The 144179-nt window shown below is 43.4% G+C and overlaps 1 protein-coding gene across 1 annotated transcript; it reads left to right on the plus strand.

Annotated features, from left to right (window-relative positions):
• Nucleotides 1–31778: 31778 nt before the first annotated feature.
• Nucleotides 31779–106104, plus strand: NCALD (neurocalcin delta). Its single transcript, XM_075270288.1, has 4 exons — nt 31779–31930; nt 91611–92007; nt 102415–102520; nt 103955–106104. The coding sequence occupies exons 2-4, from the start codon at nt 91630–91632 to the stop codon at nt 104050–104052; spliced, it is 582 nt and encodes a 193-aa protein (XP_075126389.1). The 5' UTR covers nt 31779–31930; nt 91611–91629; the 3' UTR covers nt 104053–106104.
• The last annotated feature ends 38075 nt before the right edge of the window (nt 106105–144179 follow it).

The raw sequence follows: 144179 nt of genomic DNA on the forward strand, positions 1-144179 counted from the left end.
AAATACGGTATAATGACTAATAACCTTCATGGATGTAGTATAAACATTAATAATCCCCATTAATATGATATAGACTAATAACCATCATGGATATAGTACAAACAACAATAGTCCCCATTAGGTTTGAGCCGATATTGAGATTTCAGGATCAGTTTTAAAATCCGATTTCCAATCATTTTCCAGTCGATCCCGATTGTGAAATTTGCTCGATCGCCGATCGGGATCCTATCTTTTCCGATCCCGATCGCTCAACCCTAGTCAATGCTTCTCTATGGGAAAAGTCACTTTTAGGGTTGAGCCAATCTTGAGATTTCAAAATTCAATTTCCGATCATTTTCCAGCCGATCCCGATCGTGAAATTTGCTCGATCGCCGATAAGGATCCAATCTTTCCCGATCCCTCAACCCTAGTCAATGCTTCTCTATGGGAAAAGTGGAAAAGTCACTTTTAGGGTTAAGCCGATCTTGAGATTTCAAAATTCGATTTCCAATCTTTTTCCAGCCGATCCCGTTTGTGAAATTTGCTCTTTCGCTGATCAGAATCTGATATTTTCCAATCCCAATTGCTTAACCCTAGTCCCCATTAATAATACAGTATAAAGACTATTAACCTTCTTGGATATAGTACAAATACCAATAATCCCCATTAATATAATATAAAGATGAATGATAGTCCTCATGGATACAGTAACAACAATAATAATCCACATGATATAAGGACCATGAGTCCAAGTCATTATAATGTAAAGATGAATAATAGTCCTCATGAATATAGAATAGACAATAATAATCCCCATTAATATGATATATAGAGTAATTACCCTCATGAATATAGTATAAAATTAATAATCCACATGACATAAGGACCATGGATACAAATCAATATAATGTAAAGATGAATAATCAATGAGCTGATATCATTAGATTATTAGTTCCCATTAATATAAAGGCAAACCCGTTTGCAAAAAAAGACATGTAATCCTCAATAATATAATAAAACATCTAATAAACCCCATTGATATAATGAGAACAGTAGAAAACACCCCATAAAATAACAAAAAGACTAATAACCCCTGTGTGTGCACAACCTGTATGATTGCACATGGAGGATAAGTAAGGAGCTCTATTCCCAGAACTATAGACATTCCTGGAGATTTACTTAGGTTAGTTCTGGGAATAGATAGGCTCCACAATTCTGATGCACAATTTCTGGCAGAAAATATGTGACAAAAGTCCCATTTTCTGGCACATAACTGGGCACACAACAGTATTAACACCAAAAATTGCAACTGCAGCAACCAATGGAGAGAACCTGGAGGACTAGAATTTACTTGTATCACCAGGGGCATAACTACCGCCATAGCAGCAGAGGCAGCTGCCACAGGGCCCGGGACATTAGGGGCCCGGCAACAGCCGCTACCGCTGCGTTTTTTTTTTTTTAATAGGCTGTTACCGGCTGGAGTTACGGGCCCTATATACTTACGTGAGTGACGGCGCGGGCCCCACAAGCACTATTATACTCGGGGGTCTTTTCGGACCCCCGAGTATAACGATCGGAGGCCCGGGAGAGGTAAGATAACATAAAAAACTGTGTTACTTACCTCTCCAGGCTCCGGGCAGGCTTAGGTAAGTAACAGAAGTTTGTTATGTTTGTATCCCTCTGGGTCTCCAATTATTATACTCTGGGGTCTGAAAAGACCCCAGAGTATAATAATTGTTCATGTCTGTCCACAATGGGACATAATACTGTGTGCAGGGGCCAGTATGGGGACATAATACTGTGTACTGGGGCCAGTATGGGACATAATACTGTGTACTGGGGCCAGTATGGGACATAATACTGTGTACTGGGGCCAGTATGGGACATAATACTGTGTGCGGGGGCCAATATGGGGTATTATAGTGTATGCAGAGATGCGCAAGGGGGTGTGGCGGCAGTAGGGGTCAGTTGGTCGAGGTCTTCAGCGTCGGGAAGGGGGGCGGGCATTGTCAAAAATTCGCCACGGGGCCCCGCCATTCCTAATTACGCCACTTTGTATCACATTCATTAACTACTGTAGGCTTATAAACCTAATCCCAGTACCTTATAGAGAGGACTTTAACAGTTTCCAAATATGTCTCTATTGTACAGCTTTGGAGCCCCATTTTTATGTATATGGCTGTTTTATTCATATGCAAATGAAAGGATAAGGTTGCCTGGGAATCTAGAGCTGAGACTGAAGCCCGGGCAAGCTAAGACACACCCAAACACTTTTATTCCATTCCATATGAATAAAATAGTGATTTACATGAAACTGGGGCTCCAAAACTGAATAAAAGTGGCATATTTGGAAATAGTAGATTCCCTTTAAGACTAACACTAACATTCTGGTGCAAAATAATCCAGAGGATTGATGGTAGAATCTTAGACCAGATCATGTAAAGTTGAAATTTATCATCCATCATCATCCACTGTGATAATTCTATAATTTTTAGGATAAGTATATATCTTGGTGTGTATAAATCAATAATTCGGCCCATACACATACATGTATATATCTGTTATTATGTATCAATATAAAGTTTATATGGTATAATCGACCATGGGTTTAACTTGCCAAATCTGTAACAGTGACTTAAGACCCCTGACCTACAATTTATACTGTTGCAAACCTCCCTCCAACTGTCCTGGGTTCAGAGGGACAGTCACAGATTTCGGGTGTTGTCCCGCTTTCCTCGACAGAGGTATGTCATTGCTTCAAGTCTGCATCCAGTGGACGTGTGGAGCCACAAGAGGGATGATATTCTATGGGGGTACTAAGGGAGCATTATACCATGTCAGGGCCACTAAAGGGGCATTATACTGTGGTACTGGGTGGATTGGGTGAGGTCAAAGGGGCATGGGCAGTGCTACATATATGGCTTATGATACATTCATTTGTTGCTCTCATTTTGTCCCTCTGTAAGTTGGAAGGTATGCTGGTGTCTTCTTATATGGCAGAGGGCATTATTAGTCACCTTGCTTGTGCCTAGTGGATCCTGTACCATGTCTGTATGTGTTACTATCATACTATAGGACTACATCAGACATGGCTTTCACATCAGCTTTAGTGACCTGAATATCTGAATGAGAATTTTTTCGGAGGTTTCTAGGCTGAACTGCCGGATGCTGGAAGGACAAAAGTGGAATATTTAAAGGTTTAATTAGGAAATTATTTTTTTTTTTCTCCCCAAAAGCATTTTGTTTAGTTACGAGCATGTGAATGTGGTCATGACAACAAGTCATTAAGATGACATTCCCCGTGGCTGCTCTCATACAGCTGCCGTATTCACTGGTAACACTGTATTATTGATTCCAGGAAGGTACTGCCAAGTTCAAGTCCTATTCTTACACAATTTCCCCTCTGTTTCTCCAACCATTTATAATGTGTCAGTATTTTCTGGAGAACATAACAGATTGTGTACAGAGCCACTTGCACCGGGCCCTATGATAGTGGGGGGCCCTTGTTAGGAACTTGATGCAACAAATAACTCAGTAAGTCCTGGGCAACTAGAATATCCAAGCGCTGAGGCAGAAACAGTGCTGGGTGTGCCTCGCCCTCCTAACCGGAGTGGAACCAGACCGCTAAGTTCTTCACCAGAGCTCCTGATGGTGGAGTTGGACTTGGTAAAAGTCCAAGGCTCAGATCTACAATTGCCCAGAGAGCATCGCACACCCAGCGAACCCCAAGTAGGAGGACCCAGAGGGACCCAGACACTAACCTTAGAGTGAAGTCCAAGAGACCGAGAAGGAATGAAGCTGCAGAGGAGCAGGAGGGTAATTCAGGGAATACACACAGATACCCCAGGAACAAATCCATGGTCAAGCAAGCAGGAGGTCACGTGGTAGCAGAAGGCAGAGGCAGAAGTGTAGTCAGGGAAGCCGGGTCATACACAGAAGGTCAACAGAATAGCCAAATCAGGATCCAAAAGGGAGGTCAAGTGGAAGCCAAAGGTCATACACAGGAGGTCAAGAAGTTGCCAAATCAGGATCATGGAGTAGAGGTCTGTAAAGCAAGCCAGGTCAAACAATCCAGGGAATCCAAGAGCAGGGACAGGTGACAGGGAGCAGGAAGGAAGCAGGAGAGGCTCGTCGCTGGGGAGCTGATACCGTGGTGTAAACGAATAAATAGCCCCCGATCCCGGTGCTAGGGAGAAACCGGAACCTCCGCACACTCAAGTGGAGGCCTCCGGCCTACCCCAGCGCCGGAACCAGCAGTGATCCCGGTGCTGGACAAGAATCGGGCTGGGCGCCACAACGGAGGTCCTGGCCCATCCTAACAGCCCCCTTGGGACAGTCTTTCATTTAGAATACTGTCCTGGACCACCCTGATACTTCACAACTCCATCCTCATCTGCATCCAAACTTGCTGATTGCTATTAGTATTCCCAAAAAAAGGATAATTCTTGGATCTTATATTAAAAAGGTCCTTGCTTGTGCTACTCCCTAATGGCGAACTGCAAAAACCTTGGTTTCTTCCATTAGCACCATGTGTGTCTAAATACACACAGGCATCCCCCCCCCCCAAAAAAAAAAAAAAAAAAAAAAAAGATCATTCGGATCATTTTTATTTTTTATTTGAAAGACTATTTAATAGGCTGGATATTTTTACATGGAGTCCTTGGAATCCTCAAAAATGGAATTTGCACAATTGGTTTACAACACGCTGGTTTGAACCCAAAGTGAATTTTTGAAATTTTGAATGTGAAGTGAAACTAATTTTGAAAAACTTTGCTCATCTATAATAAAATCCACCCAAAAAAATGCAGTAACAATAGGTAAAAAAAATCAAATCTTCTCTCCTGCTAAATGAAGAATACTAATGAAGTTGGGAGCACATTTGAGGTTGCTCATTAGAACATTCTCTACAAAAACATATCAACCACAGTCCAGATCTTATACAAACCGCCCAAGATGGCTGTGACTCGCGTCCCCAGTGTCCCCCGTTCTCTGCAACCTTACACATCAGAACGAACAATGTTTTTTGCAGATCTGCTCATCTCCAGTCTGACTATTTGCTATGAAGTTACCTCCTGCTGTTTCAGTATTTGCACTGTATTTCGGAAATGAGTTAACTGTACAAAGAGGATCTGCGTGGGCGATGGAAAATGTATCTGTAAAAAGGTAAATGAGTATAACATTGATGGGAAGAAAGATTTTATTCAATGATAGACGGGCCAAATAACTGAAACATTGCCTTTGCCAAGGAAAGTCGCAGCTCGATTGTAATGTAGTAATAATAGCGTATGCTCGGTATAGGGTGACATTGCGTGTGAAAACCATGATCAAGGGGATTGTAGACTAACCGTATACGCTGCCAGACTGCCGAAAATTGACATTACCGCGCCATTACGTAAGAGATTATGATTCCCTTGACTCTGGGAACTCTGCCCAACACAAGCAAGAACTCTAACCTGGTAAGTCCCCTGCTCAACTCGATGGGGAGTCATACCTCTAATACTTGACCTAAATTGCCTAATGCTCATGGTTCCTGGTTTGCCTTCAAAGATCCCTTCCTTCCCCTTGTCAAATTGCTATGATACTGTATTATCATTGTACAAGACGATTTAAATAGAGCTTTGGCAGACTCTATGGAAAAAGGTGAGCAGGAGTCATTGGATAGGTGAAGGTCTCATGGCCATTTATGGCATATCCAATGGATGTGTGCCCACCTGTGCTGGGGTCCTGGGCTTCAATCCAGCCAAAGACAATATCTGCAAGGAGTTTGTATGTTCTCCCCATGTTTGTATATTGGTTACCAACTAAGAGGAAGATGAGGCCCCACGGACTGTTATACCCCCAACCCCCCCCCCCATACCCACCACTCCCCCCCCCCACTTTACTAGCTTTAGCAATGCCAAATATCTATTCGGACGTGCCAATAAAGCTTATTTGATTTGATTTGGTATCCTCTCACACTCCAAAGACATACAGATAGGGAATTTAGATTGTGAGCCCTATACAGGACAGTGACTGACAATATCTATTATGCACTGTGGAATATGATGGCGCTATATAAGAAAGCTAAATAAAAATATATTGTACATGGATGACTGTGGCAGTTCATAGAGTGCCTGCTCCATTAATGCATAGACGACTATGTGGCGTTTCATAGACCTCCTGCTCTATCTGTACTTGGACGACTATATGGCGGATCATAGACCACCTGTTCCATTTTTACATGGACGATGGACAACCATGTAGCGGTTCTTAGACAGCCTGCTCCATCTGTACATGGACAACCATGTGGACGGTTCTTAGACCACCTGCTCCATCTGTACATAGCCCACTATGTGGAGGTTCATAGACTGTCTGCCCCACCTATACACTGACGACTATGTGAAGGTTTGTGTCACTGTGATTATGGTATCTGTGTAATTAAATAAACAAGACACTGGACATGAGAACGGCTGATTACCCCCCATCAATTACGACAAATTATTAAGAATCACATTTGGGAATTTTGTTAACCCTTTAAGCATTTCATGGCATTTAAAACAATATGGGGATGAAATTCAGAGATTTCTTTTTTTTTTTTTTACATTAATACACTCATTTAATCCTAAAATTAACACATTCACAAGGGGTTAAAGGAGAAAATGCATGTGTCAATGTGTTATTCAATTTCTCCTGGGCATGGAAATCCCCTACATGTGGGATGTTTGGAGACACGGCAGCGCAAGGAGGAGAAGGAGCGACACTGGGTGTTTGCTGGAATAGGTTTCGGGTGCCAGGTCTCATTTGCAGAGCCCCCAGAGTACCAATACAATGGAAACCCCCAAAAATGACCCCATTTTGAAAACTACACCCCTAATAGAATTAATCAAGGAATATAATGAGTATTTTGATCCAAGAGATGGATTTCAGTGGATGGAGCAAAATGATTGAAATGTTCCCAGATTTCTGCTACCTCAGAGCCCAATATATCATGGCCAGCCTGTGACACTGGGAAAAGTCATCTCTCCAGTTATTACGCTCTCTTTCCTGATTTTAGAAACACCCTAAAAATGGCCCTAATATTTTGTCTGGAAATATAACAGGGCTCAGGAGTCAGAGAGCACCTTGCAAATTTGAGACCTCACTTGGACATTTACACAGCAATGGGGGAGAGGCCCTGAGATAAAATAAATAATTTACTCCCTAAATATGACCCACTTTAGAAAATGCACCCCTCAAGGAATTCCTCATGAGTTATTATTATCATTGTGAGCCCAAGAGCGCTTTCCAACAATGAATGTGCAAAATGAAATTTTTTTAAACAGATATGCCATTTCAGTGCCCAATAAATTGTGCCCACTTTGTGTCAACTGATGCACAAAACTACATGGTCAGTTCATGCAAAATACTGTATGGCCAATGACACAGCCATGACGCTTAGATATACACACCTTACCTCACATCTCCTGGCCGTTGTTGGCATCCTCTTCAGATCTGCTGCTGACATCATGTGCCTCTAATGTCACTGTTGAAGCCTTGATTGGAAAACCCTAAAATGGCCAATGCAAAATGGGGTCACTTCTTGGAGAATTCCAATGTGGTATCCAGAAACCAATCCCTATAAATCTATACTCCAAAAGCGAAAAAGTGCAGTGTTCCTTCCCTTCTGAGCCCTGATACGTGCTCAAACAACATTTTACGCCCATATAGTCAACTTTTTGGAATGAAGAAACCCCAAAGTATAATAACAGCAGTTTTGCTTCCAACATGTTCAGTTCGTACGAAACTGCTGGACAAGTTCACCCAGCAAATACTCTTAGTGCCGCCCCGTCAGTGCCGCTTGAGTTGAGGTTCCCTGATCTTTGGAGCAATGAGGGGGTTGCTGCTTACCTCTTGATAACGCCCTTGTTGCTCCAAATAATTAATTTTCATAATGACAACATGTGAAGGTTGTAAACATAAGAATCACAAAAACATTGTTATCCTTAAAACTAAATGCAGTATAATTACTTATGTTTGAAACTGAATATATTACATAACAAGATGACCCCTAAGCTTGTTTGCTGTGCTCAGATGTAGGTGTGACCATGTGGCACAAAGAGACTCTACAGGGTCTCCCATAAGAGCATAGGAGGGGCTGGCACTCCCACAGAAAGTGACATCACAGGAAGCGACATCACAGGAAGTGACATCACAGGGGGGACATCGAAGAAGGTCACTGCCTTCCCAGAGGTAGTGCCCTGGAGCTGATGTCACAGGAGGCGGATACCCCGACCAACCAATCAGACTCATGATAGCCCTTGTTGTTGTTTACTTCCTGTAATTGGATATAAAAAAACCTGCACATGTGGAATAAAGGTCTCTTTGTATGCACTGCTGAGGCTAAGAGGGGAGCTTATACCAACACATGTTGTCTGGTGTGATTTCTTCAATGCTAGCACTTAGTCTTTGAATTTGGCCAGCCATAATCAATCACAGTTACTGGACAGGTGACCACAAAGGCCCTGTGTCCTTGACAAAAGAAGGCAGCAAAACACAAGGGAAAAACACTGTTTCATTCAGTTGACCCTAACTTACTTACACTAGGTTTACACTAGCGTTCAGTTTTCCATTCTTGGGGTTCGCTTGGTGACCCGGAAAATGGAAACCCAATCCGCTTAGAAAGTGGTTACTCATGGAAACCCGCATACCCCATAGAATACAATGGGTTCCACCAGGTTTTCCTCCATTTTCCTCTCAAAAAATGGGGAGAGAAAAGTCCTGCATGTTTCAAGTTTATTTGGGGACAGAATTGCTGAATGGAGTGCAAGCCCTGGTGTGAATCCAGCCTTAGGCCCCCTTCACACGGCATAAGCGCTCGGCTCATTCTGAACCGTACACGCGAGCGCTTCTAAACACTTCCCATTCACTTCAATGGGAGTGCGCGGAATGAGCCGAGCGCTTACGCCGTGTGAAGGGGCCCTTAGCTGCTGGGCTGAGTTCATATACTGGATTATGATGGCTCACTCGCTTTAAGGATAGGTCATCAGTTATTAAAAGGTGGAAATCTCCTTTAATAAATTAGGTGTATCCTATTTTCCATGTGCTAGAATTTGGAATAATTTATAGTAAACCTGTCAGGCCATTTTGGTCACATGCGGCACTATTCTCCCTATCAATATGACAGATGCCATGACGGAACTCAACACATCCCATGAACTCAATAGATCCCATCCTATGAGATCCCATTAGGTTTGGTACCAATGGTATGTGTCTTGCTATGCCTTTCCATTGTAAACCACACAAATGTGAGCAAAGCCTTACGAATATTCCACACTATATTTTAGGATTTCCACATCCATGTTTCCTGAAGGTGGAGCTTCACTTTAATAGGGTAACTTATATGGATTGTCATACTGGTGTCTTGCTGGAGGCAGCTGATGGGGCCTCTTTCTGTCTCTCTCTATTAGGCAAAGAGTTGTCATTTATGAAAATGTCACTCCAAGTAAAGTCACTAAATAATAGTTATCACTGAAAGAATATCTGTCAAAACTGAACAGATATCTGTACGCGATAACTAGCGAGATATCATTCATGGATTCTCATTTTACAGATTGTAATCTTGAGTTACTAGGTGAATTGTAGATGGGATTATTTTATTGGGTGAGATGTCAGCCGAGCCACGGAGATCCAAAAATGGAAAAATAAAAATTTAAATTTTATTGTTATTCCAATAAGTTTCTAGGAAAAATGACAAGAACAGCAACCTATAGCCAAAGGGGTTGTGCGGGATTAGGAAAAAATTACAAAAACTGCACCAACCCTTCCCATGGTTAGTGTCTGGTATTGCACTCTTTTTAAGTCTGTCTAAACTCTATTTAGTAAATATCTGAAACAACACGCATAACCTGTGGACAGGTATGCATACCTCCCAACTTTTGAAGAACAGAAAGAGGGACAAAAAGAGCATTGCGCCATTGCAAATTTAGCTCCGCCCACTTTTATGTTGACTCCGCCCATTCTCATATATTTTTCATGTGCCCTCACACAGTATAATCCTCCTAAAGTCACCCGTAAATTATATGTCCCCCTCCATCTCTCCCCCAGTTTCATAAACCCCCTTATCTTCCCCCAGTTTCATGTCCCTCCCCATCTCTGCCCCCAGTTTTATGTCCCCCATCTCTGTCCACAGTTTCATGTTCCCTCATCTCTGCCCCCAGTTTCATGTCCCCCCATCTCTGCCCCCAGTTTCATATCCCCCATCTCTGCCCACAGTTTCATGTCCACCCATCTCTTCCCACAGTTTCATGTTCCCCATCTCTGCCCCCAGTTTTATGTCCCCCCATCTCTGCCCCCAGTTTCATGTCCCTCCATCCCTGCCCACAGTTTCATGTTCCCCATCTCTGCCCCCAGTTTTATGTCCCCCCATCTCTGCCCCCAGTTTCATGTCCCTCCATCCCTGCCCACAGTTTTATGTTCCCCATCTATGCCTCCAGATTCATGCTGTTCTCCCACCCTTCATCTGCCCCAGTTTCATGCCATTCTCCCCCCCCTTCATCTGCCCCAGTTTCATGCCGTTCTCCCCCCCCCCCCTTCATCTGCCCCCAGTTTCTTGGACCCTCTTCATTATGCTCCATCTTAATGTTTAACACAAAAAAAAATTATGCTCACCCTTCCAACGCTCCCCACAGCTCTCTCCGCAGTCTCACTCACAGAGTTGTAGGCACGATGTGACGTTGTCACATCGCGCCTACACATCCACTAGCCGGAGTGCAGCGGTAAAGCAGGTGCTGAGCTGTGAAGGCTCCTGCTTTACTCGCCTATGTATTTAACTCATTGGCGTTCTCCAGACATACCTCCCGCCGACTAGGACCACGGGACAGGACACCGAATCCATGAATGTCCCGCGGAAACCGGGACGCTAGGGAGGTATGGGTATGGCGCGGTTTTTAAAAGAAAACCGCCATGTTTCTAATCTAAGGCCCCACGTTGTGGAAACGCAGCATTTTTTGTTGCAAATTTTGTTGCAGTTTTTTGAGCCCAAGCCAAGTATGACTTCAAGAATTGTGATGTATTACCATTGCGGTCTTTTCCGAAGCGTTTTTTTTGTTTGTTTGTACGAGAGGCCTTAGCCTTAAGCTTGTGCCTTCCACCAGCTATGTTATATATTTTAGTAATATTTTTCAATACAAAAAAAAATTGGGTTCTATTTTTCTTTTAAGCAAATTTCCAAAAGATCAGTCCATCCGCCTCTTCTTTGCTCTTCCACGAGGATCCTAATTTAAGCCTCAAATTAATTGCACATATTGTAGCAATAACGTGGACATAATCTAATTTCTTATTTTTCCCTCTTCTTAGTAACCAGTTTTATTAAATATTATTATATTAAACATATGATTATAGTTTATGTGTCCCTAACTATTTTATAAAGTGCTTGTCTAGGAATGGCCAAAAACCAAGGAATGCAATAAAATAATGATACTCACCTGGTAGACCCCCCCAAGACTCCGGTGCCACTGCGCTGGAGGTCCTACTGATCTGGGTTAGCTGCAGGGCTGAGGAGTTGAAGTTATAGAGTTGAAGTTGGTGCCAATATTGGGTGGTCAGAAAAAAGTTACCAACTCCATGTAAGGGAATTGCAGTAAAAGCAGCAATTCCCCAGTAGCTGCTGGTGAACCCTGGAAGAGACAATAGGCAGTGAGGCCTAAATTGAATTCCCCCCACTGTCCCTTCCTGCTTGCCAGTCCTATCCTAAATAATAGGTAGCAACTGGTCGACAGGCCCTACCTACATAAGTGACAACACAGAACGAAGACAAGACAAACAACAACAAAGGGAGGTCAGCTAGCCACGGGTCCGGTAACAGTCGATTAATACAGTACAGAATCGTAATCCAATAGAATAGTCAATAGGGTAAGCCAGAGATCAGAGATCGGCAATACAATAGTAGCAGAAGAGGATCTTAGCAAGGACGAAGCTATCAATCACAAAGGCAAGACCAGAATTAAACGTTTCATGAACAGAAGGAAACAAGGTGCAGGAGATGGGTGTGGTGGAAATTCAATACAGAGATAGAGCAGTGTTCACACAGCGCAACGAAAAACACTAAGCAAATTATCAAACTGAACACACCTCCTGCGCCGCAGTGCGCGAGCGGAGGGTGGCGCAGAGAACCGAACAAGCAGAGACATTACACTCCAGCTTCAAAATAAAATGATTGATTATGTTTTAATTATGTTATAAAATTATTGATATTGTATAATTAATGTATATATGTAAAGTTCATTGCACTTACCTTCATTACTAGGTTTACTGCTTCGGACTGACCATGGCAGTCAGCCCTTTGTGAAGGAGTCAGAATAGGAGTTGGAGTCAGAACAGGAGTCGGAGTCAGAACAGGAGTTGGAGTAAGAACAGGAATTGATCAGAACAGGAGTTGGCATAAGAACATGAATCAGAGTAAGAACAGGAGTCGGAGTCAGGACAGGAGTTGGAGTCAGAACAGGAGTCGGAGTCAGCATAGGAGTCGGTCAGAACAGGAATCATAGTAAGAACAGGAGTCGGAGTTAGAACAGGAATCATAGTAAGAACAGGAGTCGGAGTTAGAACAGGAATCAGAGTAAGAACAGGAGTCGGAGTCAGAACAGGAGTCGGAGTCAGAACAGGAGTCGGAGTCAAAACAGGAGTCGGAGTCAGAACAGGAGTCGGAGTCAAAACAGGAGTCGGAGTCAGAACAGGAATCAGAGTAAGAACAGGAGTTGGTCAGAATAGGAATTGGAGTAACAATAGGCATCGGGCTGTGGAAAAATAGAATAGACAGAGTTGGTGTTTTGGCCTACTGACTCCGCAGCCCTGGTTAGTTGTCCTACCAATGAAGACTATTTATAACTATTCACTTTTCAAGTTTCCAACTAATTCTATAGATTTTACATATTTACTCCTCATATTTATAGTGATATTACTTTTTATTCGTCTCATTATTATTTCCTTGTAGCAGAGACTTATCTAGCCTGCTGTCATCATTGCCAGCTCAGCCGTTACAAGGTCTTACTTGCATTTTATACTTGCCAAGGGTTAATAGTAGTTGATAAAATAACGCAGAAGGCTTGAAGTAATCTTACTTTCCTTTCCAGATGGCTAATGGATTTACCAGATTAGACATCTTTATGAATGACATAGGGATCTGTATCATGATCTAACCTCCATGATTAGGCTGAGATTGCAACAATATAACCATTGATTTTTCTGCTAAGAAGCTGAAAGGATCAAGGCTTTGACATCCACCTCCTTGAAGGCAGCCATTGAAATGAATTGACTTCACTGTAATCTATTGATGTAGACTTGGTATAGATGACATGGCGAAAGTTATTTCAATTAGACTTTGCCACGCATTTTACAATGACCACGGCTTCCAGTAGGAAGGAACGTCCAGAGATCTTTCCAATAATCTCTTTATACCAAGGCCTGAAGCTACACATATATCTAGAGAATAAAAGGTTTTATCACAGTCATAGGTGCGGATTCTTTACAGTAAGAGCGGTGAGACTATGGAACTTACTGGATGTCTTTCCTGAAAGTAAGAATATCAGAGGTTATGGGAGCTGGATGTTTTTGGGATAGGATGTTGATCCAGAGATTTAGTCCAATATTTGGAGTCAGGAAGGATTTTTTTTGCCTCTAATGGGACAATGGATGTAAGTCTACTGGAATCTGAATCTGAACCTACAGTCTCTTGAATAATATTGGTAAGTTTATAGGTTGGACTTGTCGGACTTGTGTCTTTGTCCAACCTTATCTACTATGTTACCCTTAGTTCACATCTGTGTTGGTAATCCGTTCATGGGAATCCAGCTGGGGACCCCCCGAATGGAATACCAAACGCACTGGCAAACGGTGTGCCCCATAGTCTATAATGGGGTCCATGTACTTTCCGCATGCTGCCCGCCCGAATCATGTGGACATGAAAGTAAATCACGATCTACTTTTCTGTCCACATGTTCTGTGCGGACACTGCGCGGAGAGCACACAGACCCCATTATAGTCTATGGGGCACACCGCTTGCCAATGTGTTCAGGAGGGTCCCCATGCGGATTCCCCCGAACGAATTACCAACGCAGATGTGAATAAGGCCTTAGCTATGAAGTTCTGGGCCAAGATTATAAAGCCACTTAAAAACATAAAACCTGAATTTGGGCACCTGTTATTTTCCAAAAGACAAAAAGGAAATGTACAATGAAGCATACGGTCTCCCGACATCAAAGCCCTTCTGCAAATGGACATTTAATATAGGTTTGCAGATGAAAGGTTTCACAGAATCTGAAGAATATTTCACATCACAGTTTCTCAGCTGTTGACTGGATTGCTTAAACCACAAGACAAAAGGCAATTGCAAGTTAAAAGCACCAAATTGTACCAAAAAGTGGAGAACATGTCTTATCTTATGCGCTTTTGATACTTATTGCACAGCTTAGATGAGAGCAGGTGTGCTTTATATAAAGGGGCATGGCTTAAAATGTCCTAAATTGTGCCAAAAGTACAGCAAATCAACAAAGAGATAGCGTAAAGTTAAAGAAGGGTGTTGAATAGGTGCTGACCCGATGGCTTAAATCACAAGGCAAAAGTCAAATTCATGTTAAAATCACCAAATGTCTAACTCAATTTGTACCAAAAAGTAGAGAACATGTCTTATCCTGGGTATTTTTTATACTTTTTGTGCCTCACTATAGAAGGGGGGGTATCGGAAAAAAAAAAAAAAAAAAGTAAAGTAAACATATCAAGAGATGTCATAAAGTTAATTGATCTTACAGCATGAACCATCTTTAGACTATCTATTCTCTATGTCTAGACAGGTTTAGCAGGGGCGTAACTTGAGTGGGTGCAGAGGGTGCTCAGGAGCCTTAGGGGGCCCATAAGCACTGGCATCAGTATTGAGATTGCAGCTTCCATCTGGCCCATAAGCCAAGGAGACCCACAGATTCCCCCTAACCACACTAAGGTGGATTGAACTCCTTAGCACCCGTAGCCATCAATATCAAGAATTCGCTGTAGGGATCCTTCCTCTCTTCCTTCCTTCCTCCCCCCTCCCTCCCTTCCTTCCTCCCTCCCTTCCTCTCATCCTTCCCTCCTCTCTTCCTTCCTTCCTCCCTCCCCCTCTTCCTTCCTTCCTCCTTTCCTCTCTTCCTTCCTTCCTCCCTCCCCCTTCCTTCCTTTCTCCCTCCCTTCCTCTCTTCCTTCCTCCCTCCCCCCTTCCTTCCTTCCTTCCTCCCTCCCCCCTTCCTTTCTCCCTCCCTTCCTCTCTTCCTTCCTCCCTCCCCCCTTCCTTCCTTCCTCCCTCCCCCCTTCCTTCCTTTCTCCCTCCCTTCCTTCCTCACTTCCTTCCTTCCTCCCTCCTTCCTTCCTTTCTCCCTCCCTTCCTTCCTCTCTTCCTTCCTCCTTTCCTCTCTTCCTTCCTTTCTCCCTCCCTTCCTTCCTTTCTCCCTCCCTTCCTCTCTTCCTTCCTCCCCCTTTCCTTCCTTCCTCCCTCCCCCTTCCTTCCTTTCTCCCTCCCTTCCTCTCTTCCTTCCTTCCTTCCTTACTCACTTCCTTCCTTCCTCCCTCCCCCTTCCTTCCTTTCTCCCTCCCTTCCTTCCTCTCTTCCTTCCTCCCTCCTTCCTTCCTTTCTCCCTCCCTTCCTCTCTTCCTTCCTTCCTTCCTTCCTTCCTCACTTCCTTCCTTCCTCCCTCCCCCTTCCTTCCTTTCTCCCTCCCTTCCTTCCTCTCTCCCTCCCTTCCTTCCTCTCTTCCTTCCTTCCTTCCTCACTTCCTTCCTTCCTTCCTTCCTTCCTCTCTTCCTTCCTCCCTTTCTTTCTTTCTTTCTTTCTTTCTTTCTTTCTTTCTTTCTTTCTTTCTTTCCTTCCTTCTTCCCTAGTATGCCCCAAAGTTGCATCAACTAAAATAATCCAGAAATGTCCCCATGACCTCCTTGAAGTATGCGGGGTCAGTTTACAAAGTAAATCCAGAAATGTCCCCATGTAGAGTAAGGGATTAGTGTAAGATATTGTAGATGGAATACTTCAGGAAGTGTTATAGCTGAGTAAATATCAGAGGTGTGAGAACATTAGGATTAGGTTTCTGAGGAAGCAAAACATACAATGAATTAGATGTGAAGACTTCGGAGCCGCGACCGCCTCCGGTTAATATGTTGTTCAATGTCATTTGTCTGTGTGCATTACTCGGTACTAAAAGCACTACAGCAGTATCACACACAATGCGGCTCCAGAAACAGATCTATATCTACAGATCAACATGTGCATGATAAGAATTCGCACAAAGTGTAACTATGGTAACCTTCTCCTTTTAGCTATCTTGGTCTGCCACACTGGTTACAGACATTGGGTAACAACCACTAATGGCGTCAATTGACTTGATCATAAATGTTGTCAGTAAGAGTTCCACAAATCTTAAGGATGAAAAATTTTCTTTACCATAGAATAAAACACAATACAACTTTACATGACACACCATATAACAATACAGCTTTACATGACATTAAAGGGGTTTTCCCCCCCATTGTCATTACTAAGATACACCATAGACTACTATACGGGTGGATCCAAATTCTCGTGCAGCACTTTTACTCCATCCAAAAAATAAGGATACACAACGGACAGCAACAAATCCTTTTATCTTGGAAGTCAGACACAAATAGATTACCCATGGATAGTAAGCTGTGTGTGTTCATTGCCCAATCAGTTTTTTTTCTCTTCTCATGGTCAGAAAGAAGAAGGGGGAATAACGGATCCACCAAAAGGACAGTTTATTATTGGATAACCATTGACTAATCTGATAAAAAAGATGGATTATGGTATGCGCTGTGTAACTGGTTGTGACCTTTTTATGAGAGTCTGTTGTTTTTCTTTAGATGCAACAGATATGTAATGGACAGATACAAAGCAGATAAGATAATCCTTTAATAGTCCCACCATGAGGAAATTCAGTGCGTTACAGCAGCTTCGAAGCAAAAAACACTAGAAAATGTGGACCTCGCCCTGTACTTTAGGGAGGGTGACTTCACCTTCATAGTTCCATAGTAGATGAGGTTGGATGAAGACATCAGTCCATCAAGTCCAATCTATAACCCTACAATCCCTACAGTGTTGATCCAGGGGAAGGCAAAAAAACCCATGAGGCTCATGCCAATTGCCCCATTTCAGGGGAGAAAATTCCTTCCTGACTCCAATCTGGCAGTCAGTATAAAACCCTGGATCAACGTGTCCTTAAAATCTAGAGTCCATAATCTGGTGTATTGTTCTTTTTAAGAAAGGCATCCAGGCCCTCTTTAATATTGTCCAATGACTCCACCATCACCACTTCCCGGGGCAGAGAGTTCCAGAGCCTCACTGTTCTTACTGTGAAGAATCTCCTTCTATGTTTCTGGTGAAACTTTCTCTCCTCCGGACGTAGAAGATGTCCCCTTGTCACTGTCACTGGCCTAGGAGTAAAAATATCCTAGGCCAGTAGATTCACACTGAAGGCATCAAAACTGTGAATTAACACATGCGGAATTACTGTATATACTTAACAAAAAAGTGTGAAACAACTGACAATCTGTCTTATAATCTCGGCTCTTCAAAGTAGCCACCTTTTGCTTTGATTCCTGCTTTGCACACTCTTGGCATTCTCTTGATGAGCTTCATGAGGTAGTCACCTGAAATGGTTTTCACTTCACAGGTGTGCCCTGTCAGGTTTAATAAGTGGGATTTCTTGCCTTATAAATGGGGTTGGGACCATCAGTTGTGTTGTGCAGAAGTCAGGTGGATACACAGCTGATAGTCCTACTGAATAGACTGTTAGAATTTGTATTATGGCAAGAAAAAAGCAGCTAAGTAAAGAAAAAAACGAGTGGCCATCATTACTTTAAGAAATGAAGGTCAGTCAGTCCGAAAAATTGGGAAAACTTTGAAAGTGTCCCCAAGTGCAGTTGCAAAAACCATCAAGAGCTACCAAGAAACTGGCTCACATGAGGACCGCCCCAGGAAAGGAAGACCAAGAGTCACCTCTGCTGCGGAGGATAAGTTCATCCGAGTCACCAGCCTCAGAAATCGCAGGTTAACAGCAGCTCAGATTAGAGACCAGGTCAATGCCACACAGAGTTCTAGTAGCAGACACGTCTCTACAGCAACTGGTAAGAGGAGACTTTGTGCAGCAGGCCTTCATGGTAATATAGCTGCTAGAAAACCACTGCTAAGGACAGGCAACAAGAAGAAGAGACTTGTTTGGGCTAAAGAACACAAGGAATGGACATTAAACCAGTGGAAATCTGTGCTTTGGTCTGATGAGTCCAAATTGGAGATCTTTGGTTCCAACCACCGTGTCTTTGTGCGATGCAGAAAAGGTGAACGGATGGACTCTACATGCCTGGTCCCACCGTGAAGCATGGAGAAGGAGGTGTGATGGTGTGGGGGTGCCAAGATGGTGACACTGTTGGGGATTTATTCAAAATTGAAGGCATACTGAACCAGCATGGCTACCACAGCATCTTGCAGCGGCATGCTATTCCATCCGGTTTGCGTTTAGTTGGACCATCATTATTTTTCAACAGGACAATGACCCCAAACACCTCCAGGCTGTGTAAGGGCTATCTGACCAAGAAGGAGCGTGATGGGGTGCTACACCAGATAACCTGGCCTCCACAGTCACCAGACCTGAACCCAATCGAGATGGTTTGGGGTGAGCTGGACCGCAGAGTGAAGGCAAAAGGGCCAACAAGTGCTAAGCATCTCTGGGAACTCCTTCAAGACTGTTGGAAGACCATTTCAGGTGACTACCTCTTGAAGCTCATCAAGAGAATGCCAAGAGTGTGCAAAGCAGTAATCAAAACAAAAGGTGGCTACTTTGAAGAACCGAGAATATAAAACAGATTTTTAGTTTCACACTTTTTTGTTAAGTATATAATTCCACATATGTTACTTCATAGTTTTGATGCCTTCAGGGTGAATCTACAATTTTCATAGTCATGAAAATACAGAAAACAGCTTCTGAGGAATATATTTTGTTCCATTTGGAAGTAGAGTTGGTCCCACAAAAAATGCCTCACTCCACTATAAGAATGAAAAATAATAAAGTTTTTGAAATGCAAAAAGGAAATTTTGGAATCCACTTTGTTGTTACTGTCTATGCAGTGGATTGAATTCCACAGCGGAAAATCCACAGTGTATACGTCTCATGTGGACAGAAGAAATCACTTCAAAGAAATCTGGTCCCGTCTTTGCAGCTGAATTTTACACTGAGCTGTATGGGAATATATTCATATATATTGTATAGATAGCACCATTTTCTATGAATGTTTTTGCTTCTCATTTTTTCAGCCTGCTCCAATTTATTTTATTGAATTATATTTATATATTTTTATTATTATAGTATGGTGTTAGGTAGGAAAGTTAAGAATAAAGTTTTGAGATGTTATCAAGAATACTAAAACCAAAGACATAAATATTTAAGCAGCCCGGCTCCCCTTGAAAATTACGAGCCAGCAACTAAAATAGAGCAAATCCCACAGTAAATTAATACCATGTCTAAAAAAAATTCTAAATCCTCTATGACTTCTCTAAGTAAAAAAAATTCTACATAAAACATAAATAGTATATAAGTGCTACACAAGTGTAAGTATCAGACCAGAAGTGCTGTATTATGTGCACTGTACATCTGTGTATTTACAGGCGGTAATATACAGCATGCAGTGCTAGAAACGAAATTAGATGAAAAAATTGTGCAAAAATTGTTCCGTCCCTAATAGTGTGGGATGGTCAATGGTCGATTTTTGTTTTCCCTAAATATTTGCAGTGTGTTAGGGTGCAGTCATACAGAAGACAATGACGCTGAATTTGGTGTCGAATCCGCATCAGATTCAGAGCTGAAAAAAAGCCTCCCATTGACTTCAGTTTAACCCATTAAAGTTAATGGAAGGCTTTTTATCAGAGCAGAATCTTATGCGGATTCGACACCAAATTCAGCGCCATTTTCCTCCGTGTGAATGCACCCTTAAAGGGAGTCTAGAATTTGAAAAACTAATTTTCAACTAAAGGCACATAGGAATAGCCTTTAAAAGGCTATTCTATTCCTACCTTTACTTCTTTGATTCTCCCCGCCGTTTCTTCAAAATTCGGTTTCTTATGGTATGCGAATGAGTATCATGAAGCACCAGAGGCATTCCAAGAACCCCCGCGTCATACCTGTCCACCACCCCTTTCATGCTTGTGCTCCATCCCCTCCTTCTCTTCTCCGGGACTTGTGCCTTGCACAGGCCTCTGACACCGCACTTTACCTATCTAAAATCTCAGGCACTCGCAATCGGCTCTGCCACTGTGGGTTTGCACAAAGCCGACTTTGCATGCCCAAGTGGCCATTTTCTAACCACCATTTTGTGGTGATCTGACGAACTGAGCATACTGAGCACACGAGTTATATATATCTGCAAGCTATTATGTATATTCTCATAGCTATGTAGCCACCTAGTGGCCAAACTGAATTAGTAGCTGTTAGAGATGAGCGAACACTAAAATGTTCGAGGTTCGAAATTCGATTCGAACAGCCGCTCACTGTTCGAGTGTTCGAATGGGTTTCGAACCCCATTATAGTCTATGGGGAACATAAACTCGTTAAGGGGGAAACCCAAATTCGTGTCTGGAGGGTCACCAAGTCCACTATGACACCCCAGGAAATGATACCAACACCCTGGAATGACACTGGGACAGCAGGGGAAGCATGTCTGGGGGCATAAAAGTCACTTTATTTCATGGAAATCCCTGTCAGTTTGCGATTTTCGCAAGCTAACTTTTCCCCATAGAAATGCATTGGCCAGTGCTGATTGGCCAGAGTACGGAACTCGACCAATCAGCGCTGGCTCTGCTGGAGGAGGCGGAGTCTAAGATCGCTCCACACCAGTCTCCATTCAGGTCCGACCTTAGACTCCGCCTCCTCCAGCAGAGCCAGCGCTGATTGGCCGAATTCCGTACTCTGGCCAATCAGTGCTGGCCAATGCATTCTGTTGGCGTGATGAAGCAGTGCTGAATGTGTGTGTTTAGCTCAACTACACCAGTGGAGTAGTTGAGCTAAGCACACAGATTCAGCTCTGCTTCAATCAGCGCTGGCCAATGCATTCTATTAGCTTGATGAAGCAGAGTGTGCACAAGGGTTCAAGCGCACCCTCGGCTCTGATGTAGCAGAGCCGAGGCTGCACAAGGGTTCAAGCGCACCGTCGGCTCTGATGTAGCAGAGCCGAGGGTGCACAAGGGTTCAAGTGCACCCTCGGCTCTGATGTAGCAGAGCCGAGGCTGCACAAGGGTTCAAGCGCACCCTCGGCTCTGATGTAGCAGAGCCGAGGGTGCACAAGGGTTCAAGTGCACCCTCGGCTCTGCTACATCAGAGCCGAGGGTGCGCTTGAACCCTTGTGCAGCCTCGGCTCTGCTACATCAGAGCCGAGGGTGCGCTTGAACCCTTGTGCACACTCTGCTTCATCAAGCTAATAGAATGCATTGGCCAGCGCTGATTGAAGCAGAGCTGAATCTGTGTGCTTAGCTCAACTACTCCACCGGTGTAGTTGAGCTAAACACACACATTCAGCACTGCTTCATCACGCCAACAGAATGCATTGGCCAGCACTGATTGGCCAGAGTACGGAATTCGGCCAATCAGCGCTGGCCAATGCATCCCTATGGGAAAAAGTTTATCTCACAAAAATCACAATTACACACCCGATAGAGCCCCAAAAAGTTATTTTTAATAACATTCCCCCCTAAATAAAGGTTATCCCTAGCTATCCCTGCCTGTACAGCTATCCCTGTCTCATAGTCACAAAGTTCACATTCTCATATGACCCGGATTTGAAATCCACTATTCGTCTAAAATGGAGGTCACCTGATTTCGGAAGCCAATGACTTTTTCCAATTTTTTTCAATGCCCCCGGTGTCGTAGTTCCTGTCCCACCTCCCCTGCGCTGTTATTGGTGCAAAAAAGGCGCCAGGGAAGGTGGGAGGGGAATCGAATTTTGGCGCACTTTACCACGCGGTGTTCGATTCGATTCGAACATGGCGAACACCCTGATATCCGATCGAACATGTGTTCGATAGAACACTGTTCGCTCATCTCTAGTAGCTGTTACTTTTATATAACAGATGCATTAGGACCTCTATGTCTTCCTGTGTAGGTCCTCAAGTTAAAAAACTGAATCTTTATATGAGGCATAGTCTTAGGTACGGACATGGATCTGTGTGGTGCGTGCACCACCCTGGTGGGGTTGCAGGGTCAAATCCATAGTGCAGGCCTGGATTTTGTGCCACAGGAGATGCTCAGAGCCATTGGGAGAAAAGGATGACCATTGGAGATATTGAAGCTGGAGTTCTCTCTAGGGTACATTCACATGCTGCATAGAAATCTGCATTTATATAGGCATGGGAAATCCATCCTTACTAGCGTTGTTGATTATTTTCATACATGTACCATACATGCGGATTTTAGAGTGGATTTTCAATCTCCATCACCTGCATGACAAATACAATTTAATGAAATTGGATTACGGTTTCCATGTTTTGCATTGAAATCCATGTGGAAAATCCGGATACAATCCTGGTGGTGTGCGTCCCTTTAACGGCCCAGTTGGTAGCTGTAGAGACTTTATCTCATGCCTTTCTACATTTATAAGGCTTGCTGCAAGGAAATAAGGTTTTGCGATTGTCGTTACTGTATACCCCGTCTGTACAGCGGTTGTATACTGAATAGAAGCGCCATGGAGTTCATAAATTGATTACTTGTCTTTGAGAGAACATTCATCCTTTACATCACGGTCTGCTGCTCCTGTAGAAAGACATTCTCAAAGCGCATTCACACAAAGCCACATTGTTTCCTTGTGTGTGCATTCCTTTACACTGCCAATACTTTGTCAGGCATGAACCAACCGAAAATGTGAACACACAATGATTCATGACGTCTGGGAGAATCCTCATAAGTGCAGCTATGGGGAATGCACATGACAATGTCCTATAGGATTATATAGGATGTAATTAACTTGTAATGCCCGGGCCTGTCCCTTACTGTGACTTGTATAGTATAATACCTTAACCTTACCAACTACTATAGGAGGAAGTTACACTGTACTGTACACTATAAAACAGGTACTATGGGGGGCAGCCAATGCGGCTAGTTAGGGAATAAGGCATTTGGTGATGATATTAATAAGCCCCAAAAGGCAGCATCGTCTTAAAGAGGATTTGTCACCGAGTACACAATACTAAGTGCCATATATCATTGGATTTTCGCCGTTCCCCTGAATAATTCGCTGTTTTTATTTTTAAAATCCATCCGTTCCAAAGATATGGCCCCTGGAAGATTATATCTAGACTAGCTCTTATTCCTCAAGTGGGCGGAAACCTTCTGTTTTTGTCACAGATAGTTACCGCCCACTTGGGAAAGATTATATACAATCTTCCAGGGGTCATATCTTTGGAACGGATGGATGGATTTGAAAAATAAAAACAGCGAATTGTTCAGAGGCAAAGCGAGAATCAATTGATACTTGGCATTTAGTGTGTTGTATTTGGTAACCAATCCCCTTTAATCTTTGTTATTGTGCTCTCTCACTGGATAAGAGCAATATTATAATTGTTAGGGGGCGTGGCTTGTCCCTGTGGAGTGTGGAAGCTTGCTCCCTCCAGAGATGCCTGCTCATCTGACCTTTGAATAGGAGAACATTCTGTCCAGGTACCGAGTAACCTGGAGGCCATTGACATGCACCTCAAGGCTTCCCCTAGACATGAACTCTTCGCAGAACTCATTGTCTTGTCGAGTTTATTTGCTGTACACATTGGATTGTTTATCCTGGTTTGCTCTGTTTATTTGCTTAAAGGGAGTGTGTCACCAGGTCACCCGAACTGGAACATCAACCCAGCCCTGCGGATAGATAGGAGAGGGATATCTGGATCAACCTGTGTCTCTCCCTTGTGAATCACTTCCTCCATTTCCAATATATCACTTTTTTTCCAATACGCAAATGAGCTATTTGGAGCAATGGGAGAGTTGCTGTTGCTCCGAAGAGGTAAAGTTGTTATTTTTTGGTTATTTATAAGGTTTGAGTGTAAGTTTTGTTTTTCCAGGACAGGAGCATTGCCATGGCAGCCAATCAGATCCAATCTGTAACAAAAAATTAAACAGGAACCGCATTGGTTGCTATAGGCATCTGTCCCAGTATTTGTCTACAAGCATGTGACTACATAACACCCTAGGCCTCGTGTATCATACTTACCGACTCTCCTTGAAGGTCCAGAAGGCTCCCGGAGTCTAGGAAGCGCTGGCAGGCCCAGGCCCAGTGGAATGTCCACCCCAAAAAAGGACATCACACTGCCCAAAATCATGTGTGCCACCCCCCCGAAGAGGGCATAGCTTCTACAACGGGGAAGGGGATAGTCTCCAATCCTCCAACATTCTCCACAAACACTTTAGCCAAAGGTCGGCAAGTAAGCAAGTAGCAAAACTGCCCAACAAAAAAGTGGCCTTGTTGCCCATAGGAACCAATCAGAGCTCAGCTTTAATAATGCAGATGGCTCTGCTGCAATGAAAGCTGTTTTCTGATAGGTTGCTCTGGAAAACAAGACTGAAAGCTGTTCTCTGATTGGTTAATATGGGCAACAAGACCAATTTTTTTAGTATCGTTAATAAATAAATCCTCCTAAACAATCCCAAAGAGCCAGAAAACAATAGAATTGTGTGGCGCTGAATACACGACTATTGTCTTACCTTACATTAACATTCCTCGTCCTCGCCTGTTAGAGCACTTTCCCCTCCAGCGTTTTTTCACCTTTTATTTTCCTAAGTCCTTTCATTCCTCTTTAGCGGAAATAGTCCTTTCTTAAACGTCTAACCTCTTTCTTTTCCCAAAGCTAAAAGATCTTTGTCTCATTGTTGAACAGGATAATGTTCTTCAGAATAAGTGCGCGGGGCACTGTTCTTTTCAATGCACAACGTCTCCAAAGGAATTTTGGAACAAACACAGGAAAACAAAGCACTTGCAAAAATGTTCCTTCATTTTCAATGTATTTTCAGGAATAATTAGAGGCTACCTCTGCCATAACAGCAATCCATGGGGAAATATCAACTGGGCCCAGTTACGTAAGAGCGTGTTTATACAGCGCATTTATTAGGCGCTTTATCGTGTATGCAGACCATCGCGCCACTCTTTCTGCACACTCCACCAGTTTATTGTATTTATGGAATATAACCTAGTACTTTATTCTCTACTAAGACCATTACAATATCATACAGAGGACGGGAGCTTCCCTTTGCTTGTCGGCGCCCCCCTCTCCGATATGCCCAAGTTGCCCCTTAGCGATACTCCTTCAATGGACTGTGTATTTTCTGAGCAGTTTCTTTGGTCTGAGTCTTGACATGTATCTCAAGTTATTGCTATAAAAACTTATGTGGCAGCCATTCCATATGACTTGCACTAAGTTCACACTAGCATTCAGCTCTCTGTTCTTTGGGTGCACTTGGGGATCCGAAAAATGGAAACACAATCCGCTTAAAAAGTGGTGACCCGTGGAAGACTATAATGGGGTCCGCCAGGTTTCTGCCTGAAAAATGCAAAGAGAAGAGTCTTTGGGAACAAAAACCCCGAATGTAGTGCCAACACTAGTGTGAACCTAGCCTTATTAGGGCGTAGAGGGAGCTCCTCCATTTAGGATTTCCTAAACACAAGGTACACTATGTATCTGGTGGATGTGACCATACCCTTGGTGAGTCCTGGCATGGGAGCGATAGGGGACAGAGACTGTATTAGATACAAGATACAAAGGGGCTTTATTAGCATGACCGAAGAAAGAGATTTGGTATTGCCAAAGCAAAGAGTGGTTGGGGGTGGGCGTGGGGTGTGTGGTTTGGGGGTTCATGTGTCTTTGGGGTCTCGTCGTTCTTGTTTGGGACATGTGAGTATGGGGGCGTAGAGTGGGTGGGTGATGGGTGGGGGTGGGGCTTAAAGGTCTGTAGGTGTGGGGAGTTTAATAGTGTTTGGGGTCTCATCTTCCTCTTAGTTGGTGACAGCTGGACACGTATTGGCCAACAATCTCCACAGTGGCCTCTTCTCCCAGTAGGATGTAGAGTTTCCTTTTCTCATCTACAGATGTGAAGTCCGGGATGTGGGCAGAGAGTCTTTCAAAGTAGACGGCCCTCATAGCCGTTCATAGATTGTAAACACTTGTGAGCAGGGCCCTCAGTCCCATTGTGTGAAATGACTTTCTTTGTAATGTATCTTTCTGTCTGTATTTGAACCCTACAAATTGTACAGCGCTGCGGAATATGTTGGCACTATATAAATAAAATTTATAGCTATATATATTTATATATAGCTGAGTATTTGGTGCAGTGTAGCAGGAAATGGGCCTCGTCTTCTAGGGCTCCTTGGCACAGTCTGTTTTACTCTATAATCCCGGGCATAGGTGAGTATGAATAATAGTACTAGACAATTAACTTAAGAATAGTTGTGATTAGAATAATCAGGAATTGGCCATGTCTGTTGCCCCCTTCAGCAAAAATGGCTGATTTGCCTCGTGAGACCGCACAGGTCAAGTCATACCCCACTAGGTCAGCCATTCACTGGAATGGCCATGTAGGAGGTAAAGGGGAAGGACACACAGACTATACATTTCAACAAAGCCCCAGTGACCCTGTGACAGATGAATTAAACACAGTACACAATGAAAACATCAGATGGAAATTTTTATAACACAAACCTATTAGAAACATTTTTGGATAAAGTTAAAGACAAACACATGGGATCTCATGATTTACACATGACTTGATGTCTATCAGACATCCATTTCCTTAGTCACTCACTAGATGAGACACACAGAATATGATTTACGCACCAACTCCTCTCCTAGGGCTCGCACTTCCTGAACAACAAAGTGGAAATCTTTTAGTATTGTCTGGAGCACCACAAAAATTTGGAAATTCCAAAGGGAAAATCAGAATTGATAAACAGGTATAGAGATGAGTGAATACGAAGGGATTAATATGTTATACTTTTACTAACCTCAGACCTTATGCAGTGATCTAAGATTGGTAAGGAGAGCTGTGAGGGGTCAAGATGTTAGATTGTGATATGGATGCTATAATGCATGCATGCAACCACGGCCGTAATGTAAGTCCGCAAATGGTCCGCAATTGAGGGTTTTCAATTGCGGACCATTTGCAGACACATTATATTTAATGTGGCCTCTTACACCACCGGATATTTTATCCGTGGTGTGGCCGGGCTGCAACCGTGGTCCGCAATTTATAGGACATGTCCATAATGGCCGTGAATTGTGGCACTGCACGGACTCGCCCATAGAACTCTATGGGCGAGTGCGGCAGGACATGGACATCTGCGGAGTGTATGTTGCCAATCAGCAACTAGTGTTGCTGATCAGCAACTTGCGGACCGTACATTCAATACAGTCGTGTAAGACCAGCCTAAGGCTAAGATGAGACTTTTTAGGGGGATTTAGAAACTGCAGAAAATTACAATCATTTTCATCAATATTTTAAGCCATTACCCAGCTCTAAAACTTACTCCATACCTTGCTCCAAACCCTATAACACGTACCTATTTAGTTAAAGGGTTCTCCTTGTCGACAGAACCACAGCAGACATATAGAAGATTTTAGGCCAGAAAGTTCTCCCTGGGAAGAATAGTATGTAGATTAGTTTTCTTCTATAAGAAATAAAGCTGCCTCTGTAGTGCCCCCTTGTGGCGGTCATTACGTTATAGTCAATGTCAGACCCTTTATTAGGCTGTGCAGCATGACTAATAAGATATTAGTTAAACCATGAGCTGTCTCCAAGAGAAAAAGGGGACAATGGGAGAATTGTAAGGCCTTAAAGGGGCTCGATCAGCAAAATTACGCTGTATGAGCCCCACATATATGAATAGCCTTTAAAAAGGCTATTCAGGCATTGCTAAAGTTATATTAAACTACCCCCCCCATCCCCATTTTATCATCCCCATGTCATCTTCAGCCACGCCTCCTCTTCCAGCGATGTCTTCGGGTCCCGTCTTATGCTGCTACTGCGCATGCACCCGCGCCATTTTTTATCAACGTTAGTTCGCGAGTGCCGGAGGAAGACGGGACCTGAAGACATCGCTGGAAGAGGAGGCGTGGTTGAAGATGACGTCGGACCCTGAATGCCCGCCCAGCGTGCACGATAGATAAATTTAACATATTGTTTTTAGAGTTCTATTTTAAAACGGGGGGGGGGGGATTAGTTTAATATAACTTTAGCGGTGCCCGAATAGTTGTGCCCTGCTACACACGTTGTCTAAAAAGTGACAACTTGGGTTTTAAGGGACAATGTGGCGCATCTTTGGAACAAATCAGATCAGTTTTAGTCCGATTAGACCAGAATTGATGGAAATAGACCAAAATGACCAAATATGGCTGATCATTTCTTGACCATTATCATGCCTGACTGAACTGACAGATCAAGATGATAGACAGTGCTAAAATACATAATACATGTAATCGGCTGACCACGTCCACAATGTACAAGGGGCACATGTCTTAAATTTAGACAGCTTACTGGTAATTCTAGAATAGACAGGCGAATAATGTGTCAAATTTATCAGTGACTCATGTGAATGTATGATGGGCTCTGGGCCTCTTACCAGGATTGTTAGACCTTACTGTACCTAACACCGCCTCTTGGTTGGTTCACATAAAACCTATGAGTATATTTTAAATCAAAGTTTTGGCACAATTTGCTGTTTTTTAAAAATTTCTCCATGGAATGTTTCCTTGAACTGGAAAATGTAACATGCCTGACAGTGAAAAGTTGTCAATACCATGAAATATTGTGTGTACAGACAATGATTTATGTAGACAGCACACCTAATGGGTGGTATTGTCAACCAACAAGCCCCCATTTACAGATAAAAGCTACCCCAACAGACTTTCTTCTGCAGGACGAAGGCAATTTCCACCAGCAGTTACCGATCCTGAATCTTGGGGCAGCTAAACAATGGGATCTGTTTTGAAGCGCCTCACTCTGACACGTGTTTATGTGTCAGAATGAGCGGCGCGTTACTCTGTGGGAACAGGGCCTAACAGATTAGCAATATGTGCAGGAAAACCTGCACCCCGATGTGTTAACTCTCATGGAAGGGCAGACAGGTGGAATTTTTCAGCAGGGTAATGCTGCCCATACAAACCAAGGGTTTACTGCTCTGGATGCCAGATTTATCACCAAGCATTTATATGGCCGGCAGGGACAACAGCTTTGGCAACCAACAAGTGCTCAGGATCTACAGGCCCAGCTGCAACACCAGTGGGCAAAAGTGACACACAATACCAAAGAGAAGCTGTATGTCTCCATGTCCAAACTTATCTCATCCAGGCACGAGGTGCCCAAAAGGAAACTTAGAACCTTCTTTCAATTTTGCTGCTACCCCCAATAAACTAGTTGCAGTAATATTGTAGATAGAGATCAGTTTGGGTCGGTTTAGAATCAGTTTGGGTCTGCACTCTTCTGTGACATCATTGACCTGGGCTCGGTGCTGTGATTGGGCCTCTGCGGTAACTTGGGCAGGCCATGTGTCATGAAGTCAAGTGTGGCCCCAGAGTTGATAACATCACAGCGGAGCACCTTATGTCACCAGGAGAGCGCCGGACATTGCAAGGACGCCCAAAAAAGTAATGGATGGCGAATATTAATGTATTTTTTTTTTATTATTTTTTGCTCTTCCCCTGGGTCTACTGTGGGGTCTGAAGAGATCCCAGACTATAATCATGTCACTTTTTACTTTGACATAACTTTGGCTGTGTTTGCCTTAGAGAGCTAGAAATTGGATAGATAGATAGATAGATAGATAGATAGATAGATTGATAGGTTCCTAGGAACCCTGACAGTGTTATAGACTATGGTTTATAGATAAGTTCCTAGGAACCCTGACAGTATTCTACAGTATGTTTTATAGATACATTCCTAGGAGCCCTGACAGTATTCTACACTATGTTTTATAGATAGGTTCCTAGGAGCCCTGACAGTATTCTACACTATGTTTTATAGATAGGTTCCTAGGAGCCCTGACAGTATTCTACACTATGTTTTATAGATAGGTTCCTAGGAGCCCTGACAGTATTCTACACTATGTTTTATAGATAGGTTCCTAGGAGCCCTGACAGTGTTCTACACTATGTTTTATAGATAGGTTCCTAGGAGCCCTGACAGTATTCTACACTATGTTTTATAGATAGGTTCCTAGGAGCCCTGACAGTGTTCTACACTATGTTTTATAGATAGGTTCCTAGGAGCCCTGACAGTATTCTACACTATGTTTTATAGATAGGTTCCTAGGAGTCCTGACAGTGCTCTACACTATGTTTTATAGATAGGTTCCTAGGAGCCCTGACAGTATTCTACACTATGTTTTATAGATAGGTTCCTAGGAGCCCTGACAGTGTTCTACACTATGTTTTATAGATAGGTTCCTAGGAGCCCTGACAGTATTCTACACTATGTTTTATAGATAGGTTCCTAGGATCTCTGACAGTGTTCTACACTATGTTTTATAGATAGGTTCCTAGGAGCCCTGACAGTGTTCTACACTATGTTTTATAGATAGGTTCCTAGGAGCCCTGACAGTGCTCTACACTATGTTTTATAGATAGGTTCCTAGGATCTCTGACAGTGTTCTACACTATGTTTTATAGATAGGTTCCTAGGAGCCCTGACAGTGTTCTACACTGTTTTATAGATAGGTTCCTAGGAGCCCTGACAGTGTTATACACTATGTTTTATAGATAGGTTCCTAGGATCTCTGACAGTGTTCTACACTATGTTTTATAGATAGGTTCCTAGGAGCCCTGACAGTGTTCTACACTATGTTTTATAGATAGGTTCCTAGGAGCCCTGACAGTGTTCTACACTATGTTTTATAGATAGGTACCTAGGAGTCCTGACAGTGTTATGCACTATGTTTTATAGATGGGTTCCTAGGAGTCCTGACAGTGTTCTACACTATGTTTTATAGATAGGTTCCTAGGAGTCCTGACAGTGTTCTACACTATGTTTTATAGATAGGTTCCTAGGAGCCCTGATAGTATTTTACACTATGTTTTTATAGATAGGTTCCTAGGAGCCCTGATAGTATTTTACACTATGTTTTTATAGATAGGTTCCTAGGAGCCTTAAGAGTATCATTGGGAATAACAGAGAATCAGGGATCCGAACTGCTGAATCTTGAGAGGTTCGCCCATCTCAAAATGTAATCTCTTCCATATATCACCACTATACTGACACCTAGAAAGTTTCATTCTATTCCAACAACTCCTTGGTGTTTTATGTTTTGTCAATGAGCATATATTGCTGTTCTATCCTATCCAGCCCCCTATAGCTCCAGCACTGCGCCATGCGTCCACATTCCACTACTTCCCTCTTTTCTTTGGATGCTTTTCCTGATTTATCTTGACCAGTTGCCTAGCAGACCCCTATTATTACAGAGCACAATGCAGCCCCTCATCCCTGCCTATCATGCAAATTGACCTTTTTGAAGCCTCTCCCTCCCCCCATTCCTCCCAAACTACAAATTGGTTCCATAGTATTTCCTAAAAACCTGTAAACACTCAATATTTGGATTCTTAGAAAGTGCAGGAGGAGTTGTGAGGGAGCAGCCCTTGATCTGCTATGTAGATGAGGCTGGAGCTTCTGTAATGATTGCAATGTGCACACAGTATGGAGGATGACCCTAGTGAAATCATTTCAGAGCAGCCCTGGAGTTGCTACGACAACCAGTGCTCTCTTGGCTTATGTGACAGTGAATTTGACGTCAACTGGAGGCAGAGCCTGAGCATTAAGCCACACAGCCCAGAGGCTTGTGAATGTGCTGCATGGTGGAGCAGGAGGAACTGTCTACAGCCTGTGCTGCTGCTACTACAGAGGCTTCTCATTGTCTGCAGGAGAATGGACTATTAAATATCTGACCACCATTGCATCTGGTAAGCACAATCCTGGCATGGCTTCCTGGCACAGCCCTGTGGGCAGCATTGTACAGAGCAGCCACAACTTTCAGCACATGGACATGGGATTAGATACATTGTGGACTTTCTGTAGATTGTCAGATTGCAACACAAGGGAAAGGAAGTGACTGTAAGGCTCATGCACAGCTCTATAGTTCCTACTGTAGTCGCCTTCTGTACAGCCTTCAGGAAGGAAACTGTTGTGTTTCTATAGTTGAGTGTGCATAATAGTGATCCTGTGTATTACTGACATTACACGAAGTGAATCTGAGCCATATGAATACATGCTATGTGTGTGTACAAACACGTATAGGGCTGGACTCCACCTATGGTCTACTATACTGCGCCGATATAGCACTGTACTGCACATGTGTTCTACTATACTACACCCATATAGCACAGTACTGCACCCATATAGCACTGTACTGCACATGTGTTCTACTATACTGTACACATATAGCACTGTACTGCACATGTGTTCTACTATACTGCACTATAGCACTTGTGTTTTGCTATACTGCACCCATATAGCACTGTATAGAACTTGTGTTTTGCTATACTGCACCCATATACCTCTGTACTGCACTTGTGTTCTACTATACTACACCCATATAGCACAGTACTGCACCCATATAGCACTGTACTGCACATGTGTTCTACTATACTGTACACATATAGCACTGTACTGCACATGTGTTCTACTATACTGTACACATATAGCACTGTACTGCACATGTGTTATATACTGCACCCATATAGTACTGTTCTGCACATATGTTCTACTATACTGCACACATACAGCACTGTACTGCGCATGTGATCTATAATGCACCCATATAGCACTGTACTGCACCCATATCGCACTGTACTGCACATGTGTTCTATACTGAGCCCATACAGCATTGTACTGCACATATGTTATACTATTCTGTACCCATATAGCACTGTCCTGCACATATTTTCTACTATACTGAGCCAATATAGCACTGTACTGCACACATATAACCCTGTACTCCACATGTGCAGTTTTGTACTGAAACAATTTATAACTATTTATATCTGTTGCTTCTATGTAGTTGTATACAATGTAGAAAAATGTATCTCTTTATATACTCACATAACAGTGCATTCTATTAATATTACATCTGTACTGTATATAGTCTGTAGTATACTGCATTTAACCCTAATATAATGCATCCTTATAGCATTGTATGTGCATTACACTGTATATTATATCCAAATAGTACTGAATGGCACTTACATTATACTGTATGACTATATATTGCATCCATATAGCACTGTTTTTATAGCATTGAATGGCACCTACATTATATTATATATTCAACTGGTATAGCGCTATGTAACACTGAATGCCACTACTAAATCACTATATATTGTAACTATATGGCACTTTATTCCATCAACATCATACTATATATTCCACCCTATGATACTATCCATATGGCATTGTATGACACATGTATTATACTATATCACTATATTGTATCCATATAGCCCTGTATGGCCCTTGTATTATACTATATTGTATCCATATAACACTGTTTGGAACCTACATTATACTATATCACTATATTGTATCCGTATAGCACTGTAAGGCACCTACATTATACTATATCACTATATTGTATCCTTATAGCACTGTATCGCACCTACATTAAATTATGACATATGGTATCCATATAGCAGTATATGGCACCTACGTTATACTATACAGTACTGAACAGCACCTACGTTGTATTATATTACTATATATTGCACCCAGATAGCTCTTTCTGTAGCTGAATGGTACCTATATATAGCACTATATATAGCATTGTTTTGTGCTGTTATACAATTATTTCTTTATGCTTATCACTAGGTTGCCTCCATATAGATGTACATGACATTGCACATACATGTGTCCATACAGAACTATATTGCACTTGTGCCAGTATGCAGCACCTATAGAAGACTAGACTGGGCAGTAAATGGTGTTGCCTATTATAGGATGTGGTCTATAAGTCACTATTGCCTGGGTTGGCAGGATATTCAGATTTACTTGCATGTAATGAGAATAAAGTGTAAGTATTTGGTGTGTGGTGTGGGTGGATGTGCCGGGGTATTGTCTGTGCTCCTGTCCCCGATCCCTGGGGCTGTGGGGCAGTTTGGCGGATTTTCTTTGGCATTTCAGCTGTTGCTTGTCACATGGAGCCGGCAGAATAAACATATAGCTAAATGTTAACCACAGGAACTTTACTTATGTAGATAGGCCGGTGCCAGCTGGCAGGGCTCGGTGCCAGGGCCGCCACTACTGCCTTATGTACATTATATCACCAGCTAATATTTGCTTTCCACATACAGGCCCTCCCTTTTTCAGCATGGATTTGATTTGCTGTGAGAATAGGATTTATCTATGCTAAGTATACTAATCCCGGCCTATGTCAGACATAGATAAATATAGAAGGGTAATTTCCAGCATCTGATAACTCGCTGGGCCAAGAAGGTTTCCTAAAATGATAAAATACTTGACAAACGCACAACTACACCTAAAACTCCATTACTGAGTCTCACAAACTCAGCTCTGCTGCATCTACAGGACATTCAGTATAGTGGTAGTGTGCTGAGCTGGAGGTTTGTGCAATGGATAGTGAATGTGTCCATGAATGGATCAGGCAATGCTCAGGCAATGTATAGTAACTAGACTGTACTTGTAAAAGTGTCCGGGCTTCTACCATAGACAATGAGGACGTAGCCACAGAATATTCCAAACATATATGATAGGTGGGGCCTACATCCGGGACCCTCAATTGTGAGTGTTCAGTCTATATATCAACATCTATCTATCTATCTATCTATCTATCTATCTCCTATCTATCTATCTATCTATCTATCTATCTATCTATCTATCTATCTATCCATCTATCTCTCTATCTTCTACTATCTATCTATCTATCTATCTATCTATCTATCTATCTATCTATCTATCTATCTCATCCATCTCCTATCTATCTATCTATCTATCTATCTATCTATCTCTCTCTTTCTCTATCTTCTATTATCTATCTATTATCTCTATCATTAACCCTTTTAAGGCTGGGGTGCAGGTCTATAAGGGTCCGGCATGAAACCCAAAAAGCCACAAATTACAAAAAAGACAGCACTCCAATATTTAGGAAAAAATGTTAATTACTGTGGGTTTATTTCATATGCGACGTTTCGGTCCCAAAATACCTGGACCTTTCTCAGGGTATTTTGAAATGTCGCATGTCAAATAAACCCTCAGTAATTATCACTTTTCCCCTAAAATTTTGGAGTGCTGTCTTTTTTGTAGTATCTATCTATCTATCTATCTATCTATCTATCTATCTAATGTCTATCTATCTATCTATCTATCTATCTATCTATCTATCTCATGTCTATCTATCTATCTATCTATCTATCTATCTATATCCTATCTATCTTCTATCTATCTATCTCCTATCTATCTACCTATCTATCATCTATCTATCTATCGCTATCTATCTCTCTATTTAACTGTCTGTCTATCATGTATCTATCTATCTATCTATCTATCTATCTATCTATCTATCTATCATCTATCTATCTGCAATCTGTCTACAGTATCTATCTATCTATCTATCTCCTATCTATCTATCTATCTATCTATCTATCTATCTGTCTATCTGCAGTATTTATACACTTGTCTATCTATCTGGTATTTGTCTTTCAATCTAATACATATTTATCTATCTTGACAGCTTTCCAGATAGTGTAGGAGTAAATATTGGTGAAACATCTTACAGATGTTTGGGTGGCTTACTCTGAAGGTGTGTACATATGTGCAAGGTGTGTGCTCTCACATTAGATATGGGTCAGAACACTATTACACTTGTAGCTGTGGTATTAGTCATAGTCGTAAAATGGCTTGATTTATATACGGTACTCTGGTTACAGTTGTATCTTTCTTTCTTTCTTTCTTTCTTTCTTTCTTTCTTTCTTTCTTTCTTTCTTTCTTTCTTTCTTTCTTTCTTTCTTTCTTCCTTCCTTCCTTCCTTTTTATCTGTTGGCTTCCTAGGAAATTGATATGTGGATAATGGATATATGTAATGGAAAATTAAACAACTGACTGATGATGTGGATTAATAAAAAAACAAAATGGGTCATTAGAAAGTAATGAAATCTTTATTTGTTTATCACTTTACATTTCCAAAACCAGGACATAGATTTACTAACACTGTTTTTGTTGCATTTTTCTGTTTGGGGGTGGGGATGTTTATCTCACAGGGTTTAGTTGTTTCTGCCATGTTTACACCGTTGCTTCAGAATGATGAGACTACAAGCCCTTATTATTAGGCTGAAGCATTGATCAGTCCATCGATCTTCCTTCTCATGATGATTTAGCTTTGGCGTGACCAGTATTGACTCTTTTACAACAGGGCTGTGCTATAGTCAGACTTATATCTGCAGGTGGAGTGTCAGGGAAGGAAAATAAAAGCGCACCCTGAAAAGAAATCATTTGTATCTGTTTCACTGTCTATCTCATATCTTATCCATATGCCTATCTATCTATCTATCTATCTATCTATCTATCCATCCGTCTGTCTATGTGTCTATCTATCTATCTATCTATCTATCTATCTATTTATCACCTGTGAGTCCGTCCATCCATCTATCTATCTATCTATCTATCTATCCATCCAGCCAGCTATTTTATATCTTATCCATATGTCTCTATCTATCTATCTATCTATCTATCTATCTATCTATCTATCTATCTATCTCCTATCTATCTATCTATCTAGAAAATGGAAAAAATGGCAGCACTCCAATATTTAGAAAAAGTGTGGATTTATTCCAAGCAGCGACGTTTCGGTTCTTATCTGAACCTTTCTCAAGCTTGAGAAAGGTTCAGATAAGAACCGAAACGTCGCTGCTTGGAATAAATCCACACTTTTTCTAAATATTGGAGTGCTGCCATTTTTTCCATTTTCTATATAAAGTTGAAGATTAGCCACCTTCCAGTTTGGCTTTGCACCCGGTTTGTATGCTGTGCTGCTTCTGCATTTTTTTCTACTACTATCTATCTATCTATCTATCTATCTATCTATCTATCTATCTATCTATCTCCTATCTATCTATCTATCTATCTATCTATCTATCTATCTCCTATCTATCAATCTATCTATCTATCTATCTATCTATCTATCTATCTATCTACTTATCTCATATCTATCTATCTCATATCTATCTATCTATCTATCTCATATCTATCTATCTATCTATCTATCTATCTATCTATCTATCTATCTATCTATCTATCTATCTATGTGTATGTCTATCTATCTATCTATCTATCTATCTCCTATCTATCTATCTATCTATCTATCTCATATCTATCTATCTATCTATCTATCTATCTATCTATCTATCTATCTATCTATGTGTCTGTCTATCTATCTATCTATCTCCTATCTATCTATCTATTTATCACCTGTGAGTCCGTCCATCTATCTATCTATCTATCTATCTATCTATCCATCCAGCCAGCCAGCTATTTTATATCTTATCCATATGTCTCTATCTATCTATCTATCTATCTATCTATCTATCTATCTATCTCCTATCTATCTATCTATCTATCTATCTATCTATCTATCTATCTATCCCCTATCTATCTATCTCCTATCTATCTATCTATCTATCTATCTATCTATCTATCTATCTACTATCTATCTATCTATCTATCTATCTATCTATCTATCTATCTATCTATCTTCTATCTATCTAGCTATCTATCTATTATCTATCTATCTCATATCTATCTATCTATGTGTCTATCTATCTCCTATCTATCTATCTATTATCTATCTATCTCATATCTATCTATCTATCTATCTATCTATCTCACATTAGATAGTGTCAGGTCAGGACACTATTACACTTGTGGCTGTGGCATTAGTCATAAAATGTGTTGACTTTTTTAACCCATTGAGAGGTTTCTCTATGGACACTTGCAGGGTTCATGAAATCTTTGGGGCCACATTGAAAGACACCCCAGCTATACTTTTGATGTTTCCCTTTTATAAAAGTCACCTGGATATCTGAGTCTTTGAGCTGCCTTCTTGTATGACATCAGCAGAGTCGTAAAGGTTTTTTGAAGGTTTTGGACCCCAGTGCAGAATGTATAATGGGGTCCCCACCTAGCTTGTGCCATTTAGAATAGGGGTATATTTTATGTGGCAGAGAGAACGTTGGGGCTCCCTCTGGGCCGGGTAACGATGACTACCGTTCCCCCCCCCCCCATAGTTACACCCCTGGAAATTAGGTGACAACAGGATAGCACTACTGTAATAACAAAGGTTGTCACTCGAAGTTCTAGAATCTTAAAGGGGCTCTCCTAGTTTAGCAAACTTGTTAAGGAGTTAAAAGAGCAGGGTGACCATTCATTTCGCTCGTCTATTACCCATACAAAGAGCCATTTTAAAGGGGTACTCTGATAAAGGCAAACCCTGCTTGTAAGTCCTATCTCAGTATATGAATATGTATCGTAGAGGAGGGTCCTATAATCTGTGAGCCAGTGTCTAAGAATCATCACCATCTGATTGTCGGCCATGTAAAACTAGAGTTTAGTGTACCCAGGCAGAATCCGTCTATTGGTCAAGTGGCCTGATTACAGCTCAGTCCCATTCAAGTGAATGGGACTGAGCTGTGATTCTAAGCACACCCACTATATAACTATAGGGTGCTGTACTTGGTAAGTAGTGAAAGGCTGCAATGTTCACCCAAATGCTGCAGCCCCTTCAAACAGCTGATCGGCCGGGGGGTTGTCAGACCCCTGACAATCTTTGATTGATTACCTATCCTAAGGATAAATCAGCCATTATAAACCCCTTTAAGACCATAACATGCCTTTAAGGTGTCTCATGAGATGACATCTCCTAATTTTACAATGGCTTTTATCATTAGTGGGGGTTGCATTTAACCTCTTATTGTCCAGATGGTATCCTGCTCTCCCTGGACTCTGCAGGTTTTGTGATTGAATGGATGGAGTATATATAACCTGTTATCCTGTGCTGAGCGGTAACAATAGCCGGCGATCAATATTTAGCTTTCACGGCTCTATTGCTCGCTGGTCTAATGAAGGTAAATGTTCACGCTTATTAACTATGTAATTTTATACCTATTTTATTAGCCAACCCTTGTGTTTCCTGCGCTGACGGTTCCGTATCATTGTCGGTTTTGCATGTAGACAATGGCACGTGTCTGTTTAGCTGCCTTGACATTTGCTCTGTGGTTTTGGTACATTGTCTGCTCTTGACTAAATTCCTGCTTCGATTTCTTAGTTACAAATTCAATTTTACTTCAAGGGATTATTTCAGCGCACACATGGTTAAGGGGTTTGGGGCCTCCAGCACACAATCCATCTAAAATCACAGATTTTTTTCATCCGACAAAGTCACAGAAGAAACAAGGGATACCCGACTGCCTCCATTGTAGTCAATGTGGAAATTCGGGATCTGTTGTCAGTCATTAGATGGATCTGTCTTGAATCTGTTCTTCTGCTCCTACAACTAGAAGTGTAACTTGAAGACACTAGACGCTAGAATCTGTCATTTGGCCCTACTTACTATGGGCCATTTGGTCTAGTGGTATAATTTATATAGCAGAGGCCCCCCTTAGGATCAAGGGCCTGGTAGCGGCTCCTATAGCTACGTCCCTGCCTATAGTAGAACAGAAACAATGGAGGTGTGAATCATCCGTATACTTGTCACAGCTGAGAGTTTGCTACAATTGTATATAGCGTCTGTATACTGTCTTCACTCGCTGCTATTGTCTGTCTTTGACTGTAATAATAGGCATATAGTGCACATCAATAGAAATGTTCTGCTTGACACGTCTGGGTGTAATATTTCTATAATGATCTCATTATAATGTCATAACCTGACAATGATACAGAGATGAGTGAGGGGCACAAACTAGGGCCTCATGCACACGATTGTGTATACTGTCAGTGCGCTAGGCCTGGTTTTACTGCCAGCACAATGACCCATTATATTGTATGGCCACATACATAACATCTTGTACCATCACAGGCCTGTGTATGGGGCTGTAAGCCTGGGGGAAAACCCAGGACATGTCCTATTACTGTATATTTGGTGACCCAGACTTACTGAGCGCGGTGAACGGACAAACGTAGACACACCGGTGTCATCCATATGGCGGTCACGGGCATGTAGTCTAAGAAGAAGCTGCTGCAGAACATCAGAAAGTATCCATAATATTAGGAGTCCTCTTGGAGTAAGAGGCTTTTTATATAGTCAAGGTACTACCTTTTAGGCTAAGGTCCCACATTGCGGAAATGCAGGTTTTTTTGTTGCTGATTTTGCTGCGTTTTTTTTTTTTTTTTAGCTAAAATCAGGAGAAGGGAGAAGTGCAACAAAAAAAAACATAACAAAAACATTTCTGTAACCTGCATCCTTAGCCTTAGGGTAAGCTCACACGGTAGAAAATAAAGAGGAATTCATTTTCATTTTCATCTTCCCCGTTTACTGGGTGCGGTCTAGCCATGACAGGGTGCAGGCCATCAGCATTGCAATGCGGCAGATGAATGGACCTTATCAGCAAGGAGTGTTGAGCTGTGTAATCCACATCAAGATCCGCATCCTGCTGCAATGAAAACAATAAGAGACAGAGTCTGGGCAAAATCTGATGCGGATTTGCGCTCAACAAATCCACAGCCAATCCCTCCCTGTGAATTTAAGGCTTAGGCCACACGGTGCAGAAATGCAGCAAAAAAAAATGCAGTGCTTTACTGTCCCAGCAAAGTGAATGAAAGTTCATCTACACATTGCAGAAGAAATGCTGCAAAAAACACAGCATTTAAAAAATAAAAAAAATGTGTTTTTAAAAAAAAATAAAAAAATAAACGCTGTACTGGGTTTATAACACCGTGGCCTAATACAGATTTAGAAGCTTTTTTGCTACTTTTGTTTTTGCTATATTTCCACTGGGTTTATATTCTGCAGTGTTTTTCCGCTGCGATTCGTTACGTGGAGGTTAAGGCCCCACGGGACAATACGCAGCCCTAAAGCGCTGCGGGAAAAACCGTGGCAGGAATGCATCACGGTTCTTCCCGCAGTGCTTTGAACCAAAAACTCACAGAGTTTTCCTCCACGAACTTTCTATTACCATTATATCTACGGGGAAGTCGCTGGCGTTTCTGTAGATATAATTGACATGCTGCGATTTCCAAAACAGTGCCGGTTTTGGAAATCGCAGTATGTCCGCGCTCAAGTTTTTACCGCAAAGTGGACATGGGATTGGCATGAATCCCATGCACTTTGCAATTACTGTAAAATGCTGCGATTTTTTTTTCAGGGTTTGCAGATTTATTATCACTTACACCAGAAATCTGGTGTAAATGGTGCTGGAAATCTATGACTGCTATAAACTGGTGAGGATTTCCCTCCCGGCACGCGGCCTAAATCCCATTTATTACTCAGTGGGTTAGTTACTGGTGATTTTGCAGCAGCTAAACCTGTTGCGAATACATAACAGGCATTGACAACCATACAGATGAGGCCCCACGTTGCGGAAACACTGTTTTTTTTGTTGTTGCAGATTTTGCTGCAGTTTTGGAGCAAAAGCCAGGAGTAGATTAAGGGGGCGTTCACACTTGCGCCCATGTCTGCCCGCCAGGTCTCCAGCCTATTTCCCAGAGAAGCTGGATAGGGGCTGACTAACAGAAGCTACTGTAATACTTTACATTATACAAGGAAATATCATTATACTGTATGTCCCTAATAGGAGTGTAAAATAATAGAGGTAAGTCCCAAGAAATCCCTATTAGAGAGAAGAACCCTTTTCAGAAAAAGAAACTCCTTTTGTAATAGGCGGAATGGCCATTTATTTGAAAGGCCTCCATGTAATACTCCACTTCCCCTGTAGTGGCCACTGCAGAAACAATGTGTAGCTAGTGACAACTTCCCCTGCAATATCAATTGATTGTTAGGGGCAAACCCCTGGAAATCGGCTCATTGGCAGGCAGCTTATCTTTAGGAAGGGGTTATCATTAAAGGGATTCTTTGGGATTTTACCATTGATAGCATCAGGATCTCTGAGGAGGTTATTGTATGAAGGGTCAGCAGCGCCCCCTAAGTGCCGCTTCCACCTCACAGGCCATATGATGTTATTACTTTCATTGGGAACATGGTGTGATTGGAGCTCAGTCCTGTTCAAGTGTAGTGCTTAGCCCCTTCAAACAGCTGATCAGCCAGGGTCCGGGTGTTGGTTTAATGCCGATCTTTGATTGATGACCAATCCTAAGAATTCTGAAGCCTTGAACCCCTTTAGGCTAATGCCCCATGTAGTGAGCCGCAGCGAAAAAATGCTGTCAAAAAGACGGTGCACCTTGTTTTTTCCTGCAACGTTTTTTTTTACAGAAATCCCATTGAGTTTTCCTCTGTGGAATTTCTGCCTCTGTTATACCTATAGAGAAAACACCAGCATTTCCGTAGGTATAATTGACATGTTGCATTTTCCAAAAACGCAACGTTTTTTTTAAATTGCATCGTATCAGCTGCAGATTTTTTTTCTGCAATGCATGGATGGGATTGGCAAGAATCCCATCCACTTTGCAGGTAATGTAAAATGCAACATTTTTTGCCAGGGTATTTCCAACGTGTCCAAAATGCATCATTTTTGCAAAAGCATTTACGTTTCTCTATTTCTTTGGAGGAACTTCCCTTATCTACAGTACAATGTTCTCTGTGCCGCCAGACCAGCTTCTAATAACCCCCGAACACCTCTTCCCCTCACACAAAGAGCAGGTTCCTCTAGTCTTATATAATGGACTTTCCCTTTAACAGCCATCACTTGCATAGAGAGATGTCCTGAAACGGTTAAGAATAGCATAAGCAGTAAAATAATAAGACGTGTTTTATGCTGACACGAGACTAAAGTGTCCGCAGAGACAGAGGGAATTCCAGACCATTCTGTCAATGAAGTGTTTACATGACATGTGTAGACTCATAGAATAACAAATGCTCCGAGCTACGAAGGATATCGATAGCCCAGCTATAAATGTACACGGGTCTAGGACGGCAGCGCGCTCTTCACAAGTCATGTCATTGCAAGTGACAACTCCTCTTGGCACTAAAAGTTTTGTGGCTAGATTCCAGGAGAGGATGAGATTCCACAGGGATCCTTTTTAAAGTTACAGTCAATGGCCGACAGATTGTCAAAGTCTAACGCTGTCTGATAACAGAACTACCAATGACAGCATGTCCGCCCTATGACAGAATAAACTGGGACTATCACATTAGTGGAAAGCCAATACAATTAAATATGTATGGGGGAGGGAGCAGGGATGAGCAGGAGTCTTAGGACCCCTGTTCTAGTCATTGATGGGACTCTCAATGGTGGAGCCTCCACTAATCAGCTATCTCGTGACCAACGTGTCCCTTTAAACTGGCCAATTTGGTAATCCACCAGCACTACCAATTCAGGGAGCAGAACTGTTAATCTACATGAGTGATGGCGAACCTTTTAGAGACCGAGTGCCCCAACTGCATCCCAAAACCCACTAATTTATTACAAAGTGCCAACACGGCAATTTAACCTTAATAATGTGCGGATCCACAATTGCACACAATTACAGACCTGCAAAATATGGTCATACGAATGGGGCTTTATACAGCTTTCTGCTCCACTGTGACCATCACACAGGCTAATCTGCTTCACAGTGACCCCCACACAGTATAATCTGCTGCACAGTGACCCCCACACAGTACAATCTGCTCCACAGTGGCCCCCACACAGTACAACAAGCTCCACAGTGGCCCCCACACAGTATAATCTGCTGCACAGTGGTCCCCACACAGTACAGTTTGCTCCACAGTGGCCTCCACACAGTATAATCTGCTGCACAGTGGCCCCCACACAGTATAATCTGCTGCACAGTGACCCCCACACAGTATAATCTGCTGCACAGTGGCCCCCACAGTATAATCTGCTGCACAGTGATCCCCCTAAAGTATAATCTGCTGCATAGTGGTCCCCACACAGTATAATCTGCTGCACAGTGGTCCCCACACAGTATAATCTGCTGCACAGTGGTCCCCACACAGTATAACCTGCTGCACAGTGGTCCCCACACAGTATAATCTGCTGCACAGTGGTCCCCACACAGTATAATCTGCTGCACAGTGGTCCCCACACAGTATAATCTGCTGCACAGTGGTGCCCACACAGTATAATCTGCTGCAGTGGTCCCCACACAGTATAATCTGCTGCACAGTGGTTCCCACACAGTATAATCTGCTGCACAGTGGTGCCCACACAGTATAATCTGCTTCACAGTGGTCCCCACACAGTATAATCTGCTGCACAGTGGTCCCCAAACAGTATAATCTGCTGCACAGTGGTTCCCACACAGTATAATCTGCTGCACAGTGGTCCCCACACAGTATAATCTGCTGCACAGTGGTCCCCAAACAGTATAATCTGCTGCACAGTGGTCCCCACACAGTATAATCTGCTCCACAGTGGTCCCCACACAGTATAATCTGCTTCACAGTGGTCCCCACACAGTATAATCTGCTCCACAGTGGTCCCCACACAGTATAATCTGCTCCACAGTGGTCCCCACACAGTATAATCTGCTTCACAGTGGTCCCCACACAATACAATTTGCTCTATGGTGCTCCCCACACAGTATAATCTGTTCTATGGATGGATGCCCAAAGAGAGGGCTCTGAGTGCCACCTCTGGCACCCGTGCCATAGGTTCGCCATCACGGACCTACATGTATAGGTTATCAATTAAAGCTTGTTGAGGGTCCGACTCCCAGGACCACTGCGGATCAGCCCTATTAAGCGGCAGCAGCACTCCCTGAGAATCACTTTCACGTCATAGGTAGGTTATGTGTTGTGAGGTTCTTCGTCATATGGCCTACTTGCAGCTCAGTCCCACTCAAGTGAATGGGGCTGAGCTACAACACCAAGCACCATCTGCAACACCAGCTGCTGTACAACGTAACGCCCTGCTCTTGGTTTTCAGTAAAGAGGCTACAAAGCGCTGGAGTCCACACATGAGGCTAACCCTTTACCACCCCGAGACCCTTCATTCCAAGCCCCAGATTTATGACTGTTTCTTTAAAAATAGATTGAAGACTCATCCAAATAGTCGCAGCTCAGGCCCATGCCCTTTTTAAGCAGAATCCTCTGTGTCATGCAAGGAATCCGGTGGTTTTCTCAGTATGTATAAGGAGTTCATCCATCATACTTATGTTATTATCGGAGCCGTTCCAGCTCTATTCTTCCTTTACTCTCTTCTCTTGGTGTTGCGTCTTGTTTTCTGTTACCTTGTGCAGATGATGAAGTTATATAACATTTCATAAGTATTCCTCATGTGTATGAGAACAGCAAGACGTGCAACTTCGGAGGAAATTTGTGTTTTCCCACCCTTGTGTATTGGCAGACATGCCACAGACTGTTAAAGCTGGCGCTTTGATAAATAGTCACCAGTCTGATGTGAGCAGCGGCCGCGACAAGCTTGAAAACACAATTATTCTTCAGGTTCCTCCTAAGTTAAAGATAGAAGAGCTATCAGCCTTGACCATTCTTAGCCTATGTGCTCCACTTTCCTGTGTAGTAGGTGACAGCGCTGCAGCTCTTTCACTCCCAGGATTAGTGGGTGGCCCTGAGGTGGGACACTCGCTAGTCTGAAAGTGGTGACAAATACTTGCAATATGCTTCTGGATGTACATACCCTCTTACCTATGTATCCTAATTTTATATACCTTTGGTTCTGTTCAGACTATGAGTGTGGTCTTTGTCTGGCATACGTATGTTAAGTTAAAGGGTTTTTCCAGGCAATTTGGAAAACCCAGGAGGGGCTGAGAGTGGGGTAAAAGAAAAAAAAGTGATACTCACCCGCTTCCAATCTTTTGTTCCAACATGGGGTCCCCCATTCTACCCAATATAGGCACTGGCTTGGTTGGAGGTGAAGCAGGTGAAGTGGCAGATGCAGCCAATTATTGGTCGCGTGTTGGGTACTGGTGACATCACTGATACCCAATATGCATCGAGTGATTGCCCACAGTAGTCGCCTGAGCCCAACTTATTTTAGCCCACAACTATCCCCCAGGGTTCTCTAGTTTGCCTGGAAAGTCTTTTGAAAGCTACTTATATAGATGCCAGATATATAAGCTATGCAAAGAGAACCAGGACACCCGCAAGAGTTCTATCAAAGGCATTTCGTCCATCCTACCAGTACCCTACTCATGACTACACATAGGTGTCTCTGGTTGGGCAGATATCTCTGGTCATATTTGAAGACTTTTTATTGGATTGGATATTATCTTACAAGACAACAACACATAGGTCTTCTTCTGGAGGAAAGCTAAATTGCATATGTTTTCCCAAAAATCATTGTCTGTACCAGTTGGATCTCCATAAGGAGAACTAGTACCCCTCACAAGGAATAGTAAAATAAGGTATGACCCACTAAAGTAGGCCTCAGAATGCACCATTGCCACTGCTACAACAGAACCCATGATGGAAAGGGGACCACGCTGTCTTTACACGTGTTTCATCTCCACTCATCTGGGCCATCAGAGGACCACAACAACGGAAAGACGGGCCGCTAAAATAGCAGTAACGTGGAGTCCGACAAACCCCATTGATGGTAATGGGGTCTGTTGAGTGTTTGTCGTTTTAAAACTTGAACCGGGGAAAGAAAAATTCCTCCATGCAGGTCTTTATCCTCTGCCGATGTTCAGGTGGACAATGGCCACATCACTATAAGAATTTTTTAACAAATATCTGGAAATATTCTTTGATTTGCAGCTAAATCAGATTTTATACTTCATTTATCCATGAGATGGCTTGTGTATATCTAGCAGATAGTTTGTTCTCTCTGATATTGTTTTAACTATTTCAAGAGTCCAGTGGAAGAAAGAACATGTACATTGTATTACCAGATGAAATATAATTAATTCTGCTTCAAAGGCCACGGCCGAGGCCGCCCCCATTGTTCAGGCAAGTTCTTTTCATGCTATTGAAACCTGCTCAAGGAGATTGAGATATTAACATCAGAAGAAGTTAGCAGTCGGTCTCAGGGGTTCTTCTACGATGGGTAATTGCTCTGTTTTGTACAATTGGCTGGAGCGCCGAGATAATCCAAAGTTTATTACTAATGTTTTGAAGAAAAGGGGATTTTCAAGTTTTCATTTCAGTTTATGGAAATGTACTCAAAGGATGGAGGAGAACATGAGAAACTTATTTGTTTGGAGGGTGGTAACAGATTGAAAGTGAATGTTCATAAACTCAAAGTTATGATGTGAAAATAATACATATATTGAAACAATTGATGTTGGCCAAGACATTGTAGACTATGTGGTGATCAAAAGTAATCAGAATGCATCTACTGAAGGAATAGTTGTAGTGCTATACAAAGTATCTGTGTAGGACATTGGAGATACCAAGATGTTCGATTTAGCTGTGAAGGTGAAGTGTTAGAAGGTCTTCTTCCTTTTGGATTTCCAGGATCTATCCTTTGGAAAGTTGACATAAGTCCTAACCAGTTAGTGGTTTACTCTTCGGGGCATGGTGAGAAGTAATCGACAGCTTTCAATCTTAGCAAATGGTGGTAGGCCGGGCCAATAACTGCAGAACTAGGACTATCTTTGTAGGACAAATTTGTTCACTCTAGCTGTTAAGATGAAGCACTAGACTAGAATATCTTTTAGTGGACAGTAAGGTCTTCTTTTTTTAGGATTTCCAGGAACTACTGTATACTGGGGAAAGGTGACATGAGCCTCAACCAGTTGGTGGTTTACTCCACTGGGAACTGTGGAAAGTAATTTGTATCTTTCAACCCAAGCAAATGGTGGAATGCCAAGGGTCAAAAAGTGCTGGACCAGGATTAGAAGAAACATCTAGAGTCGGAACTTCCAAGTTACAAGTGGAAACTAACTAAATTGCTTACTATGGGCAGATTTTTTTTTATAAAGTTGACTATGCATGGTTGTTTTTTGATGGCTTTGATGCGGTCATTGGAACATTTGGAAGAATGATCCCATCAACAACACAGACAAGTAATCTGGTTAGTTTAGTTTAGAAATGCGGATCCATTTTTTCTCCTTGATCTTCATTCTGCGCATGCGCAGAGTACAATGAAGAAGGAAAAAACAAATTCATTGCTATCTGTAGTGTATCCTTATTTTTTGGATGGTGACAAAAGTCAAACTTGCAATAATTTTGCTCTGTTCCAAAAACATGGATAGTCGATGAACAACAATAAATCCGCTTTTTTAACTTGGAGGTCTAGAGAAGGTAGACAGAAATGGATTACCAATGGATAGTCATTTATTTGTGTCCATTTTGCAATCAGTTTTTCCTTCTTTATTCTAATCTGCGCATGCTCAGAATGAAGATGAAGGAATTAAAAAAATGCATCCGACACAAATGGAAAGTTTATTTGTCGGATACCCATTGACTAATCCGTCAAAAGAGACGGATTATGATATATGCTGTGTAACCGTTTGTGTCCTATTTTCTTTACAAATCCGTTTTACTTTTATACGGATTCGCAACGTGTGATTATCCGTAGATAAGGTTATTACTTGTATATTGTAAATGATGGTTTTATGCCCGGGGCGCAGTTAGAGGAGGTTTTAACTGTATTAGTAAAAAAACCTGGTGACTAAGTCTGCCGTCTATTCACACTGTAATACGCCCAGAATAGAACTATCTCTGTAGCCAGCATGTGCTGCACTGTGCAGGGTCAGCAGACTTTGACCATATTCTTATCGCTGTTCCCTATGACACGTATAGGTAAGGTGCTGCGCCGCGCAGCTTATTCTATTACTACATTCTTTCATTTTCATTCATTTCACCAGGAGACCTGTCAGCCCTTTACAGATTTTTCCGCCGCACTTACATTATGCTTATTTAATTCAATCTCAGATATGCTGACGCCCTGCAAAAAATATGCAAAAAAAAGTAAAAGTCGACACCCTAGCTGTGACCTTAGGGAAAATCCGTCATAGTGTGACACGGCTGCGTGGGCGTACTGTACATGTACAAGTGCCTTTGGTAAGACTGGATATTGAAGGAGAGGTTAGCACGTTGGGTGAAATTGGAGCAAAACAGATAGGAATAAAAAATAAAAAGAGGCATCAAAGCCGGGCATGTATTTACCCTGAATATTGCAGATCGTTTGCTAAATGAACTCAGTAAGGCGTTGTTCACACTAGTTCATGTCAAGTGTCTGTTTTAGTAAAAAAATGCATTCTACATAAAATAACAATTCTGTAGCACATGGCGACTGGTGCAAGGAAAAGCCACGTGATAAAGATTACAATGTATCTCTATGGCGTTGCATTGTCATGTAAATATGACGTGACATTGTAGAAAATCCAAAATTGTTGGATTTTGGTTATAGGTCGCAAGTCACATGCAACCTTTTAACCATAGACTTCTATTGTAGAGTCTGATTTTGCCAGTACTGATTGGGTATTCTAAGGCCGCGTTCACATCTGCGTTGGTATTCCGTCTGGGGGAGTCCGCATGGGGACCTCCCCCCCCCCCCCGAACGGAATATCGAACGCAACTGCAAGCGTTGTGCAGTGAAAGCACATGGACCCCATAGACTATAGTGGGGTCGCCAGATCTCTGCAGGGATCATGCGGACAGGAAAGTAGTTCACAATCTACTTTCCTGTTTGCATGATTCGTGCGGGCAACGTGCGGCAAGCACATGGACCCCATTCTAGTCTATGGGGTCCGTGTGCTTTTACTGCACAGCGCTTGCAGTTGTGTTCGGTAGTCCGTTTGGGGGGGGTCCCTGAACGGAATACCGAACACAGATCTGAACGAAGGGTAACACTGTATAGTGACATGCCCCCTTACCAACCCCTATTGTCAGTTTATTCCTAGTTTTCTAGGAGGAATAAGAGAGGAACATTATATTATATCCATATGTAAGACGCATTTCTGTAGGTATAATAGACATGCTACAACTTTCAAAAATGCAACAGTTTTTGAAATCGCAACTTTTCCACTGCAAAAATTTTTCTGCAATGTGTGGATGGGATTAGCTAGAATCCCATCCACTTTGCAGGTAACGTTTTTGCAATGTGAGGCCATGGCCTTAAAGCATATTCCTGTATGGGACTGTTATAAATGTCCATTAGATGCGGGTTCACATTTATCTCTATAGTGGTGGGTCCCTGACCCCCATTTCGCAGCAGTAGGGAGTGGAGAATACACCGTCCATATGTAGCTTTCTCTATTCACTTCTATGGCACTACCGAGGATAACTGAGTCTCCGTTTTCCTGTCCCAAAAATACCACTTTAGGCCAAGGCCCCATGTTGCCAAAATGTTCCATATGTCCCATTTCTGCTGAAGCCGCTCTTGTCTGTGACTGCAGAACAATCTGCAACTAAAAAAGCAGCTTGGGGCCTAAGCCTAAAAATAGACGCCTCCAGTAAATTCTCCATATGGTCTCCCGGAATTACACACCACATTTTTAACGGAGCCTTCTCTTTCTAGTACTGTAATACTAATAGGTTGTCGGAGACTGCCAATATATACAGAGGATATGTCAGGGCTTAGAATGGGCTGACATCAGAGACGTTTAGTGGATGCCAAGTATCTTGAGAGCAGCTCCACTTTCTGTTACAGCATCATCAGAAGAAGAAGCCAAATGGATGGTGGTGATAGTGTGCCTAAGGCTAAAAATAAAGTAAGATGGTGTGTACTGATTTATACATGTGACCGAAATACTGAGAACGTAGTCACCCACTGACTGGTGTATCAGATGAGTCGAATACTGGAAGTAGTGCCATGTTGTACTAGGTGGGAGCCTGTAGTGACAGATCATGTCTGCTGATACATATACAGTATACAGGGCTTGGTGATCAGATATTTCTGCACTATTGCTCCATCTACCCTCTTGTAGTTCATACCGCCAAACAGTACAACAAACCATACCAACATATGTTTTTGTATGTTTTTGCCTATATTGTTGAGTATGGTCGTCCTTGTTCCTCTCTTAGTGTTATAATATGTGACAGTCCCCTCAAAAGCTCAGAACATCAAAGTTTATGTCTTAAGACATTTTTTCCAATTCACATTCATCTTATGTAACCACATTGCCCACAGTATGCTGTTTCCTGTTATATTTCTCACAAGTCAATTGCATACTGAAACGTACAACTAGTGCGGCACAGAAGAGGGGTGGGGTCTTATTGGATGTTCAAAGTTACGGCATCAAAAACTTGTAGTGACTCTTTTGGTCTCCTCAACCTCTTAGACTTAGGGCTCATTCACATGGAGTTTCTTAGCAGAAAAAAGAAGCGAGATGACTCTTCTTGCTGCGGATTCCGCGGCTGAATCAGCCACGGCGCGAGGCTCCCTCCCAATTAGGCCCATTCATTTGGACCTAATCCGGAGCGGAATGCCGCAACGGGATACCGGTGCACTGCACTAGCATCCCGTCGCGGCTAACCATGCGTAATGTTCACACGCGTAATGCAAATTCCGTCGTGTAAGTATACCCTAAGCAACCACGTAGTGAGCCGCAGGCAAAAAGTGCTGCAGAAAATAAATTGCAGCATTTCCGCTGAAGATTTTTCTGCAATGTCTGGATGGGATTAGTCAGAATCCCATCCACTTTGCAGGTGCTGTAAAACACTGTGATTTTTGTTGCAGCGTTTTTCGCGGCATGGACAACGCCTTAGGCTAGGGCCCCACGTTGCGGAAACGCAGCTTTTTTTGTTGCAGATTTTGCTGCCAAACTTAGTAGTTGCTACAGTAGGGATGGGATATATATAGGAAGTTCTTATACTTCTCCCTTCTGCTCAATCCTCTCTTGGCTTTGGCTCAAAAATCGCTGCAAAATCTGCAACAAAAAAAGCTGCTTTTCCACAACGTAGGGCCTTAATGTAAGGCCAAGAACCCACGGGCCAGAAATGCCACGCTAAAGCGCTGCAGGAACAGCCGCAGCGTGAACGCATCATGGTTCTTCCCACAGCGCTTTGAACAGAAAGTTCACAGAGTTTTCCTCCGCGGACTTTCTGTTACAATTCTATCTACGGGAAAGCCACCAGTGTTTCCATAGATATAATTGACATGCTTCGATTTTCAAAACCGCAACGGTTTTGGAAATCGCAGCGTGTCCGCGCTGCTATTTTTTCTGCAAAGTGGGGATGGGATTCGCATGCACTTTGCAAGTACTGTAAAATGTCGCGATTTTTCCGCGACGTTTCCAACCCTTGGGGCCCCGGCCTTATAGGGGTTTTCAGGATAAAAAAACATACGTAGTCAGGAGGGGAGGGCTATAAAATAAAAATGCATTTATACTTGCCTTCATCTTCCCTTCCATTCCTGCAATAGGCAGGATTTTTTTTTTCTGCACTAGTCCTGTCAAGGTGACATCACCGCTGCATGAAAGGGGACACAGAGCAGCGCAGAAATGGAGGGGAGGATGAAGGTAAGTATAATAGCATTGTTATTTTATAGCCCACCCCTCCTGACAACTTATCAATTGTTAATCCTGGACGACCCGCTTATGATGGCCATTATTATTGTGTACTAATTGTATCACGTGCCTGAAGTTACTGCAGAATAAATAGGATGAAAACAAGTAGAAAAAAAACCAGGTAAATGACAGATTTTAATTCCCATCGAAAAAACACATCCCATATAGAGCGAGGCAGGCGCCGTACCATAACAGCACTCAGGAGTTATCTCATAGAACAGGTGAAAATGGCAGCTGTCGCTTTGCCATCTGTTGTCAGCCTTCTTTTTATGTAATATTTTTGTCTTTATGTTTATGAAATCCTGTATACATATAATTTTCTCGCCGCATGATTTATTTTCGTAAGGCCACATGCACACAGCTCCATGTAATCCCAGAGAACTGTAATTCAGAATGCATAGACCTATATCTGCACCTCCATATAAATCACTAGGAAATACACAGAAAGAATATTACTGCTCACTGCATTGAATGCTATGTAAGGCTAGTGAGGGCCATGTGGGGGTCACAAAGGGTTAGCACTGGAGGTGAGATTTAAAGGGAGTGTCACCAGATCCCAGCATATCACCCCAGCCCTGCAGATAGATAGGTTAGAGGCACCAGAACCCAGCTTATCACCCCAGCCCTGCAGATAGATAGGTTAGTGTTATCAGAACCAGCATATCACCCCAGCCCTGCAGATAGATAGGTTAGTTTTATCAGAACCAGCATATCACCCCAGCCCTGCAGATAGATAGGTTAGTGTTATCAGAACCAGCATATCACCCCAGCCCTGCAGATAGATAGGTTAGTGTCACCAGAACCAGCATATCACCCCAGCCCTGCAGATAGGTTAGTGACACCAGAACCAGCATATCACCCCAGCCCTGCAGATAGATAGGTTACTGTCACCAGAACCCGCATATCACCCCAGCCCTGCAGATAGATAGGTTAGTTTCACCAGAACCAGCATATCACCCCAGCTCTGCAGATAGATAGGTTAGGGTCACCAGAGTCCAGAATATCACCCCAGCCCTGCAGATAGATAGGTTAGGGTCACCAGAGTCCAGAATATCACCCCAGCCCTGCAGATAGATAGGTTAGGGTCACCAGAGTCCAGAATATCACCCCAGCCTTGCAGATAGATAGGTTAGGGTCACCAGAGCCCAGCATATCAACTCAGCCACGCAGATAGATAGGTTAGTGTCACCAGATCCCTGAATATCAAACCCAGCCCCGCAGATAGATAGGTTAGGGTAACCAGAGTCCAGAATATCACCCCAGCCCCGCAGATAGATAGGTTAAGGTCACCTGAATCAAGTGTTGTTTTCTTCTTGTGAATCACTGCATCCCAGTCCGTCTCCTGCTCAGAGATACGGACTGAACATACATATGAAAAATCATCCATTTTTGGTGGATGCATACAGTATACTTCAACAGAGAAGGCCACCATCATTGGCAACTAGTCTTCCTAGGCAGCTCAAGGAAGGAAGATCCATGATGCCTTAGGGAACGTTCAGACTTCTCAGATTTTTTGCATGGATTTAGAAACCACTAGAAGCCTATATACCTGTAGTGGATAAAATCATCAAGAAAATATTAGGAATATCTAAATCAACAACTTACCCATTCTTACTAAACTTTCGGGCAACTTTTGATTTTCTGGCCGGATTTGTGTCATAAATGAATGTTGTAAGATACTTTATTAACAAATTTTGTCTCCTTTGTGTGAAATCCAGCATTTTTTCACATTATATGTTTTATAATATCCGAAATATCACTGCTTGAAATGATCATCCCCCATCTCTACATCTTACACGGCCCTGTACTCCATACACAGTAACATTTAGTAAGAGGCAGGAACAGTTCGCAATACAGAAGCAAGGAGAAGAGTAAAACATGCAGGTTTCAAACAAAGGAGCCAAAATGTGTTAATAAAGTATATTACAAAATTTATGTAAATTTTCATAAAATTTATTTATGAAACAAATATTGCCAGAAAATCAAAAGTTGTCAAAAACTTTATTTACCCTTTAAGTGGATTTTACCCATTCGTTGTAAATTATGCCGACTTTGGCAGCAGAAGTCCTACTCCGTACGGACGTAGCCTCAAAGCACAAGACATCAAAAACATCTAACATTACTTTTCAGCCTTGTTTTCCCCACAATCCCCCATAACATTTTTCATCCTCACGTCACCCTTGGCATACATAAAGCTCAGTGGATACAGCCGCTGAGGTTCGTGGTCGTCACACATAGCCTTGGCCTGTCCATGAACTCCACATCCTGCCTATGTCGCAGTCACTATACGACCACGGTATCAGGATAATCCCTGTTGATTTTGGCCGGCCTCAGTGTATTTAATCAGGATCATATAAAACTATTATATTATTATTTTATAATTAGTAACATTTGAGAAGATTCTAAACAGAGGACGTCATCTATAAAAACTCCTGCGGACCTAAAGTAGATGTGTTCTGCAGATGTGATCTGATTGGTTACCTGTAACCATGAGGTTAGAGTAGGCTTTTATGTATAGGATGCTATGGCCTTTAGATGTTGGGTTTCCCCACACAGGGTTGGTGGAAGGCCGAAGATGGAAGCAGTGGTAGCAGACTAGTGGTGGAACCTAAGATCACTGGGAGTTGATATTACTGAGGTCTTAATAGGTGTCTGGTCCAATTTGCATTCCTCACAGTGGTGTACTCCTCTTGGCCTACCTCAGCTTGGCCACCATGTCTTAGTCCTTCACAATTACCGTATATACTTGAGTATAAGCCGAATTCTTCAGCACAGTTTTTGTGCTGAAAAAGCCCCCTCGGCTTATACTTGAGTCAGCAAAAAAAAAATAAATTATATATATATTTTTTTAAGGGGGGGGGGGTCTATGACCAGCCGCAATATCAATGTATAGAATCTCCCATAAAATAGTGGGAAAAAAGAAGCTTTTAAAGAAATTTTAAAAAGTTGTAAATCCCTCCTTTCCCTAGAATACATATAAAAGTAGAAAATGACTGTGACACACATACACATTAGGTCTCCCTGTGTCTGACAGTGCCCGGTCTACTGAATATAGGGGATCTGCAGTGCTCCTGTTCCATCAGGAAGGGGTTAATAGGAGCACTGCAGATACCCTATATACAGCCAGGCTGAATTCCAAGTGGGGGGGGGGGGGGACAGTCCTCAAGCTCAGGGAAGGGGCAGACAGACAACCAAAACACCCTCTCCCCTTTCCCAGCACCAGCAGCTACTGCACCCAAAAACTCCAACCATTTTAATTTTTGAAATTTTCCAGTAGCTGCTGCATTTCCCCCCCCTCGGCTTATACTCGAGTCAATACGTTTTCCAAGTTTTTTTGTGGTAAAATTAGGGGCCTTGGCTTATATTCGGGTCGGCTTATACTCGAGTATATACGGTAGTCACATTCTCCAAGTCATCTCAAATGTGGTAGTCATCTTTTCACTCAGGAACCAACTCATAGACACTAATGTGACTTTTCTGTAGGCAGACAGACTCTATCTCCATTGCAGTTCGGAGCTTATCTTGCTCCTCTCTTGCCCTTGCTGAGGCCTAGGGTAGTGGTCCTAGCTAACTACCTCTTGCCATTAGTATTGTCTATGCTGTCTGATCCCTATGGTGACTATGCATACATTCTATGTTTTCTGTGACGCCCTTGGATGCCTGAGTGCGCTTATTGGTGCCCCATGACCCTGCCAACATCCCCCCTCCCCTTCTAGGAGACCTTGCTCTGGTATCATTGTCCCGATGTGGGACCCATACCTACTAGAAAAAGACTCCCTTTTGAAATCTCCTGCATTCTTCTGGTTCTTCCCTCATTTTATAGGCGGCTCTTGGCTACTTTGCTTACCATAATGGAGTCCTGCTGATATGCCATAGGGCCTAAGGCTGAATACCCCTTCAATAACTACTTATAACTAATATCTACCGTGCTGAGAGTTTGTTTTGGTATATAATACTTAGACATCTGTGAGATCGTCATACTATCAGGACCATATTTAAAGGGGTTGCGCAGGACTCGAACGCATGCCTACGTTTTTCTTTTCAGGAAGTGACATCATGTCCGTTGGTCACATGGCAATGCCACATCGTCATTCCGTTGGGTGTCCGTCCTTTTGAAACTGAAAGCAGCAGAGAAAAAAGTCTTTTTCTCGTCCGATTTTTGGCATACCCTGCGAGACTTGGAGACTTGGATGCAGATGTGAACCCAGCCTCGTAGAAATGTCCCAAGTGCCTCCATATAGCACCATTTTGTAACTTATTATATGGCATACCTACAGAATTTAACGTCCAATGAAATTTTTTTGGAATCCAATAAAAAGTCTGAAGCATACAGAGATACAGCAGGGCCACAAAACTAAAAAAAGTAATAAAATGGATTGTGGAAACAGAAGAATTAGAGATATTTCAGGGATCTTCCCCCTAAGTGACACTCCAGTACAGTCCTCACACTGGGATATTCTTAGCCGCACAGTGACTGCGATAGCGTGAGCTGGAATTACCATGTGCAGTATATCGTAGCCACTCATGTGACTCCTCACGGGGGGGGGGATTAGTCCGTTCAGTGCAGCTCTGCTCTTGCCCTTGTCATAGTCGAGGGCACAGCCGGATTTGGTGTAAAAAATGTTAGTGGGAAACTATGCCACGTGCCCCAGTATTTTCCTTCCCACTCTGCTGATGGGTGTAGTCGGCAAACAATATCTAGTAACGTCTCTACCTGCATCTCTTGCCAGGGCAGGTTTGTTTGCTGGGTTTTTATTAAATAGTTAATTAAAATTCATAGACACTGGATAAATATGAGTTAAAACTATACATGTCCATTTTGCGGTCTGGGCTCATTTATGGAAATGTATGGGTTCATGGAGAACATGGATGGCACATGGATGCGATCAGTCTGCAGTCCGTTCCATTTATCATGGACCTGTAAAAAACTACTGGTCATGTACATGTAACCTAAGGCCTGGTTCACATCTGCGTTCGGTACTCCATTCGGGGAGTTCTCTTGGGGACTCTCCTAACAGAATACCGAACGCATTAAATAGTGGTTAGCAAAGAAACCACACGGACCCTATAGACTATAATGGGGTCCGTGTGTTTTCCGCGCGGTGTCCGCACGAATCATGCGGAAACAAAAGTGCTCCAAGAACTACTTTTCTCTCTTCATTATTCGTGCGGACACAGTGCGGAAAACACACAAAACCCATTACAGTCTATGAGGTCTGTGTGGTTTCTTTGCTAACTACTTTTTAATGCGTTCGAGGTTCTACGACAGGTTTCCCCTTTTTCCCACAGCCTTCCTTTTGTTCTGGGACAATTGGCAAGTATTATCTATCTATCTATCTATCTATCTATCTATCTATCTATCTATCTATCTCCTATCTATCTATCTATTGACTCATTTGTGTGAGCCTGAGATTTGATATGCATGTGGGTTCTAAGTCTGGGGTCTGAGAAGGATTTGTGGGGGCTCTAAACAGGGTTTGCAGAGAAGCACGACATGTTTTCAGGCGGAGACTAGGGTATGATTAGAAGTTGTGTACGTATTCTGAACGGGATTGGAGCGGTCTGGGGTCTGAACGATATATGTGGGGATGGGGTCTGTATATGGGGAGTCTGTCATGAGGTCTGTATTGATGGGGGATCTATGTTAGAGCTTTAGTTAATCTGGTCTGGAGTCTCTAATGGGGGTCTTCAGATTGTCCTTGATGTCCCTTCTCAAAAAGGATTCAGTTTGAGAGATAGATAGATAGATAGATAGATAGATAGATATGAGATAGATAGATAAATAGATAGATAGATAGATGTGAGATAGATAGATAGATAGATAGATATGAGATAGATAGATACATAGATAGATAGATAGATAGATAGATAGATAGATAGATAGATAGATAGATAGAAATAGGAGATAGATAGATAGATAGATAGATAGATAGATAGATAGATAGATAGATAAATAGATAGATAGGAGATAGATAGATAGATAGATAGATAGATAGATAGATAGATAGACTTTATTTTGTTCTAGATGGATAGATAAGCCATGTTCCTTTGTCCTGGCCCTGGTTGCATAAACGGAAATTGTGACAATATAGGTGATAAACCCGCCAGCGGTGTGTGTGACTTTCCTGCGTTGGCATTCATCATACACTGCCCGCTGTTCACATAGGACTTTGGGTGACATAATGGGCCGGGGCTATTTTCCGGATAGCTGTCCGGCCAGTTTTGTGTTTCTCGCAGAGACAATAGCAATTGATTTCCTTCTGCTGCGATCACACAGCTCTGTAAGGATTAAGGATACAGAAGGAAGATTGCCTCAGACTCTCATTTCATGCTATGATTGGAGGTTTCCATGGAGATTCCTGCAATGATTCAGACATTTTTACTCCTCCGAATCAGACAAGGAGTTAAATCACAAGAGATTAAAGTCTCTGCAGAAAGACTGGAGCCTACTTGTAAGTGTTAGCAGGTCCGAGATCTATGACTGATACGGAACTATATGTCGTCCAGTTTGGAAAATTCCATTCAGGATCCCTGAATATGGGGGCACTCCGCAATGGGCTGGTAGTCACAATATAACACAACACTTTGGACTAGAGATTGGCCCAATGTGAGATCTGTAATGAGACCCAAGCTTTCCATGTTCTGGTGTCTTCTTATGTTGGTTAGAGGCTCCAGGGCCCAGTAGTGATGGTTACCTATGTCTATGTCCCTTATGCTAGGTTCATTCTAGCGTTGGGGCTACCATCCCGTAGGTCCATATGGGGACCCAAAAGACAGAAACCCTGTCCATTTAAAAAGTGGTTACATGTGGAAACCCATTGACCCCATAGACTATAATGCGTGCCGTCCTTGCAAGACTGTTCTCTCCATCGATTTTCAGAGGATCCTGCGGCAGGGTGTGAATCCAAACTTCAATGGGTGAAAGTCCCTCTATCACTTCAAGAGAAGGGGCTCATGCCTCCCAACAATGGTATCCCATAAATTTTAAGTCTATTCTGATCTTGGAAATACCTACCAACCTTCCCACTTTTTTGCAAGGTTGTCCCTTTGAGGTCTGTTTAGTAGGTCAATCCTGCAAAATTGGAAGATATGGGAATATCTTATGTCTAGGGACATAGCAGCGCGGCTATGGTTCCATATTAGGGACCCATGTCTATTCATTATGCCGTCTTATGATACCTATATTACACAGGGCTATGGAATCGGTTAGCCAAACCATCAACTCGGACTCAAGTGCCACAAGGCATACTTTATTTTGAAGTCATAGTCAGTAACTTTTTTCCGACTCCTACTCCACCCAAACCAGGGCTCGACTCTGACTCCACAGTTCTGATATTACCTGTGTTATATGGCTTCCCACCATTTTCCCTTCTATGTTCTGTATACATTAAAAGTCATGCACACATATATTCAGGGCTCTTCATTTACCATGGGGCCATATACAAAACATGACATGGAATGTTTGGATAAAAGTTACATTTACTCGTACCTTTAACTAGTTTTTGCAAAGTTGAGTTTGTCGTTTTACATGACACATTGGGATATCATTGTACTGCCAGTTTCGACTCTGCTACATCTTCACTACAGAACTGCCGGAGTATTCTTGGTATGTACACGTAGCAGTGTGGTGGCCAAATGGGCTCTAGTCATGCCGTGACTATAAATGTCTGTGCCCTCGCTGTGACACACAGGGACTGATCCAAGTCACCATAGAACATCAGTGTCAATAAATCATTACTGTGTGACAGCTGGACTGAAGCCTGGAGACACTAAGAAGGAGCACGAGGCTTAATTTGGCAGAGGGCAGGTGTATACATTTTAATAATCCTGGATCCTTGTATCCATCAGTCATTGAGTGACAAAGATGTGAGTGACCACCTGTCACACCCCAAGCGATCCGTCAGCATGACGGATATTGATAAACATCATTAATGGCCGTAGCCTTGGGCCACATGATAATCTAAGACGGAGAAATTGCGTTTGAAGAATGACCCTGTCAATTGAAAGACAATGAAGGAAGATTGGTGTTCTGTACTACAGTCTCAATCAAGTCCCCGGCTGGCGTGTGATGCACCTGAAAGGGCTCCAATGATGGCGCTATCTATAGAGACAAACATACGACAAACGAACCAGATAAGTTGTTTCAGTCCTTAATAGTTGTCAGAAATCTTTGTTGCGTTGTAATAAATCTTGACATTGACAACATTACTTAGCAATGAACCCTTCATAATAAGGAAATCTTCTTGGTTTGGCCCAGTTCAACTTTGTTTTCAACAGGGAGACACAGGGCCGTGGAGTCGGCATCGATGGTGGGGCCAGTCAAAAAAAGTTACTGACTCCGGCTTCAAAATAAAATGATTATTATGTATTATATTATACAGTTATTAATATTTTATGATTAATTAGATGTATAGTTTGTTACATGTTTACTTTCATAGCAATTCAGATTTAGAGCAGCTTTAGTGCTCCTTAATGACCATGGCCATCGGCCATGAGGATGTCGAATTCGAGCTGTGGAAATGTGGAGGAGTCAAAGTCCATGTTGTGACCTGCCCTCTCCATTGCCCTGGGACAAAAAGAATGAACTTGCTTACTCTAGGTTCACACCTGCGTACGGGGACCCAAAAAATGCGTAAAAACAGTTACCCAAAGAAATAGACTATAATGGGGTCTGTCAGGTTTCCAGCTGAAAAATGCAGAGAGAATAATCCTGCTGCAGGACTCTTCTCTCTGCATTTTTCAAGTGGATTCAGGGACGGAGTCCCCAAACAGAGACCAGAAGCATATATGAACCTAGCCTGACAGACACAGAGGCAACGAAGGTAGCGATTCTCCAGGAGGAAAACTGTATGATTCTGGTGACCCTAACCTATGTATCTGCAGGGCTGGGGTGATATGCTGGTTCTGGTGACCCTAACCTATCTATCTGCAGGGCTGGGGTGATATGCTGGTTCTGGTGACCCTAACCTATCTATCTGCAGGGCTGGGGTGATATGCTGGTTCTGGTGACAGTAACCTATCTATCTGCAGGGCTGGGGTGATATGCTGGTACTGGTGACCCTAACCTATCTATCTGCAGGGCTGGGGTGATATGCTGGTTCTGGTGACACTAACCTATCTATCTGCAGGGCTGGGGTGATATGCTGGTTCTCGTGACCCTAACCTATCTATCTGCAGGGCTGGGGTGATATGATGGTTCTGGTGACCCTAACCTATCTATCTGCAGGGCTGGAGTGATATGCTGGTTCTGGTGACACTAACCTATCTATCTGCAGGGCTGGGTTGATATCTTGGGTTCTGGTGACCCTTAACCTATCTATCTGCAGGGTTGGGTTGATATGCTGGGTTTCTGGGGACCTTAACCTTACCTATCCGAGGGGTTGAGTTGATACTCTGGGTTCAGGTGACACACTCCCTTTAAGAACATCACAGAAATAGCTAGTAATGTGAACATGCGGCATACACTGAAATGTTACACAATCACGAGGATCAGTAAACTAAATATACACAGGCCCCTCTGACCCCAGCAGAAACTTGTGGCCAGTTGTGATAGGGGACAATATGTATTTTGCTATTAGAGGACATCCGATACTATTTGTGTTGCCAGCTGAAATCTTTTACAAGTTCACACTGTGTAAAGAGAGGGATTTACTGACATTCTGGGGTTACGGCTCTGCAGCCTGTCTGATGTAGAGGGATTACGTGTCACATATTAGCACCATGTGTATGAGCTGCACTTGTGACTGTAAATCCACTGCAAGACGTCGTTCAGTACAGTCCACCTTACGTAAAGAGGTTGTCTGGCTTACAAAACATACTTTTAATTTAGGGAATTAACAGGTAACATATAGATGTCTGCGGATTGTAAGACGAATATGTATTTACCAGAGTGGAAAGGAGCTACAAAGAGGGTCTATCACTCTGGAGGACCTGACAAGTCCACAACTGTTAGCGGGTGCGCTACTCTTTTTGCACTATGTAAGTTATCTACTTTTTACAAATTGATGACCTATCTTTAGTATGGGTCATAAATTTTGGATCAGCAGGGGTGCAACTCTTAAGACCCCTAAAGATCAGCTGCACCAGGGTTTACATGGCGTGAGCTGTGCGGTATACTTACCGTACTTTTAGGTTATCAGACCGCAACAGTGTCTCTCCCATTCCATGGCTATGGAACACCATTGCTGCCACAATTATGCTCTCTACAGTCAGGTGGGCGGTCCTGGACTGGAGCACACATACAAGAACTACCCACTTGACAACAGAGAGCATAATTGTCCTGAAACTAAGAAGAATGATTGCTCGGGAACGTTCAAGGCTACAGAAAATATTCCAATATTGCACCAGAATTGATAGAGAGGCAGCTATTGAAGGATGCAAAGAGTTGGGGGTCGGTGGAGGTGGTAAAAGGTTCTCTTTAAATCTATTAACAAAGACCATCCAATCCACAGTATTTAAAGATGGAAAGAAAAAATTCAGATCCGCGCTTACCCTCACACCAGTAGTTTATTCAGCTTTATATATACACAACGCGTTTCGGGACGCAGTTCGTCCCTTTATCAAGTGTCCGTTTCTGTCATAAAAACATTAGTGATATACATTCCTTTTTATATACCCAAGTACCGGAAGTGATACCTCTTCCATCACTTCCGGTGATATAATCCATACACTCATTGACTACTCATAATAATTACGTCACTAATGTACAACTTTACGTTGTACCCTACCTTTAACGGCAGCCCCACACGCATCTTCCAAGGTATCTTGTATGTGGGGATATAATCCGGGATTCGCGCGTACCCGCGCTATTGAACCCGCAGTGGAGCGCATATGCGTTCCACCAGACCGGAACTGCACTTCGCATGTATGCCGGAAATGGATAATACATATCCGGCCTATTTTACTGACGCCAGATGGAACGCTCAGATCTTTCCATGCGTTCCACCTACCGCACATGCGCAGAAAGAACAGGGCTAGATCATAAAGATCCGCCCAGTGTAAACAGGTAATAGCGGAGAGACAATTAAGAAATGAATTATGCTGTCAATACAATATCTTCCTTGGTTCAAGTGATTGCCTCAAATAATAATCATTCATCTATACTAACATTCATGTACATTAATGTTTAACTAGAGCTATAAAAAATACATATAAATTCCAAATAAAATCATAACTTCTAATGCAAAATAAATTAACGTGTACAATTAGATACACTATAAAATATATATATATATATATATATATATATATATATATATATATATATATATATATATATGTAACATACCTGTGCAGTGCGACCTCACTATTCTATGTTTGTATTCAATGGATAAAACTAACCATCTACTATAGCTGGTATTTCACCGCCCACCTGTCAGATTAAAACATCCATATATTAAAAGGACATAGTAAAAATTCTTAAAAAATATACTATAAAAACTGTAGGAAACTACAAATATATAAAAAAACATCCTACACAAAGTGTTAAACAATATTAATAAATAAATACTCTTGAATTGACTACATAAATAGACAGACACAAATGGGAATATAGGCCCCCGATGACTCTTTTTATGACCTTTATAATTATCCTGTTATATCTTCAAGCATCTCATTAAGGCCTACTGGACTCAGAGTATTCAATTGGTAGATCCAGTATATCTCACAGCGTTTTAGAGTATCAAATCTATTTGGTTGACTAACAGGAATAAAATCAATCGGGGTTACTTTAAATCCCCTAAAATCCTTGTTATGCCTAATAAGGAAATGGCGTGATACGCTGTGTTTTGTATACCCATTAAGAATATTGGAGTGATGTTTATTTATGCGGGTACGCAAACTCATGGTGGTCCTCCCTACATATTGTAAACCGCATGGACATTCTGCTACATAGATAACAAATAAGATTGAACAGTCCATGCGGTAATTAAGAGTGAAAATTCTTTCTGTTGACATACTAGTTACTTTTAGAATATTGTGACTAATACAGTCACAACATTTGCAACGAGAATGACCACACTTATAGCTGCCTTTAGCCACTTTTTCTCCATTCTCCCTAGGCTGTCTACTAATAGTCCTCAATCGACTCGGAGCCACAATATTTTTTACACTTTGAGCTCTCCTGTAGGTAATTTTCGGTCGTCGTGGAAGAATATTTTTCAGGTACTGATCACTCATCAGAATATGCCAATGTTTACAAAATATAGATCTAATGCTACTGTGTGCTCCATTAAAAGTAGTTACAAAGTTATATCTCAGATCATTATTCTTGTCAACCACCTTACATTTAGGTAGCAGGCACTCTTTCTGAGTATAGTTATCCACCCTAGCTTTAGCCGAATTAATAATCCGTCGTGGATAATTTTTTTCAATAAACCGCTTTTTAATAATCCCGCTTTGTTCTTGGAAATCTGTCTCGTTGGTACAGTTTCGGCATATTCGCCTAAACTGTCCATATGGGATATTCCTTTTCCACTGTTTATAATGAAGACTATTAAAGTCTAGAAGGCTATTGCAATCGACGCTCTTAAAGAACATTTTGGTTGCAATTTTGTCTTCCACACCCATCAATACAAGGTCCAAATATTCTATTGAGGATTTATTCAATTGTCCTGAAAACTTTAATCCCCAATCATTAGTATTGAGGTAGGTCACAAAATTCATAAAGGACTCCTCCGTTCCTACCCAAATAAATAAAAGGTCGTCAATATAACGTCTATAATAAGCTATATGACTAAACCAATGTGTATTCTCATAGATAAACCTTTGTTCAAATTCTCCAACATATAAGTTGGCATAGCTTGGGGCAAACTTCGTCCCCATCGCCGTGCCACAGGTCTGGAGGTAGATGTTGTCCTGAAATTGGAATAGGTTATGTTTTAAAATAAATTCAATCCCATTAATAATGAAGTCTTTTTGAGGTTCAGGGAACGAAGACCTATTATCCAGGGCCGATCTTATTACACTAAGTCCCTTAGAATGTGGGATATTCGAATATAGAGCGGCAACGTCTAATGTTGCCCAAGAATAGGAGGTTTTCCATTCTGATTTACTATCCATCGAATGGAAAACCTCCTATTCTTGGGAAGAGGAAAGAAAACCGATGCCAGATACCTCTGGCGGGAACTTATGTCCTTCAAAAAGATCTGGCATAATAACATATAACTACTCCATCGTTCTCCTCCCTGGTTTCTGCCCTAAGGATATAGTTAGAAGGTGCCCATACCCATTAGGTGTTGACTGGGCTTTGTTTCCATTTACTATTTATGTTTTTGGCAAAAAATCTGAGATGAGACCCAGGTAAATCCTAGTAGACTATCCTCTGTGTAATATTACGTAGTGTTGGTAAAACTCTGGTGAGTTCCTTCCTTATGAGATAACTTCAGTGTTGTCTTGGCACTCGCAGCCCGGAGAACAGCCTGCTGTATTGTATTAGGATCAGATTTGGATTAGGACATACTGTAGCTGGGGATGTGTCTTTGAGGTTATTCTTAGCCTCACGTGTTTGTGCCAAGCCTTCCCCAGTTTTGGTCTCACCACCTCTTGTTTTCAATGAATTGTTTACAAAAGATTAAGGAAAAACTGAAAACAATAAGACATCTCCAAGATACGTGTAAGATCAATATCACCGGTGGTGACACCCAAGAACAAATATATGCTAATGTACAATGCTGCAAGGAGGATACATCAGCCAAGGCTACAGGAATCGGAAAGGGCTTGCTTATTTTCCGGATACAGTACCATCCTCGCCCATGAGCTCTGCCGGATTTTGTAGCTCAGCCCCATTCAGGTAAGCTGTCATACCTGACACAGCCCATGAATAAAAGTGGCGCTGTCTCTGGAAAGAAAGATGGATAGATAGATAGATAGATAGATAGATAGATAGATGAGATAAATAGACGATAGATAGATAGATAGATAGATAGATAGATAGATAGATAGATAGATAGGAGATAGATAGATAGATAGATAGATAGATAGATAGATAGAAGATAGATAGATGAGATAAATAAGAGATAGATAGATAGGAGATAGATAGATAGATAGATAGATAGATAGATAGATAGATAGAAGATAGATAGATGAGATAAATAAGAGATAGACAGATAGGAGATAGATAGATAGATAGATAGATAGATAGATAGATAGAAGATAGATAGATGAGATAAATAAGAGATAGACAGATAGGAGATAGATAGATAGATAGATAGATAGATAGATAGGAGATAGATAGATAGATAGATAGATAGGAGATAGATAGATAGATAGATAGATAGATAGATAGGAGATAGATAGATAGATAGATAGATAGATAGATAGATAGATAGATAGGAGATAGATAGATAGATAGAAGATAGATAGATGAGATAAATAAGAGATAGATAGATAGATAGATAGATAGATAGATAGATAGATTCTGATACATTTTAGATTATATAGCACGCAGTTGTATTGACAAGATGTTAGTCTCTCCATTGCTTTGGTTGACTGGTTCACCCCTGTGCATGGGCCATCAACATTGACAGACCCCGTGCAATGACAGAATGAGTTCACATACAGATGCATAGTTAATGCACTACTGGATTCTGCCACTGACTGTACCAGCAGATTCACTGACCTAATTTTTGCGGGTCATACATGGAAAATTAGAAAAAGTAAATTTTCTTTAGATCTTACTTTACCATTTTATTTATAGTTATTAGTAATTTATTTTTTTTATTTTTTTGTAATTTAGAAAGGTGCACTATGCAGGATAAGAATCTCACCACGTGTGTACTGCAAAATGTATGGTATTCCGGGTCTATGCATAAGTAGCAGGCATGACAGGCGCTATAAGGCCCAACCACTAAGAGGGTCCATCACCACAGAGAACTAGGGTACAAAGTGATATCTATGGATGAAGGAAGGGGATGTAGAAAACTGAATGTGGCTCCATTACTGGGACATCATAATGACTTCATGTAATATTATTATTATTACTTTCTTTATATGCTGTGATGTCACAGTATACACAGTGTATTATCAATGTACTATGACATCGCTGTGTGTATTATCTCTGTACTGTGACATCACTGTGTGTATTATCTCTGTACTGTGACATCACTGTGTGTATTACCCTTGTACTGTGACATCACTGTGTGTATTATCCCTGTACTGTGACATCACTGTGTGTATTATCTCTGTACTGTGACATCACTGTGTGTATTATCCTGTACTGTGACATCACTGTGTGTATTATCCTGTACTGTGACATCACTGTGTGTATTATCTCTGTACTGTGACATCACTGTGTGTATTATCCCTGTACTGTGACATCACTGTGTGTATTATCCCTGTACTGTGACATCACTGTGTGTATTATCTCTGTACTGTGACATCACTGTGTGTATTATCTATGTAGTGTGACATCACTGTGTGTATTATCCCTGTACTGTGACATCACTGTGTGTATTATCTTGTACTGTGACATCACTGTGTGTATTATCTCTGTACTGTGACATCACTGTGTGTATTATCCTGTACTGTGACATCACTGTGTGTATTATCCTGTACTGTGACATCACTGTGTGTATTATCCCTGTACTGTGACATCACTGTGTGTATTATCCCTGTACTGTGACATCACTGTGTGTATTATCCCTGTACTGTGACATCACTGTGTGTATTATCCTGTACTGTGACATCACTGTGTGTATTATCCTGTACTGTGACATCACTGTGTGTATTATCTCTGTACTGTGACATCACTGTGTGTATTATCCTGTACTGTGACATCACTGTGTGTATTATCCTGTACTGTGACATCACTGTGTGTATTATACCTGTACTGTGACATCACTGTGTGTATTATCCCTGTACTGTGACATCACTGTGTGTATTATCTCTGTACTGTGACATCACTGTGTGTATTATCCCTGTACTGTGACATCACTGTGTGTATTATCTCTGTACTGTGACATCACTGTGTGTATTATCTCTGTACTGTGACATCACTGTGTGTATTATCCTGTACTGTGACATCACTGTGTGTATTATCTCTGTACTGTGACATCACTGTGTGTATTATCTCTGTACTGTGACTTCACTGTGTGTATTATCCTGTACTGTGACATCACTGTGTGTATTATCCCTGTACTGTGACATCAGTGTGTGTATTATCCCTGTACTGTGACATCACTGTGTGTATTATCTCTGTACTGTGACATCACTGTGTGTATTATCTCTGTACTGTGACATCACTGTGTGTATTATCCTGTACTGTGACATCACTGTGTGTATTATCTCTGTACTGTGACATCACTATGTGTATTATCCCTGTACTGTGACTTCACTGTGTGTATTATCCTGTACTGTGACATCACTGTGTGTATTATCCCTGTACTGTGACATCACTGTGTGTATTATCTCTGTACTGTGACATCACTGTGTGTATTATCTCTGTACTGTGACATCACTGTGTGTATTATCCCTGTACTGTGACATCACTGTGTGTATTATCTCTGTACTGTGACATCACTGTGTGTATTATCTCTGTACTGTGACATCACTGTGTGTATTATCCCTGTACTGTGACATCACTGTGTGTATTATCCTGTACTGTGACATCACTGTGTGTATTATCCTGTACTGTGACATCACTGTGTGTATTATCCCTGTACTGTGACATCACTGTGTGTATTATCCTGTACTGTGACATCACTGTGTGTATTATCCCTGTACTGTGACATCACTGTGTGTATTATCAATGTACTATGACATCGCTGTGTGTATTATCTCTGTACTGTGACATCACTGTGTGTATTATCTCTGTACTGTGACATCACTGTGTGTATTACCCTTGTACTGTGACATCACTGTGTGTATTATCCCTGTACTGTGACATCACTGTGTGTATTATCTCTGTACTGTGACATCACTGTGTGTATTATCCTGTACTGTGACATCACTGTGTGTATTATCCTGTACTGTGACATCACTGTGTGTATTATCTCTGTACTGTGACATCACTGTGTGTATTATCCCTGTACTGTGACATCACTGTGTGTATTATCCCTGTACTGTGACATCACTGTGTGTATTATCTCTGTACTGTGACATCACTGTGTGTATTATCTATGTAGTGTGACATCACTGTGTGTATTATCCCTGTACTGTGACATCACTGTGTGTATTATCTTGTACTGTGACATCACTGTGTGTATTATCTCTGTACTGTGACATCACTGTGTGTATTATCCTGTACTGTGACATCACTGTGTGTATTATCCTGTACTGTGACATCACTGTGTGTATTATCCCTGTACTGTGACATCACTGTGTGTATTATCCCTGTACTGTGACATCACTGTGTGTATTATCCCTGTACTGTGACATCACTGTGTGTATTATCCTGTACTGTGACATCACTGTGTGTATTATCCTGTACTGTGACATCACTGTGTGTATTATCTCTGTACTGTGACATCACTGTGTGTATTATCCTGTACTGTGACATCACTGTGTGTATTATCCTGTACTGTGACATCACTGTGTGTATTATACCTGTACTGTGACATCACTGTGTGTATTATCCCTGTACTGTGACATCACTGTGTGTATTATCTCTGTACTGTGACATCACTGTGTGTATTATCCCTGTACTGTGACATCACTGTGTGTATTATCTCTGTACTGTGACATCACTGTGTGTATTATCTCTGTACTGTGACATCACTGTGTGTATTATCCTGTACTGTGACATCACTGTGTGTATTATCTCTGTACTGTGACATCACTGTGTGTATTATCTCTGTACTGTGACTTCACTGTGTGTATTATCCTGTACTGTGACATCACTGTGTGTATTATCCCTGTACTGTGACATCAGTGTGTGTATTATCCCTGTACTGTGACATCACTGTGTGTATTATCTCTGTACTGTGACATCACTGTGTGTATTATCTCTGTACTGTGACATCACTGTGTGTATTATCCTGTACTGTGACATCACTGTGTGTATTATCTCTGTACTGTGACATCACTATGTGTATTATCCCTGTACTGTGACTTCACTGTGTGTATTATCCTGTACTGTGACATCACTGTGTGTATTATCCCTGTACTGTGACATCACTGTGTGTATTATCTCTGTACTGTGACATCACTGTGTGTATTATCTCTGTACTGTGACATCACTGTGTGTATTATCCCTGTACTGTGACATCACTGTGTGTATTATCTCTGTACTGTGACATCACTGTGTGTATTATCTCTGTACTGTGACATCACTGTGTGTATTATCCCTGTACTGTGACATCACTGTGTGTATTATCCTGTACTGTGACATCACTGTGTGTATTATCCTGTACTGTGACATCACTGTGTGTATTATCCCTGTACTGTGACATCACTGTGTGTATTATCCTGTACTGTGACATCACTGTGTGTATTATCCCTGTACTGTGACATCACTGTGTGTATTATCTCTGTACTGTGACATCACTGTATGTATTATCTCTGTACTGTGACATCACTGTGTGTATTATCTCTGTACTGTGACATCACTGTGTGTAAAGGAGACAAAATAATTGTACACTTTTCAAATTGTGAACTTAAGTGACTTAAGCTACTTAAGTGATGGTACAGACCCTAAACTTTGCTATAGGGCCCTATGCAGTGGCGTAACTAGGAATGGCGGGGCCCCGTGGCGAACTTTTGACATGGGGCCCCCCCGACACCGAAGATCTCGACCGAGTCCCTCTTACGCATTCCTGCGCGCTCTATTATGTTCCATAGTGGCCCCTGCACACAGTATTATACCCAATAGTGGCCCCTGCACACAGTATTATACCCAATAGTGGCCCCTGCACACAGTATTATACCCAATAGTGGCCCCTGCACACAGTATTATACCCAATAGTGGCCCCTGCACACAGTATTATACCCAATAGTGGCCACTGCACACAGTATTATGTCCCTTAGTGGCCCCTGCACACAGTATTATGTCCCTTAGTGGCCCCTACAGGACTAAATACTGTCACGTCACCCGCTGACCGCTATACCAGGACAAATTGTGGATATAAAATCTGGCCCTGTGCATTACAATTTAGTAACTCCATGTGCCTCATATTAATAGCAGTTAACCCCATCATCTCCCTGACATTAACCCCTGTGTGCCTCACCATAAGGGTTACTGATATGTGAGAGACATGGAGGTAATAATAAAGTATCTTCATTATTATTACCCCCATATGTCTCACACATCAGTAACTCTTATGGTGAGGCACACAGGGGTTAATGTCAGGGAGATGATGGGGTTAACTGCTATTAATATGAGGCACATGGAGTTACTAAAACACAAGTAATCCCCCCAAATGCCTGACATTAATAAGTAACCCCAGTACGTACCTGTGTAGCTTCAGTTTCATTTTCCTTCTTCCTCCAGTGCAGGACGGACGGCAGGAGCTCGGCAGGGATAAGCCCCGCCTCCTCCTCTCATTGGTGGGCAGAGGACAGCAGAGAAAGGGAGGGGGGAGAGAGGGGGAACGTCCTGAAGAGCTGACAGGAGCCAGAGCTGCAGCTCCTGTGTCTCAGCCGTGGCTGCAGCTTCGGGGCCCCCTGTTGGTGGAAAGTATTCCACCAACAGGGGGCCCCGGTCATTATACTCGGGGGTCCGAAAAGACCTCGGAGTATAATGATAGTAGCAGTAGCAGCTGTCACCGGGCCCCTGATGTCCCGGGCCCTGTGGCAGCTGCTACCGCTGCTATGGTGGTAGTTACGCCACTGGCCCTATGGGTCACTTGTGTTACCTCCCTGTAAGCGATATTTATATCATTGCTGTGATGTGTTTGGCAGAGAACTACTGAGGATATTTGGTCACCTTCTATTAGATTTATGATTATGTTTGGGGACTTCAGTCCTTATGCTGGGTATACATAAAAAACAGTTTTCTGCAGATATCTCAACCTTTTTATGTGTAGCAAAGTACTTGAAGGTTGCAGTGTTATCTACTATGTCCATGGATGTTCCTCTACAGAGGGTTGTAGAATGAAATAAGATACTTCAATATGAATGTAAATAACTCATAGTGAGAAATAGATATGAGAGAGAAGATATATTACACGTCTTCCATTCTATGGCTATGCAATAGAAGCTAATGCAAACACCAAGCCGTAGCTAAAGAGGAATGACAAGGAGCTGATTATATAGGCTGTAGAAAATATCCTGCAAAGATGGCTCTCCAGGGAGTCCTCATATAGCATGTGATCTTGTGATAGAGTATCAGGACACACATAGCAGTCAGTTCACACATAGTGTCAAATACCTGCAAATTAAGAACGTGTTGTAAGAAACCCATAAGAGTGAATGTGAGATCTCTGTCATATTGCAAAGTCCTTTGGTAGTTAGCACATAAAAATGATTAGAGATGACATCTAAAGGCTTCTCCATCCTTACCTATTCTGTAGTATACTTAGCTCCCATGCAGCGACCGGAAGGTTCTGGGTAAATGGCATCCCCTAGACCCTGTTTCAGGTCTCAGCTGTGTCCCCATTTCTTCCCTGATCACAGTCCTGACAGCATTCATTTTGGATTCTGTTATATATCAAATTGTTTAAAGGGGTTTTCCAGGCTTAAAATATTACCTAAAGATGAGTGAGCCCCCTCTATCAGCTGTTCCCAGCAGTTGATACACAGAGAATGGAGCAGGAAACAGACAGCGCTGTTCTCTGTGTAGTGGCAGCTGAGCTGCAGTACTTTGTCTGTCCACTATTTAGAGAACAGGGCTGTCTGCTTCCTGCTCCATTCTCTGTGTCAATCAGGATCAATACGAGTTGAGTGTGCAGAAGGTTACGCTTCAGCTACTTCTTGGTGAAGATATTGACCCACCTTGATCAAAAACTCAAAGTCAATGCAAAAATTCTTGTAAATTAAGTAATAATGAAAAACACCAAAATAATTACCAAGAAGTCCTCAAAATTACCAATATAGTCCAATATTGCAAGGTTTTTTTTTGCTGGTTTTAGCCACACACAACATTTCCCGAAAAAGTGGTCCTGTTATGGTAGGGCTAAGTAGGAGAAATCTTTGGAGTCGATAGGCCAAACTACTAGAGATGAGCGAACACTAAAATGTTCGAGGTTCGAAATTCGATTCGAACAGCCGCTCACTGTTCGAGTGTTCGAATGGGTTTCGAACCCCATTATAGTCTATGGGGAACATAAACTCGTTAAGGGGGAAACCCAAATTCGTGTCTGGAGGGTCACCAAGTCCACTATGACACCCCAGGAAATGATACCAACACCCTGGAATGACACTGGGACAGCAGGGGAAGCATGTCTGGGGGCATAAAAGTCACTTTATTTCATGGAAATCCCTGTCAGTTTGCGATTTTCACAAGCTAACTTTTCCCCATAGAAATGCATTGGCCAGTGCTGATTGGCCAGAGTACGGAACTCGACCAATCAGCGCTGGCTCTGCTGGAGGAGGCGGAGTCTAAGATCGCTCCACACCAGTCTCCATTCAGGTCCGACCTTAGACTCCGCCTCCTCCGGCAGAGCCAGCGCTGATTGGCCGAAGGCTGGCCAATGCATTCCTATGCGAATGCAGAGACTTAGCAGTGCTGAGTCAGTTTTGCTCAACTACACATCTGATGCACACTCGGCACTGCTACATCAGATGTAGCAATCTGATGTAGCAGAGCCGAGGGTGCACTAGAACCCCTGTGCAAACTCAGTTCACGCTAATAGAATGCATTGGCCAGCGCTGATTGGCCAATGCATTCTATTAGCCTGATGAAGTAGAGCTGAATGTGTGTGTTAAGCACACACATTCAGCACTGCTTCATCACGCCAATACAATGCATTAGCCAGTGCTGATTGGCCAGAGTACGGAATTCGGCCAATCAGCGCTGGCTCTGCTGGAGGAGGCGGAGTCTAAGGTCGGACCTGAATGGAGACTGGTGTGGAGCGATCTTAGACTCCGCCTCCTCCAGCAGAGCCAGCGCTGATTGGCCGAATTCCGTACTCTGGCCAATCAGCGCTGGCCAATGCATTCTATTAGCCCGATGAAGTAGAGCTGAATGTGTGTGCTAAGCACACACATTCAGCACTGCTTCATCACGCCAATACAATGCATTAGCCAGTGCTGATTGGCCAGAGTACGGAATTCGGCCAATCAGCGCTGGCTCTGCTGGAGGAGGCGGAGTCTAAGGTCGGACCTGAATGGAGACTGGTGTGGAGCGATCTTAGACTCCGCCTCCTCCAGCAGAGCCAGCGCTGATTGGCCGAATTCCGTACTCTGGCCAATCAGCACTGGCTAATGCATTGTATTGGCGTGATGAAGCAGTGCTGAATGTGTGTGCTTAGCACACACATTCAGCTCTACTTCATCGGGCTAATAGAATGCATTGGCCAATCAGCGCTGGCCAATGCATTCTATTAGCTTGATGAAGCAGAGTGTGCACAAGGGTTCAAGCGCACCCTCGGCTCTGATGTAGCAGAGCCGAGGGTGCACAAGGGTTCAAGTGCACCCTCGGCTCTCCTACATCAGAGCCGAGGGTGCGCTTGAACCCTTGTGCAGCCTCAGCTCTGCTACATCAGAGCCGAGGGTGCGCTTGAACCCTTGTGCACACTCTGCTTCATCAAGCTAATAGAATGCATTGGCCAGCACTGATTGGCCAGAGTACGGAATTCGGCCAATCAGCGCTGGCCAATGCATCCCTATGGGAAAAAGTTTATCTCACAAAAATCACAATTACACACCCGATAGAGCCCCAAAAAGTTATTTTTAATAACATTCCCCCCTAAATAAAGGTTATCCCTAGCTATCCCTGCCTGTACAGCTATCCCTGTCTCATAGTCACAAAGTTCACATTCTCATATGACCCGGATTTGAAATCCACTATTCGTCTAAAATGGAGGTCACCTGATTTCGGCAGCCAATGACTTTTTCCATTTTTTTTCAATGCCCCCAGTGTCGTAGTTCCTGTCCCACCTCCCCTGCGCTGTTATTGGTGCAAAAAAGGCGCCAGGGAAGGTGGGAGGGGAATCGAATTTTGGCGCACTTTACCACGCGGTATTCGATTCGAACATGGCGAACACCCTGATATCCGATCGAACATGTGTTCGATAGAACACTGTTCGCTCATCTCTACAAACTACCAATTCCGGTATTTTTCCATAGCCTGACTCCAACTCTGACTCTCCCAATTCTGACTCCAACGCCACCCAAAATTGTCCCTGAATCCAACTCTCTAACTGTAATTCCACAGTCATGTTCTTTTGGGGCTTGGCGGATGTCACCAAACACTGTTGGAAATTATGGCACAAATCTATGCCAGCTAGCCATGCACACAAGGACAGAAGAAGGTCCTCTACTATTAACAGACATGGATCTATTGATATAGTATGTGAACCTCCACATCAAGACTAGAGTAGTGAGCACCAGTCTTGATAAGTTTCCCCCATTAGATCTACCCTCCAGTTGATGTCTACCTTGTTGAATCTTGGCTATGATGGGCTTGTTTGGATGAATATTTTGCAGAAAATTAGACGTATGGATCCCAGTCTTCTAATGATGATCACGTCTTGTATGTAGGTGATCATATGTAGAATTTATTGTATGTACTTAGTATATTAACATATCATTGTAGGAGGCCATGACGGTGTAGAGCCACCAAAGACTATCTTTAAGACTATCTATCTGAAAGAGTTAAATCAGATAACTATAATAGGAGAAAAGCCACAAGGAAAGGCTCCAATTTAATAAGTGCTAGAAAGCGAATAGCCGTCAGTATTACTTTCACTGATTGTAATCTAAGCCCTGTCTATCACTCCGACTCTTCAGCCAAACACGCTGTAAGTCATCCTAAATGAAGCAGTCTCTGTTTCCATAGCTCCGGGGTTTAGTGTAAAGTTCCCGAGGTTTCTGGCATATAACTATTTTATACCGTAATATATATCATCGACAGAAACCTGATTTTTTACATGCTCTATATGGCTGGACATAGTCCAATTAGGAGGACGTCCATTGCTCTAATCTGTCATGGAATGAGAGCAATGGACATCTAATGTGTATGACCAGACCTGAAAACCTACAAAGGTAACTGGTTAACCAATGATGGAACGTGTGTGTTGACACGAAGAGTCCCTACTGTAGAGCCATAGACTCTTCACATGCCACCATATTGTGCCCCCTTATGGCCCTCTAAAGCAGGGGAGCAATGTTTCTAGAGGAGAATAATCTCCATAATATGGTGTCCAGTAATTATTGGACGAATACTGATGTATAGTATGGCCCCATACAGCCACCGTATTACAGTTGTATACACCATGAAGAAGTGAGATACATGTGTGGTCCTTAAAGGGAGTGTCGCCAGTACCCAACATATCACCTAAGCCCTGCAGATAAATAGGTTACGGTCACCTCAATCATAGGGTGTATTGGTGCCGTTATCCTAAATCATAGGGTGTATTGGTTCCACTGTTACTGAGATTTCATTCTTTTTGTCACTATGCAAATGAGTTCTTTGGAGCAATGAGGTTGCTTTTTACCTCTTTGCTTCAATGGTAAAACCTGCTAATTTGCATATTGACAAAAATGGCGATATGTCGGCAATGGAGGAAGTGATTTGCAAGGGGGAAATGCCATTTGATTCATGTGCTCCTGAATTATCTATCTACGGCTGGGGTGATATGCTGGTTCTGGTGACCCTAACCTATCTATCTGCAGGGCTGGGGTGATATGCTGGTCCTGGTGACACTAACCTATCTATCTGCAGGGCTGGGGTGATATGCTGGTTCTGGTGACCCTAACCTATCTATCTGCAGGGCTGGGGTGATATGCTGGGCTCTGGTGACCCTAACCTATCTATCTGCAGGGCTGGGGTGATATGATGGAGTCTGGTGACCCTAACCTATCTATCTGCAGGGCTGGGGTAATATGCTGGGCTCTGGTGACCCTAACCTATCTATCTGCAGGGCTGGGGTGATATGATGGAGTCTGGTGACACTAACCTATCTATCTGCAGGACTGGGGTGATATGTTGGTTCTGGTGACACTAACCTATCTATCTGCAGGGCTGGAGTGATATTCTGGTTCTGGTGACACTAACCTATCTATCTGCAGGGCTGGGGTGATATGCTGGTTCTGGTGACAGTAACCTATCTATCTGCGAGGTTGTGGTGATATGCTGGTTCTGGTGACACTAACCTATCTATCTGCAGGGCTGGGGTGATATGCTGGGTCTGGTGACACTAACCTATCTATCTGCAGGGCTGGGGTGATATGATGGAGTCTGGTGACACTAACCTATCTATCTGCAGGACTGGAGTGATATGTTGGTTCTGGTGACACTAACCTATCTATCTGCAGGGCTGGAGTGATATTCTGGTTCTGGTGACACTAACCTATCTATCTGCAGGGCTGTGATGATATATTGGCTCTGGTGACACTAACCTATCTATCTGCAGGGCTGGGTTGATATTCTGGTTCTGGTGATACTAACCTATCTATCTGCTGGGCTAAGGTGATATTCTGGTTCTGTAGACACTAACCTATCTATCTGCAGGGCTGGGGTGATATGCTGGTTCTGGTGACACTAACCTATCTATCTGCAGGGCTGGGGTGATATGCTGGGGTCTGATGACACTAACCTATCTATCTGCAGGGCTGGGGTGATATGCTGGCTCTGGTGACACTAACCTATCTATCTGCAGGGCTGGGGTGATATGCTGGTTCTGGTGACACTAACCTATCTATCTGCAGGGCTGGGGTGATATTCTGGCTCTGGTGACACTAACCTATTTATCTGCAGGGCTGGGGTGATACACTGGGGTCTGGTGACACTAACCTATCTATCTGCAGGGCTGGTGTGATATGCTGGTTCTGGTGACACTAACCTATCTATCTGCAGGGCTGGGGTAATATGCTGGCTCTGGTGACACTAACCTATTTATCTGCAGGGCTGGGGTGATACACTGGGGTCTGGTGACCCTAACCTATCTATCTGCAGGGCTGGGGTGATATGCTGGCTCTGGTGACACTAACCTATCTATCTGCAGGGCTGGGGTGATATGCTGGTTCTGGTGACTCTAACCTATCTATCTGCAGGGCTGGGGGATATGCTGGTTCTGGTGACACTAACCTATCTATCTGCAGGGCTGGGGTGATATGCTGGTTCTGGTGACACTAACCTATCTATCTGCAGGGCTGGGGTAATATGCTGGCTCTGGTGACACTAACCTATTTATCTGCAGGGCTGGGGTGATACACTGGGGTCTGGTGACCTTAACCTATCTATCTGCAGGGCTGGGGTGATATGCTGGCTCTGGTGACACTAACCTATCTATCTGCAGGGCTGGGGTGATATGCTGGTTCTGGTGACTCTAACCTATCTATCTGCAGGGCTGGGGGATATGCTGGTTCTGGTGACACTAACCTATCTATCTGCAGGGCTGGGGTGATATTCTGGCTCTGGTGACACTAACCTATCTATCTGCAGGGCTGGGGTGATATTCTGGCTCTGGTGACACTAACCTATCTATCTGCAGGGCTGGGGTGATATGCTGGTTCTGGTGACACTGACCTATCTATCTGCAGGGCTGGGGTGATATTCTGGCTCTGGTGACACTAACCTATCTATCTGCAGGGCTGGGGTGATATTCTGGCTCTGGTGACACTAACCTATCTATCTGCAGGGCTGGGGTGATATGCTGGTTCTGGTGACACTGACCTATCTATCTGCAGGGCTGGGGTGATATTCTGGCTCTGGTGACACTAACCTATTTATCTGCAGGGCTGGGGTGATACACTGGGTTCTGGTGACACTAACCTATCTATCTGCAGGGCTGGAGTGATACGCTGGGGTCTGATGACACTCCCTTTAACATGTATCACTTTAATTCATTGCAGCAAACGTAAATCAATTTCACAACAGAATAATAGTAATACATGGGGGAAGCTAAACCCATTAGCCATGTGAGTAATGAAAATGATTTCTTTCGAAGTCTTTAAGACTTCAATTGCATTTCCTTCCCGGCCGCTGCTCCTAAATGCACAATTACAGCGAGGAGCGAAAAAAATTAAATTATCCCCGTCACCTGCTTAATGCACTGCGCGGAGTCACAATGGTTAAGGCACTCTATAACCACAGTGGCTTATGGGTCACTATTATCTAATATTGAACCGGCAGCATTACATTAAGATGTTACAAGACTTTCAAGGTAAAAGGAAATTAGATTATCTGAGCTGTTGTGAACATATTACTCCATCGTTGTCACCGGCTTGACAATAAAGACGTAAGTGCCCCGTGTCGAGCCTAAGGACTGTCTTTAAGAAGATGGATGCTAAGAGATTTACATAGTGTGCAGTTTATTGACTCAGACATGACAAAGGTTTATGATCGCTGCCATATCACATTAGTAGGTCACCACCGGGCTCACGACGCCATTGTTTAATACGGTGCGACTGCGACTATTTATCAGGACTGTGATTTATGTGTCTTATGTTTTTATTGCTTTTTATTCTGTAACCTTTATTAGATAAACTGCTATACCTGTTTGCTATACACTGTAGATAGCTTTCTGTTCCCTGCTGAGTGTGCACATGCTCTCGATAGGAAGCGAGGAGTAACCATTGCCGTTAGCGCTGTATTGACTTATACGTCTTCTGCATATACCTTGTAACTCATGTGCACCCTGTGCAGGGCTGAGCATCCACCCTGAATTCTCCTTGTAATCATAAATATGGCTCCACCCACTTTACGCAGTAAATTATATTCTGTGGGGGTCAATAGTGTTCCAGCTTATGAAATCACAAGAATGATAGGGTTGGCGAGACAGGAGACACCCCTAATGTTATTGTCCTGTCCATACCTCCCAACTTTTGAACAACAGAAAGAGGGACAAAATGTGCGGTGCGCATAGCCTGCCGCAGCAAATTTAGCCCTGCCCACTTTTATGTTGACTCCGCCCATTCACTTTCATTTTCCATGTCCCCCAACACAGTATAATCCTCCTACAGTCACTCGTACATTATATGTCTCTACATTGTAATGTCCCCCTTCCAACTGCCCCACAGTATTAAGTCCCTTTACTGGTGCCCCAGTTTAAACATGAAACTGGATCAGATGGAGGGGGACATTAGCAATGGGGGTAGTTGGAGGGGGCAATAAATAAATGGCAGATGAAGTGGGACATTAATCGGTGGGCAACTAGAAGGGGTAGCTGGAGGGTGACATTAAACTGGGGGCAACTAGAGGCAGACAGGTCCCCCTCCAGCTCCTCCCATGGTTTAATGCCCTCTCCAGTTGTCCCCCAGTTTAATTGCCCCCTTTATCTGCTCCATTTCATTTTCCCTCCTCCATCTCTGCCCTCGGTTTCATCTCCCCCCTCCATTTCTCCCTCAGTTTCATATCCCTTTTCATCTGTCCCCAGTTTCATGTCCCCCCTCCAGCTCTGCCCCCAGTATAATGACAAACAGACACACACACACACACTCACTCTCTCTCCATCCTGCATCTCACATCCCCCTTCCCCCTCCCTCCTCAGTACCTTACACAGATCTCTTCTCTCTTCACTGCATGGGACACTGACACGCCCACCTAGTCACGTGACCGTGTGATGTCACACAAGGTCCTTGTACCATAGTCGCGCGTTCCTCCGATCACCACAGCCTCTTGTCTGTTATAAGAGCAGGCGGTGATCGGAGGAATGATTGATCAGTAAATCAATAAAAGGACATAGCGGGACATGTAGGGAGCTGCGCGGGACAATGGGACAGGGGTAGGAAAGCGTGAGTGTCCCGCGGAAATCGGGACGGTTGGGCGGCATGCTTGTCTAGTTTATTGGCTGATATATGGGACAGTTTTCTTCTTGCCCACCCACCAATATAAAATCACTTGCTGTGCCCATCGCCATGTCCCCTTTCAGGGCAAAAAGTCATAATTTGATGGACAAATGATGATGGGTTGAGTCCAGGCCTCCAAGATGCAGGGATACCCCCCAATCTGATGAGAGCCATTTAACCTCTTGGGGTGTAACATACTCTGTTTTGTTGATGTGGACACAAACTACGCTAGCCAGGCCCCTTTTTGGTACATGATGGGAACATAAAGTCCATGTGCAAAGTAAATGTGGAAGCATTCTGTCTGGCCGGGGAGATTGACCTGATCTTCTGGGACTCCAGAAGCTTCCTGGATATTCCAAGAGACTTGGAGAATATTGTCAAAATAACTCAAATTAATCTACGGTAAGCAAATGAAACAATATTGAAAATAGTGTTCGGCATCGTATTGTGTATACCGGCAGACCTATGTGTCTCCATGTTAACAGACTACATACTCTATGTAGTCTGATCGTGGAGTCTTACATCACACCTTGCCATATTTGCCTATTGTGATTCCTATAGGTTAATAAGAAGAATAAGGTCTGGTTCACATCTGGATTTGGGTCAGTCCGATCCTCTTTCCTCATGAAGGTCCTGAAACCAAGCGGAAACCACACGGACCCCATTATAGTCTATGGGGTCTGCGGGTTTCCTTAGGTAAGCAGAGGGAGTAATATACTGCAGGATAAGAGTAACTTTTTTTTAATGAGGATCCTTGAAGACACCTTGGCCTGTATGGGACCTGTAAACATATTATATGTATGTGTATTTTACATGCATTGGAGTGAGGAGAGATACTGTACCTACCTGAGAAGCAGAATTGTGATTTTTCCACCGAAACCACTTCCAGCTCCTCCATGTCACAGGTTCTGCCTTCTGTCCCCTCCGTGCAATATTATTAGAATGTGTGATGGTGACAGTGACGACGTACCCATCTATAATGACTCCCATAATATATTACTAGATACTAACTGTGAGACTGTCACTTCTCCCTTCTTCACACATGGCAGATTTGGTTGCATTTCAATCCCATTCATCTGAATGAGACTTTTGCAGCGAACAGTCACAGAAATGTCTGCAATAGATCTGCCCTGTGTGAATATACCCTTAGAATGGTTCAGTGGAGCACTTTGGACTATGTCTGAGAGAAGCGCACAATACAGCTTGCTTGCCTGCTGGCTGGAAACTCCCTTTGGAGACTGTCTTTGATGTCAGGGCTCTCTCTATCTCTCCCCCAGACGACAGCTGCTTTGGACTATAATGAACAATCCCTTCTATGTCTTCGGAAGCATTTCCAGCAGGGTCATGTTCCAGAAAATACTACACAGGGAAAATAACTTTTGTAACTTCTGTGTGCGAAATTTGGAGAGCCGTAGCCGATGCCAGAAGTTTTATTTTTGCGCCTTTGTGTTCGGGCGCTGCACAGTCTGTTGGCACTTGAGTCATACAGAATAAAATGCGAGGATCTCGTCGCGTTCCCAGCTTAGCTAAATAAGGTGGTAATTTATAATAGCCATCTGATGTGCCAGGTATGTGAAGTTTTTATGCCACTAGCCTTCTGTGCCTGGCGCATCCGTTGCATGATCAGACAGTTATGTCAGTGTTGTAGTAGCATCAAAATAAATACCGCCATCACTTACGTATAAACCAATGCTGTCGTATTGGAAAAAACAGTGCTGCTAGGAGGACTGCTCAAAAAATAGGTGCAGGCAACTGGATCATTGTACTTTTATGAATTCAGTGATGTCAGCAGCGGAAACTTCAGGATTTTTTCCATTTCCACTCTCTTACATTGAGCCACCAGCTATGAAGGTGACTTCTATATAGTGGAATATTCTTATGGTTTGCAAGACAACCTGTCCAAACACTTAACAGGGCATTTCAAAGAACTATTAGGATGTACAAACGAAGACAGAGATCGATAGAGCTCACCCAAACTGGCCATGACCATCCAAAGGCTCCGGTGGCCCAACAAGACAGTTCAAGAAGATCCTTCCTTCCCACCGTGGTCAGGCTGTATAATCAACATCAGGCTAAGTGAAGATCACTCCACACAGAGAACTAAATGATCCTGAAGTCTTCTTTCCTTTTAGTTGCTATGACTCCTAGTATCGTTTCTATCTACTATTCTGAGCTTGTATATGTTCTTTCTTCTAATATATTACTGTATTATCCACGTTGCTGACTTTCCCCATGGTGGGACTATTAAAGGGTTATCTTATGGACTATCCCTTCAACTCCATGGCTGATGAATACGAAAACTTGATACATGTCCAACAATCCTGGACGCAAGTTTTGGACTTCTAGGATCTCTATCCAGATCCAACTTAGAAGATACTTAGAACGTATCTTGGCCTTTTGGTAAAAACAGCCAGGACAGTCTCAGCGTTAAAGGGATTAGACAGTTGGAACATCATCAGCACTATTCTTAAGATGGAAACCTTGATGGAACTTCTTCAGTCCTGATAAGTCAATAGAGTCCAACTGGTGTTATTTGGATCCATTATATGATGGATCGATGTGATAGATGTGGTGAACGTTGTCTTAGGGCTTGGGTAATGGCTCACTATATTTGGTATATGGGTTACTGAACGGCATTAATAGGATAATATCAGCAATATCGATAGGAGGGTGAACACGGCTTATTACACCACGACTGTATTGTTTGTGCTGAATCTTAGCATAATATATTTCTGCTGGATTTCCTCAGGAAGATTCGGAATGGCAGCCGGTGACTCATCCTACATGAATATTTATACAGCTGAGCCTGTAACATAGCGCATCCTCCTCGCATGCATTGTAGATTAGTTCAAAGACCAAGCGTCTCGGTATAAGCCAGGCCTATGCTAGAGAAATACCCTTTACGGTTTTTTTACCTTGTACTGGCACTTAAGTGTATCAAATCCATAGAACTATAGAAAACCTGGAAGAAAAGGGATGAAATCAACATATGGGGATAATGTTTGTGTGCGTTTGGTTGTAGTGTTTACTCCAACATCCCAGGGGTGGACACAGACAACTGAAGATCCCTGTGAAAACCAGTGGGTGTGTGCTTTTTGCCCCAGCAACGTACTGAATATATTCCGCAATAAAGTAAAATAATTGGTTGCAATAAAATCAGATGGTGTATGTACTCTTGGGCTATAAATGGGTCAATGATAGTGCTATATGGAAGTGAAAGGGGCTAAGGATAACATCCCTGAGGAATGTCAACCCCAAGGGACTACAGTAGTGAAGTACAAAGGATAGCAACCCCATGTGGACTAGGGTAGTGAAGGGATTAAGAATAGCAACCCTGGTGGACTATGGCAGTAAGGGAGTTATTGGTAACAATTCAGGTGGACTAGGGTACTTAAAGGGGTATTCCCACATCGCATACTCACCAGTCTTCACTGCTGTAAAATCTTCTTTCTTCCTGGTTTCTTACGTCATTTGGTGGGCAGGGTTTCACATGCAACCTGCCGTTTAGCTCTGCCCCCAAATTAGTGCGTAGCTCTGCCCACCGCATAGCGTGATCCTATGGGGCAGCTCAAGGGCCTGTGATGTCCTCAAACAACACTATATGCACAATATTGGACTATGAAGTACAGGCAGCAGCAACTCCATTCTGTGTTACATACAGAGACTGCCTGTCTCTGCCATAATGAACACAATTGAATTAGCTAGCCTGATAACTGGGAGAACTGAAGAAATGAAAGCAGCTCCTCTCCCCTATCTGAGAGCAGGGAGCTAGGTCACGTGGTGTAGACAGAGGAATAGCTAGAAACACAGGCTGGCTCCCTGCACTTAGCCCCTCCTCCCTCCCCCCTGAGAGCAGCAGATACATCACTTGACTATTGAGCAGATAAGTCAGGGCTGTGGCCACAAAGAATTGAATAAAGTAAGATAGTGGACAAACAAAGCAGTTTTGCTGAAGCAGTGTATTTAGGAAAAGTCTTACATCCACATTAACAAGCAGTATAGATAGGATCCTTGTGATGGGACAACCCCTTTAGGGGGCTCAGGATAACATCACCGGTGGCCTAAGAGATTGACACAGCTAAGGATAACATCCCTGGTAGACCAGGGCGGTAAGGGGTTTATGTATATGATTCCTGGTGGCCTACAATAATGAAGGAACTAAGGATAACTTCCCTGATAGACTAGGACAGTAACAAGGGTTATGGGAAGGAAAGTGAACAAACGAAGAAAAGCATCCCTGGTGACCTAGAAAAGTGAAGGGGCTAAGTATAACATCCCTGGTGGACTAGGACAGTAAGTGGCTTATAGATTAAAACCCTGGTGGCCTAGAGTAGTGAATGGGTTAAGAATAATATGGCCAAAGGATAGTAAAGGGGTTAAGAATAACATTCCTGATGGCCAAGGGTAGTAAAGGGGTTAAGGATAACAACCCAAGTGGACTAGGTCAGTAAGGGGGTTATGGGTAACAATTCTAGTGCTTAGAGTAGTGAATGGGCTAAGGTTAACATCCCTGGTGTCCCACAGTAGTGAACTGGCTAAGGATAACATCCCTGGTGGCCCGGGGTAGTAAAAGGGTTAAGGATAACAACCCTAGTGGACTAGGTCACTAAGGGGGTTATGACTAACAATCCTCGTGCTTAGAGTAGTGAACTGGCTAAGTATAACATCCGTGGCGGACTAAGGCGGTAAAGAGGTTAAAAAGGTTTTTCCACGAACATAACAATTAAAAATTAAATATTTCTGCAAATATAAATAATAAACAATTTCGCTGAGTTTTAAGGACCATCTTAGGGCATTTTGTCTTGACAGGTTACCAGTGGATATGACCATGAATGCTGGAGCTTTCGGCCCATACACCCTATAATCATTTCCCAAAACTATCATGTATACAGCAGGTTTTATCCGTCATGCAGCCATGTTATTGACACCTCAGGGAAGGGGGTGATGTTTTTTCTCTTTTATTTTTTATCAGTTTTTTTTTCTTGTAAATCAAGATACTGCTATAGGGTAGAGATATCCATTAGTAAATCATTTATTGATCAGTGCCATAAACAATGCAATGATCAGTTATCTTTATCGATCATGACAATGAGAATCCTCATTTATACAGCGGCACAATCAATGCAATGTAAATATCACTCCCAGGGAAGGGTATTTTTATAATCTTCACGCAACCCTGCCTAGGCAACGGCGACTATCCTCATCCCACAACGTTACAATCAACAATTGTTCCTCAGTGGTTCAATAGTCTTGTCTTTTATAGTAGTCTTAAAGGAACACTCCAAGAAGAACATACCAGTGATACTGCTTGATCGTGTAGTGCATGAGTTCAATGTTTGGTATATTTTACATCCATGGGCCATGGTACACACCATCAGGTCCTATGCCAGGCATACCACTGTGTATCAGTCTTTCCTAGAATGTTCCATAAGGTTATGTTCATATGATGGAAATGGAAGAGGAATTTCAGGTGGACTTCCACGTGAAATTTCCATTTCCACCCCTCCTACTTATGCCAACACCATCACACTTTGCACTATTTGTATAGAATCCATATTCATACCCATATCACACATAGAAGTCTATGGAGGGAGGGGGCTGGACCTATTGATTTTTTGCCTTATCCTGTACAGCGGTAGAGCCTTATCTTGTCATAGTGTTAAAAGAGCGCTCTCGCTCACAGTGTAACAGAGTTTAACAGCTGCAGTTATTTGTGTGACTTTTCCCTCTCTCACCTCTCCATAGACTTCTATGTAAAAATCCACTGAACCTGATAATAGAGAAGGGAACATATTTCAGACTCCATGTAATGCCGACTTTGGAAACAATCACTTGCCATTACAGTCTGTTTTTTTTTTTATCAATTGATCCATAAATTCTTAGAATTGCTAGCAACAAAAATTTTGGTAAAATTGAAAGTTGTTTGTGCCGGTTGTATGCAGCAGGTTTATTTCAGGAGACAGAGACAAGCTACAAGGATTGGGCAAGGTAAAATCCAACATACCCAAAAGCCCTCGATGATATGAGCACTTTTTATTTCAAGATATTACAATGAATATGCTTTCCCTTATGCAAATGACATTTTTATGCTGGGAAATATATAGCCGTGTTTATGACCTTAATACAGAGTTTATTGTCCCCAAGTACAATACACAAATACTTCTCTTGTACGTCATTCCAGTGTCAGTGACATTCAAAATATAGACTATCTTCTTAGCTGTGATCATCTGGAAATGATAATGGCCCTGTCTTATTTATGGTCAGAGACTAAAAATAGGAACTTCTCTCCTCTCCTCGCATGTATACTGAACAGTGTGGTTTTCATTACATTACACATCCTTGTGGTTAACATGTGAACCCGTGTCACCCTATAGTGGCTCCTTACTGTAACCATAAAACTAGGATGTTACTGATTCCCGAAATACTGAATAATAAAGCTCTTCCTGCCTCTAGCATAGCAGGAACTCACAGCACAACAAATCAGCAATTATGCAGTTTAGAAACATATCTTTATTTTTTAAACCAGATAATGAAATTTAACATTTTTTAAGATTTTTAGATTTTTTTTCTATGTTTTTTACATGATAATAGGGGCGGCCATTTTGCTTGAGTTTGTCTGCTTTGTTTTTAGTGATGTGCTTTACAGCATAGTCATGGCCATAGACAACAGTAGTGACTCATTGGTGTCTATGGGAGAGTTTACTAGACATTTTCTGTAAAGGGACATCGTGTATTGTCAGCAATGGATGCAATGATGGATCAGTGGTGTTATGTATAGAGGTGTTATCTTCTATTGTAATATTCTATTGTAATATTGTCTGTCTTTTTGTGCTACAATGAAAACTCCTACAGAATTGCCAAATGTCATTCTATTACTGTGCTTAGTGGCTAGAGTGAAAATTGTAGTACAGTACTTTTTTTTAACATAGATGGTGATTATTTATTTATTATTTATTTTTTAAGAATAAATCATTAAAAATTCTTTAAAAATATGATTCATATTTTTATTTTACTTTTATAGCTCCAATATATTCTGCAGTGCTTTACTCACTGTCCCATATGTCACAATCTAAATTACCTATGTAAGTGGAGTGTGGGAGAAAACCCATGCAAACACAGGGAGAACATACAAACTCCTTGCAGATGTTGTCCTTGGCTGGATTTGAATCCAGGACTCCAGCGCTGCTAACCGTTGAGCAATCATGCCGCCTATATACACATACGCTTTCTTTAAAAACTAGGTGACATACGTCTTTGGTGACATATTCCGTTTAAAATTTGTCGATTTGCATCAAGATCCTGCCTCAAAATAAGCCATAATCTTAGACTGGACAGATGCACCAGATCTATCATCCAGCATCAGGTACTGTGATAAATCTGGTGCAGTTTTACACTCTCAAGTTTTTTAGGATTAGTAAATCTGCCCCACAACCTCATACATTTGAGAAACCTCAGATATTCATGGTATGACAGATGGGCACCCACCTACAAACGGTATAATGTTTGGGTCACGGGCGGTACGGTAATGCAATTGTATTCTATGCATCGTCGCTCAGGTTAGGTTAGTATAGCGGAGCACTATGACAAGAACATGTTTCTGCACAGCAGGACACACGACAAGGATGAACCAATGACATTCTGGAGCTGCTATTTGAATAACAGTACATTGTCTATTTCGGGCGTGAACAGGGACATTGTGGAAGCAGAATTCCACCTATAAATAGCTCACGTAATTCCTTATTTGCAACCTTCAATACGCAGTCTGTGTTTATGCAGTTTGCATTCTTGGCTGTGACGGCCAGGGTAATATGGGGGAATTAGTGTATTACATGATATTTGCATGTTCAGCAGAAAGTGGAGGAATAATAGGCAGTGTCTGGGGGGCAATGAGGGTTATTGAGCTTAGTCTTTAGTCTTTACATTGTATTTGGTTTGATATTATATCTTTATTATAAAAATTCTAAATATCAAAAAGTAACAAAAGTCCAACATGGGCGAATTTCCTCTTTGCATAAAAATAAGCATGCACTCTGAGCCAACATCTTAAAGGGAACTTGTCGCTGTAAAACTGCAGTATAATCTGCATGTTATAGAGGAGCAAAGCAGACTGATATATAGGTTTATGGGAAGAATATGCAAATCTGACTTCCATGATGTAATTAGGATGCCAGCGCCTCAAGTATGCACACCAATAGAGGGTGCTCACTGAGAATGTGCAGGTCTGTCTTCCATGATGTAATTAGGAAGACAGAGTCTCAGTCAAGCAAAACCTATAGAGGGCGCTCCCTTTAACATCATGCCGACCTTCTCAGAGGCCTTTGTTTGCAATGATGTTGGGGTTTAACCAGATACAGTCTTCTCAGCCAAGGACAGCTGTTTCAATGTACTTGCATCTCGTCAGCTTGGCGCAGAGAGGACTGATCTGGCAGAGGTGAGAGGCTTAGACAGGGTTGGGGGGATATCATCACTCCATAGGGAGAGACCACCATATAGGTGGGTGGAGTCTTATTAAGCCATGAGCGCTCCACTGCAAAGGAACATGGGAAGAATATGCAAATCTAACTTCCATGATGTAATTAGGATGCCAGTGCCTCAAGTATGCACACCAATTCTCAGTCAGCGCCCTCTATTGGTGTGCATACTTGAGGCACTGGCATCCTAATTACATCATGGAAGTTAGATTTGCATATTCTTCCCATGTTCCTTTGCAGTGGAGAACTCATGGCTTAATAAGACTCCACCCACCTATATGGTGGTCTCTCCCTATGGAGTGATGATATCCCATATAGGTTTATGGGAAAAGATTTAGTGTAACTTGTCATGTATCCATTTACTTCTTTGATGTTTCAATGTATATAAGTAATTGAGTCCAATGTCTCCACTATATATCAATCTGCTCCGCTCTCCCTGCTCTATAACATACTCACTGCAGATTACACAAGATTTTACGGGTGACAGATTCCCTTTAGGTCAACTCATGCCTGTTCATTTACTTGGGGAGAAGGGGTATAACCCAGTGCCAGACAGCTCTGGAGGGTCTATAGATGACCATACACACAGCTGGATTGGTGGCTCAGTCCATCGATTTCAACAAGATCAGCCAACCATTGAATATTGGGTCCCCAATTGTATGATCGAGATTGAGAATTCCTTATAGTGTAAAGGGGTTCTTCCACCCATTCAAAATTTTTGAAAACAGAAGGGTATAAAATAATAAAATAAGTTATACCTCAGTAATCCCCTGCTGCTTCCATTCCAAAGTTTAACAGGTCTTCTGCCAGTTTCTACTTACTGGTCCTTCTAAACACAAGAAAGTGCCACACGGTCAATAAGTGGCTGAGAAGGGTCACCATTGATGGGTCAAGAGTGGTCATTTCATTATGTCGAGAGGGAACAGGATGTAGACGAATGGGGGGCCCATAAAGGAGTGGCGGAAGATCAGTAAAGTGATGCCTCACCTATTCCATGCCACTTCTAATTGAAAGCTCAATGGACCCTATGTTGGTCTCTAGTTTATGGTCTCTCTTAACACACAGGGTCAGTGCAGAGGTTACAATTGCTTGGCTGAGCAGTCGAGAGGGAGCAGGAAGTAGAGACCAATGGGGAACCATAAAGTATCAGAATGATAGTGATGGGGGACTTGTAAGGTGAATACTGTATAAGGCTGGTTTCACATCTCTGTAGAAGACTCCGCTGCAGATTCTGTCTAACGTCGGCTTAGAGAAAAGTCCTACATTATAGTCTAAGAAGTCCACAGGTGTCTGTGGGTAACCATGTTTTAAGTGTTTAAGGTCTCCATCTTATTAGTCCTCACGCAGACCCGAATGATGAAGACCCGAACGCTAGTGTGAACTTAGCGTGACTTATTTTATTATTTTACATCCGTCTCAGGCTTTTTATAAACAAATTTAGTTGCCCAGTCAACCCCTTTAAGATATTATAAGAAATTCCTGGGCTTTGAGGTGAGAACATTAGAGTCAATTTTTTTTCCAGTTGGGCTATGTGTGCATGTACGGGTCCATGTGGGTGATATCTGTCTGTCCATGGATCTGAATAGGACCTGTCCTGAGCTTTGCTTCCAGGCTCAGGGCCCTATATATGGACCCATGATAATACACGGCTAGCACACTGACAAAGCACACGGCCAAGTTCATGGGGCCTAACAGTGTGTTGGGATTGCAGACATTCAGCTGTATAAGGGGTTGTTGCAACAAAAAAATTATAGCAATTTCTACCTGTTTTACATTGGATAAAATACTTACCGCCATTGTGTTTTTTCTTTTCTAGTTGAAAACTACACGCCATCATGGGGAAACAGAACAGCAAGCTGCGTCCTGAGGTCATGCAGGACTTACTAGAAAGCACAGACTTTACAGAACACGAGATCCAGGAGTGGTACAAAGGCTTCTTGAGAGACTGTCCAAGTGGGCATTTAACAATGGAGGAGTTTAAGAAAATATATGGGAATTTTTTCCCTTACGGGGACGCTTCTAAATTTGCAGAACATGTATTCCGTACTTTCGATGCTAACGGTGATGGGACAATTGATTTTAGAGAATTTATTATAGCTTTGAGCGTGACGTCCAGAGGAAAGCTGGAACAGAAGCTGAAGTGGGCGTTCAGTATGTACGACCTGGATGGAAATGGCTACATCAGCAAATCCGAAATGTTGGAAATAGTACAGGTATGTTATCCTGGATACACCGCCGGGGTACACTAACGTAGATGTTTCCAACTCACCAAAAATGGCAAACTTTTCTAGCACTAGATGAAATAGTAATAAAGCTTAGCATTGCGTTCCCTGCCCTGGTTATGTCTTATTACTAATACACATCTCGATCCCCGTAACCCCATTTATTAACAGTGCAGAGGGCAGCCAAGGAACCTCGCTCCTCTCCCTCCCCGATGGTGCGCCGTCAATCAATCACACAATGTTCAATGATTCCGCTCCTGAGTATAGGAAAGCCAATGAGAGTCAGAGCGGCTGCAGGGGAGGGAGAGGAACAAGAGTTTTGGCCTCCCCAGCTGCCCTCCTCAGGTAATAAACAGGGCTCTGGGGAGCCAGGGTGTATATTAGTAATAACGTTTAACCAGTGCAGGGAATACACAGGTAAGCTTTATTACCCCTCAGGTTACCTCTTTAACTTTTAGTCTGAGATCAAATATTGAGACTGAGGTGCAGTAGAAACTGTAGCAGCGTTCCATTTTAAATTGGGGAAGTTTTCAGATTGAGAACTCACTCTATCGAGTCCGGATAGCAGTATTCATCCTTGCAACTTAAAGGGGTATTTCCACGTCGCATACTCACTAGTCTTCACTGCTGTAAAATCTTCTTTCTTCCTGGTTTCTTGCATCATTTGGTGGGCGGGGTTTTACATGCAACCTATCGTTTAGCTCCGCCCCAAATTAGCATGTAGCTCCACCTACCCATATTGGACTATGAAGTACAGGCAGCAGCAACTCCATTCTGTGTTACATACAGAGACTGCCTGTCTCTGCCATAATGAACACAATTGAATTAGCTAGCCTGATAACTGGGAGAACAGAAGAAATGAAAGCAGCTCCTCTCCCCTATCTGAGAGCAGGAAGCTAGGTCACATGGTGCAGACACAGGAATAGCTAGATACACAGGCTCGCTCCCCTGCACTTAGCCCCTCCTCCCTCCCCCCTTGAGCGCAGGCAGATACATCACTTGACTTTTGAGCAGATAAGTCAAGGGCTGTGTCAACAATGAATTGAATAAAGTAAGATAGTGGACAAACAAAGCAGTTTTGCTGAAGCAATGTATTTAGGAAAAGTCTTACATCCACATTAACAAGTAGTATAGATAGGATCCTTGTGATGGGACAACCCCTTTAAGGGTATTAAAAAATTGAATTCAAGATTAAGGTCAAATGATGTGTCCAATGTCACATCCCAACCGCATCCTAAGTTCTTTCCACCCATGGCGGCCAATGGTCAAATAATGAGACTTTACCCACAAAGGCCTGCATCCATTAACCAGCATGCGTGGCCGGAACTTTGGGCCCAGTGTTTGATACAATACCCGGTCTCACGTGTTTCTTCAACCTTACCATCATTTGCAGATGTAGCGAGCAAGTATCAAGTTAAAGGCATGAAACGTAGAGATGAGCGAATAGTATTCGAAACTCTAGTTTGGAATACCTCGCTCCCATAGGAATGAATGGAAGCGGCCGAACATCAAGGGCTTAAGCGCCGGCCGCTTCCATTCATTCCTATGGAGCAAGGTATTCCAAACTAGAGTTTCGAATACTATTCGCTCATTTCTAATTAAAGGTCATCAATCAGTTCAACCTCCGGAAATACCTCGTTAAATGGTTACTAATGTTCAGCAAACTGTGCATAATTCAATAATACAAGTGATCTTAAGACACTTTGTAGTGTATGATATCCGAGAAAAATGCCTCTTTCTCCATTTGTCTGGCATTTTTCTTCCCCCATCCCCTTCTTGGACTGACATTTACTCTGAAATCTCTGCCAAAGTCATCTAGCAACTTACAATAGAAGTCTATGTAGAGGAGAGGAGATGAGTGAGAGAGTAGAGACTCAGGAACAGCCTGAATAAGAAGTTTCTATCTCACCCCAAGTGTTTTATTCCCATCAGTACAGGTCATTACTTCTCTACAAGATCTCGGTACTGCTTCTGAGAGAGAAAGTATTATGAAGCAAATTCTCCTCTACTGACTGTGTGCTGTGTATGGGACACATCGTAGTACTAGTTTACAGAACAAAAGAGCGTACACATGGGAAAACAGACACAGTATACGTCATATAACGGACATAAATAGTATTATACATGTACACATATGTTCTATTGATTCACGTAAAATTTGTTGAAGGGTCAGATCTGCTTTAAACGTATACAGTAGATTTTGTATTTGAAAGTAGATGTTGTAAAAAACATATTGCTGACTGTTTCCAGGTAGAAACAGGATTTGTTTTCATACATTACAGAGAGTATTGAAAAATAAGAAACAAAAAAATAATTTTCACAGTGTTAAATTCTATCAATGTACCAATTGCACTATATCAATGTGCGGATTTCTTTGTGATGTCACTAATACAGTGCATCTATTTTACATGAAATCCCTTGTTAGTATGTTTAATGTGCTTATCTCTAAGTAATTGCATTGACCCCCGATATTGCCTGTAGCATATTCCTCATCATAAGTAATTGTCTTTAACAAGATTGAATAATTTCATATCTCTAAATAGATAAGAGCCTTCCATAATGAATGTAAATATTATTTCTATATATAGCATATCCTGATGTCAGTAACTGACAATTATTACTACGTAGGCGCTGCTTATCTCCTACTACAGTAGAAGTCTGCTGGAGGTTACCTTTGCAGAATAATTCCCCTCCCCCCCTCCTTCATTACAGTGGATAGTATTAAGAAAAAAAATGTGAAAGAAATCACACTGAAGGCTAGCCTATCATGCATAAGTATCTACAGGGGGGACTGTAAATGTGTGTAAGTCAGCGAGGGAGTGCAGGTCTCCCAGCCTATCCATATGAGTGGGTGGGAAAAGAAGAACTCACAGGCTTTCTATATGAGTGGGCAGGAAAAGACAGATTCACAGGAGTCCTGACAGCATTTAAAGGGGTTATCTCGCTACATTATTAACTTCAGTGCAGTGGCGTAACTAGGAATGGCGGGGCCCCGTGGCGAACTTTTGACATGGGCCCCCACCGACGCCAAAGACCTCGACCGACCCGCTCCTACACATTCCTGCACGTTCTATTATGCCCCATAGTGGCTCCTCCGCACAGTATTATGTCCCGTAGTGGCCCCTGCACATAGTATTATCCCCCATAGTGGCCCCTGCACACAGTATTATCCCCCATAGTGGCCCCTGCACACAGTATTATGCCCCGTAGTGGCCCCTGCACACAGTATTATCCCCCATAGTGGCCCCTGCAAACAGTATTATCCCCAATAGTGGCCCCTGCACACAGTATTATCCCCCATAGTGGCCCCTGCAAACAGTATTATCCCCAATAGTGGCCCATGCACACAGTTTTATCCCCAATAGTGGCCCCTGCATACAGTATTATCCCCCATAGTGGCCCCTACACACAGTTTTATCCCCAATAGTGGCCCCTGCATACAGTATTATCCCCCATAGTGGCCCCTGCACACAGTTTTATCCCCAATAGTGGCCCCTGCACACAGTATTATCCCCCATAGTGGCCCCTGCACACAGTATTATCCCCCATAGTGACCCCTGCACACAGTATTATGTCCCACTGTGGACACCCATAAACAATTATATATACTTATTATACTCTGGGGTCTTTTCTATGTGTTCGGTCCTTGGTCTCTATGTTGGTCTTCCTATCAGCCCATGTGACTGTCGTGGTATACAGAGTAACTGCATTTCGCAGTGAACATTTACACTCACCGTGTGCAGTGAGACAGCAGCACCGCGCATGCGCCCAACTCACTGCAGAGACTCATAACTCATACTCAATCTGCAGACTGTCTATCCTCATACTTAATATCGTACATTTATCCTATGTGACCCCCATGTAGGAGACCGGACAGAACTGCTTTATATATATTAAACTGGTCTAAAAACAAAACTGTCTTAGTTTCCCATAGCAACCGATTGCAATGGGGGGGAATTTCATTTTGTATTCTGGTTATGAAAAATGTAAATGCTGCTGTGATTTAAAGGGGGCGTCACTGTCCCCACCGGATTTATGATCATTTACGCCAGGTTGTAAAGGATGTCTGAAATCTCTACCAGCGAAAAACTGTCATAGACTTCTGTCTGGCCGAGGGTGCACCTGATTCATAAGGAGACGTGTACTTCGTCATACATGGGATACACCCTTCGCTTACACAGCAGATATGAAGACTGGGGCTAAAAACGTCAGACCCTGCTAGTATATGATTATAATTATTAATAATATAGAATAACCATAAAATATATTATAACATAATAATAATAATAATAATAATAATAATATAACTATCATATCATTATTCTATACTAAATCATTAACCACATGAGGACCGCCGTACGTAAATTTACGGCCTCATGTGCTGGTACCTAAAGACCGGACTATTGCCGAAATACGTCCGGCCTTTAGGTACCTTTCTGGCGGGGGGAGGGGTGCGGGGGGGACAGGGGTTAGGTGTTACTAACACCTAACCCCTTCCTCCATAACGTCCAGTCGGAACTGAGTCCGACTGGACGTGTTAACCCTTTCGATCGCGCCGTCAAACATCGCGGCGCGATCGAAAGGGATCCGCCGACAGGTTAACCAGATCGGCACCCCCCGCGGCGAGATCGGGGGGTGCCGATGTCAGTAGAAGGTAGTCTGGGGTCTGGCCAGTGACCCCAGACTACCGGAGCCCCCACATACCTGGTGATCCTGCCAGGCGGTGGAGGAAGTGAGCGATGTGTCTCACTTCCTCTGCAGCTTACAGGACACGAGCAGGCTCATGTCCTGCTCGTGTCCTGTCTGCTACTGTGTAGAATCAGCTGATGCTTTCATCAAAGCATCAACTGATTCAAGTGTCCTAAAGGGACACATGAAAAAGTAAAAAAAAAAGTTAAAAAAAAAAAAATAAAGTGTATGAAAAAAGTAATAAAGTTCTAAAGTCCAAAAATCCCTTTTTTCTATACAAAATGAATTATATAAAAAAAAGCACTAAAAATTAAAAAAAGCAATGCATATTTGGTACCGCCGCGTCCGTAACAACCTGTACAATAAAACTGAAATAATATTTAATGTACACGGTGAACGTCGGAAAAAAAAAACGGAAAAAACTCGCCGGAAATAATGATTTTTTGCCATCTCATCCTACAAAATATGCTATAAAAAGTGATCAAAAAGTCATATTCACCCCACAACAGTGCCAATAAAAAGCGCACATTTTCCCGCAAAAAATAAGCCCTCAACCAACACTGTCAACCGAAAAATAAAAATGTTACGCCTCTCAGAAGATGGCAATGCAAAAATCACTGATTTATGTCCCCAAATGTGTTTTTGTTCTGCAGACTTAGTATCGCATAAAAAAATAACATAAATGAGGTATCGCCGTAACCGTACCGACCCGCAGAATAAAGGACACATGTTACTTATGCTGTACGCTGCATGGCGAAAAATTTAAAATGTAAAACTCAATGCAGGATTGATTTTTTTTTTTTTTAATCCAGCAAGAAAGAGTTAATAAAATGTAATCAGTAAGTTGTAGGCACCCAAAGATGGTGCCATTACAAAATGCATCTCATCCTGCAAACAACAAGCCCTTATATGGCCATGTCACCAGAAAAATAAAGAAAATATAGCATCTAGCAATGTCAAGGCAAAACCCCCCAAAAATCGCCAAATTATTAGAACACAACTGGCTGCGGCAGGTAGGGAATATATAAGCTGTGCGAGCGAATATCAGGGGACACCCCAGATTTACAGCTTATGAGCGAAAAAACACCAGAAGTGACCCCCAAAGTGACCCCCAGAGTGACTCCCCCAATCATAGGAGCTACTGGGACATAGTAGGGAATTTGGTGTCTGCAATGTTCTCCGCACAGCTTATATATTCCCTCTTCGCCATCCGCTGTGCAGTCACGTCCGGATACTAATACTCACTACACCCCCTGATAAATTCTTTGAGGGGTGCAGTTTTCAAAATGGGGTCACTCCTTTGGGGAATCCACTTTTCTGGTACCTTACAGGCTCTACAAACATGACATGGCATCCAGATACCAAACATCAAAATCTGTACTCCAAAAGCCGCATCGCGCTCCTTCGCTTCTGCGCCCTGCTGTGCGCCCAAACTGCAGTTTATGACACATGTATGACACATGTATGACACTGGTGTACCCGTTATATCGGACGTAATGTCATATGTGAGTATAAACTGATATTAGGGCACAGCTGGACGCAAAAGGGAAGAAGGGTTATTGGGTTTTTGGAGCACAGACGGTTTGGTTTTTGGATGCCATGACACTTTTGTAGATCTGAAACGCCAGTAAAGTGGAATCCCCTGATATGAGACCTTATTTTGGAAACTACACCCCTGAAGGATTTCTCCAGGGGTACAGAGAGCATTTTTAACCCCCAAGTGTTGCTATAACTTATTATCCATAAATGAATACGAAGCTGATTGTGAAAGGTGAAAATGACCATTTTTCCAGGAATACGTCATTTCAGTGTGTAATATGTTGTGTCCACCTTGTATCAGAGATGAACGCTCTAAAAGCTGTTGTGCCCAGGATACCCGCTTACCAGTTTTTGGAGTGTCTCTGCTGACATAAGTTGGGCACAACATATCGGGCACTAAAATGGCGAATCTCTGGAAATTTTTCATTTTTAACTTCTCATTATCAGCTGTGATTTCATTTCTGGAAACTAAATAAATGCAACACTCAGGGGTTAAAAATGCTCGCTACACCACTTGATAAATCCCATGAGTGGGCTAGTGTCCAAAATGGGGTGACATGTCTGCGGATTCCACTTTATTGGCAATTCAGGGGCTTTGCAAAAGTGGCATGGTGTCCTAAAACCAAACTGTGCTCCAAAAACCAAAATAGCGCTCCTTCCCTTCTGTGCCCGGCTGTGCCCAAACAGCCATTTATACCCACATATGGCATTAAGTCCGTTATCCGGGGTACACCAGTGTCATACATGTGGGCATACACCGCTATTTGGGTACCCAGCAGGGCGCAGATGTGAAGGAGCGATATGTGCTTTTGGAGTGCAGATTTATATTCTTTGTTTTTGGACACCACATCACATTTGCAGAGGCCCTAAAATTGTCCCTACAAAATGGGGTCACTTCTTGGTGAATTCCAGTTTACTGTCACCTGTGTAGTTTCTAAAATGGGGTCACAATGGGGGGTTTCCATTGTATTGATACTTTAGGGGCTCAGCTAATGCGACATGGCACCTGAGAACTATTCCAGCCACATCTGCTTTCTAAAAGCCAAATAACGCTCTTTCCATTCTGAGCCCCACCGTATACCCATACAGCAGATTATGGCCACATATGGGGTATTGCCGTGTTAAGAAGAAATTGTGTAACAAACTCTGGGGGGCTTTTAATTCTTCAGCTACTTGCAAAATTAAAAATATGGCGCTAAATGGACGATTAATTGGAAAAAAAAAGTAATTTTTCATTTTTACGTCCCATTGTTAATAAAATCTGTGAATCAGCTGTGAGGCCAAAATGCTCACCAAACCCCTAGATAAATTCTATGAGGGGTGTAGTTTCCAAAATGGGGTCACTTTTAGGGGGTTTCCACTTTATTGGTACACTAGGGGCTCTGCAAATGCGACATGGCACCTGAAAAATATTCCAGCAGAATCTGCCCTTCAAAAGCCAAATAGCGCTCTTTCCATTCTGAGCCCCGCCATGTTCCCATACAGTAGATTATTACCACATATGGGGCATTTCTGTGTTCAGGAGAAATTGTGTAACGAACTTTAGGGAGCTTTTTTTCCTTTATCCTCTTGTGAAAATGAAAAATTTGGGGCTAAATTGACAGTTTGTTGGAAAAAAAGTAAATTTTCATTTTCATGTCCCAATGTTAATAAAATCTGTGAAACAGCTGTAGGGTCAAAATGCTCACTCTACCCTTTGATATGTTTTGTGGGGGGTGTAGTTTCCAAAATGGGGTCACTTTTAGGGGGTTTCCACTGTATTGGTACTGTAGGGACTCTGCAAATGCGACATGGCACCTAAAAATTATTCCAGCAAAATCTGCCATCCAAAAGCAAAATAGCGCTCCTTCCATTCTGAGCCCCGCCATGTTCCCATACAGCAGAATATGGCCACATATGGGGTATTGCCCTGTTCAGGAGAAATTGTTTAACAAACTTTGGGGGGCTTTTACTCCTTTAACCCCTTGTGAAAATGAAAACTTTGGGGATAAAGTGACATTTTAGTAATTTTTCTTTTACACATTCCAATGTTAGTAAAATCTGTGAAACAACTGTACGGTCTAAATGCTCACTATACCCCTTGATGAATTCCGTGAGGGGTGTAGATTCTAAAATGGGGTCACTTTTGGGGGGTTTCCATTGTTTTGGTACGCTAAGGGCTCTGCAAATGTGACATGGTGCCTGAAAATTATTCCAGCAAAATATGCTGTTCAAACACCCAGTGTCGCTCCTTCCCTTCCATGCACTGCCGTGTGCCCAAAAATCAGTTTACACCCACATGTGGGGTATTTCTGTGCACGGGAGAAATTGCATAACAAAATGTGAGATGCATTTTCTCCTTTAACCCTTTGTGAATGTGTTAATTTTAGGTCTAAATGAATGTATTAGTGAAAAAAAATGAAATGTCTAAATTTGACCTCCATATTATTTTTATTCTTATGAAATGCTTAAAGGGTTAACAAACATCCCAAATGCTGTTTTGAATAATTTGAGGGGTGTAGTTTTGAAAATGGGGTGATTTATGGGGGTTTCTATTATATAGGCCTTTATAATTCCTTTCAGAACTGAAGTGGTCCCTAAAAAATTAGTTTGAGGAATTTTCTTGTAAATCTGGAAAATTGCTGTTACACTTGTAAGCCTTGTAACATCCAAAATGAATTAAAAGACGATCAAAAGATGATGCCGATATAAAGCAGAGATATGGGAGATAATATTTATTCATGTATTTGGATGGTATGACTATCTGCCTGAAAAGCAGAGAATTTCACATTTTGAAAATTGCAAATTTTTCCAAATTTCCATCAAATTTGCTAGTTTTTTTTATAAATAAATACAAAAATATTGATTAGTGTTTACCACTAACATGAAGTATAATGTGTTACGAAAAAACAATTTCAAAATCACTTGTGTAAGTTAAAGCGTCTCAAAGTTATTGCCATTTAAAGTGACACATGTCAGTTTTGAAAAAAGAGGCCCGGTCCTTAATGTACTTCTGGGCCTGGTCCTTAACCGGTTAAAAAAGGTTGTCCAGAATAATTTATTTTTTTAGAATTAGTCTGGGGGAGATGAAAAACACCCTCCCCCCCCAAAAAAAAAAAAAAAAAAAAAATAATTAGTATCATCTTGGTATAACGGACAACCATCCATTCCCATCTGTCATCAGTCTTTTAGCCATAGACATTAATGTTAAAAAAAAATTATAAATCCGAACACTTCACGCCAGTCATAAGTCCAGTATTTTGCACAGAGCCAAGTCCTGCACCTAGCATTATTATCTAGGCCATGGACCTGTGACAGATTTGATGAAAAGGACGCTAATCGATGGCAGAACAGGTCCCATTTAATTTGGATTTTTGACAGATCTGTTAGCGTCCGTTGTTAGGCCCGATTCACATCTGCTTTCGGTAATCCATTTGGGGAGTCTGCATGGGGACCCCTGAACAGAATAGTGAACGCATTGACAAGCGGTGTACAGTGAGAGCACACGGACACCATAGATTATAACATGGAACATGCGGACAGAAAAGTACTTCATGGTCTACTTTGCTTTCTATATGACTCGTGCGGACACCGCGTGGAAAGCACATGGACCCCATTGCAGTCTATGGGGTTCATGCGCTTTCACTTCTCACCGCTTGCCAATGCGTCCCCAAACAGATTACCAAACACAGATGTGAACCAGGCCTTAAAGGGGATATCCAGCTTCCAAAACTCCTCTCCAGATACATCCACAGCAGTGCTAAATCCTCACTGTTCCCCTGTGCAGCCTTTGCTTGGCTTTGTTTTACTTGCTGCTCCTTCTATTACAGTTTACATGGAGTGAACCTGTGGACTCCTCACCACATTGTGAATTCTGCCACGGTCTGGTCTCATCTCACTCATGTTTGAGCTTTTCATATTACATTATAATATATTTTCTGCCTTCATTCATGTGGTTTATTGATTCTTTAATTTCCCCTGATATCCACAAGCCTAGCAGGTGAGACGGCCAGTTTCATAGATAAGATATGCCTGTATGTGTTGCGTACATCCACCTTCGCTACTTGTATACCTTCAGATAAGACGGATCTTCATATGACATAAATGGGTTAACCTCAGAGGGTGACATACAAGTGTGAATAGCGTACAAAGCATTGTAAACCGTACATAAAATATCAATCTATCTAACAGGCGATCTACAAGATGGTTTCATCTGTAATGAAAATGCCAGAGGACGAGTCTACGCCTGAAAAAAGGACGGAAAAGATCTTTCGGCAAATGGATACCAACCGAGATGGTAAGTCTGTGACTGACACCGGAGAATGTGCAGCTCTTAATAAAATATCTCACGATTCCGGCAGACGTGCCCGAACATATGAAGATGCATTGATTCTGTATAAGAAAACAACAAGTGATAAATGAGTGCCGCAGTACCGCGGCGCTGTAGTAAGCAATATAAATAGTTGTGCAGATGTAGCAGAGCTGAGTGTGGCATTATACATCATGGGGTTAATATTCGTGCATGTAGCAGAGCTCTTTCACTCGGTTACTCTATACACTTGAATAATACAGCAGGTTTATTATTCTTATCTAAAGATATGTTCACACGTCAGTATTCTGCTCAGTATTTTGCATCCGTATTCTTATGGAACATACAAATAATAATGTAAAGATTGTGCATTTTGATCCGCTCTTGGTTTTGGTTTACAAATACTGATGTAAAATACTGAGCAGGATACTGCCGCGTGAACAGATTAAGTCAATGCCAAATTCATGATCGGACCTTTTTTTTTTTTTTAACATCCATAAAAAAATATGGATGGAAAAAATGGACAAATCGTTTTTTCCGCAATGTGTCGATAAGATTAACCAAAATCTCATTCACTTTGCTGGATCGGTAAGACTGGGGCTAGACTTTGTAAAAACACTGAGTTTTCCAGTACTTGCAAAGTGGATGGGATTCTGGATAATCCCATCGACACATTGCAAAAATATATCTGCAGCGGAAAAGCTACAATTTCAAAAACTGTTGTGTTTTTGGAAACCGGAGAGCGGCGATTATACCTGCAGAAAAGCCGTTGTTTTCTGTATAAGTATACCGGATATACTCGAGTATAAGCCGAATTTTTCAGCACAGTTTTTGTGCTGTAAACCCCCCCCCCCCCCCTTGGCTTATACTCGAGCCAGCAAAGAAAGAAAAAAAAAATTTTTAGGAGGGGGGGCTATTACCAGCCACAATATCAATGTATAGAATCTCCCATAAAATAGTGGGGAAAAAGGAAGCTTTAAAAAAAAGTTGTAAATCCCTCCTTTCCCTAGAATACATACAGTCCTATGAAAAAGTTTTGGCACCCCTATTAATCTTAATCATTTTTAGTTCTAAATATTTTGGTATTTGCAACAGCCATTTCAGTTTGATATATCTAATAACTGATGGACACAGTAATATTTCAGGATTGAAATGAGGTTTATTGTACTAACAGAAAATGTGCAATATGCATTAAACCAAAATTTGACCGGTGCAGAAGTATGGGCACCTCAACAGAAAAGTGACATTAATATTTAGTACATCCTCCTTTTGCAAAGATAACAGCCTCTAGTCGCTTCTAGACAATACATGGCGCTATGCTTGGTATAGACAATGTCTTACTCTTGATAAACCCTTTAAGCATTTTCAGGACTGTTTACCATATTTTAATCAGAAGTAACCTGCCATTCTGCTTCTCCACAGGAAAACTTTCACTGGAGGAGTTTATCCGAGGGGCAAAGAGCGATCCATCCATCGTCCGCCTACTCCAATGTGACCCAAGCAGTGCCGGACAGTTCTGAACATTTTTATTTTTGGATAAAACCCGTCAAATTTTTTTTTGTTTATTTTTTATTTTTTTTGCCAAAATTAAATTTGTTGTGGTGTTGACACGTTATGGCCAAACATATCTACTTCCTTCTATGATATCTTTTGTTTTCGGATGACGATTGATGGTGAATGTTGTCACCGTTGGTTGAAGGACATTATCTGTCGGGTATTCTTGCCATTTTACTATGTAAATGGATAACTGAGACTTCCGCCACATCTCATGGACTTTTTATGGAGCTGACAAACAAAATTTCTGACGGATGTGGTTAGGATTTGACCTACGTAGTTCAGTCACTTCTTATTAGTTATTTTAGCCAAGGTTTGCAGATGGAAGTGTGAGATCGTCTACAACGGGTGGCTTTCTGAAGGCTGTCAGGGTCATCTGGCAACAGCTGGAGAGCTAGAGTTGGAGGCCGTTGACCTTCGTAGATTAGAAAAGTACCACCATAGGAGAGTGCCTCCAACTTTTGTTCAGATTCCTCAACCTAAAGACATAAGGGTCCAGTCTCAGTGGTGGCCACCATTTTTGGACCGAGCCAGTACTTGTAAGACAACCGCCTGTTCACTCGCTAGGAACTCTCGACATCGTAGAGGCCTCAGAGTCCGTAATTCTCATAAGTATTGGTTCTTCACATGGTTGCGTAGATGAAAGGTTCATGGTCAGATCAGTATGTTATGCAATAACTGCAATAAAAACATGGAAGCTGCAAACTTTGCACAGTTTGGCACAAACTGTTGGCGTGAAGGATCTGCATATTCGGGATATGACGCACTAGTAGATTCAGACTATTGGAATTGCCCTCAACTGCATTTCTGATGCACTTCAATGGCAAGACTGGATGTGTATTTTTGCCTATTATTGGAGTAGAGCATGATGTTTTTTTGTCATTTCATTTACTATATAACAAATTGAACGATTCCTCGACCACCAATTTGCTAGTTTCTAGGAAAAATTGCACTGAGGAGTCTTTATGTATGAACGGGTTCCCAAATGATGAAATGCCTTGAGACCCTCCAGTAGGACGGTACTAACAAAGCTAAAGGTGACCTTAGCCAAATTATAGGGTGGACGACCCTAACAGATGACCAGGGAACCTAACAAGTTCCTATTTTAGTCCCCATGTACCAGTTTAGCACAATTAACCAACGTAGATTTTTCAGGTCAATGGCCCAATGACAATGATATTCCAGAACCAGAAATAATCTAATGCCATTGTCACCTTCTCCTAAACCCACTCTACTTTGCCCCATTCTTCTCGGCGGATCTTATCAAATTTCTTAACATTATATAGGATTAGAGATAATTTGATCCCTCCAATGAAAGTGATTGTACGATGACTACTGATGGAAGGCTTGTCTGGGATATTTTTTGGTAGTCCGAGTTGTTTCCGAGTGCACGGAGTCAGGAGGACATGGCCACGTGCCGTTACTACAGCTCATCTATGATATGGGCCTATCTGCTTCTGGCTCCATGCACTGTATGTTACAGGCATCAGAAGCAATCATATCCAAGGGATTCTCCACTACTCTTGTCCGTGGGCTGTGACTGGTATTGTCCCTGATCCCAATACACATGGCAGACCCTTTTATCTAATTCTGGACCACTCCTTTAACAAATAACATGATCTCCAAGGCAGTTCCATACACTGTATAAGCTGTATTGGTGGCTTTATGGTTCACATAGATTGCAATATAATTTACTTTATACTATACCTTTCACTTATTGGGCTTAGGCAGTTAAACGACTCAATGTGGCAGTATACTCTATATAAAAACTCACAAAGTATTCGTACTGGGCGCCATGAATAGGTGGTGGGATGGGTGTGTTTATTTATACATGTCCATATAACTGCATCCATATAGACTACTATATACACATACCATATATAGCTTTAGGATATATATGTTTATGTGATTTGGAGCAGGAGAAAAAAAATTAAGAAATTCTGATAGGACTCCTAGGTGAGATAATAAGAGTCCTGCTTACCCTGCCCATGCACAGACTTAGGGTAAGTTCACACGGAGTAACGTGCCGCGTGACCTGGCACGTATACGCCGTGTGAGATTTTGAGCGCCGTATACGCTCCCATTGATTTCAATGGGAGCCTGGATCGTATTCGCCGCGTTATTTTGTGGCTGCAAAATCACGGCCGCAAAATAACCCGGCATATACGAAACTAACTCCCATTGAAATCAATGGGAGCGTATACGGCGCTCAAAATCTCACATGGCGTATACGTGCCAGGTCACGCGGCACGTTATGCCGTGTGAATGCACCCTTAGGGTAAGTTCACACAGAGTTTTTTGGTCAGGGTTTTGAGGCCGTATTCGCCTCAAAACCTTGACCAAAAAGACGGCTCCCATTGAAATCAATGGGAGCCGCTCAGGTCTTTTTTCCGGGAGCCGTTTCTTCCGGGTCCCATGAAAAAGAAGCGAGGTGCTCATTCTTCAGGCTGCGTCGCCTCGCGATTTGGCCTGAAGACACTCCTTCCCCTGGACTAGGCCCATTCATTGGGCCTAGTCGGGAGCAGAGTGCGCGGCTGGTGCTGGTGCACCGGTTTTCAGTCGCGACTACCTCCGCCTCAGGTTCCGATCCAAAAAAAACCCTGTGAACTTACTCATAGACAGCCTTCTCTATACACACTCATACACAGGAAAGCTGTCAATCATCGCGTGTGGTCGGAGTAATCAGGACTCTTTCTGCCTTGTTTAAGAGTCCTGTCAGGATATATTCTACTTTTTCAAATCCAATGGGGATACGTAGCAATTTCGGTGATTGTTTTTTACCCTAAAAGTGCACAATGTACCTTTCAACAGTAGGGGCTAAAAATACCTGATTGGTAAAAATTGGCAAAAAAAAAACTTGGAAGACCACCCTACTGTTATGGTGCGTGATCAGAAAACTGAAATAACTGATCAATCTGCCCCAATGTCTAATACAAATGACTATGCTCAGATACATCATCCCAGTATGTAAAAAGTTTGAACCCCCTTCAGTATTTTTTTCCTAGAAACTGGAACCCAGTTAGCGACTATGGGTTAACCCTTTCACTAAGAGAGTGCAGAGACCCATAGGCTAACACATGATTTATTGCTATGCACGTCTTCTTCCACCGCCGCATTGACTATTTCCCATCGTTCCATGCAGTCACGATGAATTGGACGGTTACCTCATATCATTGTGCTCCATACTGTGTAGTACGGACCCGTAGTTCTTTCTAGGTGACCCTCCCGAGTAGTGTCCCCCCACTTTGTACACCTGTAACTTTTATCGTATTTGAAAATTTTGTAAATGTCTTGTGAATTTGGGTCAACTATTTACTTAAAGCAACCCGACGATGGTTTTATGCTTTACCCTATGGGATTCTAACCAGTGTAATTCATGTGAGCATGACTTATTGCAAAATTATTTTATTTTTTTTAACTATTACGTATAAATAACAAGCTTTAAAAGAAGACGGATATAAAAGGACATGAAATCTACCTAATTCTTCCAGAGAGATATGTGACTTCAACATTACCTTACCGGACCCGAAAGACGACCTCCCCCATCCCCACCCCCACCCGTTTCTTTTTCTCGCTTATCATTGCAAGGATTCTGTAATGTCAGACGATTCAGCTGCAGTTTCTAATGCATGACATATCATTATCCAAACTGTGAATATTTCTGGTATGCAAAAACTATGTGGTTTTGAAGTTTACATAAATGACGTTACTTAGCTGTTTTTTTTCTTAAGTAAAAAAAATAAATATTAATTTAAAAAAAAAATAAATAAATTGGTTTTTCATGGAATAAATATGACCATAAAGGTACGGGAAATCCAGAAATGAATGAAGGTTTAGTGTTCTGTTTGTCAGACTGTAATACTTTAATACTTTAATACTGTAATACTTTAATAATATAATACTGTAATAAAGGGCCCATTCCCACCATGTAACACGGCGCTCATTCTGACACGTAAACACGTCTCAGAGTCAGTGCTTCAAAACAGAATCCCATTGACTTCAAGAAGCTGAGTTTCTAGGACTGAATGTCTCCCATTTGGAGGCACGTTTGTTTCCTATGGGCTTCCGTAGCACAGAGCCGGAGAACTCCATGGCCCCCATATAGGCTTTTATTAAAGGGAGTCTATCATTGGGGAAATTGGTTTTGAGCTAAACACTTTTCTTTGTGCAAATTAACCCCATGGAGCACGCTGGGCATTCCGCAGAGCCTCTGAGCACCTCCCATGTCATACCTTTAATACCGTCCCTCAACTGCTTGTGCTCCGTCTGTCCTCCTCCTCCCCGGATCTTGTACCGCGCTGTTCGAGTTCAAATCTCAGTTCTCAGTTGAAAGCTCAGTTCTCCAAAGAACTACACCAGAATGGCCACTCAGACATGCGATACTACCTATAGGGAGAGCTGAGTAAACTGCTTAATAGGGTTGAGCGATCGTGTTCGGAAAAGATCGGATTCCGATCGGCAATCGAGAAAATTTCACGATCGCGATCGGAATTCCGAACACGATCTTTTTATGTGGGATCGAGATCGGTGATCTTTTCCCACAATGCTTTGCTTAGCCTTCACACTGAGTATACGCTGTATACTCAGTGTGAAGGCTCCGCTGCAGTTCCATAGGAATGAATGGAAGCAGCCGGCACAGAGCCTTAACCCCCTGCGCGCCAGCTGCCTCCATTCATTCGAATGGGAGGCTAAACTAAATCTCTAGCAGCTACTTACCTCTAGAGATGGCTGCTCTGGTGTCCTCCTTCTTCTCGCTTCACTGCCCCGCCTCCACAGGTTAGTGTTTAAAGCGCTAGGAAGGCGGGGCTTGTGGCTTAGGAGAGTATGGGTGGGTACAGGGCGGGGAGACGTGACGTCTCCCCTCTCAGTACCCGCCCACACTCTCCTAACCTGCCCACACTCTCCTAACCTGGCAGGGAGGGGGCAGCGAAGAGAGAAGAGCAGCGTGGAGCGGCAGCGAGGCAAAGAAGAAGGAAGGCACCGGAGCAGCCATCTCTGGAGGTAAGTGGACACCAGGGGGGACTAAGTAGCCAGAGGATTAAAAAAGAATCCTCTGGCTACTTTAGTGATTCACTACACAGCGTGGATTCTAACAATTGTTAGATTCCAGCTGTATAGTGAATAGGATTGCTTTTAAAATCCGATCTCCGATTAATAAAAAAATCCCATTGACTTGCATTGGGATTGGAATTGGGATCGAGATCGGGTTCGAATGAAAAATGATCGGAAATCGGATTTTAAAATTGATCCTGAAAAGTCAAGATCGGCTCAACCCTACTGCTTAATACTCGGTACTATACTCGGTACTGCTTAGTATTGTCAGTTCTCCAGAGAACTACACCAAAATGGTCGCTTGGACATGCTGCACTGAGCGGCCATTTTGGTGTAGTTCTCTAGAGAAATGAGATTTGAACTTGAACAACGCGGCACAATATCCGGGGAGGAGGAGGACAGTCGGAGCACAAGCAGTGGAGGAGCAGTAGTAAAGGTATGACATGGGGGTTGCTTGGAGGCCCTGGGGAACGCCCAGGGTGCGCTATGGGGTTAAGTTGCATAAAGCAATAAAGCGGGTTAAAAAGAAACTGCGGAGACAACAAAGAAAGTAACGGTAGTAGTAGAATAGCCTTATTCAGACATGTGTTTATCAAAAACCCACTTTCCCCAATGATAGACTCCTTTAAGGTCCTGAAACTAAAATCTGCTACGGAAAGCTCCACGGTCCATGTCCTCATGACCACCATCACAGACAAAAGGTGTATAGATGCTCACTTCCTATATGTTGTGTACAGTACCTTGGCAATAGGAGTGTAGTTATAAGGAGTGCAGAGGTAATCGCTACCAGGCCCTGGAGCTGAGGGGGCCAAAAAACTATCTACAGTACACTATAAAAGACACCAGTATTAGAACTAGCACATGGTAAGTGTGTTACAGATTTTGCACTGGAACCAGGGGCTTGAAGTTACGTCTCTAAGGGTATGTTCACACAGAGATTTCTGTAAGCAGCTTCAGGAATTAGGAAACTCTTTTTTTTTATGTAGATTCTAGCCCTACACAGAGCTGACAATGTACATTTTATCCTATCAGTATGTCTTTTTGGAATATGGGATGGAAATCCATGCAAACACGGGGAGACCATACAAACTCCTTGCAGATGGTTTTTTGCCCTTGGCAGGATTTGAACACCAGGACTCCAGTGCTGCAAGGCTACAATGCTAACCACTGAGCCACCGTGTGGCCCCTTAGGAAACATTTTTTTACATGTTTTTTCATTTTTTTACACCAGCACATTGTATGGACCTGGAAAATCTGCTTTGGTAAAAACCATGTCAAAAACCACATTACGTTTTTTCCGCCTACTATTGATTTCACTGGATTTTTCAAGACAGAAGTCACCTGAAGACAAGTTATGTGACCTTGGAATGGGAGATTGGGACTAAACCTCAAAATCTTACTACAAAAAACTTTGTGGGAACTTATCCTTATTGGCCACCACGTACAGCGTTGTATGTTCCCATGTCAGCTTGGAAACCATTTGTCCTCTACTTCTTACCAATATTCATTTTGTAAGCGAGAAAGAAGTAGGGAACAGATAGGAGGAAGTATGTCTGTAGGATCAGACTACACAGGGCTGGGGTGTAGTCTGTTACCATGGAGTCACATGAGTCTTTAAAAAACAGTAGGAAAATTATACAAGATTTTTAAGGCTATTTACAAAGTTGCTTCATTTTTCGTTTAAGAAGTGGTGTACAGTACTATTACTTTCTAGGACACATTTATGCAGCTTTATAGAAACATTTTCCAACATTTGGATCGTATATGGAACAAGTATTTCTGTCTTTGGCTATGTGTGGGCTCTACATGTTCACAGTTGAACAACGTGCCAAACAAATGTATGTGACTATATGGCTATGCAACTGCAGAAATCTGACGTTAACTATACAAGGAACCTGTGACATTGAAAATGCAGTCCCATCTCTGCAGACAGCCTGTTATAGAGCAGAAGGAGCAGTAGAAAGATTAGATAGATAGATAGATAGATAGATAGATAGATAGATAGATAGATAGATAGATACTATAGATAGGAGATAGATAGATAGATAGATAGATAGATAGATAGATAGATAGATAGATAGATAGATAGATAGATAGATAGATAGATAGATAGATAGGACTATTGGGAATTTTACCTGTTATAAAAACTTAACCTTCAGACACCTTTGGAAATAAACACAGAAGACCTTTGTATGGTTAAACTGGGGATGGCCACAGCATATTTAATAATAAATTAACAATGTAAACAAATAACTTTACGAAATTTAACCCTTGCATGACCCGCCCCTTTCTTTCAAACTTCTGGCAAATCCAGCCCACTGCAGACATCGGTCATGTGGGCTAATATCATCCTGGAGCGGGGCATGTAACTTCCGCCACAGGAGAAGGCAATGTACACCTACACTTGCCTGCGACCAACCCCATCAAGCAGCACCAAGGCCTTCTCGACACCCTCCTGGAGGCCGGCAAGGAGGATGTCCAGACCAATGGAATTTAAATGGACACCGTCCGACAGGAGTAAACTCCCATTATCACCCTCAAGCTCGGTGTGGCGAACCGCCACACCCCCCAAAGACTTGACGTGTCGAGAAACTCGTAAATTCAAAAGCCTCCTAGCCCTCTCCAGAGCAGCCATATCCCGAGCCCCACGCCAGTACTTACGCGGCACAACTTCGGACCACACCAGGACCACCTGGCCGAAATATTGAGAAAAACGAAGAAAATCCTGCTTGATTACGGCTATAAGATCTCCTAACTTCACCTTACCCAAGTCATTGCCACCGGCGCGTACCACAAGTACTGCTTTCCCCTCGATTCCCCGACTCAACCTAAAAACCTGCGGGAGCACATTCACCCATTTCAATCCCCGAATACCTGTCCAACAGACGTCAACACCATTTAACCCCAAACACAGACCACCGGGCCGAACGGCAGCGCGCTTGTGCGCCCAGTAGATATAAGAATGTCCAAGCAAAATAACCGGAACAGAACAGGAACCTGGAAAAGAACAGCGAAAACAAGTAAACAGACAAAAAAAAGGGGGAAAAGAAAAAAGGGGGGGAGGGGAGGGGTGAGAGAAAGGAAAAATAAATACCAAATAACATCAATCAGTGAGCAAATCGGGGCGAATATAGGAACGATAACAGTCGGACCGCCATCTACCCAAACGCTTCAAACCATCACCATCCATACCACAGGCATCCGCAACAGTCGCCGCACCAATCCGAAAAGAATGCGTACCAAAATCGGCAGCATTCAACCCAAGGCTAACCAGACAAGACCTGAAAATGGACGAAAACTGAAACCTGGTAAGCGCAAGTCCAGACCTATGCGACAAAAAACGGTCGCCCACAACACGCACTTCCAAAAATTCCTGCGAGCACTTAAGAGGACAGGATCTACAACCCACACTCCGCAGGGTCAACCATGTGCCTCTCCCATACACATCAGTCTTAGACCTACGCACACAAACACGCACAGAATCAGACTGAACCAGCACATCACCTGCACCTAAACCCCCAACCCCTTTGCCGCTATTCGGTACCAATTCCCCAATGCGAAGGGCCCCATAAAACGCCAAGGAAAAGGCAGTCCTAAACAAAACCACTTCATAAGCATCCCTACACACTACCTCTAGAACAGCCATCAAACGCTACAACAGAGGCAAAGAAACCGGACGCCTAGCGTCCCTGGACGTGACCTCCTTGGACCAACCCTTAACAATTTGACGTACCAAAAATTGCTTAGTTACATTAACCCTCCCGTGCATCTTCAACATGAAAGCAACACCAGCTAGACCTTTTTTGACCATCACTGCCGACACGCCCCTACGGCGCAAATGGCTCAGAAAGTCCAACGTAACGGAAAGGAGACGGACGTCCTCTGCGGGTACCACACCGCCAGAGTAGGAAAGCCACTCCTCCCAGAACTTCTGATGACTGCTCCACGTAGAAGATGCCACCGAACCTTTCAACAGACTAATTAAGCAAGATCTACCAGCCTCCATAAGTAATCCGGGCACTCCGCTCCCACCTCCTCCGCCGACGGATGCAACAACCGGAAATCCTGGAAATTGGAACGAGACAGTGAATCAGCAATAGAATTCTGAACTCCCGGCACGTGCCGAGACCTAAACCAAATGTTAGCCTGGAGGCAACGCAACACTAAGTGACGCAGCAAAGCCAGCACCGGCAAGGAGGAGGACGACTGACTATTGATACACTGAACAACAGCCAAATTATCCGACCAGAAACAGACTCTACAATTGCTGAAAAACCGACCCCATATTTCCACCGCAACCACAATAGGAAACAATTCGAGCAATGTCAAATTTTTTGACAAGGCCCGAATCTCTCCAAGTACTAGGCCAAACGCCCCTGCACCATCTGTTGCCAAAAACGGCAGCGAAGCCGTCACTGCCAGCAGAATCGGTGAACAACGAAAGTTCAACACTAGACACCTCTGAAGACTGGCAGATAGCAGAACCATTAAAAGAACCCAAAAACCGAGACCACACCGACAAATCCTCGCGAAGGGGCCTAGTAATCCTAATAAAATGATGAGTAGCTTGGACACCTTTAGTAGCCAAAGAGAGGCGGCAGCAGAAGGAGCGGCCCATGGGAATGACTCTACAAGCAAAATTCAGTAAACCAAGTCTGATGCAGGGTAACTTTTTTCGCACGAGCCGCTCCCTCTACCGCCTCCACCAGGCGAGACAACTTGTCCGCTGGAAGCCGAAAGACCATGAACTCCGAATCTATCTCGATGCCTAAAAAAGACAGCCTGGTAACTGGACCAACTGTCTTTTCCTGAGACAAAGGCACGCCAAAACGCTCCATCGCAACTTTAAAGGAATGAAGTAAATACGAACAAACGTTAGAGAAAATCATCCAGGTAGTGCAGTATGGACGAAATACCCGTCTCATATCGCACCACCCATTCCAAAAAGGAACTAAAAATCTCAAAATAAAAACAGGAAATAGAACAACCCATCGGAAGGCACATATCCACAAAGAATTTCCCATCCAAACAACAACCCAAAAGATGAAAACATTCAGGGTGGATAGGCAACAACCGAAAAGCAGACTCTATGTCGGACTTAGCAAGAAGGGCACCAGGACCGGCCCTCCGAAATAAATCGATAGCCCTATCAAAAGACGTATAAGACACGGCGGCATCCTCCTTGGAGATACCGTCATTAACCGAATCACCACGAGGAAAAGACAAGTGGTGAATAAGGCGGAACTTACCCGTTTCCTTCTTGGGTACCAGGCCCAAAGGGGAAACTCTAAGATTCGGGTAAGGGAGGCCATCAAAGGGGCCAGCCATGCGACCGAGTTCCACCTCCTTCAACACCTTTTCCAACGCCAACTCCGGCTGTTCCAGAACCGATTTCAAATTGAGACATAACGAAGAAGCCGGAGAAAACGAAAAGGGTATGAAAAAACCGACACGGAAACCCTCAATTAACAGGACTGCCTCCCGTCTCCTGGGATACAGGTTTTAGCCATGGCAACATGGCCTCCCTTCTCACTGGGGTTCTCGCCGACACCGGCGGGACCCAGTTTGGATACCTGTTTTCCGCGCCGGGCACACTTAAGGGCCGGGTGTGTACCCCCGCAGATGGAGCAATCATAACGAAATTTACAGGCTGAAAAGAATCGGCAGTGTCCTTCATTATAGAGCCAACAGGAACCTGTGGCTCTATGCTGAACGGGCCTGTGGGCCGAACCCCCTCCCGCGGGCCCCGCGGGAAATGTACGCTGGGGCCGTTGGGAGAGGATCAACTGAATCCAAACGTCGGTGGCCTTAGTGGCCCAGCCGACGGCCGGAGTCAGCGCCAAACGTCGTCTAAATTCTTCGTCATAGCGCCACCAAGCCGCACCACCGTGCAGCTTGTGGGCGCTATATATGGTATCCAAATAAGTAAAAAGATCGGGACCAACTGAAGGAGAATGCTGACACAAAATGTGCGAGAGGACGGAAAACGCCTGCAACCAGTTGCCAAACGTTTTGGCAACCTTCGGCTTGCGATCCGAACCCCTCTCAAAAGTCCTCTCTTTGTCGACGGTACTCATGTCCGGGGACAAAAGGGACCATATATCCACATACTCGTTACGTATAATCTTCTCCCGAGTGTCCGCCGGGACATGCGTCCCTAGCGGAGCCACTCCGCAGAAGATCGAGTCACGAAAAGTGAGACCCTGAGGCAAACCCCCCGCAGGGGGAGTAACCTCACCGGTCCCGCCAGCGGGGGCTGTAGCACCCGCAGTGTTTTCTAAACGAGAAAGCATGTCGCGCAAAAGCAAAGCAAAATCAGTAGAGGAAGCAGACATAGGTAAGGCAGGCCAAGGTTGAGGGCAAGGTGACTCACCGATAGACTTGACTCCTGTCTCCACGGGAATCGGAGGCGTAATCTCAACGGCAGCAGCGGGCTGTTCCGCGGGACCCTGGGACGTCCCCGGAGAAGGAAGACGGGGAGAGCGTGGCCTGGATCTTCGGGAAACCGACAACGAGGGAGATTTGCCACGACGTCTGGATGAGGACCTGGAACTCCTGGGCAAGGGGCGAGAAGACACACTCGACGACTCTCTCATGCTCCTGCGAGAACTACATGGAGACCCAGCATGACCCCGACTCCGTCTCTAAGAAGAACCCCGCTGGCGACATCTAGAAGTGGAGCGTCTTCTGGCGCGACTCCTGTCCCTGTGACGGCAAGGACTCCGGGAGGGGGGGGCGGTCACCACGTCCACGGTCGCCATTCCTCCCACGACTAGGACCTGCCGAAACAGAGGAACGAGAGGCAGACACATTGCGCGGAAACAATTGGACAGAAGGCTGAGTCCGCGGATGAAAGGAGGGCAGCAAACCAACCGTACGACTCCCAGAGAGACTCACACCCTGACCCACCCCAGCATGCAGTACAGGCAAAGAAGGCCCAGTAGAAACAGACACATCATTCACATTGAGAGGGTGAGACACAGTGGGAGCATGCAACGATGACACATCCTGGGAATACACCACTAAAGGCAAAAGTTCCCCCCCACCCCCACCCACTACATAACCCACAGATTTCAGGACCCCACCCCCACCCTGCAAACCCGCAGCGGTGACCGTTGGGACATGACCGTCGCCAGCAGATTGCGACACAACCCCGAGAGCAGAAGGAGGTCTAAAATCTTCAAAAAGGAGAGGACTGGCAGGCGGGGCAGACTGTTCAGCTACCGTCCTCCGACCCAATTCAGGTGTCCCCGCAGCGCTGGACGCGCCCGGGGGTACACTAGCACCCGCCTGCAGCTCGAGGCCTCCGGATCCCGCCGCTGCCAGCAACTGCGCATCACTAATAGATGCCGACACGTCTGCCATTTTGTGGACCGCAACCCCCTCACCCCCGGGCTCCCGCGAGGCAGAGAGGGCCCGGGACACAGGCAAGCCACCAGATGACGTAACCGACAAGGACCCTGGGCCCTGCAGAGGCAGCACGCCACCCTACAGTGACCGGCGCTTACCACTCCTGAGGGGACTGGGGCTGAGCCGTCTGGGGGGGCGAGCCTCTCGACGTGGACGCCGCGTCTCCTCCGCTGCTTCACGATCCGACCGCTGCCTGCCACTCTGCTCCCTCGCTCTCCGCAGTATCTCCTCGACCCAGGCGCCGCCATCCTCACCGATCTTCCGCAAGAGAAGTCCTTCCAGCTCGTCCGCCATTCTGCAGGTAAGCCGAGTTCTTCCTACCACGATCTGGCTGAAGGTGGCTGGCTCCGCCCACGTACACATGTTATATAGAATAAGCTCCGCCTCTTAACACTGCCCCAACTCCGCCTCCCCCACGCCTTTCCCTTTGCAAAAAGGGCGCGAAGCAGCCGAGAAAGCGGAAGGGAGAGGTGAGGTGCATTAGGCATAGAAAACCAAGATGTCTGAAAACTTTGCCCCAAAAAATCCATCCCCAACAGTCTCTGCCCCTTTTCCCTATTCGCTTCAAGGGCTACCAATAGATAGATAGATAGGAGATAGATAGATAGATAGATAGATAGATAGGAGATAGATAGATAGATAGATAGATAGATAGATAGATAGATAGATAGGAGATAGATAGATAGATAGATAGATAGATAGATAGATAGATTGATAGATAGGAGATAGATAGATAGATAGATAGATAGATAGATGATAGATAGATAGATAGATAGATAGATAGGAGATAGATAGATAGATAGATAGATAGATGATAGATAGATAGATAGATGATAGATAGATAGATAGATAGATAGATAGATAGATAGATAGATAGATAGGAGATAGATAGATAGATAGATCTAAATCTCTGCAAATATTGTGTATAGGAGTGACTGACAGCCTATGCAGTATAAGCATGCCAGAAGTTAATTGGTAGTTGCTTAGTAGGACCGCCCACTGGACTCCTAAGCCTAGGTGTAGAGCAATAAATGGCAAGTTATACCAGAACACTTCCCATAAAACTGTATATCTATCTGCGCTGCTCCTCCTGCTCTATAACATGCTGCCTGCACATCGTACTTTCATGGTGACAGTTTCCCTTTAATATCACAGTTGTATGGAAAAGCACGGTTCATTTTTCATTTTTAAGATTCTTGTTGTAGTTCTAGTTGTCTACTTTTATACAGTCCTATGAAAAAGTTTGGGCACCCCTATTAATCTTAATCATTTTTAGTTCTAAAAATTTTGGTGTTTGCAACAGCCATTTCAGTTTGATATATCTAATAACTGATGGACACAGTAATATTTCAGGATTGAAATGAGGTTTATTGTACTAACAGAAAATGTGCAATATGCATTAAACCAAAATTTGACCGGTGCAAAAGTATGGGCACCCTTATCATTTTATTGATTTGAATTCCCCTAACTACTTTTTACTGACTTACTGAAGCACAAAATTGGTTTTGTAACCTCAGTGAGCTTTGAACTTCATAGCCAGATGTATCCAATCATAAGAAAAGGTATTTAAGGTGGCCAATTGCAAGTTGATCTCCTATTTGAATCTCCTCTGAAGAGTGGCATCATGGGCTACTCAAAACAACTCTCAAATGATCTGAAAACAAAGATTGTTCAACATAGTTGTTCAGGGGAAGGATACAAAAAGTTGTCTCAGAGATTTAACCTGTCAGTTTCCACTGTGAGGAACATAGTAAGGAAATGGAAGACCACAGGGACAGTTCTTGTTAAGCCCAGAAGTGGCAGGCCAAGAAAAATATCAGAAAGGCAGAGAAGAAGAATGGTGAGAACAGTCAAGGACAATCCACAGACCACCTCCAAAGAGCTGCAGCATCATCTTGCTGCAGATGGTGTCACTGTGCATCGGTCAACTATACAGCGCACTTTGCACAAATAGAAGCTGTATGGGAGAGTGATGAGAAAGAAGCCGTTTCTGCACGTACGCCACAAATAGAGTTGCCTGAGGTATGAAAAAGCACATTTGGACAAGGCAGCTTCATTTTGGAAACAAAAATTGAGTTGTTTGGTTATAAAAAAAGGCGTTATGCATGGCGTCCAAAAAGAAACAGCATTCCAAGAAAAACACTTGCTACCCACTGTAAAATTTGGTGGAGGTTCCATCATGCTTTGGGGCTGTGTGGCCAATGCCGGCATCGGGAATCTTGTTAAAGTTGAGAGTCGCATGGATTCCACTCAGTATCAGCAGATTCTTGAGAATAATGTTCAAGAATCAGTGACGAAGTTGAAGTTACGCCGGGGATGGATATTTCAGCAAGACAATGATCCAAAACCCCGCTCCAAATCCTCAGGCATTCTTGCAGAGGAACAATTACAATGTTCTGGAATGGCCAGCCCAGTCCCCAGACCTGAATATCATTGAACATCTGTGGGATGATTTGAAGCGGGCTGTCCATGCTCGGCGACCATCTAACTTAACTGAACTTGAATTGTTTGTCCAAAATACCTTTATCCAGGATCCAGGAACTGATTAAAAGCTACAGGAAGCGACTAGAGGCTGTTATCTTTGCAAAAGGAGGATCTACTAAATATTAATGTCACTTTTCTGTTGAGGTGCCCATACTTTTGCACCGGTCAAATTTTGGTTTAATGCATATTGCACATTTTCTGTTAGTACAATAAACCTCATTTCAATCCTGAAATATTACTGTGTCCATCAGTTATTAGATATATCAAACTGAAATGGCTGTTGCAAATACCAAAATATTTAGAACTAAAAATGATTAAGATTAATAGGGGTGCCCAAACTTTTTCATAGGACTGTATCTGTAATGTCTGGTTAAGAGCACAGACGGGGTATATAGACGTGTATACAGACGGGTATACAGACTTGGTGGGGGGATCTGTTCTCCTCCCATTGGTTGCAAAACTAAATGTCACAGCCTTGCCTTTATAAACCCTGACCGGAGATAATCCTACCGCTGGCGGTTCAATGACTGATGACATACTTCATTCAGAGGGAAAATTAAACAGGAATCCTGTTAGAGGAAGTCTTCATCGTTCTCTGCTCGTTTCCCTGTGAAACCCTCTTTTTCATCTCCAGGGAGAGATTTTCTATTTCGGTCGATATTACTTTTAAAATATCCACAAATATCTAAGGCAAAAATGTAGCGGCAATCCCTGGGAGCTCGGCTGCCGTTCACACAGTCCTCTGTCATGGCCCCGCAGATAACCCTGCCATGCATTCAGCTCCATCATCATCTTTTTATATCTTCAGGCTCAGTCGGAACACTTAGAGTCAATGGTAACAAATGGTCGGTCTTGCATTGAATTTTCTGAGCTCATACAGTCCGGTGGTTCTAAACGGACGGTACAAAGAGGCAATGATGACTTTAAAGAAGAAAACTGAATGGAGAAATTATGCAGCTTTTCTCGGCTGTGGACGGATGTGCCGCAGGGAAGGAAGATAATGGTCTCCGCAGGAATTACTTTACTGTATGCTCTCGCCAAATTGCCACTTGTAATCACATTGCACTTCAAGAAATCTATACAGGCCGTCCGGCAATTTCCATCTGCTTATTTAGAATGAGATTAATTTCCCATGATGCATTTTATTTTATTTTTTTTTAGTTAGAGGATGTAAAGGGCTAGTAACCAAAAAGCAACATTTGGGATATAATGTATAGAGATGAGCAAACAGTAAAATGTTCGAGGTTTGATATTCGTTTTGAGTAGCCCCTCAATATTCGACTACTCGAATTGAATATCGAACCCTATTATAGTCTATGGGGGGAAAATGCTCGTTTCAGGGGTAGGCAACATTCGATCAAATTATACTTACCAAGTCCACGAGTGAGGGTCGGGCTGGATCCTCCGAGAAGTCTTCTCCTTGCAGCGTCCCCGCGGCGTCTTCCGGCTCTGAATTCACTCTTCCAGGCATCAGGCCTGGGCAGAATCGACTGCACATGTCTGCACTACAAGCGATGCCTGGCAGAGTGAATTCAGAGCCGGAAGATGCCGCAGGGAAGCTGCACGGAGAAGACTTCTAAAGGTAGGAGAAGAACCAGCGTTGATTGTCCGACTGTATAGCATTCAGCCAATCAATGCTGGTTCTGCATCAAACTTTTACATTCGAACAGCGAGTGGTACTCGATCGAGTACTACTCGCTCATCTCTAATAATGTATACGGATGTAAAATTAGCAATATAAGGCTAGGTTCACACCAGCGTGTGGTCTCCGTTCAGGGATTCCCCAAATCCACATGAAAAAAAGTCCTACTTGCATTTTCCAGGTGGAAACTGGGCAGACCCCATTATAGTCTACGGGGTCATGATCTTACACGGGTAACCGATTTTTAAGCAGATTGGGTTTCTGTTTGGGTCCCCAAGTGGACCCAAAGAACGGAAACTCAACCTAGCATAATACTTCAGCTAGGATCTGTTCAGGGTTGTCCAAGGGCTTTGCTGGACCATGAAATTTGGGACATTTTCAAGGGCTGGTTAATCGGTAGTTTTGGGGTCAAAGGTTAAAGACAATGCTACTAACATCTTCTGAGATTGTAGTTGTCTTTTCTTTCTGACCTATGATGGCTTTTTCTACTTATCTCTCATGTCTGTCCAGGATGCTCATTTTTAGACCATATAGCTCTCATATGCCATATGGTAGCCACCATGCCCCTTATGCCAGCCACAATGTTCTTAAAACATATCAGCAGAATGTGTCAGGGCCATATGTCTAAACACCTGATCACTGGATGTATCACTGTCTCAGTGGTTGGATGACAGTCTCTCACTTGGGATGCCAATAAGTTATTCAAATGTATTAACTCTTGCTAGGGAAGGAGAAGAAAGAACCTGCCATTTTACATAAGATGATACCTCTACTCGGTGGGTAAGTATGGCAATGCCAAGTGGTCTTTAGGATATGCTGGTGGTTTTCCTACAAAATACATTTATGTCATATTCATAAAATATGCCATAAATATCTGCTAGATGCGAGTCCCACCCAAACCGCACCTATATCTAAAGTCAATCCACCATGGTCCATCCCCCAGCTCTTACCTGCCACAACCTCACTGAGGAACTGAATTCAACTTCCATAGAGTGTATATCACATTTGTTTTGTGCCTCTATATTCTGAGCGCTGTAACGTCTTTTTGCTGTCAGTGGACCTCCATAAAGCCGGGGCCCACAGGCCGGAAACGCCGCGATTTACCCGTGGTGGAAAAATCACGGTGTTATACAGTAGTTGCAAAGTGGATGGGATTCATGCGAATCCCATCCCCACTTTGCAGAAAAAACGCAGCGCAGATACGCTGCGATTTCCAAAACCGTTGCAGTTTTGAAAATCGCAGCATGTCAATTATATCTACGGAAACGCCGGCGGCTTTCCCATAGATATAATGGTAAGAGAAAGTCCGCGGAGGAAAACTCTGTGAACTTTCCCTTCAAAGCGCTGCGGAAAGAACCACAAAGCGTTCACGCTGCGGTTTTTCCCACAGCGCTTTAGCACTGCATTTATGTCCCGTGGGGCCTTAGCCTTAAGGATTATTTTTTGCAAAACAAGTTGTACTTTTCATTGGTACCATTTTGGGACTTATTGATCCAATTTTATTACTTTTGGTAAGGGGGAGCAATAAAAGAAACTCCAAAAATCATTATTATTACAGTTTTGTCAATGCCAAATGTTTTATATTTTTTCTTACAGTTTTGGTAATACTTCTAGGGAACCTTGATTTCTTATAGAATACACTGCAATACTCCTACATTGCAATGTAAACTTCACGCAGTCCTTTTTTGGTCCCAGCTCGAGGAGCCTTTTCCTTTGTCTACCAGATACACAGTGATTATAAACAGAACCTGGCTAACTTTTAATGGACATCAGGGAAAAATGGAACCCAATATTCATGAGATTCATCCACCCATTTTAAGCCAAAAGTGTCAATATTGATACGAGAGCGCTGCAGAATATGACACCACTCTATAATTCTATCTACTAAGGAAGACTGAGCCAGAGCTTCCAGCTCAAACAAGGTTGTTCTGCAGTCAGGAGATGGGAGTTATCCCTGCTCACTTATTGAAAATTGAAGTGTGCCATGTGAGTATATGAGAGCAAAGTTATATTGACCTCATGCTATGGCTATGCCTGTTTGGACAGGTTAACCCCTAAGAATCTATACCCCGCAGCTTGAGAAGTGTAACAAATTGTGAGATTGAAGAGTATACCACACTATTAAAATGGAAGACTACCCCAGCAAGAAAGACACAGACTGCCATAGGGAAGCACTATCAATCATTTCAGCCCCAGTCCCAGTGGATGCTCTGTAAGAACTGTACCTCTAGTATCTGTAAAATGGATCTGTATTTGACTACAAACAGAGGTGTGTGAGTGATGTTGGATGAAAATTTCAGAGGAGAACCAAAACACTTGTGGCTTGTTTGTAGGCAATTTGGCAAATTAGGCTCCTCCCCTGGTGCACTTGAGGCTGATTTACATATCCATGAAAAAATTAAGTGGATTTGTGATCAGACAGTGACAGCCATCTGTAGGGTATTCATCTTTCCAAGGTACAGATGAAACCAGTGATTTCTCAGCTTTCCAAGATGCAAAAAGAGGAAGGAAGGGGCACTTTAGCAGGAGGCATGGCTAAACACAAGCCAGGTGCTTTGCACTACAAAAAAAAATTGGAAATCCTTGGAAACTTTGTCACACTTTGGAAACCAGCAAACAAGCTGGGTATTGGTCATTCCATCTGTGAGATTCTCCAAGCTCCATGGAAACAAAAGAACTCCAAGTAACCAGGTTTATTCTCTTTTTTTTCTCCTTTTATTTTAAAAACTACTTTGCTTATTTTGTCATATTTTGTGTTGCTGTATGAACCCATTCCCTTTTTAAAGTGCATTTGAATCTGACTGTTGAAAAAACACATGTATATATGAGTGTGGTTTCTGCTTAACCCTAAAGTCAGTAGTAGTGATGGATATATTCAGGGTGCGTGGGCATTGATGGGGTGCGATTTACCATTAATTTGCAGCCTGAGTGAACGGTAAGTTCAAGATTGAATGAGTGGAGTGATATTAGGCTCCTATTAAAGGACCCTTCATGGCAGTATTTTTGACTTTGGACAAAATAAAATTTTGAAACAATGGGGAGATTTATCATTGCTTACTCCGTAGGGTCCTATATTATAAAACTATTGGCATGCCTGTGAATGGACTCTATATATCAGAATTTATCTTCGCTTATTTTTCAATGGTCTGTGACATTGTAATCACTTATTATGTGATGTTTTATATGTTGTTTTTAGATGTCAACACAAAGAGATAAATGGAGACAAGAGATCATTCTTGAGGTGTAAGCACTTTGCATGTTAACCTTGTTTTATGCACGGAAATGACAGTGGTTAGTAATGGAGGATGTGGGATTTAATGTAGAGTAATCCAATGGAGGTGGACATGAATATTCATGTAATGGTCACACTTAGCTGGAGAACATCTATTGATTTCTCACCCTAATGTTTTTGTAAACTCTTATTCCTATAAAGAATGGCCAACCACATAATACATGAATGGACTATGGCATAAGCCACTCTTAAGATGAAAGCTTAAAGGGGTTGGCCACTTTCAGACCAATATTGACAAACAAATGTACAATAAAAAGATATACAATTGTCCAACATACTTTCTGTATAAATTACTCACGGTTTTCTGAAACTAACAGCACCAATTGCTCCGGAATAGTGGGGGCAAGAGAAAAATATTCCAACTGCACCAGAAATGTTGGAGAAGCACCTATTAAAGGGATCCTATCATACAAACACATTTTTTCTGAGTAACACGTCGGAATAGCCTTAACAAAGGCTATTCTTCTCCTAGCTTTCATTGTCTTCTCCGCGCCGCCGTTCCGTAGGAATCCCAGTTCTTGTCGATATGCAAATGAGTTCTCTCGCAGCACTGGTGGAGGGCCCAATGCTCAAACAGCACTGGGGGCGTCCCCAATGCTGCAAGACAACTCTCTCCAGTGCCGCCTCCATCTTCGTCAGCAACGTCCTCTTCATCCTCTTCTTCCGGTGCAGGTTTCAGACTTCTAGGCCTCAGGCAGAGCAGACTGAGCATGCCCACAGGCCACAAGAAAATGGCCGCTTACATGGTAAGCACAGGGTGGGAGTTTGCGGTTCAGGGGGTAGGGGCTTTGAGGGTGCGGGGGATGAGAGAAGAAATGGGGTTGAGGGGGGGAAAGGGGGTTTGGGAGTTCAGGGGGTGGAGGGGGTTATGGTATGGACCTGTGGGGCAGTGGGGTGGGGGTGCCCCAGGAAGGGTTGTGTGTGTTGAACCGGTGGGGGCCGTTGACGCGTGCCTGTGGAGGGGAGCCGGTGGGGCGCGCAGGCAAGAGTGGCGGTGTGGATGCCACGGCGGAGGAAGAGCAAGGGCGCGTGAGCACGTGCGGGTGGGGTGGGAAGGGGCCGGGGTCGCCAAGGAGTGTGGTGCCGGGGCCGCACCAGAGGTGGGTTGCGCAGAGGGTGAGAGGGCTAGTAGGTAATAAGTTTCATTCTTGGGACAACCCATTTAATAGTCTACTGGATTCATGTTCAGCTCCATCATTGTCATGGATGCCGAATATCCCCGCTGTTAGGACAGCATATGTGCCCATCAGATCTTATTGTGAAGAAATAAATCAGACTACTTCTCACTTGTCACAGCTCTAAAAACAGATCTTAGCCGGAAGGTCTTGACAGAGGCATTTGTCTTAAGAATCTGTACAAGCTTCAGAAATTCCCAAGGAAGAGAACATGCTCCTGGGCGACTGTACATCTTCCCTTGGTGTGTTAACCACCAGTGTCTGTCACATTAGCGACATACTGGATGGATATTTCTCTTAAACTTTTTGAGAACTTTTTATTGAGGTTAATATAGAGAAAAGTGTCTTGAAGAACTGAGGACACCAGTGTGAATAGGATCTTCCATAGACACACTTCTGTGGTCTGATGTATATATTTGCAGGTGTAAGCATCCCCCATGTAAGTAGGTTGTGGGAACTCAGAGAGTCTATTTCGGTTCCCGGTCCAGGAAGCCACAAAGAGCCGTGTAACCTATTTATATTGTTATCTCTATGTGGTTGACTATATATTGTATATTCATTTGTAAACCTAAAAGCAATGAAAAGCTATTAAAGGGGTAACTGCCCATAGACAAAGACTGGGAAGGGGCTGCCGGAGCTTTTGTACTAGATTAATAAGGGATTGAAGAGGTGAGGGTAGTATTGTGTTACATTTAACAAAAGTACTGCTATTATAACTTTTTTTTTTTTGCATTGATATCCCCATTGAAGGTACAAATCAATGGCCAAGATGTTCAAGAAGAAACAGTGGCTCAGTTGTCCTGGGTTCAAATCCTGCCAAGGACAACATCTGCAAGGAGTTAGTATGTTCTCCCTGTCTTTGCAGGAGTCTCCTCCCCTACTCCAAAGACATACTGATAGGAGGACAAAAAAACAGCGTATATAGACTACTACTATTATAGATGCCTCCAGTGGCATGGCTATGTGGACAGCCCAGATGACATGTACGTCTCTCGTTAGGGATTGGACCGCTTGGATTTCAACCCTGACCTTTCCCACATAAGCAGCTTCTGGTGACCCAATTTCTATTTTTTGTTCTATTTTTTCATACCAATATAGATACTAGTGGACTGGATCGCTACATCTTAGGTCATTTAACCAGTTTGCAATATGTCTGAAAATTTTGCTCTTTAGAAATCGTGTTTTTCCATTGCATTGTTCCACATCTGTAATTCTATGACAGATGAAGTGTGAGGAGATGGAGGCAAACATTGGCTGAAGCTAAATGGCAACTTTTCAAACATTTCAAGTTTCAGCCAAGTCCAGCTGTCTGGAAGAGGCTTAATAACATTTTCCCATTAATATTTTGTGACATCAAGAATTACAATTTTAGCATTCCTGGGAAAGTGATCACTAGAAATGAAGTAACAGGGGGGGACAAAATGAGGGGGCAATTGTGTTCCTGGAGTTACTTTTTGGAGTACTGTAAGGTCGTGTTCACACTAGCGTCATGGCTTCCATTTCTCACGGAACGTTGACCAAACTTATTATAAAGTGGATTTAACTTTAGTGAGGTTTATTGGGCTTTCATCAGGCTTATGGTATTTTCGCGGCCCTCACTTTCAGGGGCCCCATGTTTTGTTCAGGCCCAGCTATATGTGCTGATTCATTTCTTAATATAGTTATAGTGCTCAGAGTTCTCTATTTCTGATACTGTCATCCCAGTGAACACTATAGACATGATATTAAAGGGATTCTATCATTAGAATCCCTTTTTCAGGTAATATCATGTCGGAATAGTCTTAAGAAAGGCTATTCGTCCCCTACCTTTATTTCTACTCCGCACCGCCGTTCCATTGATATACCAGTATGGAAATGAGTCTCCAAACAGCACTGGGGGCGTCTCCTGTGCTGCCTGAAGACTCTCCTTTGACCGCCTCCATCTTCTACAGCCACAACTCTTCACCCCGTCCTTCGTGTAGTCTTCTTTTAGCGAGCCTATGTTCAGAATGCAAATTCCACGCATGCACAGTCAGCTCTGCCATTGGGCTTCAGACAGAGCCAACTGTGCATGTCTGTTTGGCCATTTTACTGTGGCTGCTTATATGAGCATACTGTGCCTGTAAGCGGCCACTGTAAAATGGCCAAACAGACATGTGCAGTTGGCTCTTCCCAAAGCCTGATGGCAGAGCTGACTGCGCATGCACAGAATTTAGATTCTGAATGCAAGCTTGAAGACTACACGAAGGACCGGGCGGAGAAGATCGGCTGTAGAAGATGGAGGTGTTGCTGGAAAGTCTTCAGGCAGCACAGGGGACACCCCGTGTGTTACCGGGAGACTCATTAACATACAGGGAAAAACTGGTATATCAACGGAACGGTGGCGCAGCACACAAATCTAAAGGTAGGGGACAAATATAATAAATTTCTTAAAGAGGACCTTTCATCAGATTGGGCACAGGCAGTTCTTTATACTGCTGGAAAGCCAACAGTGCACTGAATTCAGCGCACTATCGGCTTTCCCAATCTGTGCTATGGGTAAAGCGCTATCGGTCCCAGTACCGTAGCTCTTCACAGTCAGAAGGGCGTTCCTGACAGTCAGTCAGGACCGTCCTTCTCCACAGCAGCGCCTATCGCGCTGCACAGTGTGAGCGGGGAGGAACGCCCCCCTCCCCCCCTCCCCTCCTGATAATACTCGTCTATGGACGAGCACTGTGAGCAGAGGGAGGGGGCGTTCCTCCCCGCTCACACTGTACAGCGCGATAGGTGCTGCTGTGGAGAAGGACGGTCCTGACTGACTGTAAAGTGCTACTGTACTGGGACCGATAGCACTTTACCCGGGGCATAGATCGGGAAAGCCGTCGGCTTTCCAGCAGTGTATAAAACTGCCTGTGCCCGGTCTGATGAAAGAATATGATATTACTTGAAAAAGGGATTCTAATGATAGAATGCCTTTAAAATCTTGCCTGAACCAGCTGATTTCACCCAGACGGGGCAACTATCTAATATGTATCGGACCCTTTTTTTTTGTAAAGAACACAATGTGGAATATTCGGGTTGAACCCGGCTCGGTATGAACTTATTTGGCCTTATCTAGTAGAAGCCCTATCACAGACTTCAGTGGTCCTGTTACCCAGGAGGCTGAGAGAAGCCAAAGCAGGACTTAAGACATCTGTGAAGTAGTATCAGACACCACAAAGGATCCCAGGAGAAGTGAGGGAAGGTGATTTTCAGTGTTTATTATTTTCCTGCTCCTCTCCTACTTATTATACCCTGCGGTGTAAAGAGGACTTTCAGTAAAACAAGCTAAGTCCAAAACTAAATTGGTTACAAATATTTACTAAATGTATCTTGCGAGATCACTAACTGTTATTAATTAAGGACCGCCCACTGGACTCTTTCTCATAGTCTCTCTTATACTGCTCAATAGCAAAACATAAGGCTAAGTTTACCATTGGAATTGCACTCATCTTAGTACCAGTATCAGTCAATGGAAACTTTTTTTTTTTTCTGAAACAGCGCCTCTCTTTCCCCTAGACTGTATATGGTACTGCAGTTAATTCCCATTTAAGTCATTTCTGTAATACTAAGAGACATGATGCTTCTAAATAAATAAAAATATCAATCTTGTAATCCTGTAATCTTTGTCATCTCCTTTAAGTCTACTCAATACCAAATAGCTTCGAACAAACTGAATTGGCAGTGGAGCTATAGGATGCCGGTGTAGGTGAAGTCGCTGCTTTTTCCATATTGTATATATTCAGTGGCAACTATTACATTACAATGTGTCACTTAAAACTGTATCAATGACCGAAATTGTGCAGGTGTCGGTGGAGGCCTCTCGGTCAGCACAAGGTATGACTGTAAGGACATGGCTGCTGTGCAGAATGTAATCTAGTAAAGCCCTCTGTAGCCATTACATTCCCAGTATCTTATTCTTACATCCTTTCAGATAACTTACTGCCAATTAACCTTGGCCATAATCTCCTCCAGAGCTGGATTATCTGCTTATCCAATATGTCTACAAGAATTCATTTGCTGTTGGGTTTCAAGTATAGCGAAAAACAAACAAATGAAGAAACAAGCGGCGTGGAACCCAGGGTTCAATCCGTGCTGCAACTTCTCATACACAAGACAGATTACGTTCTCTGTAATTGTGTAAATCCACACTGGGCTGTCACACTTGTCAGATTATGACAGGCAGGCGATGGGAGACGCACAGTCAGGAAGAAAGAGCTTTGTTTGTCACAGTCTGCTGTAGGCGAAAATATTCTTTCTATTCGAGAAAAGTTATCAGTAGCTGTAACACTTGTCTGAACTATAGAGTGACTTGTACGAAGATTTCAGATCCTTGTAGAAATGGAGTAGGGGGCGTCTTACTTCTCTATTGTAATTATACACATAAGGGAACACTCCGGGCAAACTCTATATTGTTATTTATAGTGCTGGGTCATAAGGAGGGGTGCATGGCATAAGGACTTAGCACTAAAGAGTTAATCCCTGGCCCCTTAGGTCTCGGCAAAGATGGGCTCCCGTGGAATGATGAAGTCCTTTGCCAGTTGAACAAATTTACGGTACTTTATTTTCTTTCAAGGAGGTGCAACAATTTTCAGAGCAGTCTCTGACCATGGCTGTGACCACTGAGATACTTGAACAGGTCAACTAGATTGTGACCAAAGTCACAAGAACACAAGAACGACAATCAGGTTTCTCCTTAATGAAATTGTCTTAAAGTCTTTGTGGCAGAGAAGAAAACAATCAGCAGTTCAATAACAAGTTTTCCCTTCGTCGGCCATCTTGTCTGTCTAAGAGAAGTCTCCTTCTACCTCACATGGAATGATGTGGTGGAAACAACTTGATCCTCTTGTGATAACTGGGAATGGTGTTCACCCGTGGCTCCCTTTGTTGACTGGACTCTGTGATGGCCGCCTTCTCTTACACAATTGTTCTTAGTCCCTCACCAGATTTGCCTCCATCTTTACCATTTGTGTTACCAGGTCTGAACCTACTTCTGGGATAAGAGTTTGTTCTTCCAGCCACTGGGAACTCCAACTAAATGCTGTCTGCATGCATGTCATGGTAGCCTCTTCTGAAAGGGGCTCTATGGGTCCCAGCACCTCCTAAACCAATGTGCCTTGTGCAACCATTGCCCTCTTCCAGACTGGGGGTTAGTTCTCCACCTATCAGGCTTTCATCCATCCTACTGTGCTGCTGTGGGCCTCTGTGATACTACTCCCTGTCACTGCCAGCCTCTCCGAGGCATTGTAGGAATGGTGCTCTGCACTTTCATATGTTCTAGCGGCTTCTATGCTACTATTTGTCATAAATAACCTTACCATACACTGCTGCAAATGTGCGGTGTGAACATTGTACAACTCTGTGCAACAGGAGCACAATCCCAGGCAACGGAGTAGACAACACTTTCTTAGTCTAAGTCCACTTTATGAACATTATGACTATGTGTTAGGCCTCTGGGTTGGAGCCTCCGCTGCACCACGCAGAGGCTGCTAGCCCACTCTGTCTGCTGTGCCGGATTGGCGCTTCCGGTCCCTTGTGAAGGAGGGCTGGAACCTCCACATTAGTCTGTGGGAATTCCGGTCTCATCCTGGGACCAGAACCGACACTTCCGGGGTCGGGGGCCAGCAGCGGGCCGGAGGCTATTTGGGTCTCATTCTGGCTCCAGCCCGCCGCTGGTTATTCTGTTTCACCTGTAGACAGCTTCCTCCTGCGCTTTGCTCCTGCTCCTGACCCTTAACCTCCTGTGCCTCCTACTGTGTTCCCATTTGTTGACCTCAGCTTCCCTTCCAGACTACCTCTCCTTGACCTCCTGATTTGGATACCTTCTGACCTCCTATGGATGACTTCAGCTTGTTTCCAGACTACTCCTCTTTGATCTCTACTTGGCTTCTCCATGACCTCTTGTGTATAACCTGACTCTCCTGACTATGTATTTGCTTCTCCCTTCTGCTACCTCGTGACCTCATGTGTACCGACTTGGCCTGTACAACCCTCCTGCGGTCCTTCCGCTATCTCCTGACATCCTTCAGAACATTTCTCTCCTTGCTGACCAGCTCCTCCTATTTCTTTATCCGCTGAGGTTAGTGTTTCTGGGTTTTCTGGGTCCTCTACTACTTGGGGTGCGGCAGCGTTCTCTGAGCAGTTGCAGTTCTGAGTCCCAGATTTACCAAGTCCAACTCCACCATCAGGAGCTCTGGCGAAGACCTCTGGGGCTTGATTCCGCTCTGATTAAGAAAGTGCTATACACTTAGGACAAAACACATAGAGCATCAACAATACCTTGAAACATACAGTTTTGAGTAAGCGGGAATGTTCAGGCTACCTCCTTACACCTGCACCAGGCACTACTTTCAATTTGGAGACATACAGAGGTAAAGATGTGGAGCCCTACGAGCTCGGAGGCGTCCCCAGGTACAGTAAAGGTCCATAGGAGCCTCATTACATCCATGTGCACGAGTCCTAACAAGTATATTCTCTCCCCCACAACAAACAATAACTGAAACTCTCCCCATCCCCTTCCTTCGACACTTCGCAATTTTGCCTATAGGAATTAAATTAAAATTCAATTTCCTTTTCTGAAAGAGTGAACAAATTGAAGTGCCACTTATACTTAACTGCATGTGTTTCCAAATCTGGAGCAGAGAGCGAGGAAGAAACCCACATGTCACATTCAATAACTGAGAGTGTAGGAAAATACAGCAGTAAACGGTTTTGTCTGTGTTATAATACAAATGAATCGGAAAAACAGGATATTTAAAGTGGGAACATTACCCCCTACCAGATCCTAGGGGCCCATATGGGTCTCATTCCCATGTACTGTGTAAGACACGTGTCTCTCGGTAAAAAGTCAAAGCACTTCTCGACGTAAGTATCCATTTTGCTAATTCTTGTGTATTTCAATGTATATATTTTATAGAATACATTTGGGATGTAGGTTGCTGGACATCCAATATTTGAGGGCAATAGATAATGGATATCACTTTATCCATATATTTTAATATTTATGTGCCTGGAACAACTCTCTAAATTGAAATATAGTATGCCTGGAGTGAAAGTGACAACACACTAGAAGTCTATGGAGAAGGGACGGGGAGGAGTGAGCAGCAACCCAGAAGAGAGAAAGACATAAAGGCTTTCATGTATATTGTACAACGGCCATTGATCACTGCTGACATCACCCAGACTCCGGTTACAAAGACTCATGCGCCAATTACCAATCATTGTTCCTTCCTTAGGGGCTCAGTATACTGTACTATATAGTCATCAAGCACTTCCTGTAATAGACATAAGTCCTCCATGAACTGTCTTCAAGTGATACTTGTGTTTATACATACAACCAATCAGAGGAGACACAGTGTCAGGGGGAGGGGACACAGCAGCAGCCTGAACCAATGATGAGAAGGGAGGTGTGTCTCAGACCATCACAGACCTCCTGTAAGCGCTGTAGCTAAACTGTAGTCACAGATCACAACCCTGCACCAATGGAAGTTCCCTAAAAATCAGCCAAATGGCAAGATCTAAGGAAAATAAAAAGCATATTAACATCCTATACAACTAGTGAATGAAACTAACATGTATTCCTACAGACTGGTGAATGTGCTACTACTGTAACTAGTATGCTTATATCTCACTCCACAACAGAACGTGGGTATTCATTCCTCAAACAGGAACAATAATAGCTGGTGAAAGACCATGGGCAGATTTATTATGCCTTGTACAACAATTTTCGCCCATAGAAGCCATGAAGAAGTCTTAAAATTTGTTCTAAAATTTGAGGGCTTTGCACCAAAATTTGTGGCTTTATTCTGCATTGCACTACCCTCACCACTTTCTTGGAGGATGCCACACCCTATGCCAGTGCAGGTGGATATGAAGATCATTGATAACTAGAGATGAGCGAACACTAAAATGTTCGAGGTTCGAAATTCGATTCGAACAGCCGCTCACTGTTCGTGTGTTCGAACGGGTTTCGAACCCCATTATAGTCTATGGGGAACAGATACTCGTTAAGGGGGAAACCCAAATCCGTGTCTGGAGGGTCACCAAGTCCACTTAGACAACCCAGGAAATGATGCCAACACCTCTGGAATGACACTGGGACAGCAGGGGAAGCATGTCTGGGGGCATCTAACACACCAAAGACCCTCTATTACCCCAACATCACAGCCTAACAACTACACACTTTACACACTCAATACCACCTCTCTGACAGTAGGAAAACACCTTGAAACATGTGTATTTGGCACTTGCAGTGAGGAGAGCTTGTCACCAGCAGTGAATTTGGCCCTTGTAGTAAGTTGAGGTTGGCACCAACATTTGTTTTGAAAATCAGGGTGGACTGAGCCTCTAACCAGCAGAGTTTGGGCAAATTCATGGTGGAGGGAGCCTCTAAAAACCCCAGTTTGGACCAATTCATGGTGGAGGGAGCCTCTAAAAACCCCAGTTTGGACCAATTCATGGTGGAGGGAGCCTCTAAAAAACCCAGTTTGGACCAATTCATGGTGGAGGGAGCCTCTAAACAGCCCAGTTTGGACCAATTCATGGTGGAGGGAGCCTCTAAACAGCCCAGTTTGGGCAAATTCATGGTGGAGGGAGCCTCTAAAAACCCCCGTTTGGACCAATTCATGGTGGAGGGAGCCTCTAAACAGCCCAGTTTGGGCAAATTCATGGTGGAGGGAGCCTCTAACCAGCCCAGTTTGGACCAATTCATGGTGGAGGGAGCCTCTAAAAACCCCAGTTTGGACCAATTCATGGTGGAGGGAGCCTCTAAACAGCCCAGTTTGGGCAAATTCATGGTGGAGGGAGCCTCTAAAAACCCCCAGTTTGGACCAATTCATGGTGGAGGGAGCCTCTAAAAACCCCAGTTTGGACCAATTCATGGTGGAGGGAGCCTCTAAACAGCTCAGTTTGGGCAAATTCATGGTGGAGGGAGCCTCTAAAAACCCCAGTTTGGACCAATTCATGGTGGAGGGAGCCTCTAAAAACCCCAGTTTGGACCAATTCATGGTGGAGGGAGCCTCTAAACAGCCCAGTTTGGGCAAATTCATGGTGGAGGGAGCCTCTAAAAACCCCCAGTTTGGACCAATTCATGGTGGAGGGAGCCTCTAAAAACCCCAGTTTGGACCAATTCATGGTGGAGGGAGCCTCTAAACAGCCCAGTTTGGGCAAATTCATGGTGGAGGGAGCCTCTAAACAGCCCAGTTTGGGCAAATTCATGGTGGAGGGAGCCTCTAAAAACCCCAGTTTGGACCAATTCATGGTGGAGGGAGCCTCTAAAAACCCCAGTTTGGACCAATTCATGGTGGAGGGAGCCTCTAAAAACCCCAGTTTGGACCAATTCATGATGGAGGGAGCCTCTAAACAGCCCAGTTTGGGCAAATTCATGGTGGAGGGAGCCTCTAAACAGCCCAGTTTGGACCAATTCATGGTGGAGGGAGCCTCTAAAAACCCCAGTTTGGACCAATTCATGGTGGAGGGAGCCTCTAAACAGCCCAGTTTGGACCAATTCATGGTGGAGGGAGCCTCTAAAACCCCCAGTTTGGACCAATTCATGGTGGAGGGAGCCTCTAAAAACCCCAGTTTGGACCAATTCATGGTGGAGGGAGCCTCTAAAAACCCCAGTTTGGACCAATTCATGGTGGAGGGAGCCTCTAAACAGCCCAGTTTGGACCAATTCATGGTGGAGGGAGCCTCTAAAAACCCCAGTTTGGACCAATTCATGGTGGAGGGAGCCTCTAAAAACCCCAGTTTGGACCAATTCATGGTGGAGGGAGCCTCTAAAAACCCCAGTTTGGACCAATTCATGGTGGAGGGAGCCTCTAAACAGCCCAGTTTGGACCAATTCATGGTGGAGGGAGCCTCTAAAAACCCCAGTTTGGACCAATTCATGGTGGAGGGAGCCTCTAAACAGCCCAGTTTGGACCAATTCATGGTGGAGGGAGCCTCTAAAAACCCCAGTTTGGACCAATTCATGGTGGAGGGAGCCTCTAAACAGCCCAGTTTGGACCAATTCATGGTGGAGGGAGCCTCTAAAAACCCCAGTTTGGACCAATTCATGATGGAGGGAGCCTCTAAACAGCCCAGTTTGGACCAATTCATGGTGGAGAGAGCCTCTAAAAACCCCAGTTTGGACCAATTCATGGTGGAGGGAGCCTCTAAACAGGCCAGTTTGGGCAAATTCATGGTGGAGGGAGCCTCTAAAAACCCCAGTTTGGACCAATTCATGGTGGAGGGAGCCTCTAAACAGCCCAGTTTGGACCAATTCATGGTGGAGGGAGCCTCTAAAAACCCCAGTTTGGACCAATTCATGGTGGAGGGAGCCTCTAAAAACCCCAGTTTGGACCAATTCATGATGGAGGGAGCCTCTAAACAGCCCAGTTTGGACCAATTCATGGTGGAGAGAGCCTCTAAAAACCCCAGTTTGGACCAATTCATGGTGGAGGGAGCCTCTAAACAGCCCAGTTTGGACCAATTCATGGTGGAGGGAGCCTCTAAAAACCCCAGTTTGGACCAATTCATGGTGGAGGGAGCCGCTAAACAGCAGAGTTGGTGGAAATCAGGGTGGAGGGAGCCTCTAACCAGCAGAGTTGTGGGAAAGCAGGGTGGAGGGAGCCTCTAACCAGCAGAGTTGGTGGAAATCAGGGTGGAGGGAGCCTCTAACCAGCAGAGTTGGGGGAAATCAGGGTGGAGGGAGCCTAGTATTAGCAGAATTGTGCAACGCTTATGGTGGATGAGTATGAGGATGCGGAGGAATTGGAGAGGTTGAGTACAGACATGGAGTTTCATGTTGGGGTGCTTTACACAGGTGGGCACAAAAATGACGGCTCTACCCAGTGGTGGTTCATTTTTATCAAAGTGAGCCGGTCGGCACTCTCAGCTGACAGACGGGTGCGCTTGTCAGTGATGATGCCACCGGCTGCACTGAACACCCTCTCAGATAGGACGCTGGCGGCAGGACAGGACAGCACCTCCAAGGCATATAGGGCAAGTTCAAGCCACAGGTCCAACTTCGACACCCAATACGTGTAGGGCGCAGAGGGGTCGGAGAGGACAGGGCTGTGGTCGGAAAGGTATTCCCGCAACATGCGCCTATACTTCTCACGCCTGGTGACACTAGGACCCTCCGTGGCGGCACTTTGGCGAGGGGGTGCCATCAAGGTGTCCCAGACCTTAGACAGTGTGCCCCTCGTTTGTGTGGACCGGTGAGAACTTGGTTGCCTACTGGAGGAACTGCCCTCCCTGCCGCCAACGTCACATGCTGGAAACATCTCCATCATATTCTGCACCAATTGCCTGTGGCAAGCATTGATGCGATTGGCCCTCCCCTCTACCGGAATAAAAGACGAGATGTTGTTTTTATACCGGGGGTCAAGGATAGCAAAGATCCAGTACTGGTTGTCCTCCATGATTTTGACAATACGCTTGTCGGTTGTAAAGCACCCCAACATGAACTCAGCCATGTCTGCCACAGTGTTAGTTGGCATGACTCCTCTGGCCCCACCGGAAAGTTCAATCTCCATTTCCTCCTCATCCTCCATGTCTACCCATCCGCGCTGCAACAATGGGACGATTCGAAGTTGCCCGGAAGCCTCCTGTATCACCATCACATTATCGGACAACTCTTCTTCCTCCTCCTCCTCCTCCTCCTCCTCCTCCTCCATTAAACGCAGTGAAGCGGACAGATGTGTGGACCTACTCTCCAGCTGTGACGGATCGGATGCTATCCCTAACTCCTCTGTGTGATCTGAGTTATCCCTGATGTCAATCAGGGATTCTCTCAGAACACACAAGAGCGGGATTGTAAGGCTCACCATCGCATCCTCAGAGCTCACCCTCCTTGTGGACTCCTCAAAGACCCGTAGGATGTCACAAAGGTCTCTCATCCATGGCCACTCATGGATGTGAAACTGAGGCAGCTGACTTAGTGGCACCCTAGGGTTTTGTAGCTGGTATTCCATCAAAGGTCTCTGCTGCTCAACCACTCTATTCAACATCTGAAACGTTGAGTTCCAGCGTGTGGGGACGTCGCACAAAAGCCGGTGTTGTGGCACATGCAGGCGTTGCTGGAGAGATTTTAAGCTAGCAGCGGCTACTGTCGACTTGCGAAAGTGGGCGCACATGCGCCGCACTTTCACCAGTAGCTCTGGAACATTGGGGTAGCTCTTTAGGAAACGTTGCACCACTAGGTTGAAGACGTGGGCCAGGCATGGAACATGTTGGAGTCCGGCAAGCTCCAGAGCTGCTACCAGGTTCCGGCCGTTATCACAAACGACCATGCCTGGGCCCAGGTGCAGCGGCTCAAACCATATTGCCGTCTCATCGAGGAGGGCATCCCTCACCTCGGAGGCAGTGTGCTGTCTGTCCCCCAAGCTGATCAGCTTCAGCACAGCCTGCTGACGTCTACCAACGCCAGTGCTGCAACGTTTCCAACTCGTAGCTGGGGTCAATCTAACAGCGGAGGAGGAGGCGGTGGCGGAGGAGGAGGCGGTGGCGGAGGAGGAGGCGGTAGAGGAGGAGGAGGAGGGGGGTGTTCTTCTCGTGTCCCTGCCAGGAATGTTAGGCGGGGAGACGAGGTACACCGGGCCAGTTTGGGAAGCAGTCCCAGCCTCAACTACATTCACCCAGTGTGCCGTCAGTGAAATGTAGCGTCCCTGTCCGCATGCACTTGTCCACGCGTCGGTGGTCAAGTGGACCTTTGTGCAAAGGTCTAAGGGCCCGCCTGATGTTGAGTGACACGTGCTGGTGCAAGGCGGGGACGGCACACCGGGAGAAGTAGTGACGGCTAGGGACGGCATAGCGAGGTGCCGCAGTTGCCATCAGGTCCAGGAAGGCGGGAGTTTCAACAAGCCGGAACGCCAACATCTCCTGGGCCAGCAGTTTAGCGATGTTGGCGTTCAAGGCTTGCGCGTGTGGGTGGTTAGCAGTGTATTTCTGCCGCCGCTCCAATGTCTGAGAGATGGTGGGTTGTTGTAAAGAAGCGCCTGATGGTGCCTTTGATGGTGCAGGAGAAGGAGATAAGACAGGAACAGGGGAGGATGAGGGAGAAGTCAACAAAGTGGCGGAGGCAGATGAAGTGGTGTCCTGGCTCGTCCTCTGGAGTGCATCGCCAGCACAGTCAGCAGTGGCAGAGGCAGAGGCAGTGGCAGAGGCAGTGGCAGTGGCGTGAACGGCAGGCGGCCTTTGTCCTGCCGTTGCTGCCTGCCACTGATTCCAGTGCTTGGATTCCAAATGACGGCGCATTGAAGTGGTGGACAGGTTGCTCTTCTCAGAGCCCCTAATCAATTTCGAGAGGCAAATTGTGCAGACAACACTATATCTGTCCTCGGCGCATTCCTTGAAAAAACTCCACACCTTCGAGAAACGTGCCCTCGAGGTGGGAGTTTTTCGGGGCTGGGTACGAACTGGAACATCTTGGGAGATTCCGGGTGTGGCCTGGCTTCGCCTAAGCTGCTGACCTCTGCCTCTGCCTCTAGCTACCCTTTTTGGTGCTGCACTTGCCTCAACATCCACACTACTTTCCCCGCTTGACATCCCCCCTGTCCAGGTCGGGTCAGTGTCCTCATCATCCACCACTTCCTCTTCCAACTCCTGTCTCATCTCCTCCTCCCGCACAATGCGCCGGTCAACTGGATGCCCTGACGGCAACTGCGTCACATCATCGTCGATGAGGGTGGGTTGCTGGTCATCCACCACCAAATCGAACGGAGATGGAGGAGACTCTAGTGTTTGAGCATCTGGACACAGATGCTCCTCTGTTAGGTTTGTGGAATCGTGACGTGGAGAGGCAGGTTGAGGGACAATGAAAGGAGCGGAGAACAGCTCTGGGGAGCAGGGACAGTTGGGGTTATTGTTCTGTGAAGCTTGGGAATTTTGGGAGGAAGGAAGACAAGACTGTTGGGTAATAGGAGAAGAGGAGGCAGAGTCTGACTGGCTGCTGGACAATGTGCTGTAAGCGTTCTCTGACAGCCATTGCAAGACCTGTTCCTGGTTCTCGGGCCTACTAAGGTTTGTACCCTGCAGTTTAGTTAATGTGGCAAGCAACCCTGGCACTGTGGAGTGGCGCAATGCTTGCTGCCCCACAGGAGTAGGCACGGGACGCCCTGTGGCTTCACTGCTACCTTGCTCCCCAGAACCATTCCCCCGACCTCGCCCACGGCCTCGTCCACGTCCCTTTCCGGGAGCCTTGCGCATTTTGAATTCCTAGTTAGAAATTGGCACTGTATACCAGTAGTAAAAATTGTGGGTGCACGTAACCCCAATATATTCTTTGAATTACCAGTCAGAAACTGGCACTATATGGCAGTAGCAAGAAATGAGGGTATTTGTATTCCCAATATATTCTTTGAATTCCCAGTCAGACAATGGCACTGTATACCAGTAGTAAAAATTGTGGGTGCACGTAACCCCAATATATTCTTTGAATTCCCAGTCAGACACTGGCACTATATGGCAGTAGCAAGAAATGAGGGTATTTGTATTCCCAATATATTCTTTGAATTCCCAGTCAGAAACTGGCACTGTATACCAGTAGTAAAAATTGTGGGTGCACGTAACCCCAATATATTCTTTGAATTCCCAGTCAGAAACTGGCACTGTATACCAGTAGTAAAAATTGTGGGTGCACGTAACCCCAATATATTCTTTGAATTCCCAGTCAGACAATGGCACTATATACCAGTAGCAAGAAATGAGGGTATTTATAACCCCAATATATTCTTTGAATTCCCAGTCAGACAATGGCACTATATACCAGTAGTAAAAATTGTGGGTGCACGTAACCCCAATATATTCTTTGAATTCCCAGTCAGACAATGGCACTATATACCAGTAGCAAGAAATGAGGGTATTTATAACCCCAATATATTCTTTGAATTCCCAGTCAGACAATGGCACTGTATACCAGTAGTAAAAATTGTGGGTGCACGTAACCCCAATATATTCTTTGAATTCCCAGTCAGACAATGGCACTATATACCAGTAGCAAGAAATGAGGGTATTTATAACCCCAATATATTCTTTGAATTCCCAGTCAGACAATGGCACTGTATACCAGTAGTAAAAATTGTGGGTGCACGTAACCCCAATATATTCTTTGAATTCCCAGTCAGAAACTGGCACTATATGGCAGTATCAAGAAATGAGGGTATTTATAACCCCAATATATTCTTTGAATTCCCAGTCAGACAATGGCACTGTATACCAGTAGTAAAAATTGTGGGTGCACGTAACCCCAATATATTCTTTGAATTACCAGTCAGAAACTGGCACTATATGGCAGTAGCAAGAAATGAGGGTATTTGTAACCCCAATATATTCTTTGAATTCCCAGTCAGAAACTGGCACTGTATACCAGTAGTAAAAATTGTGGGTGCACGTAACCCCAATATATTCTTTGAATTCCCAGTCAGACAATGGCACTGTATACCAGTAGTAAAAATTGTGGGTGCACGTAACCCCAATATATTCTTTGAATTCCCAGTCAGACAATGGCACTATATACCAGTAGCAAAAATTGTGGGTGTATATAGCCCCAATTCTATTGCTAGGGGACTTGCAGGGTATTTCTGAGGTGAAGGTGGGGGGGCACACCGTTGGAACGGTGATTTGGGGTGTATATATGGGGTATACGGGAATACACTGTCAGTGTGTTCCATTCAGGATCCTGGGAAAGCTGGGTTGCGGCGATTGAGCCCGTCAGTACCACGTTACACTGACAAGCTTCTCCCTGGAATTGAAGTTATATGTAAGCCCAATATATTCTTTGAATTCCCAGTCAGACAATGGCACTATATGGCAGTAGCAAAAATAGTGGGTGTATATAGCCCCAATTCTATTGCTAGGGGACTTGCAGGGTATTTCTGGGGTGAAGGTGGGGGGGCACACCGTTGGAACGGGTATCGGGGGTATATATCGGGTATACGGGAATACACTGACAGTGTATTCCATTCAGGATCCTGGGAAAGCTGGGTTGCGGCGATTGAGCCCGTCAGTGCCACGTTACACTGACAAGCTTCTCCCTGGAATTTAGCTCTTACAAGAGCTGTTGTGGTTGTCTTCTCCTTCCTATCCTAGCCTGTCCCTGCCTACCCAGAATCTAAGCCCTAGCTAGCTGGACGGAAACCTCCGTCCTCGGTGAATTGCAAGCTCAGAATGACGCGAACCTGGGCGGCGCTGTTCTTTTAAATTAGAGGGCACATGTTTTCGGCAGCCAATGGGTTTTGCCTACTTTTCTCAACGTCACCGGTGTCGTAGTTCCTGTCCCACCTCCCCTGCGCTGTTATTGGAGCAAAAAAGGCGCCAGGGAAGGTGGGAGGGGAATCGAGTAATGGCGCACTTTACCACGCGGTGTTCGATTCGATTCGAACATGCCGAACAGCCTAATATCCGATCGAACATGAGTTCGATAGAACACTGTTCGCTCATCTCTATTGATAACCCATGGCAGGGCCTTACACATATAAACACTAGCAAATCCCAGCCACACGTTGTAGAAAAATACACTCGGAAATGCTGCAATTTCCAAAACCATCACTTAAGGTACAATTGACATGCTGCAATTTCCAAAAATTCAAGTGTTTTTGAAAACAGCTTTTCCACTGCAGATATTTTTTGCAATGCGCGGATGGGATTAGCCAGAATCCCATTCACTTTGCAGGTAATGTAAAGAGCTGTGATTTCATAACATGGGGCTTCAGCCTAAAGGGGGTAAACCAGTCATCAATCATTTATCTAGGTGGGAAATTCTAAATTAGCGGGAGCCCGAGTGCTAAGACCTGTCCCCCCAGGTGTCAGACAGGGGACCATGGTGCACTACTTCCTCCAGCTGTAATACGCCATGTGTCTAGAAGGAGCTTTTATGAAGCAGAGTCTGTACATGTACTCGCTGCTCCATTTTTCTTTGCCACTAATGGATGTAGCAAATTGTATAGTTTTACAGCTGGGGGGAAGCAGCCGAATCCCCCCAGCAATCTACCATTTATCAAGTCTCCAGTGAATTATGATAAATGCCTGTGGCTGGAATATCCCTTTAAGATGCAAGAGCTGATAGAGCTCAGCAGATGGGAGGCCCTACAAGGGCACACTGAGTCCTCCTGTCCCCCGTATGTGGCATCGGTCCCATAGTGCGAGGAGGGTGAACACCTCTCCATATATTGCAGAGCTTCTGGCGAGAAACATTTACACATAAAGTGATGGACAGGGACCATGCTGACATGAAAATCCAGTCCTCTGGATAAAAAGATTCTGCGGCTTATGAAATCGTAGCGAGACTGTGTAATATATGAGCAGTCAAAACCCATTTACTGGCAGCTTTTCCCTCCAGGCCTCTGCTTTTTAAGCATATTTTATTAATGCACGGCTTTAGAGAATACTTCAGGAAAAGGGTTTGGTAAACTCCATAGTCGGCCTCATTTACAAGGCGCAGCTTGGCAGAACTTCCTCTTCAAGCAATTTATTGTCATATGTATTAAAGGGGTGCCGCCATTTCTACAAATAAAGATTCATTGTGGAATGAAAAGTTATACCATTGGCCAATATACTTTTTTCTATCAATTGCTGATGGTTTTTAAGATTTTTGCTGGCTGAACTTCAATTGGGACCTTCGTTGTTTACTTCTAGAGAATAAAATCTGGCTTGGTCAAGTGGTGGACTCACAGAAGACAGAAATGTAAGGGTGGGCACCATGGCCATAAAGCTGCGCTTTGTTGTACATAACAACTCCATTCCATGGGTGGACAGGTCTTCAGATGCTGTGATGATGGTGGCATCGTATGTTGTCGAGACATGTGTGACACATGGCCAAGACAGATTATGATCCATTAGAATTGAGGGTTAGTAATGAAGATAAGGCGAGGTCTTAAAAATGTGAGAAATTGTAGACCATTGGTGAGGCAACCTTGTTGGAAAATACTAGTTTTGCTGATATCCATCTTGACCCACCTAAGCTAAGCATGCTCATTTATGGCTACGTCATACTCCAATATATCAATCATATCAACTATACAATGAAATAACTTAGACGTCTATAGGTGACATATGGGCTTGTCAACTCTCTGTAATATGTTAACAATACCGCGGTCGCTCTGAATAACTTGACCATATGTCCAGAGCCAAGGATGTCTTCACATCCCATCTATCCACCCACTTCCATCCCATCTGGACATCTGCTTCTTATGTGGACCTCAGAGTCAATTTTCCCAGTTCTTTTGTCACCCATTCTTTGTTATCCATGTTTATCCCTTGCCCATCTTTGTCCACCACCTTTTCTGTTCATCCTTGATCTATTGTGTTTTGCCTTTCATTGGTAATCCTCATTGTCTTCTACTGCCATCATTGCCTTCCTGTTGTATAAGATCTTCCATGACTGTTATATCATATTACCATTGGTGCTTTGTCTACCTCTGACCTCCTGTGCCCCCTATTTTTTGCTGTCTTCATCTCCCTCAAGTTTTCCTCCATTGTCTTACTCCATTATCTGGCACCAGTCCCCTTATCTTTTCATTAGTTTGGCTACTTTCTTTGTCAATCCTTTCCAATGAGATCAATATAATGAGAATTTCACAGTTCATAAATTGGATCAGAAACAAGAAACTTTTCAATAAAATCTTGTGCTATCATGTTGAGTTAGTTACATCAAGACCTTAAATGGCAACTCTTGCCTTGTGAAACTAGTTTTTATGGATATACTACAAAATAACTATAGTTTGCTGCCAGACAGGATCAAAGTCATCAGTAGACCAGATGAACCCATGGTCTTTATAGATGATACACTACATGGAGAAAAATATTGGTCCCAGCTCTTAATCTATGACTTTGGGAGTATTCCATTCCATCCCATTGACCCAATGTATAAAACCTAACCATGCCCTGCAGTGGCTTTGCGAAAAACATTTGTGACAGAATGGCTGGTTCTCTGGAGTTCATCCAATTCCAGCATGTTTTGTGGAAGAATCACACTTCTCTACCTAATACTAGGTTCACACCTGCTTTCGGGTTTCCGTTCTTCAGGTCCTCTTGGGGACCTGAAAAAATGAAACCTAATCT

Source organism: Leptodactylus fuscus, chromosome 4 (genome assembly GCF_031893055.1).
Source record: "Leptodactylus fuscus isolate aLepFus1 chromosome 4, aLepFus1.hap2, whole genome shotgun sequence".
NCBI classification, from domain to species: domain Eukaryota; kingdom Metazoa; phylum Chordata; class Amphibia; order Anura; family Leptodactylidae; genus Leptodactylus; species Leptodactylus fuscus.

Coding starts and splice junctions, on each gene's coding strand:
- NCALD (XM_075270288.1), top strand. CDS start 91,630: ATGGGGAAACAGAACAGCAAGCTGCGTCCTGAGGTCATGCAGGACTTA. Junction 92,008..102,414: donor AAATGTTGGAAATAGTACAG/GTATGTTATCCT, acceptor TCTATCTAACAG/GCGATCTACAAGATGGTTTC. Junction 102,521..103,954: donor AATGGATACCAACCGAGATG/GTAAGTCTGTGA, acceptor GCTTCTCCACAG/GAAAACTTTCACTGGAGGAG.